This window comes from Pavona decussata, unplaced genomic scaffold, assembly GCF_977016875.1.
Source record: "Pavona decussata unplaced genomic scaffold, jaPavDecu1.1 SCAFFOLD_412, whole genome shotgun sequence".
NCBI classification, from domain to species: Eukaryota; Metazoa; Cnidaria; class Anthozoa; order Scleractinia; family Agariciidae; genus Pavona; species Pavona decussata.
In genome coordinates this window covers 1-117,169 of record NW_028145776.1, presented here as the reverse complement: position 1 = coordinate 117,169, position 117,169 = coordinate 1, and the positions used below count along the sequence as shown (strand labels likewise).

The 117,169-nt window shown below is 39.0% G+C and overlaps 5 protein-coding genes, 1 long non-coding RNA gene and 2 pseudogenes across 14 annotated transcripts; 4 read left to right on the top strand and 4 right to left on the bottom strand.

Moving 5' to 3' along the window:
* Window positions 1-3,386: 3,386 nt before the first annotated feature.
* Window positions 3,387-8,891, top strand: LOC146451019 (UDP-glucuronosyltransferase 2C1-like; annotated as a pseudogene). The gene is made up of 5 exons (XR_014860157.1): window positions 3,387-3,835; window positions 4,723-5,290; window positions 6,499-6,705; window positions 7,401-7,689; window positions 8,609-8,891. The product of XR_014860157.1 is annotated as a UDP-glucuronosyltransferase 2C1-like (transcript).
* On the bottom strand, window positions 8,768-12,775 carry LOC146451018 (uncharacterized). The gene is made up of 2 exons (XM_085099686.1): window positions 12,239-12,775; window positions 8,768-10,608 (listed from the first exon to the last, which is right to left on the bottom strand). Exons 1-2 carry the CDS (start codon window positions 12,765-12,767, stop codon window positions 10,604-10,606), a joined length of 534 nt encoding a protein of 177 aa, XP_084955812.1. The 5' UTR covers window positions 12,768-12,775; the 3' UTR covers window positions 8,768-10,603.
* Window positions 12,776-20,502: 7,727 nt separating this feature from the next.
* Window positions 20,503-28,356, top strand: LOC146451017 (UDP-glucuronosyltransferase 2C1-like). Of its 2 annotated transcripts, XR_014860156.1 has the most exons (6): window positions 20,503-20,791; window positions 21,727-22,294; window positions 23,437-23,643; window positions 24,386-24,674; window positions 25,405-26,260; window positions 27,068-28,356. XR_014860156.1 is itself a non-coding variant. In XM_085099683.1 (5 exons), exons 1-5 carry the CDS (start codon window positions 20,621-20,623, stop codon window positions 25,685-25,687), a joined length of 1,518 nt encoding a protein of 505 aa, XP_084955809.1. In that variant the 5' UTR covers window positions 20,503-20,620; the 3' UTR covers window positions 25,688-26,455. The 2 variants fall into 2 exon arrangements, 1 of the variants encoding a protein (XP_084955809.1); XM_085099683.1 differs by lacking the exon at window positions 27,068-28,356 and having other exon boundaries at window positions 25,405-26,455.
* Window positions 28,357-31,029: 2,673 nt separating this feature from the next.
* On the bottom strand, window positions 31,030-109,765 carry LOC146451013 (neural cell adhesion molecule 1-like). 3 transcript variants are annotated; one of them, XM_085099681.1, is made up of 13 exons: window positions 109,532-109,765; window positions 107,448-107,663; window positions 105,826-105,990; window positions 104,821-105,129; window positions 103,702-103,866; window positions 102,559-102,738; window positions 101,667-101,882; window positions 100,752-100,913; window positions 99,616-99,906; window positions 98,613-98,771; window positions 97,856-98,045; window positions 97,376-97,426; window positions 31,030-32,264 (listed from the first exon to the last, which is right to left on the bottom strand). In XM_085099681.1, exons 1-13 carry the CDS (start codon window positions 109,590-109,592, stop codon window positions 32,231-32,233), a joined length of 2,199 nt encoding a protein of 732 aa, XP_084955807.1. In that variant the 5' UTR covers window positions 109,593-109,765; the 3' UTR covers window positions 31,030-32,230. The 3 variants fall into 3 exon arrangements, 1 of the variants encoding a protein (XP_084955807.1); XR_014860155.1 differs by having other exon boundaries at window positions 32,197-32,264; window positions 97,805-98,045; XR_014860154.1 differs by lacking the exon at window positions 31,030-32,264 and adding an exon at window positions 95,799-96,717 and having other exon boundaries at window positions 97,805-98,045.
* Window positions 37,016-38,360, top strand: LOC146451016 (uncharacterized). The gene is made up of 2 exons (XR_014860158.1): window positions 37,016-37,458; window positions 38,145-38,360. It is a non-coding gene; the product is annotated as an uncharacterized LOC146451016 (long non-coding RNA).
* On the bottom strand, window positions 64,234-82,994 carry LOC146451015 (roundabout homolog 2-like). 2 transcript variants are annotated; one of them, XM_085099684.1, is made up of 8 exons: window positions 82,837-82,994; window positions 76,240-76,470; window positions 75,322-75,483; window positions 74,556-74,867; window positions 73,721-73,879; window positions 67,770-67,953; window positions 67,245-67,295; window positions 64,234-64,817 (listed from the first exon to the last, which is right to left on the bottom strand). In XM_085099684.1, the coding sequence occupies exons 1-8, from the start codon at window positions 82,898-82,900 to the stop codon at window positions 64,784-64,786; spliced, it is 1,197 nt and encodes a 398-aa protein (XP_084955810.1). In that variant the 5' UTR covers window positions 82,901-82,994; the 3' UTR covers window positions 64,234-64,783. The 2 variants fall into 2 exon arrangements, with proteins under 2 accessions (XP_084955810.1, XP_084955811.1); XM_085099685.1 differs by lacking the exon at window positions 67,245-67,295.
* Window positions 88,923-95,629, top strand: LOC146451014 (UDP-glucuronosyltransferase 2C1-like; annotated as a pseudogene). Its single transcript, XR_014860159.1, has 6 exons — window positions 88,923-88,939; window positions 89,560-89,593; window positions 90,492-91,060; window positions 92,294-92,500; window positions 93,203-93,491; window positions 94,411-95,629. The product of XR_014860159.1 is annotated as a UDP-glucuronosyltransferase 2C1-like (transcript).
* Window positions 109,766-111,851: 2,086 nt separating the features above from the next.
* Window positions 111,852-117,086, bottom strand: LOC146451012 (peroxidasin homolog). 3 transcript variants are annotated; one of them, XM_085099687.1, is made up of 6 exons: window positions 116,631-117,081; window positions 116,186-116,341; window positions 114,642-114,828; window positions 113,550-113,609; window positions 113,087-113,137; window positions 111,852-112,445 (listed from the first exon to the last, which is right to left on the bottom strand). In XM_085099687.1, exons 1-6 carry the CDS (start codon window positions 116,956-116,958, stop codon window positions 112,412-112,414), a joined length of 816 nt encoding a protein of 271 aa, XP_084955813.1. In that variant the 5' UTR covers window positions 116,959-117,081; the 3' UTR covers window positions 111,852-112,411. The 3 variants fall into 3 exon arrangements, with proteins under 3 accessions (XP_084955813.1, XP_084955815.1, XP_084955816.1); XM_085099689.1 differs by having other exon boundaries at window positions 116,195-116,341; window positions 116,631-117,069; XM_085099690.1 differs by lacking the exon at window positions 113,550-113,609 and having other exon boundaries at window positions 116,631-117,086.
* Window positions 117,087-117,169: the final 83 nt, after the last annotated feature.

Here is a 117,169-nt window from a genome sequence, read left to right as displayed (position 1 = left end):
CCCAAGCTCACGATGTCTTTTTTTTTATGTTTCTTCTAACCGTGTCTCAAGGTGATTTAATAGCGCGCTTGATTTATGTCTGCCCTCTTGAATATACTCCGGGAAAATGTTGCACTTCATTTCAGAAAACGTATCATTTGCTCGATGTTTAAATTTAGATCACATTCTTTCGGCATACAATTTTGTGGTCTTAAAACAGAATAATCTAGGAATGCTAGTAAATTCTGCAACACGTTACTCGCAGTAGAGAACGCCTGTGTCCTGTTATGCGCGTGATTGTTTCGTAATCGAAACCGTATATTTACACTGTCAAATCATTTGCAGGATCCCGTTACAGCATTTCTTGCCACTCTTTCCCTCTCACGTCTTCTCTTTTTCCTTCCTCTTTTCTGCCTTAACCTTTCTTCATGAGTATCTCTGCGCCAGTAAATGGCCCGCCTTTGCGAACTATTTTAGTCGGCCGCGTCCTCCATTTCGAGTAGCGCAATTATATTGTACATTATTTTGCATTTACTCTAATTTCACATCACGTTTTTATTTCTTGGCACTTCTTGATGTAACATGTTGTCCAGATCATATTCCTATACCCTGCCTGGTCTGTTTTCGATTTAATTACATCCTCCATGACATAAAAGCAGATTACGACACCTTGCAAGTCCCAAAAGAAACGAAACCGGGTGAGTCTTAATTTGAGGAATGTTAGGAATGCTAGTAGATTCTACTAGCATTCCTTTGCGGAACTTACAGTCGAGCCCGCCTGCGTCCTGTCATGCCAACACCCCCATCCCACAAAAAAGAAGCGTTTTCAACATTTCTTCCCCAATGTGGGTTATACAAATCACTAAACCTGCCATGGCCCATTTTCAAAACCAATGCTTGCTGTAGTAATGATTTTTACAACTCATCCAACTGAAACCTACTCTCCCTACCCTCAAAGTCGACCCCCTTTTCCAAACCCATTCACTGTTTAATTAAATCCCCACAACATTATCCCCCTTCGCCAGGGGCAATTAACGGTTGGCATAATATGCGAAAAAATTCCTTCTAACATAATGTGATTTTTGAAGCTACTCGTGCGTTCCATTATTGTGGTCGTGGAAGCGAAATGTCCCGCTTCCACGACCACAATAATGGAACGCACGAGTCGCTTCAAAAATCACATTATGTTAGAAGGAATTTTTTCGCATATTTTGCTTAATACTGCGTTCCCCTTCGCCAGCACCCACTTTCATACTGAAATCACTAGTATAATTATAAAGAGACCGACCTGCGACATTGTTGCACAGGATATGCGAGTTGGTATTATGGTACTTGCAGAACAATAGTTAGTATTTCATTCCGAATGTTGCGTTACGTAACGAGATTTAGTCAAAATGTCTAATGATCCTGGCGACATAGTAACGTTAAACTGCAACGAGACGAGTCTGTCTTTTGGTCGAGGGTCGAGGGTTCCAAGTCGAGGGCGAGGGTTCCAAGTCGAGGGTACCAATTTTTCCTGTTTTTCTTTTTATCCAAATTATAAAAAATATATAAAATAACTTTAAGGAAAAATAAATTAAAAAAAATTATAAATAAGAAATAAAAAAACAATTTTAAACGTGGTCATTGTCCCAGAGGTTTTTTTTTTTTTTTTGGGGGGGGGGGGGGTGGGTAAATCGCACGTGGACATCCCACCAAAAACTTGATCAGGAATAAATTAATTGCTTAGATTTGCCGCGTAACTACGTTACTACGAATCGCAGAGTGTCGATGAAACCCATTTGTTTTCTTCTCGGTCACATTTATTCAAATTTCGTTTCCCCACGAAAAGTCGAAAAGCCAAGCTTTCCAGTAACTACATGGAAGTTCCATTTCGTTACTTATAATGAAACGCAGCAAAGAAATATGACCGTAAAACCACGTTGACACTTCATTATTGTTTTCACGACATGTGGGGTGTAATGCGACTCCGTCAATAACCTGGGGTCAATGAACCGCTTTAGTTTTTCTTGACATTTCCAAGCTACAGAGCGTCGGTGAAATTTATGAAATTGAACCTGTCTACAGAGGTTTTTTCTTTTCGAAGGGAAATTTGGGAGACAAGCGCGAGGTAAGGACAAAAAAAAACCAACACTTTGCGCAACCGGTCAATAAATCCCCTACGGTTTTCATTTACATACACGCGCGGGACCGGACGGTCTCTGTGGAATGTAGGAAAATAAATCACCCGCCACCTCAAGTCTTCGTGCAGAACCTTCGTGATTTTACGAGTTCATCGATGAGCTTGGTAACCTCTCGGTCGAATCATGACCGTCGAATCAGGAGGAAATCTCATTTTCTCTTGGTCGAATCATGTTAAAAAATAAATAAAATCCGGGTTTATACACAGCAATGAACCTTATACCTGGTATGTAAGTTGCAAAAGAAAAAAAACTAGTTATTTCTCTAAGTTCCGTAGGTTCCGCGGGTTCCGCAGCTTCCGCGGTCCCGCGGTCTGCAGTTCCGCAGATTAGTGCTACCCGTCCAAACCTCTCATCAAAATAATAGCGTACGAAGTCTACACATCGATTTCATGTTCATGTCATCGGATAGTGAGCTTGGACTGCCAGTGTCAGCTACCAAGGTTCATTCGAGAAAAGAAATTCTATCACCGTCGTGACCGGGACTCGACTGATCTAAGCTATGACCTGTCGGGTTCGCTTCACATTCTGTCCCGAGAATCTGTCCCTCAAAGCGTAATTTCTTCTCCTTGAACTCTCCAATTCCCACCGCCGTGTAAACTGTCGAGTACTTCTTAGAAGTCATTCTTTCGATTTACCACTTCAAAAAGGTTTGTTTTCTTTCTGAAAATGGCATATTGGTCCTTATTAAAGTCTTCAAAATTTACGAATATGGCCGCCATTCTGACTGACTGAGTGAATCTTTCAGGCCAGGACCTATAAATATGGTATGCCCGCAGATAATGGTTCTGACTGGGCCGTGCTTGCAACAGACAATTGGAACAATAGAAGACAAAAATATCCCTTTTAGGGAAGAAGAGAGTTTAATCCAGTTTTAATGACGCAAGTTCATTAGTTTATTCATTACAATGTTTGACTGGGGTAAAGAAAAAAAAAAAATGCGAAAAAAAGATACGCCACCGAAAACTTGACTCGGTCTTCTCAAGGGCATCCCGCGTTATAAAAGGCAATGGTCATGAACCCTGACAAAATGCTTTGTTATTTGTTTTTGTCGGCATCTTGACCTTGACCGTGCACAAACCACAATAGATTTTGAAATGAGTTAGAGCAACTGACCAATCGAAGCGTTCTTGTCAAGATATTCAACTGTCAGCTGAACTGTAGTCATTGTGTAGTGTTGACTTGATACAAAGGATTGTGCACGGTCGCGGCCCTTCCAACATAAATCGCAGCGTCATTTTATTGTTGTCATGGCAAGGTACTCATAACTAGTACGTCAATTAACTTGAGTAAACAGTGTCATCACGTACAAAAATGATTAGTCATGCAAAGCTTGTGATTAGCATGTAAGCAGTGATCCTTTTTGGATAAAGTAATTACACAGCTTGGAAATCCGAGATAAGGCAGAGACGATTTACGTCGTTCTACCGCAGGAAAAATACTTGAACTTTGGCAAAGCTCTATCGAACAGTACTTTTTTCTACACCCCAGTTTAAACAACGAGTCAGGTTATGGCATTACTTCGTTGTCTTGCTTGCAGCCTAATATTACTATTGTTCACAATTCAGTCGCCGAGTTGTCTTGCGGCGAAATTTGTGCTGGTTCCCCTGTTTGGGCGAAGTCACTATCTCGTTCTTGCGAGGTTGGGAAAAGAACTACTGGCCAGAGGACACGAGGTGTTCATATTTTGTTATTTGTTATGTAGCTATACTTTGCGTGTATAGCAGAGAATGCGCCGGACACAGATTCCTCCTAGAAAGATCGGAGAGGTGTTTGCAGCTATCCCCGCAGGTTATCTTTCGAAATGCCGAGATAAACAGGTGAAAGACCGTTTTAATCAGGTCAATCCGGAAAATTTTCCTCTTAGTGACAAAACAAACGACAAATTAACTATAACTTCTGACCTAAAATGGCTGATAATTATGTCAATCTGCTAACTTTGCACGGTTCTCAGGAAAATTTAACTGTTTAACCGCGGCACAAAACTTCCAGTAGAATTCGGCCAGTTTTCCACTGTACAACATTTGTCGAACTTACCTATAATTTTTCGCGCCCAAAGCTGCCGCTTTAAACCAGGTGCGATTTAAATATATTTCAGCTCAATATTTTGGCACGATTTATTAGTAAGGGTGACCCTAAAAGCCGGAATGGCGGAAAATGACCCCATACCCTAACACAGGGTTAGGGTTAGGGTTACAGTTTATTTGGGGTGTATTTCCGCCGTTCCGTGTTTAAGGATTTGGGTTGATTTTCCGCCATTCCACCGTTCCACCTTGCCGGCTTTTAGGGTCACCGATTAGAAATGCTGCACGTTCACATTAATTCAAGTTCCAAACAAATTCGAAACCATTGCGATATCATGGCGATAAATGGCGCTGAAGTCACCCGTAGTATAGACTGCAACTTGACAAAAATTGGACCAACATCGCATGTGTAAACGAGCATACACGTCACGTGTATAGTCTTGAAATAAAAGCACATCGATGAACCCCGAGGTGCCACACGCCACCTTAAGCTTCAACAGAGAAAGCCGACTATTAAAACATGAATCTTTGATCCACAGGTTGTACTTTTTGTCGGTGATTGTAACCCTTATGCCGCAAAAGACGCAAATATCAAATGGTTCAAGTGTTCTGAAGCAGTAAAAACATTGGATATGAAGAATCTGAATCATCTACCTCAAATGATGCATGACTATTGCGATGCAAAGTTCAGCGACAAAACCATTATGAACGAGGTCAAGACCGCTGACTTGGTCATCGGTGATGGCATGTACTAGTGCTCGTCTCTGATCGCAGGCAAGTTCTCCATACCACACGTGACGGCGTTACAGAGCTCCCTTACGACAGCCACGGCGACTTTTCCGTATAACGTTGCATCGATTCCTTCCTACATTCCTCAGATCACCTCAAGAATGACAGACAACATGAATTTTATTCAGAGAGCAGAGAACACATTGCGGTGGTTGGTTAATACTATTACTTTTCCGCTCCATTTTAGGAACGCCTACTTGGATTTAAAGAAAAAGCATAACATAACAGAAGAAAAAAGTTTGGAGCAGACTTTTCAGAAAGTGGATCTTATTCTTGTTCAGAGCGAGGCATACGAATACCCTCGGCCGCTGTTGCCATGTAAGAAATATCATATCAGGGGCATTTGACCATGTTACGTATCCTGGGAATGGGGAATTTTATCTTCGCGTGGAAGGGGACGGGAATTCAACCGCATTTATGCACCTATCATCAGCCACTCCCTGACGGGGGACCACGGACAATCGGTCGGTGCATAGTGCTTTGAGTTTGGAACGGAAAAACAGTTACAGTTTAACTAACCTTTAAGGCCAGTAAGTTAAAAAAAATTCATATCAACGCAACAGAGGTTCATGGGGATGTACCCTGAATACACTGTTATTTTCCCGACCAGCCTTTGTTTGCGTAAAGATAATTGCAATGTAATCTTAAAGAGCGTTTTCATTCACGTGACTACCGGCCATATTGGTTTAACTGAAACAAAAGAAAGTATTTGCATAAAAATAGAGTTCAATTCCCAAAGGTATAGTTTGGGACAGCAACACGGCCGCCATTTTTTTTGTTATGGGACACCAACATGGCCGCCGTGACGTCATGTGAAAACCGGCTCTATATTTGTTGTTTGTTGTGCAGTATTTTTTCGCTTTTGTTTTTGTTTGAGGGAGGGGGGTGGTATGAGGAGCAGCAGATCCACTCACTTACATGTAAATGTAAATACACCTCTCTGGCTCGATTTGTTTTAAAACATTGTTGAGCAAATAACTGCTAGCTGTTGCTGGTTACCTTTTTTAAATAGTGACGAGGCTCCCGTGTCTTATGACGTCACATCGTTGACGAACTATCTATCCTCCAATTCTCATTGTCAGAGCTTTTGCTGGTCCAAAAATAAGTGGACGAACTAGGAATACAAAGGGCCATACATTATCTATGAAAGATTTACTCTCTTTCTGTTCATCCTCCCTTTAGTCAAGGGAGGACTAGAGGATGCATTTGAACTTAGAGTTCTTAAGTAAAAAAGTAATAATTTATTAAATAACACACTTTATTTAAGTGTTAATGTATTTAGCACAGGCACTAATTGGGGGACACTTTCCAGGCGAATTTAAAATTGTTGGTTTTTGAGGAGAGGAGAAAGAACCTCTTAGAGCAAGGACGAGAATTAACTACAAACTCAACCCACATATGACTCCGAGTCCGGGAATTGAACCCAGGCCAAATGGGTGGGAGGCGAGTGCTTTTACCACTGCGCCAGCCCTGCTACCCACCGTGGCTTCATCGTATATTAACTGTGCAACGCTTTTGTTTTCTAGACCATAAAATGGTTGGTTCACTACTATCACGTCCAGCTAAACCACTTCCAGATGACCTAGAAGAGTTTGCCAGGGGATCTGGTGACGAGGGAGTCATACTTGTGTCTTTTGGATCCATTCTTGATGAAATAGACGATCAGATAATTACGACAATGGCAGCTGTGTTCTCCAGCTTGCCACAGCGGGTTATTTGGAAACTAAATGCAGGTGCGTCTGGCAAAAATCCGTTTAAATCGATTTCTTGGTGATGGAAAATGGTGTTTGATGTCACGAAATTTCTAAAATCGTCCTTTCTTTAATTCTCTCTATAGTTTTACAATTCTCTTTCAAGAACCCTTCAGCTCAGTACATAAATTTCAAAGGTTTTCAAGTATTTGATGCCGTGAATAAAGAAAATAGTATATTCGAACCCCACCTTACGACCACCTCGTTATTAGATCATTTTTAAGTGTCCCGAACGAATTCCATTCATTTCCTTATTTTTACAACCTCGTTAATCCGACCACTCCGACATTACAACCACATTTTCACGGCCTGAAGGTGGTCGTATTAACTGAATTCGACTCTGTACTACAGAATGTTACCCTTCTCTATGTTCTTTGGACATTTTGAGGGGACAGAGTGAAACATGCATGACTACTTCCGAAAATGCCAACGATGACATTCGATGACATTTGCGGAGGTGAACAAGATACCGATTATTTGTAGTAATTCATCAGAACTAAAAATTTTTTGTTTGGCACTGACTATTGTTAACGTTAGAAACAACGTTAATTAAGCATCAAAGACGTTTCGGCCAAACAACTTCGGCCTTCATCGGTTTTTTTTAAAAGCCAACTGAATCACGGCTTTACAACGGTTCAACGGTTGTAGTAATTCATGGTTCTTTCTATTTAAAACAGAACTCAAAAGTTTGAAAGTTGGTGACAACGTCAAAGTTTCTTCATGGCTTCCACAGAACGACGTTCTCGGTCATCCCAAAACTCGTCTGTTCATTGGACACGCAGGGATGAATGGAATGCTAGAGGCAGGTTACCATGGAGTTCCTATGATCTGCGTTCCCTTCTTTGGAGACCAGTTTGAAAACTCCGTCGCTGCAAAGCATTTTGGGGTGGCTAAAATTTTGTACAAAGAGCAAGTCACGGAAAATAGTTTAGTCAACGCTATTAACACTGTTCTACACAATCCAAGGTAAGGTACTTACACAATCCATTAAAAAAGATGTTGCCTTAGGATGGCTCTTCACTAAAGGCCTGGATAAGATAGAGTATACTCCAGAAACACTACTACTACTAGCGATAGAGTTACCTCAGCGCTTGATTTATACCAAGCTCAGATGCCCCCTAACTCAGAGATATTTTTGCGCGAATGAGCGGGAAAAGCAGATCTTAGCAAGGGCTATTGGAATACAAAGAGAAAATTGGCCACCCATTTTTTTTTTATAGAGATAGTTAAGAAATAATAATTCTGACGTAACAATCATGACATTTTAGTTTTCCAGATTGAAGTACAGCCATAGGCTGTGCATGGTCAAAAGCCTTGAAAAACACCTTTGTGTTAGGGCAATCCCGCGATGCGCAGAACATACGCGCACTAACAAAAACATACACCGTCCATAAATTTGAAAGCAACATCGTGACTATTACTCCAACAATAAATCGGTAAGCGATTCCATTAGATGGCACCAGTTTAACCATTAGTTCAAATGATCACCTTTAGGGGAAGCAGGGAGAGTGCACCTGTGAGAGCACTCAGGCTCTCACTGTATTCTCGTCCCAGAGCCCCAACGGTTTCTTTTAAATTGTTGAACGATCCAACCGCTGAACAAAAGATCGTTGGCTCTGTAAACGATGATGGCTCTCACTGATGTGAACCCGCGTTCAAGTCGTTGCGCCACGTGTGGGTCGAGTTAGTTATTGGTTCATAGGATTTTCAGATTTCCACTGAAATTTCAATTTATTTTCATTCATTTATTTATTTGCATTTCGCGACACATCTTCAGTGTTCTCTCCACTAGTTATACAAAACATGGACATTGCATTCACGAAAACATCTGTAGATCCTAATACATGGATAATATATCTATGTATCTTCTTCTCAATATTTTCAGTTATCGAGAGTCAGCAGCTCGAATTTCCAAGTCTATTAGACTGCATCCTCGCACCCCTATACAGCAGGCCGCTGACTGGGTGGAGTACACGCAGGCTCAAGGTGGCTTAGCGCACCTCAGACCGTGAGGACTGGATCTACCATTCTATAAGCTTTACCTCTTAGATGTCGTATCCGTGGCCATTTTGCTATTGATGGGTTGCTTTGCAGCTGTTTATCTCTTGATTAAATGTTTCTACCGAAGGTGCTTTACGAAAAAGCTAAACAAAGAAAAAACGCACTAGGGTTTGCATCGGAACCACAATACACGTTGTTGTCTTCCTTTAGCGCTATAATTGGTGTGCTTGATATTCATAATCGTAATCTGGCTAAGACATGATACATGTAAATGAAATAGCGATGATGGCGGGAGTGGAGGGGAGCTAGAGTATGCCGCTGTTTTAAACATAAAGCTCAAATTTCTCTTACTGTTTTACCGCTAAACAGGAAACTGGGGATAGTAGGACTGTACCGTCAATAATTGCGGTCACTCTATTCCTTAGCTGTTTCATTCCGAGTATTGACCTTTTATTACAAGAATGGTTTTAAAATAAAAAAAGACTTTGCCTCGTTAAACAGCCTTTTTACCTACAGCTATCGACCGTTAAAACCACGTAAAAAAAATCCATGACTTCTCGCAATTATCAATTTCTGTTCAACAATCTTGTTGTAACAAGAAATAAGTGCAAAGACAACATATGACGGCCAAATGCAACGACCACATATATTTATATAATATACTCCCTACATTTAGGAGTTGCTCATAGAATCAATTAATTTAGGCTTATACTTGTCCGTTTGCAGGAAGAGAAATATACATAAAATGTTGGTCGATTTTAACAAGTACTGCGGTTTCCTCAAAAGGAAGCTTTCGGAAATTAGGTAAAATTCAAAGTGCAATAATTGCAAAAGTCTGTTGAGAGCCAGGACAACATTTATTCTTCACCGTTATGAAACTTTTACTTTCAACAAAGAACTCCAAATACGATGCAATACTTATTTGAAAAACACTAGTAGATACCGGCTTTTCAAAAATTTGTCCTTAAAAAAGCTTCTACAAAATTATTTTAACCGACATTTTGTTATCAATGTAACTTAGGGATTAAAAATTTATTAATTAATATATAAATTTCAAATAGAATAGACTTAGTTTATTTTACTCCTGGGCCGGGTTGTTCGAAAGACGATTAACGCTAATCTACGATTAAAACAACCTCGTTCCAGCTTAATTGCAAGCTAAGGGTAAGGAAAAGTGTAAATCAAAACTGAGGGACAAATATCATTTCGAAAAATTTTTATTGATTAGTAATTAAACTTGAATCAAAGTTCACGTTAACCCAGGATTAGCTTAAACGGACTTTGAACAACTGGGCCCTGGTGTCTTGTAAACAGGGTAATCATTGCTACAGATCTGGATTTGGTGATCACACTGCCTTAATATGCAACTTTATTCTCTAATACACGCGGTGTGATTGGTCAATTTTGCAGGCCGTATTTCACTGTATGCGCCTTTAAATTTAAAAGTTGTTCCTATCCCGCGTGCCCGATTAACCTCAAAGATATAATTAATATTTTAAGGATGAATGAATTATCTTAACCTCGTTTTCTCGGTCCGTACTGTAAGTTACGAATCCTCGTTTTTTTGCTGTTGATTTATGGCCCAAGCGCGAAGCGCGCGGGTCATAAATCAACAGGAAAAAAACTCGGTCCGTAACTTAGAGTACGGACCTCGAACTGGCTTAGTAAGATGTATGTATTCTTCAGTTCAGTAATTCTGGTTTTGAGTTAATTTTAATGAGCATTATTGTCTCATTACCATTATCATCATCATAAACACGAGGCAAAAGTGAATTTTACACTACAAGCATCGTGATATTTAACTAATAAGACATTAGCCGCGCCACTGTCCTTTCTGCTTCATCTTGAGGTCACAGCTCGTTTCTTCCATAGATCGCAATCATGCTACAAGGCAAGAAATAGAAAAACACGATAAACTACTAGTAAGGTTGCTTTCAGAGTTTTCAAGAGCAAGAAAATATATAAATCATAATGTTACAACCGAGCGGGTTGTTTATAGCAATGTAGTAGGGAAAAAAGGAATTTTAACTCAATATTACTAAAGACTCAAGCCCCCTTAATGCTCCCAACCCATGAAAATATCGAACAAGATAACAACAACAAATGTATGGGAGAAAGGGGGTAGGGGATGAAGTGCTCGAGTTGCCAATATTATTGGAATCTTACAAGATGAGACAGGTACAATGTAAGGTGGTTGGGAACGAGAGGACTCACACAATAATAACATTTGTCACACAACAACAACCAGGCTAAAGAGAGGTCCTAATCCTCTCTTTGGAGTCCTAATCCCCAGGCCATGAGAGGTGGTAATCCTCTCCCTCTTTTTCATGAGTCCATCAAGTCCCCAGGCTACAGAGAGGTCCTAATCCTCTCTCTGGGATCCTAATTCCCAGGCCCCCTGGGGACAACCACAACAACAACAAAGGTTTAGCTCAGAGAAGAAGTTCATTGTTACCATGGTAACAAGGATATATGGGGGGCCCATTCTGCCACCAAAACTGACCATGTGAGTCTATGGGGCAAAGGGGCGACTTGTATGGAGCACTTCATCCCCAAAAATACACAAAGTGTATTCCCCATAGACGAACAATAAGGAGAAAATAAGCTCATAAAATCAATCTAGAATATACAAGACTGCAAATGGAATTCGGCCATCGGAAAGTGGCCGACTAATGCTGTTGGTAAATTTCGGGAAAAATCTTGGAACCCGGGCCCCTTTGTATCCAATATCTGCACCATACCTAAGACTGTTACATAAACTCAAGACAAATAAATGGTGTGGGTGGTCAATAAGCACCCTCTCTAGGTTATTGACATTAATAGGAGTGGGTAAGGACCCAGTGAATGCTTCACTTTCTCCGGGAAGGGTTGGAGTGAAGGGTTCCCTTGTGTCCATCCCTTGCAGTGTCTCGATCGTGTTCCCTGGGCTCTCGTAGTTTCCCTGGAAGTTTGGAGCAGTCACGTCCCGGGTGTGCCCCTGCACACTTGTTACAGACATGTTTGAAACTACAGGGGTCCCTGTTGCACCACCCACTACGGTTGAAGTTATGGCAAGTGCCTCTGCGCTCGGCCCCAGTTGAGACACTACTAGTTTGGGGTCCATTTGAAAAAAGAGGATACTCCTCCTTTAGCACAGATGGTGCCACCGTAAATATCGTAAGCCATAGCTGCTGATCAATTTCCGACCACACACGGGTCTTATGTTGACCAGCTTTTTGGCGGAATTTATAATCATAAATTGCCCATCCTAGACCCTTATGTACCCGTGCAGCATACCTAATCAAGCTAAGGTACTGTAATAGCTCTTGGGAACGCAGAGGGAACTTCTGCGTGAAAACGCTCATATACGTCGTGAACGCGGTGGTCCACTGATCAATTTCTGTGATAGAGGTGGATGTTTTGCCTTTCTTTGAGACTCGAACAACTGAATTGTCAAGGGTGAGCACCAGAGTATCATCCTCATTGAACTCTGCTAGACTTTTTGGAAGGAGCTTTGATAACTCAAAGAACTCACCGGACTGTATATCCTTCACGTATTGCGCAGGGATGTCCTGGAATGGCGCCGCATGTTGACATACATTCGATGGAGTTGCTGTTTGCTGTAGTGTGACAGGTGTGGCGGGAATGGGATTTGAAGCTGTTTGCGAGGAACTTGGCTGCAAAACCTGAACAGCGGCCAGAGCTGCTTCGTTGGCGAGTTCCCTCGAGGCAGCAGCGATAGACTCCTGAACCAGTTGGCGAATTGTATTTAATTGTCCTTGCGAGAAGGTGGCATCGTTCGCATTTGCGTTGACCACATGGTCTTGGGAATTTACCCCCACGTTGTTTGGTAGATTTGGTTCTCGCAGATTTGCGTTTGAAGCCGTGACTTGGGGACCAGAACCTCTTAGCCGGTTCAAAAGAGTGGCCATGTTGCCGGTGGAAGCAATCTTCTTTTGTCGGCACAAGTTTCTTAGTTGTTGGACCGAAAAACTGTTCAGAAGTGCGGCATCGGCGACCACATTCCTCTCTTGAACGCGGGACTTTCGACGAAGCGGCGGCATTGTCCTTGTCTGTGTACATAAACTTGAACGGAAGTTCGTAGAAACAAACCAAAACACACTAAAAAACTCCGCTAGAGCGAAGTTCAGACGAGTAATAACGGCAAAAATTCAGAATTAGCTACAATTTCTCAAACAGTCTCTGGGAGGTCAGAGAACTTGAAGTGAACTACAGTGTGAAGATACGGCCGCATGGTCTTTGACTGACATGAAGGAAAAGCATGAATGTGATTGGTCTAGAGCTAACGCGTCTCGAGGGGGAAAAGAGAATCTTGTCACGGTGGAATATTGCGTGACAAACAGTTTGTTTCAGAAGGGTAGCTCATCTCAATTCTCTGACCTCCCTTTCATGGTTGTTTGCATTAACTTAAATTTATATTACTTATAAATTGGCTTTAAAAAACGGGTAATAAAAGAACTATTTTGAGGACTAATTTGGCTGTCCTAGACAAGGGCCAAAACAGCCCACTCGTGAGGGCTGAAATGTACCTAAAGGCTTAAATGAGTCCCAGAGTGGGCCTAAATGATCTTTCGTAGCCATTTCTCCCCAAACTATGAAATGGCCTTCGGGGGGTGGGGTCGTGAATCAGCCCCTAAGTCACCAGAGCTAAATTGGCATTTTGGGTCTAAAAACAAATTTGAAATTCACAGTACACTTTAACCCGTTTATCATATAGACGGGAGTGATTAACTGGACTCGTAAAATTCATACGAGACTGCATCCGGGACCCGAGTAGCGTATTTTCCATATCCTTACTAGTGAGGACATTGATGACGTCATTTCCCGCTTTTCACGTTTGTTTGTGCAAATGACGAGCAATAGATTAGCCTTTATAACAAAAAACTAGGTTGTTCTCAGAAACTATGGGATCAAGTTAACTTTCTTCAGAACTAACATCGCAAACAGATAACTTTTGTATATTTTGCATGTTGGACTATGGTAAAGAAAAATATTAATAATTAGTTCGAATCTCTCAAACAAGTAATCTTTATGAAAAGATGCTCCCAGATGCCTGTCTGTCATCCCCGTTCTGGGGCTGAACAAAATAAAAAAGTAAGACTTAGGTACATTAAATTACTGGGAATTTGTTCGTTTCATTGGCATTATATAACAAAAAAAACCTTTGAATAACGCCATGGTGATCTAGGAAAAAACTGGTGCTCACGAATTTGAGTTAAACGCTTTAGAGAGGCAAGTAATCCCTTAATAAATGATTTGTTTTGGAGTAAGTTATTGTTGATGGACAAACACATACATTTACAAAAAAAAAACAAAAGTTTTTACCAAAAGCCTGTGAAACTTTTAAAGTCTGAATTGGGTTGTAAACCACCTTTCTTCTGACCGGTTGGGGATACCACGAGCGAAAAGCGCTGACATTCGTCCAATTCCCGATGCCAATCTGATGAACAGTTGGAAGGAAGGCAACAGTAGTAACTCCCATCACTTTTCTGTAGATTAGATATCGTATGGTGATAACTGCAGAAAAGCAATTGTTTTACTCCGTGACATCAGATGACAACAATTTAAGCCAAAAATTTAGATATCCATGACAATATCATCATGTGAAACAACAAAAAGAGAATACTGATGATGAGATATGAAGACTAGATAACTGTCGAGAGCAGTTTCAATAGTTATTTGAGTTCAAATGTTAAAATGTTGTTAAAGATACAAAAGATATTGAGAGGTGGACACATGGATAAGAGTAGTTGCACAGGATATGCCAGTTGGTATTATGGTACTTGCAGAACAATAGTTAGTATTTGATTCCGAATGTTGCGTTACGTAACCGATTTCGGCGACTTAGTCCAAATGTCCAATGATCGTGACGAAATAATAAAGTTAAACTGCAACGAGACAGGGATGTGATATTTTTCCTTTGTCTCAGCTGAACTCTTCGCGAATTAGCAATAACCAACAATACACAAATTAAAGAGATATAAGTAGACTCTAAGGAGATTAAAACAAGACGCTCTTAGAGTGTTAATTCGAGCTACCATAATAGGATTTTGGGCTATTAATCGTAGAAAAGAGAAGTTATTTATAAAGCTTCGGAAATTTGAGGTGTAGCAAAGCAATATTTTTAAGGGGGAAATTTCCATATACTGTACTGATTCATTAGATCGAAGGGATGTCACAATATCAACGTACAAAACCACATTGTAAAACTTTGCTGTCTTGGTACGCTTTTCGCCTGTTACTTTTAAGACAATTTTGTAACAAACAGTACGTTATGAATGCTCAGTTTTGGAAAAGATTTAAAATTACTGATAAATATATGAAAAAGTTTCATTAACATATTTGCCATGTTAGTTTCCTTTTACTAATTACTAATTCAAAAGCCTAAAAAAGTACTGGACACCTCGCTGATAAATTCCGAGTTTAAATTTCTGGCAAACCAATTAAGATTTACGTTGAACTTTGTTAAACCATTTATCAATTTTTTAACCCAGTTGTGGACAAAACCATAATTGCTTACTCTATGCGGTTTGTCATTCACTCTTGCATTTTTGCGATACAGCTGCCCATATCATGATCAACAGAAAAGCCAAATGTCAAATTCCAATATTTCAAACATGTTCAAACAATAGGCCCTATTCAGGTTAGCATATGCATGTTCTTGATGATGATTTCAATTTGATAACAACCGCTCCTTAAGGTTGCTCAGAATGGTGTGTATCACATTACACCAATCAGAACGACGTATTTAAGTCCGTGATTGACACATAATCAACACTCACTAAAAGCAAAACGGAACAAATGGTAGCTTTGCTGCATACCTACCCACCTTCGCCGGCCTCGGTCAAGCAACTCTACTTCCATTTCTCTTTCCAACGCGGACTACAACAAAGACTTTTTCAAACAAGATCGCGTAAGAAACCGTCTCTTTTAAAGTCTATTAAAGGGAGGGGTTAACGGTTCTGCGCATGTCCATGAACCAAATACTTTTTCGCTTTTCCTCGCTATGACCCAAGCCTGTTTAATTTAATTCGCAGGCACGTAGGAGGGGGGGTTCGAGGGGTTCGAACGAACCCCCTTTGAAAATCAATAATGGCGGAAGAAAAACTTTTAAATAAAGTTCCTGTGGTCAAAATACATCAACCAAAGAAAAATGGAGATATAAACCCGTTCTTTAGGCCTGATGTCTTATCCTCAGCAAAAATAAAAATTGTCAGGAATACTTGGAGATTCAAAGTTTTAATGACGTTTCATTTTTGCGGTAAAACCGCATCCGCCCAAAAAAGCCATAGAAAAGCATGCTTTGCGATACGTTTTGATCTCTGAATGCGGCATTGCGGCATTGTTCTGAAAAGAGATTCACCTCAAACTTAATAGTTCGAACCTTGTTGAGTTTCACGCGCAATTACATACAAGTTTGCCTGAGAAAATTCACTTGTGAATGTGCACGTTCCATATAAATAAGATTATAATTTACGTGCTTTTTGACATGACTTCTGGATTTAAACCATTTACAAACTGAATTAAGTGTTGTTAATATATGGCATGCGTGTACTCAAAGGGCATTTGTTTTTCGACGGAAATGAAAGCCGAAACTGAAATAAATTTCTTCATTGAATTATTTTTTACGATGATGTTAGATATATTTTCCAACAACTGCTAGAATGATTTTATGTTTTTCCTTTGTTGTTGAAAATTTGTAATCCCAATGACGCTTAGCTAACAAAATTCCTAATTTGCAAGAGAAAACAACAAACAAATTTTCAAATGTTAAAATGTTGTTATGATATAATATAAAGAGGCCAACCTGAGACATTGAGAGACGGACATGTGGATAAAAGTCAAATATGGCCCGAGTTTAAGCTGGTAACAGCTTCTTGTTTTGTTTTGTTTTGTTTTTGTTTTTGTTTGTTTGTTTGTTCTTTTATTCTGTTTTTTTGTCGCGATTGTCCAAGAAATATATAACGCACAAGACTTCGTATATGACCACATGACATGTCACATACACTAGGCGGATGCAAGACAAATGACTAAAAGTAAGACTTTTGCATTCATAGAGAGAAGTATCTCGGAAATTCTTATATGACTACTTTTAATCATTTCTGTCCAGACTCAATTTGTTTATATTTCTATTTTTATAGTGTCTTTTGTACATCTTTTAACTTTCGAAGTTTTTCAACCATTCATATTTCATCTTTTCAGTACTAGCACTTTAAAAATTCGAAAGGTTTATATCGTTTTTTATTACTTAGCTTTTTTTAGTTCCTCAAGATTAGTCTTTTTTTTACCGAAAATTTGGTAACAAGATCACTCTATGACCCCGCAGGCCAAGAGAGATACAGTTCTGACTCACGTTTAGTGTTGAAAATAATCAATGTAGAAACAGTTTCTGTCTACAAATGAAAGGTGAATAACAAATGCTTTCCCCTGTATTTCATTTATAACAAGATGCCTATACTGGCATTTACGCGTGATGGTATAGCTGTGTGCATCGCAGATTTATAAAACTATCCTAGCTAATGGAATAGTTTGAGTCACAAAGATAGCGTTGTTTTGTTACGCCTCTTATCCTTGTACCGGAAATTCCATTACTGCGCGATATTTTATCGTTGTGTTACTAGAAATCATACTGGAAATTCCTTTCTCATAACGTCATGCTTATCAGTGACCTTTCCTTCGCGCATTGTGGTTCTAAAACTGTCAAACAAAGCATGATTCCTTCGCCAGGATCTCTTTAATTTCCACCGTTTAAAATGTCCAGTGCTTCTTAGAAGTTATTCTTTCGATTTACCGCTTCAAAATGGTTAATTTTCCGTTTGGAAACGGCACACTTGAGTCCACAACATGTTAACAATATGACCGCCATAAATTTAATCCGGGTTTAATGAATAAATCAAATGACGATTTGACGTCACAGACCCCTTCTAGGAGAGAGGAGAGTGTAATAAATAAATTAATGTGCAGATTTCAGGCTAACAGGAAGAACAAAAATGAGGACGAAGACATCGAGCCAATTTTAAGACACGTGCCGCCCTCAGGGCATCACGCGCAAATATCAACAGCGCAACATGGGAAAACGTACAAGGATAACATACGCGTGATCCGTAACGTTACTCTATATCATACCGGAAATTACGATCCGTCAGTGACCTGACGTCACACAGATACATTTCCGGACTGTACAAATGGTTTCTGCCCCCAAATGAAAGGTGAAAACGCAATTATTATAGCCCGGGGATTTTAAAAAGCATCCGTATGACAAATGTCGTTTTCCCCTGTATTTTATTCTGACTGCAAGTAATGCAATTCTATCTGGTGGTTACTTATTGCTTCACTATATCTCTGTATCTATCGATTTGGGGGAGTTACCGATGCTGGAGGTATTCACTGCTAAAAGATCATAGGCTTCCGCACCACGCAGTCAAATAAGACCCGAGTGAGGAGCCCATTAATGGGCTCCTTCCCGAGTAAAAGCTGATAACAGTGTCTTTTTAACATATTTGCCATGTTAGTTTCCTTTTACCTCAGTATTAAGCAGTTCTCTTTAATACGGTGATCACCACAAGATTTTGTAGAATGAAAGCATTAAGCCAAGGTGCCACGAGGGGCCCTATATAGGGACATATCAATGCGGGATACCCCTGCAACATGTCCCCTCGTGTTCAGCCACCCTAACTTAATCCGAAAAACACCTTCGGTGATAAAAGTTTAGCAAGCCACAAACTATTTTTATTTCTTATTATATTTCATTCGAATAAGTGTGAATAAAATTGAATTGAATTGAATTAGAAAAGAGATAAATACTATAAATACAAACAAAACCAATGATGAAAAATAAAAACAATAACTTTACATTCAACATTGTCCAAATAAGTTTATCGTCCATTCGTATTTTACTGTCATCTTGTAGACACGAGGCATCCAATATGGCGTCGTTCTTAATTTACAGCAAGGAATAACAACATATCTTTCTTTCCATCACATTTTAAACAACAATGACTATACAGCAGCTATCAATAGTAGTTTTCATAATTTATAAATGTGCTTTCAAAGACACTTTACGGTTCAAAAACATTTTACAAGTCAACGACACCCCAAAGCCGGGCTTTCAATACATAAAGTTTCATCTACACATTATCAACTGTCAAGGGGGTCATTTACAAGAGGTTGCATAAAAGTGATCGCGGTCGCTTACGAGATGTTCCAGCTATAGTGATTTGACTTAGAAACTTTCGTTATTTTACAAAACCCAGTGGTTGCTTGCCAGAGGTGGTCACAAAGGGAGGTTCGACTGTATCTCATACAATTAAATGTACTTTTGATGTAGGTTATTGGTATAGCATCGTCGTTCCTTGTTTGCCATACATGCTGTTTCATATACACTATATTTCTATACATATACTTATATTGAAACTGTAGTAGTATGCTATATATGTCCATTACAAAGCCGTAAAAGGGCCAAAAGTTTAACCGTTAGCCGTAAAAGCCATCACCCACATTGAGACCCTCTTCGAATAGCTACCCACAGTCACAATCTGTTGATACGTACAAATAAATTATCAGCTCATTGAGGCATTTATTGGTGAGCCCGTGGATATAAACAGGTTTCACAAGTAGTATTTGGATGGCTCAATTGAATACTTTAATAGATGAGAAAGTGTTTTAAAAACTTGTGCCCTGATTTGAAATATTTGGTGAAAACATTGAAGAAAATGCAAGGGAATATAAGCTTAACAAGAAAGCCATCATGAATAAGCAGCGTCATTTATTCCCATTGTACGCTTCGCGGATTTTTTTAATCCTATCCTCCCTCCGTAAGCAAATTGAAAAGGTTTAGTCAGAAATGTGGCGTGATGATGTTTTCACGACCCTTTGACCATACGTTACGCCACTCTGGTTACGCTACTTGAAGTCATACCGGAAATTGTTTATGATAATACAGACCTGTGTCATGTTTACTTTACTTGCTTCATAGCGTCCAAACTTCTCATCAAAATAAAAACATACGAAGTCTTTACATCAATTTCATGTTCATGTCATCGGATAGTGAGCTTGGGCTGCCAGTGTCAGTTACAAAGTATTTGTTCTGATCTAAGCTATGACCTTTCGGGTCTGTCCCTCAAAGCGTAACTTCTTCCCCTTGAACTCTCCAATTTCTACCGCCGTTTTAACCGTCGAGTACTTCTTAGAAGTTTTTCTTTCGATTTACCACTTCAAAAAGGTTTGTTTTCTTTCTGAAAATGGTATATTAAAAAAATTGAAAATTTACGAATGTGGCCGCCATTATGACTCACTGATTGAATCTTTCACTGGACAAAATCCTTCCTGTAGGCCCCACTAGGCCAGGACCTATAATTGACCTGTGGTTTTATTGGGCAATGGTTATGAAGCTTGACAAACTTCTTTGCTATTTGTTTTTGTTAGAATTTTTTACCTTGACCGTGTACAAACCACAATAGATTTTGAATTGCGTTAGAGTAACTGACCAATCGAAGCGTTCCTCAACTGTACGTCAAGATATTCAACTGTCAACTGAACTGTAGTCAGTGTGTCAGTGTGGACTTAAAAACAAAGGATTGTGTACGGTCGCGGCTCTTCCAACATAAATCGCAGCGTCATTATATTGTTGTCATGGCAAGGTACTCGTAACTACTACGTCAATTAACTAAAGCAAACATGTGTGTCACGTCTGACAATAATGATTAGTCATGCAAAGCTTGTCATTAGCATATAAGCAGTGATCCTTTTTGGATAAAGTAATTACACAGCTTGGAAAATCCGAGATAAGGCAGAGACGATTTACGTACTTCTATCGCAGGAAAAATACTTGAACTTTGGCAAAGCTCTATCGAAGAGTACCTTTTGCTAAACCCCAGTTTAAACAACGGGTCGGGTTATGGCATTACTTCGTTGTCTTGCTTGCTGCCTAATATTAAGCTTACTTTTGTTAACAATTCAGTCGCCAAGTTGTCTTGCGGCGAAATTTGTGCTGGTTCCATGGGTTGGGCGAAGTCACTATCTTGTTCTTGCGAGGTTGGGAAAAGAACTACTGGTCAGAGGACACGAGGTATTCATATTTTGGTATTTATTGCTATACTTTGCGTGCATAGCAGGGAATAGCGACTTGCCCCTGCGCCGAGCACAGATCTCTTCGATCTTCCTAGAAAGATCGGAGAGATGTTTGCAGCTATCCGCGCAGGGTATCTTTCGACGTGCCGAGATAAACAGAGTAAACAGCTGAAAAACCGTTTTAATCAGGTCAATCCGGAAAATTTTCCTCTTTTGGTGACAAAAGAAACGACAAATTAACTACAACTTCTGACCTCAAATGGCTGATAATTATGTTAATCTTCTAACTTTGCACGGTTCTCAGAAAAATTAAACTGTTTAACCGCGGCACTAAACTTCCAGTAGAAATCGGCCAGTTTTCCACTGTACGACATTTGTCGAACTTACCTGTAATTTTCGCGCTCAAAGCTGCCGCTTTAAACCAGGTGCGATTTAAGTATATTTCAGCTCAATATTTTGGCACGATTTATTAGAAAGGGTGACCCTAAAAGCTGGAACGGTGGAATGGCGGAAAATGACCCCATACCCTACACCAGGGTTAGGGTTATAGTTTATGGGGGGTGATTTTCCGCCGTTCCATGTTTTAGGATTTGGGTTGATTTTCCACCATTCCGCCGTTGCCTCGTGCCGGCTTTTAGGGTCGCCGATTAGAAATGCTGTAAGTTTTCATCAATTCAATTTCGAAACAAATCCGAAACCATTTCGATTTCAAGGCGATAAATGGCGCTGAAATCGCCCATAGTATAGGCTGCAACGTGATCAGAATTGGACAAAAATCGCATGTGTAAACGAGCATACATCTCTCGTGTATAGTCTTGAAATAAAAGCAAAACCACATCGATGAACCCCGAGGTGCCACACGCCACCTTAGCTTAAACTTCAACAGTGAAAGAGACTATCAGGGCTATTAAAATATAAATCTTTGATCCACAGGTTGTACTTTTTGTCGGTGATTGTAACCCATATGCCGCAAAAGACGCAAATATCAAATGGTTCAAGTGTTCTGGAGCAGTAAAAACATTGGATTTGAAGAATCTGAATCATCTACCTCAAATGATGCATGACTATTGTGATGCAAAGCTCAACGACAAAACCATCATAAACGAGGTCAAGACCGCCGACTTGGTCATTGGTGATGGCATGTACCAGTGTTCGTCTCTAATCGCAGACAAGTTCTCCGTACCACACGTGACAGTGTTACAGAGCTCTCTTACAACAGCCACGGCGACTTTTCCGTATAACGTTGCATCGATTCCTTCCTACATTCCTCAGTTCACCTCAAGAATGACAGACAACATGATTTTTTTTCAGAGAGCAGAGAACACATTACGGTGGTTGGTTAATACTATTGCTTTTCCACTCAGTTCTAGGAACGCCTACTTGGATTTAAAGAAAAAGCACAACATAACAGCAGAAAAAAGTTTGGAGCAGACACTTCAAAAAGTGGATCTTATTCTTGTTCAGAGCGAAGCATATGACTACCCTCGGCCGCTGTTGCCATGTAAGAAATATCATATCAGGGGCATTTGACCGTGTTCCGTATCCTGGGAATGAGGAATTTTGTCTTTGCCTGGAAGGGTCGGGAATTCAACCGCATTTATACAGTTACAGTTTAACTAACCTTTAAGGCCAGTAAGTTAAAAAAAAAGTCATATTAACGCAACAGAAGTTCATGGGGGATGTACCCTGAATACACTTTTATTTTCCCGACCAACATTTGTTTGCGTAAAGATAATTGCAATGTAATCTTATAGAGCGGTTTCATTCACGTGACTACCGGCCATATTGGTTTAACTGAAACAAAAGAAAATATTTGCATAAAAATAGAGTTCAATTCCCAAAGGTATAGTTTGGGACACCAAAATGGCCACCATTTCTTTGTTATGGAACACCAACATGGCCGCCGTGACGTCAAGTGAAAATGCTCTATATTTGTTGTTTGTCGTGCAGTTTTGTTTCGCTTTTGTTTTTGTTTGGGGCAGGGGGTGGTAGGAGGAGCAGCGGATCCACTCACTTACATGTAAATGTAAATACACCTCTCTGGCTTAACTAACGTTGTGGCTCGATTTGTTTTAAAACATTGTTGTGTAAATAACTGCTGGCTGTTGCTGGTTGCCATTTTGAAATAGTGACGAAGCTCCCGTGTCATATGACGTCACATTGTTTGCGAACTATCTATCCTCTAATTCTCATTGTCAGAGCTTTTGCTGGTCCAAAAATAAGTGGACGAACTAGGAATACAAAGGGCCATACATTATCTATGAAAGATTTACTCTCTTTCTGTTCATCCTCTCTTTAGTCAAGGGAGGACTAGAAGATGCATTTGAACTTGGAGTTCTTAAGTAAAAAAAGTAATAATATATTAAATAACACACTTTATTTAAGTATCATTGTATTTAGCACAGGCACTAATTGGGGGACACTTTCCAGGCGAATTTAAAATTGTTGGTTTTTGAGGAGAGGGGAAATAACCTCTTGGAGCAAGGACGAGAACTAACTACAAACGCAAGCCACATATGACGCCGAGTCCGGAAATTGAACCCGGGCCAAATGGGTGGGAGGCGAGTGCTTTTACCACTGCGCCAGCCCTGCCACCCACCGTGGCTTCATCATATATTAACTGTGCAACGCTTTGTTCTCTAGACCATAAAATGGTTGGTCCGCTACTATCACGTCCAGCTAAACCACTTCCAGATGACCTAGAAGAGTTTGCCAGGGGATCTGGTGACGACGGAGTCATACTTGTATCTTTTGGATCCATTCTTGATGAAATAGACGATCAGATAATTGCGACAATGGCAGCTGTGTTCTCCAGCTTGCCACAGCGAGTTATTTGGAAACTAAATGCAGGTGCGTCTGGGAAAAATCCGTTTAGATCGATTTCTTGGTGATGGAAAATGGTGTTTGATGTCACGAAATTTCTAAAATCGTCCTTTCTTTAATTCTCTCTATAGTTCTACAATTCTTTTTTAAGAACGTTTCAGCTCAGTACATACATTTCAAGCTTTTTCAAGCATTTGATGCCGTGAATAAAGAATATAGTATATTCGAACCCCGTCTTACGACCACCTCGTTATTAGATCACTTTTAAGTGCCCCGAACGAATTCCATTCATTTCCTTAGTGTTCCAACCTCGTTTATCCGACCACTCCGGGCCCGAAGGCGGTCGTATTAACGGGATTCCACTCTGTACTACAGAATGTTACCCTTCTCTATGTTCTTTGGACATTTGAGGAGACAGAGTGAAACATGCATGACTGCTTACGAAAATAGTAACAGGTTTTGTTTTTAGTTTCCTTTAGTTTTTCTTTTTCCTTACCTGCATTCAATTGTCTCGAGTATATGTGTTACAGAAATACTTCTGAACCCTTCATGTAATGGGAATTCAACGCATAACCGTTCTTGAATTGCGGTGGATATAGTAACTACTGTGATTTTAGGAGTCTCTTGGCCTCCTAGGTTATTTACTTGGCTCGTAGGTGCCAAATGTCCTGCGTGCTGCTAGGATAAGTTATTTTGATGGGATTAAATTGCGGAGGTAAACAAGATACCGATTATTTGTAGTAATTCATGGTTTTTTTATTTAAAACAGAAGGCAGAAGTTTGAAAGTTGGTAACAAAGTTAAAGTTTCTTCATGGCTTCCACAGAACGACGTTCTCGGTCATCCCAAAACTCGTCTGTTCATTGGACATGCAGGGATGAATGGAATGCTAGAGGCAGGTTACCATGGAGTTCCTATGATCTGCGTGCCCTTCTTTGGAGACCAGTTTGAAAATTCCGTGGCTGCAAAGCATTTTGGGGTAGCTGAAATATTGTACCAAGAGCAAATCACGGAAAATAACTTAGTCAACGCTATAAACACTGTTCTGCACAATTCAAGGTAAGGTACTTACACAATCCCTTAAAAAAGATGTTGTCTTAGGACTATCGGAATCCAAAAAGAAAATTTGCCACACATGTACAATTTTTTTTATAGAGATAATTAAAAAAATAATGATTCCGAAATAATAATCATGACATTTCAGATTTCCAGATTGAAGTACAGTCATAGGCTGTGCATGGTCAAAAGCTTTGAAAAACACCTTTGTGTTAAGACAATCAAAAAACATATACCGTCCATAAATTTAAAAGAGACATCATGGCTATTACTCCAACAATTAATCGGCAGGCGATTCCATTAGATAGCACCAGTTTGACCATTAGTTCAAATAATCACCTTTAGGGGAAGCAGATAGGGTGCACCTGTGAGAGCACTCTGGCTCTCACTGTATTCTCGTCCCAGAGCCCCAACGGTTTCTTTTAAATTGTTGAACGATCCAACCGCTGAACAAAAGATCGTTGGCTCTGTAAACGAGGATGGCTCTCACTGATGTGAACCCGCGTTCAAGTCGTTGACGCCACGTGTGGGTCGAGTTAGTTATTGGTTCAAAGGATTTTCAGATTTCCACTGAAATTTCAATTTATTTTCATTCATTTATTTATTTGCATTTCGCGACACATCTTCAGTGTTCTCTCCACTAGTTATACAAAACATGGACATTGCATTGACGGAAACATCTGTAGATCCTAATGGATAATATATCTATGTATCTTCATCTTAAAATTTTCAGTTATCGAGAGTCAGCAGCTCGAATTTCCCAGTCTATAAGACTGCATCCTCGCACCCCTATACAGCAGGCCGCTGACTGGGTGGAGTACACGCATGCTCAAGGTGGCTTAGCGCACCTCAGACCGCGAGGACTGGATCTACCATTCTATCAGCTTTACCTCTTAGATGTCATATCCGTGGCCATTTTGCTGTTGATGGGTTGTTTTGCAGCTCTTTATCTCTTCATTAAATGTTTCTACCGAAGGTGCTGTACGAAAAAGCTAAACAAAGAAAAAACTCACTAGGGTTTGCATCGGAAGTACATGCACTGCACTTTGTTGTCTTCCTTTAGCAACCTCGTTCCCAGGGCCGTCCGCGGGGTTAGCCACGACGAACAGCCCTGGTACAGGCTGATCTATCGAGCATTGCCATTGTAAGATTGCCAAAATTTAAGACAAAATTCTATTAATATTTCTGATTGGTCACTGCATTTTGCGCTAGTACCCAGATACTTCTTTCACACGCGCGAACTTAAATTTTATAAACAAATATGGCTGAGTTACCTTCGCCTTGTTCTAGAGATTTGGATAAAAATAGCAGTCTTTATAAGCTTACGTCTTTCTGTATCAGGATGGTGTATAAAAATAGCAAGGATCATTTTAAGAGCTAGGAAGCTTTGCAAAAAATTTCAAGTTTAGGAGCGATCGAATTTCTCCTACGCGCCATCGTATTTCTCGATCCTGTGCGACTGTGTGGAAATGTTCCGCTCTAATAGCAGATTTATTAGGGTTGAAGGAAAATGTTTACTGTTTAAAGAAGAAGGAGTTTTGCTCTGTCGGTGGACGGCGAAAGTTCCGACGGCTCTGTCAATCGAGGAGGTAAGAGAATTCAAATCTTTATGTATGCATGCTCACCTTTTAAACTGTTTGTAGTGTTTTGTTTTGTGAAGAGGCAGCAATTTTCGTAAAGTAACCTTTAATCTTTAATCACGATAATATTCAAATTGCAAGCTAATACGGACAATAGCAGGCCAGTGTTGTTATGTGAATTCATGTGGTCGGTAACATAATATGCACAATAAAGATTTTTTTTTTTTTTTTTTTTTTTTTTTTTTTTTTTTTTTTTTTTTTTTTATGCACAATAAAGATATCGTTCCAGACTGGTACACCGCGGACCCAAAAGATTCCTTAATTATAAGGATTTAAAAAATATTTAAGATTTCATCGTTTTCTGGTCAAATTGAGTGATTTTTTTTGTTGATGTTTAGGTTCTGTTTGAGGGAGATGCACACTGGAGATGTTTGAATACAGTTGAAATATTTCAAGCCAAGTTAGCTTTGTGCTTTTTTTGACTTTTCTGTACTTGTAGCTCATTAATTCAATACTGAAATTGGATTGAAAAGCTCATTTTTTAAAAATTCTGTTATTCCCAGGTTGATAGCTATTCTTGTACACATTAAGTTGTTTATTTTGGTTTTGTATAAACTCAAACTAGGTGCTCAGCTCCATGCAACTGATATTGATTTACTAGTAAGAGAGTCAAGATGTCTTTCTTACTCCAAGAATGCATTATAATTTTTCCATTCGTTTTGGAAAGAAATTATAGGAAAAACATGAACCTCTCATAACTTCCTGTCAACAACATTAGTTCTTTTGTTTTGAGAGTGCAACCTGTATTTTTTTCAGAGAAACCACAGCAGTAATTGGCTGGCTCTTATTCAATATTGCAAAGTCAACACGACAATCACCTGTGCTTCTATAATTTATATATGAAAACTAGTAATACAGTCGGACCTCTATTAAGCGGCCACCCTGGGGACTTTGAAAACTGGCCGCTTAATAGAGGTTGGCCGTTTAATAGAAGTGCAAATTATGTAAATTGAGTAGAAAATGGCAGTCAATGTAATCAGGAGTTATTGCCTGTATATAGCAAAACGCTTGTTGAAAACATATATGAAGATGAATGTGAAAATCATCAAAAAAGAACTTTAAGTGCCCTGTATTTGCGCATATTTTCAAGTCCGCGCAAGGTGCTAGCTCTAACACAGAAAGCATGTAGTCGATAACTACAGTTTTTTTAGTGTTGAGTATGTACAGAAAAATATGCAAATCTATGTAACAAAACATCAAGTTTCTTAGGCCTTTTTGCATCAACAGTCTGCAAAAAATTTTAGCTCGAAATATTTCACGGACAATTTATTTAAAACAATCCGTCACTGATGTTTGCCGTTGTGGAGCTCGAAGTTGTAATGAGGAGATCAAGTCATTTGCCTTGCCAATGGATAGGGCAAGGTCCTGGTAACTGTGAAACTGGGCAAAGTGTCGGAGTTGATCGGTGTCATTATAGTGGAGATAAAATTGCAGTTCTTGTTGTTATTAGTTATCACTTTCATATTATCTGTCACCATTTCGCTTGAAAAAATAATTTGCTGGCCGCTTAACAGAGGTAAAAAAACCCAATAAATACCAAACGTACAACAACAAAAATGTGGCCGTGGTCGCTTAATAGAGGTGGCCGTTGAATAGAGGTATCGAATACAGCACTTTACTTGGAAAGTGGCCGCTTAATGGAGGGTGGCCGCTTAATATAGGTGGCCGCTTAATAGAGCTCCGACTGTAATCAAAACTGGATTAGGGAGTGTCTTTGATGACCTCAATCCCAGGTTCTCTCTCCTTTGCCAAGTTGTTGATAATGTCATCTGCCCCTGCAAAATTTTGAAGAGGTGGGGGGGGGGGGGTGCCAGATACGTGTCCCAAGTGCCTTTCATTCATGGCAATCAACGTTGGTTGCCCCATACAATCTTAACTCCAATCTGTATTAGGAGTGAGTTCTTTCTATGTTGAATGCAATAAACGTCGAAAGTCTAATTATCCAACAAAACAAAAATGTTTCCCTAGTCCCTAGTCATCTTTACCTGGTTTTAAATTAAAGTTAGTAATTCAAATTGATTGAAATAAAATCAAGTAACACTGGAGTATAAAGCCTCAACTGTCCCTGTCAAAATCTTTACCAAAAAAAGTCCATCAGGCAGTTATCCCCAACAGTTTTTTTACACTTTGCTACAGCGTATATGAGAGAGTTAACTTGGAGTAAAGTTGAAAATAACACTGACAACAATTAAGGAATAATGAAATAATTAATTAAAAAAAATTATTTTGTGCTGTGTAGTACTGATGATACAACTGAGAAATCAGAGAATTATCTCTGGAGTGTAAATTTCTGTTTTGGAAGGGTTCCTTCCATCACAAAAATTTACACTGTAGATTTTATTATCTGATTTCTCAATTAAGGTAGGGGCCTTGCTTCAACCCATTAACCTTTTGTCCTTACAAGTAAAAACCCAGTTGAAGAAGACAGTTGTGCTAATCACTACACTGCTGCAGCCTCACCACTCCAGCTTATAGATAGCACTTCATCTGCAAAGTCCTAATGCATTCATTTTTACGCAAAAAAATACCTATCATGTATCATTTATTGGCACGTATATCACAAGGGAGGGGACCCCCTAATCCCTACCTGTGTGACATCAAATCACCATTTGATTTATTCATTAAACCTGAATTAAATTCTGCTCTTCCCAAGACGGGATGTTGATTGTTTACATGTTTTAGACTCAACTATGCCGTTTTCAAAAAGAACATTAACCCTTTTGAAGCGGTAAATCGAAAGAACAACTTCTAAGAAGCACTCGACAGTTAAAACGGTGAAAATTGGACAGTTGCTGACGAAGAAATCATGCTTTGTTTGGCAGTTGCAGAACCGCGAGGACAAGAGGTCATTGATAAGCTAAAACACACGTCACATCACTTTGTCGAATTGATGCTTAAACGCTACTGGAAATCCACTTCACAAAAAGATTAAAGGTTCTGATTGTCAATTTTTACTAAAAGGTTTCATTTAGGAAACCTTTCTGCCTGTTTTCTTTGTTTGTTTGTTTTTTGGTGAAACGAGAACAATTTGTAATCTTACACTTTTATTGAAATTACATAACCAGAATAGAATGTGAGTCAGTCCACGTTTTAGTATTAACACATGGGAATACGGAAACAACATTAACATCACACTATCTTTGTGACTCAAACTATTCCATTAACTAGGATAGTGTTATAAATCTGCAAAGCATACAATGGGAATAAATGAGGCCACATTAAGCATTCCGCGAAAATGCCATTAGGGGCATCTTGTTCCTAATGTATTACTGAAAAAGTTACACCAGACTATGTGATTAGGTGTAGAAAACTGTAGCACTGGTAACTGACGTCACAAAACCCATGCATGAAAAATAAAAGGTTATTGTTGGATAATCAAGTAAGTAAAAGAAAACAATTGACTTGGTGTTTAACATTTTGTATAATAACGATACATAAATTACTACAGTGGAATACCAATTTTTTTAACCTCCTAGAGAAACTGAATTTTGTTCAAAAAATAGGAGGTAAAAATCTGACTGAAGCAAATCCAAGAGAATTAACAGCTATTGGTTCAAGGAAACGGAAGTGTTGAAAAATTGAGGGTTCAAATAACTGAGATTGTACTGCAAATATAAATAACTGTAGTGTACATATTTCATTACTCATTACTAAGTTTTGAATTTTTCTGTTAATTAAAAGAGATGGCTGATAAGAAGTTTGACCTTTTATCTGTAATCAGTTATCAACAGAAGCTAGGGTCTAGTTGCATAAAACATGGCCTGAATATCAGCCAGCTCCTCTCCAGATGATTGGTGAGCGATGGGAAACAGATATACAGGGAATACCCCTTGTTAAGCCTATTTTTGTAGCCTCTTTATCAACTGAATAGTTATAAGAATGATTGAGTGACAGTGCTCTGTTGCTTATAAACACAGCTAGGCCCAGGCATCCAGTGGCCAATCTCTGTTGTACACACCATGCTAGAGCAATAGCCCTACCTGGCCAACTAACCAAAATCTTTACTGCTAAAGAAAAAAATTTACATGCTCAGCGAGTGCCCGTTTAGTTTGTTTCCTAAATATTATTGATATGCTCTGATGAGTCGAGGAGCACTTCGCATCTGCCATCAAAGACATTTATCAAAAGGTAAGACACACAACTGAATCTATCTCTTGTGCACAATATAATGCACAGAAAGTTTCACACAAGAATACATAATTTACAAGTTTATGAACTGCCCCAACAAGAACTTCCATTAATAAACAAAGTGATTCTTGAGCCATACTGTATTTTCATCCCATCAAACTGTCTAATGGACAAACAACGATAATAACCGATTCCCTTTGCACATCACTACGTCCGCCAGTCTGATAATGAGGTCGGGAATTAACTGGAATATTAAAGATTTACCGTAACCAGTTAGCAAAACTCCAATCACATCTTGTCCTTAATATACTACCTCTAAGGCGCGAACTTGGCCTACCTTAAAAACAACAGAAACATCGCATTCAACAACACTGAACAGCAAAATTCAGAGCTTGAAGGAACGAAGTGACCGCCATTTTTTTTAAACTTCGACGTTGACCCCATGCCCTCTGCGCCAGGTTGAAAGCGAGGTAATCTGCACGATTTGAGCAGATTTTATCAGCCTGTACCAGGGCTGTTCGTCGTGGCTAGCCCCGTGGACGGCCCTGGGAACGAGGTTGTTCCTTTAGCGCTATAATTGGTATGTTTGATTCATAATCGTAATCTGGCTTACACATGACACATGTAAATGAAACAGCGATGATGGCGGGTGTGGAGGGGAGCTAGAGTATGCCGCCGTTCTAATCATAAAACCCAAATTTCTCTTCCGGTTGGGTACAATACCGCCGAGACAAGAAACTGGGTATAGTAGGACTGTAACGTCAATACAGGAACTCTATTTCTTAGCTGTTTCATTCCCACTAGTAACCTTTTTAAGACCTTGCCTCGTTAAACAGCCCTTTTACCTACAGCTATCGACCGTTACAACCACGTAAAAAATTCCATGACTTCTCACAATTGTCAATTTCTGTTCAACAATCCTGTTGTAACAAAAAATAAGTGCAAAGACAACATATGACGGCCAAATGCAACGACCACATATGTTTATATAATATACTCCCTACATTTAGGAGTTGCTCATAAAGCAATTGATTTAGGCTTATACTTGTCCTTTTGTAGGAAGAGAAATATACATAAAATGTTGGTCGATTTTAACAAGTACTACGGTTTCCTCAAAAGGAAGCTTTCGGAAATTAGGTAAAATTCAAATTCAATAATTGCAAACGTCTCTTGATAGCCAGGACAACATTTATTCTTAACCGTTATAAAACTTTTACTTAGTTTATTTTACTCCTGGTGTCTTGTAAACAGGGTAATTATTGCTACAGATCTGGATTACATAGATCACACTGCCTTAATATGCAAATTTATTCTATCTCTAGTACACGCGGTGTGATTGGTCAATTTTGCCGGCCGTTTTTTACTGTATGTGCCTTTAAATTTAAAAGTTGTTCCTTTACCGCGTGCCCGATTAACCTCAAGGATATAATAAATATTTTGAGGATGACTGAATTATCTTAACCTCGTTTTCTCGGTCCGTACTGTAAGTTACGAATCCTCGTTTTTTTGCTGTTGATTTATGCCCCAAGCGCGAAGCGCGCGTGTCATAAATCAACAGGAAAAAACTCGGTCCGTTACTTAGAGTACGGACCTCGAACTGGCTTGATAAGATGTATGTATTCTCCGGTTCAGCAATTCTGGTTTTGAGTTAATTTTGATGAGCATTATTGTCTCATTACCATTATCATCAGCATAAGCACGAGGCAAAAGCGAATTTTACACTACAAGCATCGTGATATTTAACTAATAAGACATTAGCCGCGCCACTGTCCTTTCTGCTTCATCTTGAAGTCACAGCTCGTTTCTTCCATAGATCGCAATCATGCTACAAGGCAAGAAATAGAAAAACACGATAAAATACTAGTAAGGTTGCTTTCAGAGTTTTCAAGAGCAAGAAAATATATAAATCATAATGTTACAACCGAGCGGGTCGTTTATAGCAATGTAGCAGTGTAGTAGGGAAAAAAAGAATTTCAACTCAATATTACTAAAGACTCAAGCCCCCTTAAAAAACGGGTAATAAAAGAACTATTTTGAGGACTAATCTGGCTCTCCTAGATAAGGGCCAAAACAGCCCACTCGCAAGGGCTGAAATGTACCTAAAGGCTTAAATGAGTCCCAGAGTGGGCCTAAATGATCTTTCGTAGCTATTTCTCCCCAAACTATGAAATGGCCTTCGGGGGGTGGGGTCGTGAATCAGCCCCTAGGTCACCAGAGCTAAATTGGCATTTTGGGTCTAAAAACAAATTTGAAATTCACAGTACACTTTAACCCATTTATTATATAGACGGGAGTGATTAACTGGAAAATATACGACTCGTAAAATTCATACGAGACTGCATCCGGGACTCGAGTAGCGTAATTTTCATATCCTTACTAGTGAGGATATTGATGACGTTATTTCCCGCTTTTCACGTTTGTTTGTGCAAATGACGAGCAATAGATTAGCCTTTATAACAAAAAACTAGGTTGTTCTCAGAAAATATGGTATCAAGTTAACTTTCCTCAGAACTAACATCGCAAACAGATAACCTTTGTATATTTGGCATGTTGGACTATGGTAAAGAAAAAAATTAATAATTAGTTCGAATCCCTCAAACAAGTAATCTTTATGAAAAGATGTTCCCAGATGCCTGTCTGTCATCCCCGTTCTGGGGCTGAACAAAATAAAAAAGTAAGACTTAGAAACATTAAATTACTGGGAATTTGTCCATTTCATTGGCATTATATAACAAAAAAAAAAACCTTTGAATAACGCCATGGTGATCTAGGGAAAAACTGATGCTCACGAATTTGAGCTAAACGCTTTAGAGAGGCATAATTTATGTAATTTTGAGAACAGCTAGTAATCCCTTAATAAATGATTTGTTTTGGAGTAAGTTATTGTTGATGGACAAACACATACATTTACAGAAAACAACAAAATTTTTTTTTCCAAAAGCCTGTTAAACTTTTAAAGTCTTGATTGGGTTGTAAACCACCTTTCTTCTGACCGGTTGGGGATACCACGAGCGAAAAGGGCTGACACTCGTCGAATTCCCGATGCCAATCTGATGAACAGTTGGAAGGGAGGCAACAGTAGTAACTCCCATCACTGTTCTGTAGATTAGATATCGTATGGTGATAACTGCAGAAAAGCAATTGTTTTATTCCGTGACATCAGATGACAACAATTTAAGCCAAAATTTTAGATATCCATGACAATATCATTATGTGAAACAACAAAAAGAGAATACTGATGATGAGATATGAAGACTAGATAACTGTCGAGAGCAGTTTCAATAGTTATTTGAGTTCAAATGTTAAAATGTTGTTAAAGATATAAAAGATATTGAGAGGTGGACACATGGATAAGAGTAGTTGCACAGGATATGCCAGTTGGTATTATGGTACTTGCAGAACAATAGTTAGTATTTGATTCCGAATGTTGCGTTACGTAACCGATTTCGACGACTTAGTCCAAAGGTCCAATGATCGTGACGAAATAATAAAGTTAAACTGCAACGAGACAGGGATGTGATATTTTTCCTTTGTCTCAGCTGAATTGTTCGCGAATTAGCAATAACCAACAATACACAAATTAAAGAGATATAAGTAGACTCTAAGGAGATTAAAACAAGACGCTCTTAGAGTGTTAATTCGAGCTACCATAGTAGGATTTTGGGCTATTAATCGTAGAAAAGAGAGGTTATTTATAGTGCTTCGGAAATTTGAGGTGCAGCAAAGCAATATTTTTAAGGGGGAAATTTCCATATACTGTACTGATTCATTAGATCGAAGGGATGTCACAATATAAACGTACAAAACCACATTGTAAAACTTTGCTGTCTTGGTACGCTTTTCGCCTGTTATTTTTATGACAATTTTCTAACAAACAGTACGTTATGAATGCTCAGTTTTGGAAAAGATTTAAACTTACTGATAAATATATGAAAAAGTTTCATTAACATATTTGCCATGTTAGTTTCCTTTTACTAATTACTAATTCAAAAGCCTAAAAAAGTACTGGACACCTCGCTGATAAATTCCGAGTTTAAATTTCTGGCAAACCAATTAAGATTTACGTTGAACTTTGTTAAACCATTTATCAATTTTTTAACCCAGTTGTGGACAAAACCACAATTGCTTACTCTATGCGGTTTGTCATTCATTCTTGTATTTTTGCGACACAGCTGCCCATATCATGATAAACAGAAAAGTAAAATGTCAAATTCCATTATTTCAAACATGTTCAAACAATAGGCCCTATTCAGGTTAGCATACGCATGTTCTCGATGATGATTTCAACTTTATAACAACCGCCCCTTAAGGTTGCTCAGAATGGTGTGTATAACATTACACCAATCAGCACGACGTATTTAAGTCCGTGATTGACACATAATCAATACTCACTAAAAGCAAAACGGAACAAATGGTAGCTTTGCTGCACACCTACCCACCTTCGCCGGCCTCGGTCAGCCAACTCCACTTCCATTTCTCTTTCCAACGCGGACTACAACATAGACTTTTTCAAACAAGATCGCGTGAGAAACCGTCTATTTTAAAGTCTATTAAAGGGAGGAATTAACGGTTCTGCGCATGTCCATAAACCAAATACTTTTTCGCCTTTCCTCGCTATGACCCAGGCGGTGTGCGTCACGACCCACAAAGGGTGCTGGGTAAAAATATGGAAATGGCTCATTTGCCTCTGGTCACGATCGAGTAAACATCTCCCGAACGTAAGACTTAGGTGAGTCTTAGGTCGACTTACAGTCGCACTGAAACTGTGCATTCAAACTTTGCTTCCTTTTCCAAAAACTATCATTAAAGTGCCACTACGATCAAAATTTTGCATCCCTTTTTTTCTTCAGCTTTGGAAAGTAGAAGTGATAAATACTAACCACGCCAAATTTTACATCGAAATTCCAACGGGAAGACCAGTTATTTTAAACGCGAAGTTCAGCTTCGCTGTGCCGCCATTACTCGAACGACAAATGGCCGTGAACTACTTAGAGAGCTGGATCTAGTTGCACCGACAGCAATATGACGTCATACGCGCACAACAACATGGCCTGCTTTCGAATGTTCGATCTCGCTGAAAGAAGCCACTTCTTTTTATTTTAGTGGCTCAAGGGCCGTCTTTACAACGCACACGTATTGTGGGCAACCGAAAGAAACCTAATGGTGGTTGTTTGAACATTTATGGTTCTAAAATACGTCAAAAGGGGGTAATTTCTTCAGACAAATCGTCTTTTTGTACATCGCACCGAAGTACTAAAGTCTGTAAAGACATATCCTCTCGACGACTTCGACAGCTGCTTCGAGGGAAACTCAAACGCAAGGACTGCTATGCAATGCTACTGCCTCGATGCTTACTTTTCCAGGGTAAAGCGAGGGACTAAGTGAAGCGATTAGACCAAGGTAACTAATCGGAAATGAACTGTTTTCGTGAAAGCGTGCAATGAAAGCAAGTGGCGCGGAGTGGTGTTGTGTATGTTTTGTTTATAGCTCATTGTAATGCTTTGTTTGTCCAGTGTTCATTACGTCTACTTCCTATAAGTGTCATGCTTTGGTAAAATAAAAGTGCATAGATACTCCATTTTATTCAAATAATAATAATTGCTTGTGGTATAGTAAATATTGACAATCTACTGCCTCGAGTTTTTCGAATGCTCTCTTCGTACAAAGCACCCAACACATTTCTGAAAGACTTGTATGCCGACTGTAGAATACACAGCAAGGCGAGATTTTCGATCTGTATTAAATGAGCAATTGAAATTAAACTGATGGTGACATTGACATGAAAAATTAATGTCTATATATTGAAACAATCACATGATATGTGAAAGTACAGGTCAGAAGAAATTTGCAGGCAACTTTCCAGCTGAAGTGGACCTGCTGACACTCCAACTTGCAAAATTCTCTAATGTAGCTATCACTGATTACTGTGAGTCAAGAAGGTCTTGTAGCAATCCTATTTGGTCTGTGTTATTAACTAATTATAATACTATTATTGAGCAATTTTTTTAAATACTACTTGTAAATATGCTTTGACTGCACCTTTGTGCAGACTTGCAGTGAATATTATGCTGAAAGTTATCTTGTGGGACAAGTCAAGATAATATCTACAATTTAAACCATATTAGTTTGTACTAAAGAGAACAAATGAACCAAACTGACAAAATTATGAGACAGTATTTTGTCCAATACCCTATTCCAGGAGTGCTCACCGGAGCCCATGAGCAGCTTTGAGCAGGAAAAAAATTCCACCCAGGGGTCCTCTTAATATTGTACGCAAGGTGTCATCGTATGCCTGGAAATGTAACATGAAACAGCCACAGTGTATTAAAGTCACGCAGTTTCATCTTGCGCTTTCGAGACAAACTTGTGCCTTGCGACACGCAGTGTTTTCCGGAGTGGTATTGTATGATTTTCCACGGTCAACTGCCGATTTTGCCATTGGTTTGCCTTCGTTTTCATAACATTTCCCAGCCCAGACTGTCACAAAGGAATCGAACTTTTTGTATTTATCGATAATTGCGGCGGGTAGCAATTTAATTTATTGAATAACAGCAGACCACTTCCTCTACTCGGGGATTGACCTTTACACATACATATTCGACTTGGTAAGTTGTATCTACCATGAAGCCGAGGAAAATAGTTCTTGGGTCATTTGTTTTTATTTTCTTCACCTGGGAATGCGATGCTCAGATAAATCGACGCCAGCTTCGATAAAATAATGTACTTCTGAAATTGAGTTGTATTAGTGTGAATTGACCCAGCTTTGTCTGTCTTTGAATTTGGCTAACAAATTTCCTCTCAGCATTTAACGCAAGTATCATAGGATTGAAATGTCGAAAAGCAACGTATACGTTTAGGAATTAGAACGATATTTTGGAAGGATGTACCTCTTCAGACCATTGCCGAAAGTCGAAGTCTTGTTGAATCTTTGTTATTATGGCGGGAAACTGATCGAGGTTGGGAAACTCGCGCGTATTCGACATGGATTCACGATCATATAAAAGCAAGGCAAGGCATTGGTGAGTAGTGAAATTTGTAAATAGGCTATATCCATTTTAAGATTCTGTTATTTGAACTTATTGTATTGCATAGCTTGGCTCTTAGTCATTTATTTACTGCACTGTTTTTATCTACCGCGCGCCACATTAATCCAACCATCACCGCGCGATATTAATCATGTTCTGCTTTACTTGGGTAGTCAGTTTTTAATGAACTGTTGTTATCTGTCGAGCAGACTGCTTTACTTGGGTAGTCAGTTCTTCCCAGAACTGTTGTTATCTGTCGAGCAAACTGCTTTACTTGGGTAGTCAGTTCTTTATAAAGCTGTTGTTATCTGTCGAGCAGAACATTAACCGGCTAACCTCGCGCTATGAACACTAACTTAGGTTCTGCTTTAGCTTATCGAGCAGAATTCTCTGCTTCCACTAACTAATATCGCAATAACCAATTCTGCTCTACTTGGGTAGTCAGCTTTCTTTTCAGTGAGCTGTTGTTATCTGTCGGGCAGGATATTAATCTAGCTTATTGTAATATTCTGCTTTGTAATATTTTGCCTCTGCATTGCGCATAGCTGCTCTGTCGAGTACAAATGTAGTATACAGTAACACTGCTTTGTAGTCCCAATTCTTTATAACTCTTTATGACGGAGAGGAATACCAACCTCGCACTCCAGTTTATCAACTATTCCTTTTTTCTTCCATTTTAGGGACGACCGAATGCAACGCGCGGAGACGATCACTTGCTTTGTATCATCAATGTACAATTGTATCACTTTTCTTTCTTTCTTTTTTTCTTGTGGAAAAAATACTCCGAATTTTGTTTAATGTGATCACAACGTTCACAAAAACACAGTGTCTAGCGCGGCTTGTGCTACAATAAATATTGTTACATTTTGTGCAGTAAATAAATGTCCTAAACTCTGTGCCGCGATTCTACTGCTTTTGGCAAGAATTGTTTGCGTTTGTTCTTTGATTCGATGTTCTTTTAAAATGCTAAAACACCCAGTTGCCTATTTTGAGTGGTTCATATTATATTAAGTCTGTGCCCTGGAGTTACTATTCGAGCAAAAGAACCATGTCTTACAAAAAGCGTAAGAACCTTCGTTACTGGTTACCGTTCGCGTGGATAAAACGAAAGCATTCCTCGCGCGTTCGATCTGCACAAACCACGATGTCTGGGAATCTGTTTCTTTCTGCGTGACTGCTGGAACTCTGCACGTGTGAAAAAAGACCATTCCGACCGTGAATTATAACACGCAAAGGTGCAAAACGGTTTCTCTCGTTGCAGTTAATGATAAGCCATTGGTGATTTCAACTCACCGTAAGCTCATTAGCATACATTTTTTTCTTCACCTAAGCTCATCATGATATACAAAATATCCGCTCCCCAGGGCTTAGTGCGCTGGCTGGGATTCTTATGCACTGGCATGGAACTTGCTGGGAGGCCCGCATCAAAACAATTGCTTGCTTACTAATTTAAACTCAAAAGCTCATCCTAGCTGGAAAATGTTCATTTTCGGGATGAATCTAGCTGGTAAATTGTGATGTGAGGTTTTCCCTGGTAGACTTGATTACCAGCCGGCCCCTAGAAAATTAGACCCTGGAAGTGCGAAGAATGGACTCAGTGTGCGGCCTAGTTGTATGGTCACTTACAATTCGTCTATCTAGACATGCGCAGCGTCATATTACACAACATTTATTGACCCCTGTGCATGTGTGACAGCCGAGCGGTCAAAAACGTTGTTATTGCCGGCGCGGTCACGTCTCAACAAACGCTTTTGGCTACATCCTTCTAGAGAGTGGGGAAATATAGTTTTGATTTTATTTCAACAAGGTAAGTTTTCTGTGCTTTCTCTTCTCGGGTAGCTGTGTAGTTTCTGCTCTACTATTCGTTAAGACTTATTGTTCTGACCAAGTTAGATAACAGTTAATTCTATGTAATTGTGTATTATCTTCTTTGTGTGCTTAGAGTTTCGACAACCAGATCTTCTTTGCTGGTTAACACATTTAGAAAATCCTTGATTTATTTATTTAAATGTTAACATTTTTGTTTTAGGAATCGCCAAAATCGTTTTGCGTTACGCTACCTACGCAGCTAAAGACCGTTTACTGAGGTATGTCAGTCTTGTATGCCGTTGTATGTCATTGCAATATAGTATTAAGAATAGTATCGTCTTTGAGAAATGCATATGCGCTGTATGCGCGCCGTCTACTTTAGATGATTTACTAGTATAGCTAGTAAGCTTATACACAGCTAATAAGTATTTGAATTTAGAAATACTATGCACAAGTATTCTCATCGTATCGCGAACAGGTCATATGAGTACATACATATCATCACATGAACAGAGCGACAGACCAGGACATTCAAGCAAAAGTCTCGGAATGCCGTTGTTTTGTTTTTCGCTATATCATTTTTGGCCTACATGGAAAGGATATTAATTGAAAATGGAGCAGTTCGTTGTGTTCAGATTTTTTACAATAATGGTAATTTAGCGCAAACTTTAAGAGAACGGTATTTTATTATCTGAAATTATGAGCGGGTTTCCTTTGATTTTACACTTCTTCCGAAAAGATATTCCACCGTTCCTTTTGGTGCCCCTGATGATTTTCCAAGCAATTGGCGTCTTGAAGTGTTAAGGGTGGAATTCTGTAAGCGACTTTCTTTGTTTTCCATTTAGGTTATACTTAGTTTAATAGCGCGCAAATGTTCCTTTTTGTTGGCATGAGTCAGATGAGTTCGGCTTGAACGCAAGGGAAAGGTAACTTGGATTTCTAGGGTTAAAAACGATGCAACACTTTAGCGTGTGTATTTTTTTGCAGTTTTGAAACAAACTAGGGAGACGCAAATCCCGAAACTGTATCGCGATGCAATGGAGCGAAAGCAGAATTTTTATTGCGTGTGCCTCATTTTCTTGAAAGGCAGGTCAGGCGCGAAAATATATGATGATGAAAATATATGATGATGACCTTAGCTCGAAAAAACAATTTTTCGGGTCACTCTTTCCCTAAATACGAAAAAACTGAAGCAAGTTCGATTCACATGATGCCGGGTTAACTTTCATAATAGTACGACCGAAGTGCGGCTTAAAGTAAAAATGCGCAAAGTTTGGTGATAGTAGCTGTTGTGGTCTGTCAAATGTTTTTGGGTTCCGGTGTTCATTTGACCTTGCGGACTCTGACACCTAATAATACATTGCTTCAGGGGTGCCTTCCGGAAAGTACTTTTTTGTGCGCTAACTCTATATCATTGTAAAGCTAATAAACTGTAGAATCCGAAAATAACAAGATATTTTCCTATCTTTGCTTTGATAGGCACGCGCAAGCCTTTAAACGCAAAAATGACCGAGCTTGCTAAACTTAATTACCAGCCTTGGTGTTACCGCGGCGCGCGGACGTCCAAACTAACGGGACTATATCACTCAGGATATGATGGGCTAACAAAGTGTGTGAGGCTTTTTCGATATTTCTATTGGTTGCTTAGGAAATCCCTTTGAAAGTTGGAAAATAGGAATTTTTCTGGCTTCTGTTCCTTAATGGGACGTCACGAAAAAAATATTGCCTCACACAGTTTAATGCTCTAATATGAGACAAAGATTTTCTCCAAGTTTCGTTAAAATCTGATAAATCTACATACCCTTTTATTTCATTTGATTTGAGTTAATTCACGCAAAAATAAACCTTGAGTTTTCGGCATGGAAAGAAATTCACAGTTTTCGCACCTCATTAAAGCGGTTGTCAACGTGGCCCTGCCGCTAACCAATGAAACGCAGCTTTGAACTCCCTGGCGGGCTACAGAAACGGGTACGTGTTTACGTTCTGCACGTAGGAGACGAAAACATTCAACAAAAGCGAAGACTTCTTTGTGAGAAATTGCAAGACGCGAGGGATAAACAAAAGAAGCGAAATACGAGTCCGTGTATGAGATAGTTGCCGCAAAAATTGTTACTGCTCAACTCTAAGGGTTGACACATTTTAATTGGCTCAGTTTGCAGTTCATTGACTTGTTTGAACAAATACGTTTTTTTTAACCAAAAACACGCCTCAAATGTCAGCTTTCGCAATTCATCTTCAGGAATGTTAAGCGATACAACCAGCACGTGAAAACACAGGAAACACGGCCACGATAATCCTTGTTTCCGGTTAGCAGTACTCTCAATTCATTGCTTTTGTTAAGCTTGGAAGTTATGTTCTTTCCCGCAACTAGAACTCAACGGAGAATATAAATGAACGTTTTATCCAGCTAAGATATATTCGTTTTTTAAAATTTGTTTGAAGCCTTCAACCGAAACGTTACCGCCTAAAGCTATGAACGCGCAATAAAAAACGGGGCGTAGTACAACGTAGACCAGATATCCCACACCTTGCATTACTCAAAGGACCCCAAAGCATTGCGAGAAAATTTGATTGGCCCGGTCAATGACATTCACGTACTGCCAATTATCCGCCAAAACGTTACAGCCTTTTTGACGTTCACGTGCTGCCAATTCTGCGACAAGAAGTTACAGCCTTTTTCTTCCACGCGACGTAAGACACGAATATGACTGAGCAAGGTGTACAAGTGAAAATCACCGAGAAAACTGACGCCTTACCAGGAGAACGCGTACGAGCTGTTGGCATGTGTTTTTATAAACCTGTCATGGACCTTATCCCTGGGAATAGTTACAGATTATGTCGCAACCCCCAAAACCCACGAGATGCTTCATGTATCGAAGTCAAAGACCGGACACGCGTTAGAGCTGTGTTGAACAGAGACGTAGCTCGACTACTTGCCCAGTACTTGGACACAAATATTGCCGAGGAGCCGACTTGGTTAGTATCATTTGGCCGTGTGAGTTTGATTGTTTCTCCAACGCGCTATCACTTGTGGTGTGAAAATCAATTTCTTTTATCTTTTTTTTTTTTTTTTTCGTTTTTCTTAAGCTTGGTCCTTGAAGATGCCAGATGGAGTCGCGGAGACTCTGGGAGACCTGCCAGGTCGCACAAAGTGGCCATCTCAATCTGTGTAACTTCCACGAAGTTTCAGCTAATCCAAGACGCATTTAAATTGTACGACTTGATTGTGGTCCAAAAATAGACACTGAATTCAGGAAAAATGTCAAAAATGTGTCAATATCCCGGAGGACAGTATTTAAATTTGTTTTTGGATGAAAGTTCCGGAAAAATAAATTGTTTTACTATCAAACAGCGCTTTTGTCATATGTCTATGGTAACAATATGAAGGGAGTGGGGAAAGAAATCTTCTGAGCGCCTGGAAAGCAGTTTTCCTCTCATAGCCCCCTGTCGTTCCCTGCTGTGTGAGCTGCCGGAAAAGAACAGTAATGAAAACGAAACAGGATTTAATAGACCATGACCATGCACGCTCTTTCTTAGGCTGCTTGACAGGCGCTTCAGTGAAAAATATTGATTGTTTCATGTGATGTTATCCAAATACAAAGGCTACACCACAAAACAGACAAAACCCCTCTTTTGCTATTTTCTACGTACCAGTGAAAAAAACCTTGCAGGAAACTTTTATGCTGATATATTGTTTTAGTTACAGTCACAGCGCTTTAACTGATTTGATCCATAGTGGTTGTACTTTCACTAGGACAATTTTAGTTTGAAAAAGCCGGAAAAGTCCGGATACATGTATACAGTGAAAACATTTCGTTCTTAGTTTAGCTGTTTTCAAGAAAAAAAACAAGGGAGTACTACTTTGCGAGACGGTGTCACTTATCCTCGTAAATACTGCAGGCAATCACATCACATGTCGTTGCGGTTGCCAGTCAAGTAATTTGTCAATATCATTTACCGCTAGCTTCGAGTTTCCGTTTGCTTCATGGTTCACCTTGCGAAACAGAAAAATGGCAGATGACTTCAACGATATCTCAAAATAAAAACTGTGGTCCTGGATAAGCCTACGCCTCCTTGCGCTTACGGCAATGAATGTTGTTCTACGTTGGATTAACATCCTTCTCATCTGTTGAGACATTAAGCGAATCATTTGAAAGAAACTCCCCCTTATTTTTTTCATCAATATATCGAGGATCAACATGAAAAACATGCTCTTGTAAATCTCCATATTTAATTTGGCAACTCAAATTCCGGGTTAAGTAGCCGAATGAAAACAGATGCCGGTCAAATAAATTAGTGTAATTAGTAAATGTCGATCTGTAAACAAACAGCAAGAAAGAATGTTCAGCTAATAAATTGGCTTAAAACACAACCATTGTGGCCGCTTGAGGAGGAACAATACTTTTTAAGATGTTATAGAACCAGTATTTTCACTTTAATATTGAATTTTCACGCTCCAACGTAAAAATGTCATACCACCAAACCTGAAGCTAAGTTAACAATACTGATTGCTGATTTGCTTTGTTTCTATATCCGACTGACGCGGCACCCATGCTCAAGTGTCCTCCGTTCTAAGTCTTGTAGTTCAGGAAAATAATGTTCGCTATAACCTTATTCTTACGAGTATTACTGATCCCAAAATTGCACCATTCACCAAAAATTCGTTAATTGTATTTTACGAGTGATATACGTGTAACATAACCCGGGTGGGCGGGGCTGTGTTTTTGAGTGGGGTCCATGCAAAATAAATATAGTTTTAAAAGAGGAGTTAAGCCGAAAAATATGCTGAATAAGGGGGGGGGGGGGGGGGGGGAACTTCTGATTTCTTGGGGTAAAGACCAGACAACAAATTGTCATTTTTTCCTTATACTTTAGGCATCATGTATGTGCATTCGAGAAAACTCCGATACTTGGATTATTTTATACAACAATATAGTTTTAAATTTTGCAATTTCAAAAATTAATTTTAAAAACCCTCTGATACAACTCTGCACCAAGAAGATTCGATTTCCGTCGTCACCGCTTATGGTCTTATCGCAGAGCAGAGCAGAAGGTTTCAAGTCCAAGCCAGCTTTAAAGGATCATTTGCCGAGTGAGATATGCCATACATTTAAACTGTTAACGTTGCGTGGATGTGTTTGTGACACCGTCTTAAGGTCTTGTATAACTCTGGACTTTTTTTCCTTCTGTGGATGTGTTTGTGACGTCTTTAAGATCTTGCAAAACTCTGCGCTTGTGTGGATGTGTTTGTGACGTCTTTCAGATCTTGCAAAACTCTACACTTGTGTGGATGTGTTTGTGACGTCTTAAGATCTTGCAAAACTCTACACTTCTCTCCTTCTGTGGATGTGTTTGTGACGTCTTAAGATCTTGCAAAACTCTACACTTGTGTGGATGTGTTTGTGACGTCTTTAAGATCTTGCAAAACTCTACACTTGTGTGGATGTGTTTGTGACGTCTTAAGATCTTGCAAAACTCTACACTTCTCTCCTTCTGTGGATGTGTTTGTGACGTCTTTAAGGTCTTGCAAAACTCTACACTTGTGTGGATGTGTTTGTGACGTCTTAAGATCTTGCAAAACTCTACACTTCTCTCCTTCTGTGGATGTGTTTGTGACGTCTTTAAGATCTTGCAAAACTCTACACTTGTGTGGATGTGTTTGTGACGTCTTAAGATCTTGCAAAACTCTACACTTCTCTCCTTCTGTGGATGTGTTTGTGACGTCTTTAAGATCTTGCAAAACTCTACACTTGTGTGGATGTGTTTGTGACGTCTTAAGATCTTGCAAAACTCTACACTTCTCTCCTTCTGTGGATGTGTTTGTGACGTCTTTAAGATCTTGCAAAACTCTACACTTGTGTGGATGTGTTTGTGACGTCTTAAGATCTTGCAAAACTCTACACTTCTCTCCTTCTGTGGATGTGTTTGTGACGTCTTTAAGATCTTGCAAAACTCTACACTTGTGTGGATGTGTTTGTGACGTCTTAAGATCTTGCAAAACTCTACACTTCTCTCCTTCTGTGGATGTGTTTGTGACGTCTTTAAGATCTTGCAAAACTCTACACTTGTGTGGATGTGTTTGTGACGTCTTAAGATCTTGCAAAACTCTACACTTCTTTTCTTCTGTGGATGTGTTTGTGACGTCTTTAAGATCTTGCAAAACTCTACACTTGTGTGGATGTGTTTGTGACGTCTTAAGATCTTGCAAAACTCTACACTTCTTTTCTTCTGTGGATGTGTTTGTGACGTCTTTAAGATCTTGCAAAACTCTGCACTTGTGCGGATGTGTTTGTGACGTCTTAAGATCTTGCAAAACTCTACACTTTTTGCCCTCTGTGGATGTGTTTACGTTTAAGAATCTGACAAAACTCTGCAATTGATATGCTGTGTTTGTGACGTCTTTAAGATCTTGCAAAACTCTGCACTTACGTGGATGTGTTTGTGAAATATATGTTTATCTAACAAGATAGGGAGGGTTAAAAGTTGCCTCTTTGCAATACAGGTTGGAAGCAGTGGGGAGATTTACAGCTGAACGGAACCGGTTCTTGATGAAGGTCGCCAACCAAGTGGTTTAAACATGGCTGGATGAAGATAGCTAAGTAGGGTGAGAAAAGCTAAAAGTAACGTTTCTACGTAAATCGATCATCTGAACAAAATTCGCACTCCTGTTGAAATGCATTCGTTCCTATCTTGATATCCTTTGAAGAAAAAATAAAAATGAAGTGATGGAATGTGTACAGGTACCTGCAAGAAACTTGACATACAAAAATGGAAAAAGCCAAACATTGAAGAAATTAATTACATGTACAAACTGCAATCCCATATTTTACTAAACAGAGTTGTTAAGATGTTAGAAAACAGGGTTGTTTAGTACTTTGTTGGTTGCTTTCTAAAACAACGCCTGACGACCGGTTGAGGGAGGTTGATTGCATGTGATATTTGGTAACCCATAATATGTCGAACTCAGTTTAAAATTGAACTGCAGCATATGTGAAGAAGTTACAAGCTGGAATATTTTTTTCTTGATTGCTAATCAAAAATCATTTACGGAAGATAGAGCGGTTTTCAATTGTGTGTCGTAAGAAAACCAAAGCAAATGTTCGCGTGGAAATCGTAAAGAGTATTGGTTTCGCTTGTCATTGGTTGAAAAAGTGGCGCGAGTTTTGCTGGCCAATCACGGAGTGAAGCAATGCAAAACCGAAGCAAACGCAAATCACTTTCGACTCTCAATTGAATACTGCTCTGGCATTTTTCTTCTTTTTTTTTTTTTTTTTTTTCACTTATCCTGGAAACCGTATAACCCAAAGATTTCACTTACTTTATATTTGCACTTATTTATTCTGGGTCTCAACATCGCCGTGTATGCTTCTAGGCTTTTTTGTACATTTTTTTTCCTGAAACAGCTGTGCATTCTCTATTCGATTTCTGCCGGTACCAGTGTAGGTACGATTTCTCAGAAATTGAATCAAGGTCATGGAAAAGGAAAAGGAAAAGACAATCCATTCCTGGGTGCTTGCCAAGTACGAAACTGGTAAAGAGACTGACGTTGTTATGAGAGAAGCCATGTGGTACGACTTTGTTAATGGTAGCGATTTTACTCAAAGCGAAACAGCAATACAAAGAGAGGAGTTCTTTTCATACCTGGGGCGTTGCGTAAGTGAACATAACTTTAAAGGACTAAAGACAGTGCGTTCCAAAGGAAAGAAAATTGGCTATAGGTGCTTACGAGAGAAACAGGTTCAAACAAGCCTTGATATGGTGCTTAAGGGACACGAAGTGGAAGATGGTGAGGGCAGTCGACTTGGTGACAAGACAAATGAAGAAGGTAAAATAAGTGAAAAGCACAGGAAAGAGAGTTCAATTTTTGCTCCTGAGGTTACCCCAGAAAAAACTGACCTTGCCTTTTGCGGAAAAGGCTTCCAAGAAAGCATAGAAAAGAACAAGACTGTGAAATCATCTGTTAAACGACGCCATTCTGAAGACGAAGGCCACAAAACAGACGGAGATACAAAAGAAGCAGACGATGATATAAAGGATGGTGTAAATCAATCAAAACAGGATAGCAGTGTTGATCAGGAAAAAGGGAAAGAGGATGTTAAGAAGAAAAGCAACACCGAGCCAATCTCCTCGAGCTCTTCCTTCATTCATAATATCTCGACAAAGGTTGCCGGCATTCACCAAAGTCACACTGCGAAGACGGTAGGCGATGCTGGGGACGCCAAGGAAACATTTCACGGAAACTGTTCTCCTGACACCACATGCTATACAAAGGGCCAAGACGAACAAGCAATGGGAACAAGCGAAGCTGCTTACCCTTCAAATTCTTCTTTTGATGGCGATATGTCAATCGAAAATGATACATCCAACTCTCCTGGAATTTGTCGACAGCGGTTCGAAGAAGAACAGGTCGCCCCTAGTGTCAGAGATGTCAGAGACATTTCAAATAACGAGGCTGAATGGGGAGAAGAGATTTACGATCAAGGTTTCTCATCTAGAGGAAGTTCAAGCGGAGAAGAATGTGACGAAACATCTGATGAAACCTCTAAGCCCAAAAAAGAAAATTGGAGACGGTCTAAAACTATCAAGAAACACCATCGGATTAGTAGCTCCAGCTCATGTTCCCCTGAGAGGTCAGGACGACGTCAAAGCAATGATGGGTTGAAATCAAGTCCCAGAAGAAAGAATCCTGCCTCTCCAAAATATCATAAGCGGCAAAGGAGTGAAAAACAAAAATCAAGATACTCAGAAGATGAAGGAGATTCTCCAGAGAGATTCTTCAAACGGCACCATAAGAAAATGAAGTCACTGCTACCCAAGCATTTACCAGGGAGTCCAAAGTCATTTCACGATTACTTGTCCAGGGTTTTAAAGGTGCCAAATTCTCATAATGAAAGAAGAATAGATGTATACAGTCATTCAGGAGATACAGTAAAACGCGACTCAGCGCGTTACCGATCATTTGTGGCTACAGCCTTTCCTCCCATCAAGGTTGGTCAAGTGGCTGGTGCTGAAGTAGCTCATACCTTTCCTGGTGATATGTTTCCACAGTTCACTCATCACCAAAAAAGCTTATACCATTGCGAGTTATGTGTTCCATATCAAAGGTGGGCAAAGAAAGAAGGTCTAAAGCATGCGGCGTTGAAGAGCAAGTCTGTGAGCATCGATGACATCATGAGAGGTACAGCCGTACTTCATTTCTCAGGAGTGGTGCAGGCCCGTGAACACTTCATTTCCAAAGCTCATCAAGAAGCCATCGATTTTTTCAAATCTGAGGCCACAGAAAAGGTGACAAAGGTGAATAATAGTAAGCCGGCGAGTCAGAAGTCAACTATTACCAATTTCTTCGCACCAAAGATTCCTTTAAACTGACTTCGACCTCTGGTCCCACAAAAGAAGATAACCGCTCCCGCAAAGTACGATGCCTTTACTACTGGGATCCAGAGGTCGTAAAACATTTTGAAAAGGACAACCAAATAAGGCGAACCACTTCTAAGTCGCTCTTCAGGAAAAGGCTACATGAAAACATCATCAGATGCTATAAATTCTCTAGCCATCATAAACGGTGCTGTGGGTATGAGGGATGGAAGAAGCGACATCCTGGAGAACACAAACTGCTTGTTGAAGAAGCTAGCAAGAAACCCAAGTCAGTTTACATCCCACTGAACAAAAACATTCAAGTTCATGGGATTGAAATGACGTTAATCGGTGGCATTAAAAGCCTAGATCCGCCTTGTTTAGAGGAAGCCAAATCACACGGTGTGCACCCATTTACCTGTTCTAATTGTGCTAAACAAGACAGAGATTTGAAGAATACACTTCGACATCGACAAAAAGGAAGTCTCCAAGGTACCAAGAATCGTCTAGGCCTTTGTGGATTTAACAAACGGTATGCTCAAAAAGGCGAATTTGAAGACGCACTCGAGAAAGCAGAAAATCGTCGGAGATCAACAGAAAATCATTTTAAAGAATTGGCAAAGGTTCAACTCGCCCCAAGAGAGTTGGAAGACTGTTTGCTAGACTCTTGCATTGCTGGGGACGAGCAAAAACTCGTAATTGACCTCATCCGCCTGCTGAAATCAGATATTGCAAAGAAAAAGCCAGTACAAATTCTTGTCTTGCAAAACATAGTCTCAAAACTGCTCAAAAACAACAATCATCATTATGCATCTTTGATCAAGGATTTAAGCGGACTTTTCAAGAACGAACTGGGACCAACAAATTACGCACTGCTATCAGAAGTTTTCGGTTTAGCGAAGTCAACAACTGCATCTCAACATGGCCGCGAGATGCGCCTGAATCCTGGTATCAACAGTCAAGCCCTTATGACGGCAGGCAAGTTGTTCAAGAACTCGCCTGTAAATGAAGCGAGCGATGGTGCACGTGCACTTAGATACTTAGAAGCAAGAAAGAAAGCTGATGGAAACGTCATTTTGGTCGGCGAGGGCTGGGATCCAAATGTAAAGCGCTGGCATTTAGAGGAAGTCATGCTCCCTAGAAAAGATGAAGAAAAAGGCGATAAAGATGACTTCACAGCACTTAAACGCTACATCGACAAAGTTGTTGAAAAAGATTCCCTCGCAAAGACGGTGTCGATACATAATCTAAACTGCATCACATCCCTGGAAAAGTCTTCCATCATTTATTGCCTGTGGCCAACCATTGACAAGGGATACACGGGAAAGCATCTTCTTAATTACTGGCAACAATTGCGGAGACTGTGTTATTACGATGAGAACGGGGTGGCTCGAAAGGATCCGATCCATCTATTGGGTTACTCGACCGACTCAGCTGGTTTCTCACTATCAGCTGCTGTACATATGATGACACCTCGCACAGAAGATATTGAGAATGGCATTCATCATCTTGGTCTTGGTGTAGAAGATGAAAAATTTCTAGCTCCATATTACTGGTTTCTTCCAGCGATTTGTTACCTCGATTACGATCATGAACAAAGGCTTTTCTTAAAGAATCTCAAGTATGAAACGAGGGAGCTTGTCTTTTGGAAACAAGAAAGTCTGACCACCAGGATAGTGTCCATTCAGCATTTGAAAGATCTACGACAGCGATGCCAAGAACAAGGACTAGATTCTGGCCTCAAAGCAACAGATCTTATTCTGATCTATTTTTGCGACCAGAATTCAGACGCATGTGAAAGGTTATTCACCAAACAAATTGCTGACCTCCTCGATGCCTATGTTCCTGGTTCTCAGGGTACAAGCCTTTATGTCCATGCTGTCTTTCACTTGATTGAACCCTTCAGAAAGCCTGACTTTGGCTCACCTTTCGAAGTGCAAAAGTCCGTCTCATGTGGTATTACCATCTTACGTTTGTGGAGAAAAGTCCTTGAGCTTCAGAAACTATCACTCCACTCGAAGCCTGGAGCCAAAAAGACACCAGCAAATAGGGGACATTTCATCACACGCGGATGCTATTTGACAGCCGAAGTCTTGTTTGCGGCTGCCACTTTGCACCAACTCGCCATGTTCCTCCACTTTCCAGATGAAGCTGCAGCATGGGCGTCACCCCATAACTCGGGAACGAAAAGTACTGAAAGAATAATCAGTGAGTTGCAAGGTAAAACCACCGAATTACAGTCCCTTGACTCACAGGCGACGTTTGGAGACATGCTAGATAAAAGTGGAAAAGTTCAGTTCAATTTGAGTGCAAAAAGAAGAATTGCAGCTGCCGGTGTTGATGTCAAGTCGTCTTCAAAGAGGAAGCAACGGGCATTCGCTTACCTGTCCCGAGAAAGATTATTCGAAGGTGCACAACCTAAGAAATGCATGACATATACCTCTTTCAGAGAACAGCAAAAAGAGGCTCACCGTAAAGGGGTACAGGATGGGCAAGTACTGTTTGAAAAATACATGCCTCGCGCTTGTTTAACTCTTCTTCAGGAAAACGGCTGTTGGAACGTCCCATACAAATTTGAACACCCCTCTGGCTTGCAAATTGTTGATGGGCAACTCCCACCCAATTACAACAAACTTGATGTAGATGTCACCTCCGGATCTCTTGTAGATGACACTGAAAAGGACTTAAGAGAGGAAGACGATGAAAAGGAGTGTGGATGCCTGGCTGACAATGAAGAGATTAGCAACAACCACCGTGACCTTGAAGATTCTAACCAAGATGAAGAGCAAGCAGCATTACCGAAAAGGGAAAAGTGGATGATCTCGAAGATGGAGGAGGGAAGGCTCAACTATATTCACATAAGCCAGGCAATACGACTTTTGTTACCGAGGGAGTATATCGCAAGATGCCGCCAGAAAAGACATTGGGCGTCCAAGTATTTACCTGGAAAAGAACCCCTTAACCCCGATCATGACATATTTGTTTTTGGCTACGTTGCTCTAAAGAGAATCACGGAAGGAGTTAAAACCTACTTGGTCTCACGTGTAGAGAGAATTGAATCAACCAAGGATGGAACCGAGGTCTTGAGCTTCAAGCTAAAGGAAAACCCGCCGGTGAGATTAAGGTGTGCACCCTATGACTGTGACATCAACGAGCAATATAAAGTAGGAGAAGAAATAATTTTGACCCCTTGGAGGTCTCCTTCAGGAGTTTTGGGTCCTGTTGAATTACTTCCAGTACCAGACTGTCCCGGCCATTATGTCTTGCATGAAGAATCCAAGAAGCGGTTGCAGGAATTAGGACATGTTCCAATTGGTGAGAAAAAAGCTGCTATTAGTCCACAAAAAAGCGCACACATGTCATTTGCAGAAGAACTCGATGAAGGGTACTATGAAGTTGAAGAGGTCTTAGAACGACGTCTACGTAATGACATGACGTACGAATTTAAAGTTCGATTTAAAGGCTATGGACCAGATGACGATATGTGGCTGCCTGCTTCGTCGTTTAACAGAACAGTGTCCTTTCAAACCACATCTCGCTTCGGACGAAAGAGAACACACAAAACAGATGACAACGATTTCGCCTTTACAGAACCTAAAAGAAGAAAAGCAACCACATCACCAAAGAAAGCGAGACAAGAACACCAAGGTTCTCAGGGTAAAAAAGATGAAAGAGGAAAGGAAACCCGAAGGACAGGAGAAAAAACGCAGTCAAAACAAAAAAAGGAAACATTGGTATCTCGCCGTTTTTCTACAAAACGTTCCAAGTCAGTGGGAAAGGGAAAATCTTTTCGATCGAGTCTTCCTTCATTAACCCAGAAAGAGATTCTGCAACAAACAACCAAGGCTGGTATCGACGCAAAACAAACGGAAGGAGTTGTCACTTTGTCCAGCGATGACGGTGAGCTTGATGTTGCTGGCACCCTTGATGAGCAAGATGTTAAGACCTCTATAGTTAGGGACCTTTGCCGCAGAGATGTTAAATTTGCAACACCACGCAGATTATTGGCCGATGCTAGACTCCCCATTGTTGACCATAAAATCCAGTTTTCTGCCATCAAATCTTTGGAGAGTGATCAAGTGGATGTGATTACACAGGATCCGTTAACAGTAGACCGAGTTCCCGCCCTATCTGTAATTACTGAATCCATGGATGCTCTCCTCAAAGCTAAAAGAAAGGAAGAAGGAAACAGCCAGAATTTAGTTGTCGAGTATCCATCCTATGGCTGTTTCACGTTCGATGGTGTCAGAATTTTGAGCAGGTATGACATATTACGAACAGTGGCACGGGAAGTCCGCCAAGAAGAAAAGTGGCTAAAGCTGGCATTCAAAGGGTGTCCTCAACAACAGAAAACGTTAGTGACTGAAGCGCTTCTAGACAACTGGAATGCGAAGGGTCAGTATCTCGTGCAGAGCAAAGGTTACACGATAACATCACAAGAATTGTCTGCTTTGTGCTGCGAACGCTACTTGACCGATGAAATCATAAACTTGCTGATAAGAAAGTACTGTGATGCTGCTAATGAACGTTTTGGCAGATCAATCTTTGCCATGCTTCCAAGCGATGTCTCGACACAGTTTCGAACAAGTGCAGTCCACAATTTAAACGCCAATGTCGAACTGAGTACAGTTGAAACCATATTTATTCCCATTCACCGCGATGGCAACCACTGGGGACTCCTTGTATTCAATGTAAATAAACGCTGTGTGGAGTACGACGATGGGTTTCACTACCCTGTGACTTTGTCCATTCAGGAACTCGCTGACAAGACATTAGCAAACTTGTACGAGATCACGACTCTGCAACACTTTCTGCCAAGGACCTGGAGCAAAGTACAGAGGTTCACGGTGCCTATGCCGGATCAACCAAACGGCTCAGGCAGTTGCGGAGTGGGTGTCATTTACTGTGTTCGCGACTTAAGCCATGGCATCCAGGAAAAATTCACATGGACTTATAAGGAATCTCCAAAGCTGAGAGCACAGCTCATGATTGAATTACTGAGGAGCTAGCTATTTCAAGATATTCTTCGGTATATTAATTGTGCTGCCCAAAAACAGAAAGTAATAAGAAGATGTGATTCAGAGGAAAGAATTTTTCAAATCAGGAACGCCGTGGTGCTTTGATGGTAATGTGTGCCTCTGTGATTTGTTAGGGAACAAAGGCGAGCTGGGGTAACCAATCCCTGGGGAGTCCCCCACAAAACGCAGTCGTGCTCTTTCACTGAAGTCCCATGGCAAAACCATTGTGTTGATTTTGAGGAAGTAAACCGATTTAACTGTTCAATTTAAAGCTTAATTAAATTCAGCACCGTGTAAAAGAGTAGATATTTCGAGCTAGTACTATTGCATTTGAGAGGGAAAAGGAAATTTTTTTCCAGTTTTAGTAGGACCTATGTAGATAATGAAATTTTTTTCTTATATTAGAATGAAGCCAGATTATCCCTGGAGGTCGTGTACAGTACTATATACTCGAGTTAGAAACATTCGCATGGACTTATCAGGAATCTCCAAAGCTGAGAGCACAGCTCATGATTGAATTACTGAGGAGCTAGCTAGTCCAGGATATTCTTCGGTTTATTAGCTGTGCTGCCCAAAAACAGAAAATAAGAAAAAGATGTGATTCAGAGGAAAGAATTTTCCAAATCAGGAACGCCATGGTGCTTTGATGGTAATGTGTGCCTCTGTGATTTGTTAGGGAACAAAGGCGAGCTGGGGTAACCAATCCCTGGGGAGTCCCCCACAAAACGCAGTCGTGCTCTTTCACTGAAGTCTTATGGCGAAACCATTGTGTTGATTTTGAGGAAGTAAACAGATTTTACTGTTCAATTTAAAGTTTAATTAAATTCAGCACCGTGTAAAAGAGTAGATATTTCGAGCTAGTACTATTGCATTTGAGAGGGAAAAGGAAACTTTTTCGAGTTTTAGTAGGACCTATGTAGATAATGAAATTTTTTTCTTGTATTAGAATGAAGCCAGATTGTCCCTGGAAGTCGTTTCCAATACTATATACTCGTATTTCATTTAGAAAAATTCGCATGGACTTATCAGGAATCTCCAAAGCTGAGAGCACAGCTCATGATTGAATTACTGAGGAGCTAGCTAGTCCAGGATATTCTTCGGTATATTAACTGTGCTGCCCAAAAACAGAAAATAAGAAAAAGATGTGATTCAGAGGAAAGAATTTTCCAAATCAGGAACGCCATGGTGCTTTGATGGTAATGTGTGCCTCTGTGATTTGTTAGGGAACAAAGGCGAGCTGGGGTAACCAATCCCTGGGGAGTCCCCCACAAAACGCAGTCGTGCTCTTTCACTGAAGTCCCATGGCGAAACCATTGTGTTGATTTTGAGGACGTAAACAGATTTTACTGTTCAATTTAAAGCTTAATCAAATTCAGCACCGTGTAAAAGAGTAGATATTTCGAGCTGGTACTATTGCATTTGAGAGAAAAAGGAAATTTTTTTTGCGTTTTAGTAGGATCTATGTAGACAATGAAATTTTTTTCTAACATTAAAATGAAGCCAGATTGTCCCTGGAGGTCGTGTACAGTACTATCTACTCGTATTTCATTTAGATTGCTGCTACATTAGAGTTACAAGATGTTTGATAAAAAGGACAAAATAAGAAAGTACACTATGATTACAAGGTTGTATTGCAATATACCTGTAAAAAATCGATTTAAGGCCTTTTTTTAACTAGAAGACACGATTTCGATGTAATCGACAGTTGCTACCGAAATCGTTTTTGGAAAATTCTTAGAGATCGATACTTTCAAGCAGAATCTGGAATGGCTTGGCCATGTCACAAAGATACCTGAAAAATATGATACCCAAGCTTGCCTTTTGGTGGATGCTTCCTACTTGCTCGTATTAAAAAAAACGCAGACATCAACAAAGACCACCTAAAGGAGAACCAGAAGAGATGGAGTTTTCAGATGCATCACAAGAAGAGGCGATATGAGGGGTTAAATTTGCAGCCTTGCGCTTCAACAAGGGAGAAGGATGTTCACTGTCAGGATTTGATGTCAAGTAAGGAATTTTCATTATAACAAAGTTGATGTAGCAGCAACTGCCAATTTATTTACACAACTAAGCGTGCCATGACAGTCTATTTGCCTTGAGACTAGCTTTTGTAAGGTCAGAAAAGATAGAAATAAAGTCAGTATTGTAAATTCTTTAATTACAAAGCCTACGTTCCACTTATTTTAACTAAATTGGACTTAAATTACCGTTTTGACTGGAACCGGGACATTTACTCACTGTTAAACGTTGCTGGCTGACAAAACATCTTTTTTGAATCCGATTTGCTGGGAAAAAGGTAAATATTTGAAAACTCTCCTGGCTGGGAGTTAAGTCTTGTGCAAATTTCCTTGCTGGCTAAGAATCCTAGAGAGTGAAGCTTGCTGGAAGTGAGGATCGGCTTTGTTTTTCCCACGAAAGTTAATTATTGATCGGTTGCGACTGCGCTAATGTTAATTTGCTGCGTGGATGGATAAAAATCATTTTTAGAAAAAGAAGTCGTTGAGCACTCCTGCTATTCTAAAGAGTGTGGAAAACTACCAGTGCTTGGTAAATTTCATCTTTGTGTTTGAATTATTAATTTTGTATTTGTGCCTTCTTTTGTTTTCTTGGCAAAGTCTGTTCTATGGACAGCCAATTTTACAGCATTTTTTGTACAACATTATAAATTTCTAAAAAAAAGTATTGTACCTTTTTGGTATATACCAGAGACAGTACAAAGGCGTCAACAAGGTCACCAAAGCACACCATGGTAAATAGGACTACCCATGGTAAATAATGCCATAGTAAATCTCACTTAGCTTTTAGTTTAGATCTGTCAACAACACTTCCTGAACCTTAAAATACTGGGATCTGTATTATTAGGGTTAGTTTAGGGAAGCATGAAAGCATTTTTCACAGTTACAGAAGATACCTTGTCCAGAAGAATGGGCCAGGATCTTACACTAAGGTTTACATTGTACATAATGTGCAAATTTATAAATGGAAGGGAGAGGAGGAGAACTACCAGCAAATTTTTGCAGTATTTAGCATTGATATCATATCAATATGACAAGTAGGTACTGGTAATGCAGATTGTGTGTGTGACAGTGTGTTTTTTCTTAAAAGTTGCTGTCATACCCATGTCATCAAGAACCACAATGCTGCAGGCAAGGTGAGAGTAGACAGCAAGACTGGCCTCTGACTTCAAGGGTAAACTTATCTTTATACAGGGAAGGTTTTTGGCCAGTGGGATCATGGCATGCATTCTTGTGCTCTGAGTATTCTCATTGTTGTAATGGTTATCAGAGAGGGCCACAGCAAAAGGCATAACTTTAAATTTGATCTTAAAAACTGCCAACATAGCTGGTAGGAGAGTCTTCAATAAAAATATCCTGGATACAGGTCAAGCACATTAATATAAACAGTGAAGGGATTATGGAAATTGTTTACAGATGGCCGATTATTTTGTTGGCTTGTTCATAGTGAGGGAGATTTGAGTGTTATGTCATAACAGCAACAACAAAAACAAAACAAAAAAGCCCCCTCCCCCCCCCCAAAAAAAAAAAATAATAATAAAATGAAATAAAGTAAAATATGTGGTATTATTGGCATAAAAAATGGCTTTGATATTTAAAGCTGGCCCTGTTCTTAGTTCTGGTTATTTTCTGAAGGCCAAAGTAAAAACCCACAGATATCAACATCCAACATAAGAAAGCCAGGGCTATTTGACAGAAGAAAAAAGCTAAACAGAATAGAAAGACAACAAACACATAGTATAAGTATAAAGCATGAAAATGCTTGTGGGGTCATGTAAGATAAAACTTACAAGATAGAAAAAAAATTAAAATGAAGTTCATGTCGCTGAACAAAAACAAAAAATAAGCTGTGGTTTGTGTGAAAACTTAGGTTAAAGTAATAATTGGCTCTTAATTTAAAACACCAAAGAAAAAAGACATTAAATCTCATTTCTGTTCGCGTGTCTTCGAAGCGTATTCTTTGCAGTCATACGACTCCAAATCCAAAGCCAAGGAAATTATAATCCAAGATATTCGATAAAATTGTCCTTTAGATCGCTTTTCACCAAACTGGATGGTGAATCTTACAAATAATCTTGCCTATTCACTTACTTTAGGACTTTCGATTACTGAGGTTTACTGAGTTCTTGCAAGAAAGGCACGATGTTCGATGCGCGTATGACGTCACACAAAGATCTCATACAAGCAACCGCATTTTAGAATGACCACGGGCGTCACTTTGCCGTCGGAGTAATGGCGGACGGGTTTTCGATGGTTTTCGGCCACTTATTCCCAGGATCGGTAAGCTTGTATAAAGCTAATTAATAGCTATTTTTGCAATTTCGAACTCATTAAATGGATTGGAACACGAAAAGGGCGAAAATAGAAGTAAAAATTTTCGTCGTAGTGGCACTTTAAAGACGGCAATTTGATAAATTTTAATGGTCTAGTGGCAGCCGTAGATGCTTCTTGTTGGACACACAAGGCGATTTTGTTAGTATTCCGGGAGACAATCAAGGCGAGAATTTTTTATGTTTATTCTTATACTAGTATTTTGTGCCATCGCGTCTGCTTATAGACGCTTTTTTTTACATATATTTAGACCGTGAGCGGTCTCTTTCTCCTAAGTTCTGCGGCACGCGATGGATTTAGCAAGCATGCAGTGAGGCCGCGAGCCGCGAATCACATTTTTGTAATTTGCATAATTTTACTGTCACTTTGCGCGCGTGATCTAAGGAAAAAGTACGACTGCTCGCAGTTGATTTTTCATTGCTTTTGCTCATTTTTAGTTTGTTTTTTTATCTCAGGGCGATAGAGATCTACATTTCCTTCCCGTATTTGTTGGAGAGATAAAGCATTCGCCCGTTGGCTTTTCCCGGTCGGTTTCCCGGGAGTTGAGCTCCTTTGTTTACACGATCTCTCCATAGATTCTTTATTAGTTCAACGGCTTCCAACGGGAAAACCATAAGGGGTAGACCCGGGTAGACCCCGAAAATTCTAAAGTAGAAAAGATAAGCTAGCTTAACATACAAAAGCATTGGCCAAACACAGCAAGAGTAAGAAGCTTTAGCCTCAAGAAATGAAGTAAATCAACGACCAAAACAACATGGCGGGCAGGCGCGAGGTCATCACCTTTGAAATGGCTACAAACGCGAACAAATGCTTCAGCTTAAAAAGTAACGTAACCAGCATTAAGCCAATTTGTTTCTCTGACTTTGAAACGACTTTCAACCGGGAAAATATGTCACAGACTTCGTTAATGACGAAATTTTCGACAGGCTGAACTCTCCAGACTGATGTTCTTGGGCGCGAAGACTACTGATCAAATAACGCATTCTGATTGGTCGAATTTCGTGACGCACACCGCCTGGCTATGACCCAAGCCTGTTTAATTTAATTCGTTTTTTGTGAATCATGCAGAAGGGATTAGGTAACTCGGGTGGTAATTTTTTCATATGATTGCGTTATTTCGCATGCAAATAACTGTAACACATCAACCGTGGAATAAATCCCACGGGTTAACCCTAAATTCAATATCCACAATATGAATGCTATCCACTAGCATTTTCTGTGAATTTTGGTCATCAGTCATTTTGTTTGGACTAATTATACAATGTAATTACTGAAGTATATGTGAGTGGGATTTTTAGGGCCATAAAGTTTATAAGAAAGAGAAAAAAGCATTTAGATTCATGCACATGCGCTGAAATGTGAACCCCTCCCTTTAAGCGTTAGATTTCATGCTTTCAGGAAAAGAGAATATCAACTGGATTTGGACCTGGGGGTCAAGATTGGTGGATTCAGCCAAATACAAACTGACACTGTTCGGTTGTTAAATAAACTTATGACCCGATTTTCGAAGTCGACTTTACTTGCTGTAGAAGAAAAGGTTTGTAAGATGCCATCTTTAAATGTGTTACAACTGACGGGCAGATCCTAGAAATGGTCTTTTCGGAAACAGAATGCAAAATTCGAACAACTGACTAGGTGCCAGTCCTTCAACTCCCTTCAAAATGGCACAGACCTCGACAATTATTAGAAAGTAAAGTTCTGAATGGTATTTAATGAGCCTCCTGAAAAGGCTTTCCGATCAGTTCTAGCAAATGAAAAGCGCCCTAACGATGTTTAAACGTACGTTGAGCCTTTTCTAATAGAAAAATGGCCACAAACAGAAGCAACTTCCCTGAAGAGACGGTCATTTTCTCCGCTTATATCACTCAGAGGCTTTGGCGTAGACTGTTGCCAATGCAATTGTTATGTGTTTTTCTATTCAATCTTCTTTTTAATATATAACTAATTAACTGCTTGCTCTGGATATATTCGCTCAGGTGTTCTAAACGTCAGTCGGATCGATGTCCCCCTCAAGTACTTTAAGGCTTGGTTATTTGTCCTTCAAAGGCCCCCAGCAAAGATTTTAAGGAACCTCTATTCTCTGTCGAGAAAAGAATTTACACTATAAAGGAAATTCATTCCATAAACTGCCTGACTTTCTCGACCAAACGGAAGTCTTCCTAAGTGTCACGTGACATTCCTTGGTTGATGACGTCACATAACTTGTTTTTGAAAATGGGGAACATTTATACTCCACAATTTTGAAAACGTTTGCCATTAAAATGTTTAGTATAACTGTGCCAACCTAATTCCGCCTTTTAAGGTGGTACTCGTTTTTTATCTTTTGCGATATTTGGACATTTGTCAAGTCACGTGACCCATTTTCCTTAATTGACCGACATCATTAAAAGGCGGGATGACAAAGCCCTTAGAAGGGCTCATCGAGTAAGCAACAAACAAGATTGATATAATGTAGCTTTTTGTTCCCCATTTTTGAGTAAAGATTTTTACCGTTATAAGTCGTTTTCAGGTCACATGACAAGAATCTGATACAGCAAATTTTGGAAAATTAATAAGGACACCGATAATAAACTGTTTGCCAAGTTTTACAGAGATCGGACAAATACTTCCCCTCTAAATAAAAATGTGCATAACAATTAGGCTGGTCAAGCCTTAATACACTTGAGCCTCAAACAGCCTTTCTCACGACAACACTCGCAAGGATGATTAATATCATTTACGTGCTTCTTGGCACGACTTTTGGGATGAAACCACTTACAATAGTTAAGTGTTCGGTTAATAGATGACATGCGTATACTCAAAGGGCATTCGTTTTTCGACGAAAATGAAAGCCAAAACTGGAATATCGAATTTAAATTTCTTATTTGAACATTTTTTTAACGATGACGGAAGATATATTTAACAACAACTGCCAGAATGCTCTTTGTTTTTCCTTTTTTGTTGAAATTTTGTAACCCCAATGAACTTTAGCTAACAAAATTCCTAATTTGCAAGAGAAAACAACAAACCCAAAGATTCTTGTAGTTGTAGTAAATGACGACATCGTGAAAATGGCCTATTATTATGATACCAACGGCCATATCCTGTGCAAATACTTTCAATTGTTATCCATCTCTCCCAAGACCGTTTTCTTTATTACTTCCTATCACAGACAAGCAAATGGCAGACGATGGCAGTTTCACATGATACGTCAGTCAGTATGATGATAACTGCAGAAAAATAGTTTTTTTTAATTTCGTGACATCAGATGACAACAATTTAAGCCAAATTTTTGATGTCCATGACAATATCATTATGTGAAACAACAAAAAGAGAATACTGATCATGAGATATGAAGACTAGATAACTGTCGAGAGCAGTTTCAATAGTTATTTGAGTTCAAATGTTAAAATGTTGTTAAAGATATATTATAAAGAGACCGAACTGGGACATTGACAGATAAACACATGGATAAGAGTAGTTGCACAGGATATGCCAGTTGGTAATTATGATATTTACAGAACAATAGTTTAATAGTATTTGATTCCGAATGTTGCATTACGTAACCGATTTCGACGACTTAGTCCAAATGTCCAATGATCCTGACGAAATCATAAAGTTAAACTGCAACGAGACAGGACTGATATATCTTTTCATTGTCTCGGCTGAACTGTTCGCTAATTAGCAAAAAGAAACGATACACAAATTAAAAGGATATTAGTAAAAACAAGACGCTATAGATCTTAGAGCGTTAATTCGGGCTACCATAATAGGATTTTGGGCTATTAATCGTAGAAAACAGCGGTATATTTATAGTGCTTCGGAAATTGGAGGTACAAAAAAGCAATATTTTTAAGGGGAAAATGTTCTTATACTGTACTGATTCATTAGAAGTGATGTAAAAATATCAAAGGTAAACAAACACATCGTTAAACTTTGCAATTGCTGTCATGGAATACTTTTCGCACGTTGTTTGATGGTAATTTTGTAACCAACAGTGCGTTATGTTGCTCGTTTTTTGGAACAGATTTAAAATAACTGATAAATATTAGCAAGTTTCATTAACATATTTGCCATGTTAGTTTCCTTTTACTTACTACTAATTCAAAAGCCTTAAAAAGTACTGGACACCCACTGATAAATTCCGAGTTTAAATTCCGGCCAAACCAGTTAAGATTTACGTTGACCATTAAATAATTTTGCAATTTTTTTAACCCAGTTGACTCGGACGTGACCACAACTGTTTACTCTATGTGGTTTGGCAATACTTCTTGAGTTTTAGCGATACAGCTTCCCATATCATGATAAACAGAAAAGCCAAATGTCAAATTCCAATATGTCAGACATGTTCAAACAATGGGCCCTATTCAGCTTTGCATATGCATGTTATTGATGTTGATTTTAATTTGATAACAACCGCTCCATCGACGTTCCTCAGAATGGCGTTTATCACCTTCCACTAATCAGAAGAAACGCATTTAAGTCCGTGATTATCGCATAATTAATACTCACTAAAAGGCAAACGGAAAAAAAAATGGTGGCTTTGCTGCACACCTCCCCACGCCTCGCCGGCCTCGCTCAGCCGCTCCCACTTCCATTTCCTTTACCAACGCGGACTACAACATAGACCACAGGCGACCCAAGCTCAATATCAGAGAACGTTGAATTGTATGGGAATACAACAGATTCTTGTAAAATGGTAGAAAATAACAGTGTTTTGTCAATTAAGTCAGCTTATCCTGTTTCTTCTTGTATTCTTTGTCATTTACCAGCTTTTAGAGCCGATTCGAAGCAATTTCGGGGAGTTAGCGCCATTCGGGTTTCCACTGTTAAGGGTGAAACGGAGAAAATCCGTTGAAATCATCCCTGGTGTCCCAATTCCTTCATAGAATCAAAGTAGAGATGAATGCCTATCCTTCCAGCGCATTTCCGACTCGATTGAAGCCGCATCACGTTTGCTAGAAAGATTTTCTTTCAAGTCCGCCCGCTGCTAAAAATTTCGAAAGGTACGTGGCCAGAACGCCATGGACACATTGAAAGTTCGAACAGCACGCTGGGTAACCAAAGTTCCCTGGCACGGGTGGTCAGCGGCCAGTTATCCACAGGCAAACAGATTTGTTCGCGGCGTCTCCTTGTGTCCTTTTTCTGAAGACCGTCAAGGGACCATTTGTTTCCATCGACCAATTAAAATTACTACCGGACGTGTTTCGTAAAATTGAAAGGGTGCGATCTATTAATTCAAACTAAATTTCCGGTACAGAATCAAATATATCGACAACATGTTGTCCTTTTTCCCGGAAATTTGGTGGATGATAACAATGGATATTAATTAAACAATAATTAAGTAAAAAGAGGCAATGTTCAGTTAATTAAACAAATAGACATTGTAGGAGTTAAATGGGTCGTTTTCTTCAAAGCTTTAAATTTTTAAAATCATTTTTTTAGCTTTTATTCATACGCTGTAGAATGTACTAAAATTTTAACCCACATGCAGATCCATTGTTGTGCTCATTAAACTTTTTATTTTCTGACGTTCTCGTTGCCGTGGCCGGATGGTAAGCATAAGTTGAATGTTTTCATTTTGACGCTTTAAACGCCATCACAATTGTACTGAATGACAAGCAAACGGACACCAACAGAAGTGACTTTCAGTCCTTGGCGACAAACAAAGCAAGCCCTTCTGTCTTCCGGTTACCGGCTGTGGCTTACGAACTTCCATGCTTATGTCGTCCCTTTCCTGTCGTCATCATCGTACGTTATAAAGTCTTTTACTGTGTGGGGAAGGTTACAATTAGGTTTGTGAAACTCATTCGACTTGAAATTAGGTCACCCAGTTCAGTTCCCAGATTTAAACCAGTCATGTCGGCCCCAATTTTTTCCCAAATATGAAAACCATGACATCGAGATTTAGCTAGATAGTACGTGCAATCATTTTTCCTTTCAGGTCCGCAGCGGAAAGAGATGATGTCAGATGATTCTGGAATACGTCACAATATCATAAATGGAGGTCATTAGTATTTCTTGATGTCACCAAAACGTTAGAAAACTACCAATTAAAAATGGCCAGAATGTAATCAAAATGAAAAGAAAACATGACCTTGCCTGACAATGATTGGTTGCCAAGGCAACATCACATTCAGTGAACATTGACTTAACGTACGAAATTGTCCCAGATAAATTTCTGAACTAAAGTTACGAGGTTTTGTTTTTGGGGCAAATTTTAAAATCGTCGTTACAAACGTTCAAAGTCAGCGCAGGTGGAGTGTTGATAGCAAGATAACTTTTATTCTTCGCCGTTAAAAAAAAACTTTCGGTTTTAACAAACAACTTAAAATACGATGCAAAACTCATTTGAACAAACCTGCTACAAAACTACTAACACCAACTTTTTTCTTTAAGAAAGCTTATACAAAAGCATGGGGTTTTTTTTTATAAACAGTACTTTTTTTTCTTTTAGAAAGCTTCTACAGAGGCATGTTTTTTTTAGATTAACAGTACTGCGTTCTACATTCTGTTACCAGTGTAACTTAAGGCCCAAAAAAGTACTAATATTTATTAATCTGAAAAAGGTTTCAACTACAAAAGATTTACTTTTGATTCTGTCTTATAATCAGAGCAATTATTTCCACAAATATGCATCACGGTGATTAGACTGCCTTACCTTTACTGTAGTAAGGTAATTGTTTTGTTGCATTTACTTTAAAAAGCTACATTTCGTTTAAGTGTTATTTAAAACTAAAAAGCGCTACGGTTCACGAGCATCATCCATGCTGAATTGATATCTGTCACTATCTTGTCTGCTTCATCTTGAAGTCACAGCTCGCTCCTTTCATAGATCGTAATCATGCTACAAAGCAAGAAACAGAGAAATACCATTAACTAACTTGTAAGATAGCTTTCAGCTTTCTCTAGTGTAGGGAATAGTTACCAATGTTAGACATACTTTTCCGGACAATAAATGACAGTATAAAAGTTATAAAATAGTTTGAAATTTAATCGAGTTTCATTCTCGTCTTTTCCTTTTTATGGAATTATCTGCAAGTTGAGAGTTGAGTTGCGAACAGCGGTCACTCGAGCGCTGGGGATTTGCTAGGAGCGCATTTTGTTGGGACAACTGAACAGGAGCTTCAGAAAAAAATACGTGGTCATTTGTAATGGACCTGTTTGATAATGCCCAAATGTTCTTATTTGAAGTTGATATAAACTTGAATACGCAGCCTTTGCAGAGCTTTGGCAAGGAAGCTAAAGGAATTTCAATTCAAGCTTTTTCACTGAATTATAGGCCACTTTGAGGTTGAGCAGGGGACTGGGTCGAGTTGCAAATTTTATCCAATTTATAAATTGACACAACCACATCAAAGATCATATTAAGTTTAGTCATTTACCCAAGATTTGTGCTGTTTAGTTAGATAATAACCAAGTTATAGACCTTCAAAACATGGTTCCAAATGCATACAAAAGTCCTACTAATTTTGAGACGGCGTTCCCCAAAACCATACAAATTCTTAAAAGGTGGCTCATTTTTGCTACTCCTGTAAAATCCTGCCAGATAGCTACCATTTTAAAGAAACTGAGTTGAAAATTACGATGATTATCAATTTTTAAGAATATCACAGAAATTCGAAAAATTTTAAGAGTTTGTATGGTTTGGGGGGGAACCGTCTAAAACTAGAGACGTTTTTATGAATTTGGAGCCATGTTTCAAGTTCCAAAAATCTCTATTTAACGTTGAGCTCAGAACGTAGTTATGCTCATGACTATAATAATTAACAATTAGCTAACAATATTTATTGAACCTGAGGCGAATAATTGTTTCAGTATAATTACCCAGGTGATTATCAGAGAAAAACAAGAACCGTCCGAGAAATGTCGATTTGTTTGTTTGTTTGTTTGTTTGTTTGTTTGTTTGTTTGTTTCAAATTGTCACGCGTCAGTGAACAGAAACGCGCAGTCTGCCGCTCACATGCTCAATCGATAAACTGCACATGCCTCAAGTAGAACGTCAATATTCTTTAACTAGTGCTTCATTGAGACGAAGCATTGACTTCTAAATGTTGAATACTGAATGTTGGGTTTCTCCAACCCGTTTGCCAAAACAGATGGAGATGAACCAGGCTGCTTGGTCTAAACCTCGACTATCACAAGTAAGTGTTGGCGATAGCACTTCATCGCACATTTTCTTGCTGATGGCTTCGCCGGTTAACGTACTTTTATAAATTGCCCTCGGAGATAAGCTGCTTCAGGTAGGAATTTAAGCACTTTATTGGCTTCAATATAAGGTACACGGTTGTCGCAGATGAAATTTTTTTGTTGTGAGGCTGTGACTTTAGATGGTGACCGAGATCCGGTTGAACCGACAACAAACTACTGTAGTTTTCAGATTATAAAAACTGCCGTCTATTCTCCTCACTGAAACGTAAAACTTAGAGAGACATTTATTCATCTCGTTTATTTCCATGCTTTTAAATTCTGTCTTAAATTCGTTTTGTTGGTGAAAATCATTCTGTTAAATCTTCCGCGAATTTAACTAATTTGTTGTTTTAATTTTTTTAAAGCCATCGACATCGACATCATTTCCACTGCAATTTTACACGCTTTTTTTTTTTTATCACAATTAGCAAAATTTTCAAAGCTTACCTTGGAAAAGAGTAAACCGGGACTTAGCTGCATCTTTAGAGCTTTTCAGAATTGCAATTTCTTTCATCCTATTTACTTCTTCCTCAGAAACATCAACAAATCGCTAAGCGGCCATTTTGAAGATTAGGTATCCCGCCATAATCACCTTGCGCGAGGTGATTATAGCAGGATATGACGCAATCCTCGACCAATCAGATCAACAGAATCTCTTTAATCTCCCGAGGAATTATTCTGATTATACTAGTTAATATTTTTTCCCTTGTACAAACTGCATGCTTTGTTTAATATGGCATGTTATCATACAAGTTTTAGTCCCGTTTAGGACTAACATTGATAATACACACAAAATTATTTCGCAAAAGAATGCAATTCCTCCCATTCCAATTAAGCCAAAAACCTTTCTAAAATTCCGCTCATTCTAAGTAAGCCATATTTCCTTCATGCTGCCATTGGCGGCAATAATAACCGAGAACAATTTCCTGTCTATTCTGGAACACAAATACCGTCTATTCCATGTATTCCCATGCGAACATGCCCTTAGAGTGAGTTAAAAAAGTTAAAAGCAGTAATATTAAATTTCATTTAGCAAACAACCGAGACATGATTGTAGCCTACGTGCATGAATATTAAGACTTACCTGAGAACTAACATCGCAAACAGATAAGCTTTGTGTATTTGGCATGGCGGGCTAAAATGAAAAGACATAAAATGTTTGGTTGTGATCTCTGAAAAAGTCCTCTTAAGGTCACGGGTGATACTCGCAATCAATGAATTCACTAGGGAAAAGTTCGAAAGGAGTTTCTATCTTTTTCATCTTGGAAGTTTGGGAGTCAACTCCAACAAAACGCAACAGAGACATAAGAAAATAGTGGAAAGGTACCGGGATTTTTTTATTGGCTAATTTATTTACGTTTACAGCTACCCATACAAGCTAGCTTGTCCCGTTAGCATGTCATGAAACTATAAAATGTACAATGGAATCTATTATCAAATCTTTTTGTTCCAAACTAGACTAGTGTCATTTAATTGTACCACTCCCAGTCGAATTCAGCAGTAGCCAATTTTGTGATTTGTGATTTTGATTTAAGTTTCCGTGATAACGGTTTAAAATTATCTTGTCACAATTTAAAGACGACGATCTTCTGTTAGAAACTGATCTTACCTCTGACCGTTGACCTGGAGCCTAAAGCGCTGGCACAAGTCTCCAGTGGGAAGGTCTGATGAGCAGTTGGTGGAAACGCAGCAGTAGTAAGCCCCATTATCACTGTACCGCAGATTAGATACCGTCAGAACATAAGGGTCATAAATTCCGCGGCGCTCAATGTGGTATTTTCCATCTGATGCAGCTGTTTAAATAAACAACCTTTAGCTTCATAGTTTGTGCATTTCTGTTACAATTCTCTTACTCATGTACTTATGGGGCCCCACTGTATATCTTTTTCGTGATGTGTTATTATTATTATCATTATCATTATCATTATCATTATAATGTTCCTGAAAAGTCATGTCCTAACCTTTCTCATGATAATCATAAAATCGCTTGTAAAATGTACATTTTACATGGGAAACCCCTAATTTTTTCACAAAGCAAACCTCTGGTGCCAATGTTATCTGTGCTTAAAGAACAGCAATGTTGCCTTAACTGCCACCGAGAAATGGCGTATTGAAATTTCCAAAAGGTAAGGAAATGACGAAAATTGGGGAATCTAGGAAGAAAAATTGCTAGAACTTTGCAAATTTGCCTAACAGATGATAAAGTCATTCCCCACAGCTTCATTTGTATCCCCCACGTTATCATCCATGTTTCAGAGAAGCGACCTTTTGACGAAAAAAAAATCTAGTGCAAATATAATGTCTAGTACAGCTTTCGAAGTCAACCTCAAGACGGAATTGCCATTTTTGAGTTAAATGTCTCTAGAAGGGCTAAAAATAGATGATAATGCCTGGTCTTTTGTGACATAATAGCTATCAAAGTATGCTACATTTCGTGAGGTTATCATGTAAATGGCACGAGTATTATAGAAGTAAGGAAAGTTTTAAGACGAAATGTTCAATAGGTAAGGAAATGACAGTTTCTAGAATATCGTTTTCTTCTTCAAAATGAACCGCAGATTGGATGATAAACAAGTCCCGCTTGTTTTCTAGAAAGGTTAGGACGAATGAAAGTGCCAGGCAAGAAATAAGCACTTTAGGATGTTTAACAAATTTTTAACAATTTTTTTCTTGTTTTTAAAGGTAAGGAAATGACAATTTTATTCTAAATTCAAGGAACTTTACAATCGTGTATCTTTTTTGTATTAAGCACTCAACTACTTGGACCTACCTATAAATGTAAGACTTGTTCTTGCCTATTAACACGACATTCGTTGACACATAAGACTTACTTGTCATTAGTGCAATCCTCTTGCATTGCAAAGCACTCTAGGTGTTCAATTTTCAACCAAAAATAACTCACAAGTACAAATCCCTCCATCGTGCTGAATTTGAGTCATATAAATTCAGCATAGTAGGTGCTGAAAGCCAGACATACACAACTAAAGGCCATGCAAAGAAAACTAGCATTTGTCGCGAAGGAATGGCTTCACAACGAGGGAAAGGTAACTGTGTTTTCTGTAAAAATTGTAAGGAAATGAGAATTCCTGTGTTGGTTGATATCTTTGCCCCGTGAAAGTGAACTTTGAGTTGACATCCATAATAAGTATTCACGGAAGGAGACGCAAACTTTGCCTCAATGTCGTGGCTTCTTTTTCATTTCTGATCTTTTTACAAAAGAAATTGGTCTCAATTTAGGTAAGGAAATGACAGTTTTCAGAATATCATGGTCAGGAAGATTTTACTTTTTTTGAAAAGTCCTGTTTTTTTGATATTTACTGAAATGATGTAATCATAATTACTTTGCTTCTCTGAAAAATAATCCTTCCAAGCAATTGCGGAGCTAGAATTTTGTAAAAATTGCGAAAATTTGGTTACCATGGCAACGTCAAATGTCAAGATCATTTACCGACTATACTTATTTGTTCCCAGGCAAGTTTGCAAAATAGTTCCTAAGTTTGGTGGTGTTTGCTTGCATATTAAAAAAGTTATAAAGGTTATAAAGGTTCAAAGTCAAAGGGGGCAGAATCCCCCCCCCCCCCCGGGCCTAGAAAGGGTTAACAGGTGCTTAGAATAGAAATCACAGTAGGATGCCAGTTTTGAGTACTGGGGCTCGCCCCTATGTGTTTTAACAAAAATTACATTTAACAAGAACAATGGTGTACACTTAAAGGTGCAAACATAAAAAAATCCCTTAGACCTAAAGATGGAGACATGAAATCTGAATGAAACTGACATCTATTCAACGGGTAAGAATACCTTTGCAAAAAAAGATGCTTCTTCATTTCAATAAAGTTCAAACCTCGCAGAAATGATCAAACTTCAAAACTGGTTCATTTTTGTACAAAAAAACCCTGAACCCTTGGGAAAAAGTCGATTTTTGGACTCAATACAAATATTATTTTAAAGGCTTCCAATCGAATCAGTGTGCCCGAAAACGTCCCCTGAAAAACTTTTTAGGCTTCCCAAGGGACCAGGGACAAAGAAATAGCCGTCAATAGATAAAGTCAGGATGAAAGTTAAACAGAAAAGTATTTTTCAGGGCGTTATTTGCACTTAAAAATAATTCCCAAGGAAGTTTTATGATATACCGAGATCCCTAGGAACATAAACAAGTGAAAAATGCCGAGTTAAAATTTGGTTATTTTTTGACCAAAAACCCTGGACCTACCATTTGGAGAAATGTCTATTTTTGGACGCAAGAAAGATATTCTTTTAAAAGCTTCCAATGGAATCAGTGTGTCCGAAAACGTCCCCTGAGACATGTTTTAGGCCTCCCAAAGGACCAGCGACAAAAAAGTAGCCCATTCTCCGTCAGTTTGCTATCTTCTTGCTCGTCTTCGTCTTCGCTTGGAAAAAGCTCTCCAAGGAACGGAAGTAGAGCCTGATGTTGGTTCCTTTGAATGTTTTTTTTTCTTAGTCTTGGACTGGCCCACTTGTCCCAAATGTCAAAGGACGTGTCCCGCGCTAGGCAATCCAAACCTGTTCCATGTGAGTCCAACTCTTGGAGTATAATATGGACGTGTTGTTAAGTGCTTGTGCGACAAGTGTGTCCCCACCCGCAATATGACGCTAGAACCTATAGAACTGGCCAAGGGATTTCTCTCGAAGACTGTGGTGCATTTCGGCTTGTTGGTAATAGCTAGTCCTCCCATTTAGCATCGCTTTTTCGGCTTGCTGCTTCTTCTTCAACGCCCTCAGAATCTGAGCCGAATGTTGACATGTCGTCTACGTCTATTTGATCCTTTTCGAAAAACTTTTCCTGAGCAGGGTCGTCTTCGGAACTCTTTGACTTAGATTCCTAAACCTCAGAACAGTCGGTAGATTCTGCTTCCGTACCAACATTGCTGTCTTTGTCGCTGTTTTTCTTTCTTTTCTTGGTGAGCGCAGTGACATCAGTTGCAACCGCCCTGCCTTTCTCTTTTTCACCAAATTTATTATTATCAGTTTCAGTAAAACAAAACCCTTCTCTGAGAACTGGGGTATAGAAACTTACGTATCCAATCTTGCAAGGTTTTGAACTGCCCGAGTGTTCGATTCCAACTGCGACAGTGCCAATATGTAATGCTCCTAGTAGCGTGCTTGAATTACGTTTCATTGGCTTATCTTGGCTTTACTAAATTATTTCATTCTCTTGGAGGACAAGGAAAAGTATCCACCTCAGATTGCCCTTTATAACAATTAATTGAATGCGCGGAAAAAGCAATTTAACTATCATGTTCGTATACCGGAGTAGTTTTAACTTTAATTTGTTGATTTCATTTAAGCACAGCTTTGCAATTATTATTTGGTTGTAATGTGTAAAATATAATCAGGGGCACCCAACGACAGTTTTCTCTCAGATCCTTTGAAACGCTATTTTAGGCTGTCTGGGGTACCTTTAAAGCTCTGTAAGTTCATTTCAGGCCGCGCTATAATATTTTTATCTGTTCGATCATTCTACGGGAACTTGATTCTTTTCGAAATGACTAAGGCATTTTTGTCCATTTTCCGAAAACCTTAGGTCTTATTTCCTTTCCGAAAATCTTAGCTGACCTTTTTCGGTATGCGAAACGACATTTTTATCAATCCGAAAACACTTATAAGGCTTTAAATTTCCTGTATCATGAACGGTCGAGGTGAAAATTCCCTACAGGAAATTGTAGGGGATTAAGGGCCTTTCGAACAGATAATTTACCGAAACGATCCGTTGGGTCCCCTCCATATAATCACATCCAACATATTTTACTATTAGTCTATGTTTATTGCCAGGGCCTATAATGATATCAGCTCTTACTTTTGCCAAAAACTGAACGAGAAAACCTATTGTAAATAAAGGCATCTAACTGGATGAAAGCTGACCAATCGTTGATTTGAAACGGGCCATAATTTTAACAAAAAGCACTGAATGAAGATAATGTTAGTCAGAAATTACTACAAACAGGTAAGTCTTTGCTACTTGTGTGTTTATTAATGATTCCCCATCAAAAAGAAAAAATGTTCCTGTAAGGAAATTACAATGTAAGGAGAATGACAAAATTGAGGTAAGGAAATGACACTTTTTTGTAAGGAAATGACATTGTCATTTCCTTACTGTAATTAAATGACAATTTTCTTGTAAGGAAATGACACTGTCATTTCCTTACTGTAAGGAAATGACAATTTTCTTGTAAGGAAATGACGGTAAGGAAATGACGGAGGAAGATCATCATTATCATTATCATTATCATCATCATCATCATCATCATCATCATCATCATCATCATCATCATCATCATCATTATCATTATCATTATCATTATCATTATTATTATTATTATTATTATTATTATTATTATTATTATTATTATTATTATTATTATTATTATGCAGTTTTCAAATTTACATATTTGGCAAAAATAGTACATAAATGTGCTTGTTTATAATGAACTATTAAGGCCCGAATCAGACTCCTTACCTCCATTCAAGGTATCTAACTTAATTAAGTTCGCCTTTAATACGGCATCTTGATTCCTACAACGACCTTATTTTAAACTAAGATCTTCAAGCCCTTGTAGTACGTGCGCGAGGTTCATAATCTACTGGCCAGGCCACCAGGGCCAAGCCAATCGCAAGCCTTGTTATAAAGGAAGTACTGTTTGGAAAGCAGCCGTACAAAGTAGTGTGGTCAAATCATACCACACCTTACAAGGAGGATTGCATAAACATGCAGGCCTCTGTTACGGAACTCACAGTAGAATCGGTACAATCCCAGTAACTTAAAGAAGAACGTCGTTTCACCCTCTCTAGGCCAAGGTGGGGAGAGGGGAAGGTTTCTGCCCGCGCCAACTTTGGCAACGTTTATAACTGTTTCAATATTTGAGTAAACGTCATGAAACTTCGTGAATTTATCAGGAATTGCCCTGGAAACAAATTTATGTGGTAGATTATAATTCACCGAATTTCACATTACCATAGCAATCAAAGTTTGATTGGCAGGTTTCGCATAAAAAAAGGAAATATTCCTGTTTTTAATACAGAAAATTTACCTTTCTTTCAGTAACTTTTATGTTTTAGCTCAGTTTTTCAAGGTTGTTCCTCCATTACTTTTCAGTTAATGATGGTTGAGGAAAATCCAGAAATCCAAAATGGCAAATCTAAGATGACCGCCATTTGGCAATCATGACGTAATTACACGTGATATGAAGTCATCACTTTTCGATGCGGGACTCAAAGGAAACATCTTTGGACGTACTATTTTTCTTGTAAGTCTCATTTTCAAAGCCTGAATATTCTTAGAGTAACGGAGGGGGAAAGGAATCTCCACTTTCCCTGCCACAGGTAGCGAAAAAATGCCCGGCCTAAATATATACTGCAAGTTTTGAGCATTATGTCCCAAAAAAGATCATCCAGCAAAGATATTCAGTCATACATGAAGAACATAGTCTATCTAGCTGGTGCCGACGAAACGTTAATCGTAGTTTTTTTTTCCTGTTCGACGTAACAAGATTCCAGCAAAAATGGTTGCATAACATTATTTCAAAATAAATTCACCGCCCTTACTTATGCAAGCGGCCGGGAACACCATGTCATCCTCAATCTTCTCCACTAGCCATTCAACCTCCAAAGGAAATCCTTGAGCCGCACATACAAATGAAACGCTGCCTCCTTTACGCTTCTTAAACTGAAGATCTTTTTGGGGTTTATCAAACCATGGAGCAACTAACAAAAGAATCAAATTAAAAATAATTATTTCGTCCATAACAAAAACTAACTATTTAAAAAATATTTGTGCCAAACAAATATAAGATTTTTGTTGTTGTTGTTGTTGTTGTTTTTTGTTGGTTGTTTGTTTTTTGGTTTTTCTTTTTTTTTTTTCAGGCATCGCGTGACGTCTAAACGGCATAATACGGATCGGCAGATAAACGGTCAATTTTAATTTACACAATCGAATATTATTGTCTTCTTCCATTTGTTTTCCTTTAGTTTGTTTGTTTGTTTTTGTTTGTTGTTCTTGTCTCTTTATATTTTTTGCATTGGCTTTTACACTCAGCCTTTTATTCAATCAATCAATAAACTTTATTTATCCACGGTAGATATTAAAGCTAGAAAGCTTATGGGGCCGGGCCACAAAGAAAAAGATAAAAATACAAACCTACCATCATTATCATCATAAAATCAGTAACTAATTTACATACTACAATACAAGTAATTGAAATAGCATCGGGATATTTACATCACAAGATTATAACAGCATTCGACCATTAGTGACGAACAAAGACAAACGAGTTTAAAAAAAGCAACAATAACAACAACAACAACAACAATAGGATGTAGAGAGCGCTTGTTTTGTCACAGCGGGGTTGTAAGCTATATAGAAATGGATATGCCAACTTACTACTAATAACAGTGGTATCGGACACGTAATATTTCTTTTTATTGCGCAGCAGCACTTCAAGAAGACAGGTGTAATTGCCTCCATCTCTGACACCAATGTTACTTAAAACCAAAGGTCCAACAAACCCATCAGGATCTCTTAGGTCAGGACAACGTACAGACTGTCTTTTTACGCCATCTTTGTACCATGAAACCGTCTTTAGCGGCGTCGTAGATCCCTGGCCCTCAGTGAAGTTGCATGTTATTGTGATGTTATGGCCGTGATGAACAACACTGGGTCTAGGGTCGACAGAAACCGTAGGGATTTCTAGCTCTGAAATATATTAAATGGACACTAAACTTCAATTGCATGATACATAAGGTTACTGCTTAGCAAGTATGACACGTTCTTCTAAATTTATGGTGTCCATTTTCCGTACGGTATAGTTTGCTATATGCTAGTGAGCAATATTTTTAACAATGACGTCAGCAAAAATACCCTATGTCCGTGGTGTTTTGATCGCAGACTTAAACTTTATATGTTTTTCACCCATGCCATTTAAAAGTGAAACTATCTTTCCAGAAAACCAATTTTGTTTTTGATTTTTACTCCCCGATCGGTGTGAAAATTAACTCTGACCTTTCTCGTAGGAATTGAATCAGACTTAATTTTGCACTCTTTCAGACCAAGAGAACATTCCATAACAGAAAGGCGTCTGCTAGGAGAGATAAGACTGCATCAAATGCTTTATGAGGAACATACTACAGTCAAACCTTGGAATACTTACTACTGATGACATTGACAGTAAATCCATGCCTCTTTTCTTTGATATCATTGACTGCAAAAGCGTGGCATTCATATCTCCCCAGTGGACCCTTCTGGCTATCATCATCCCGCGTTACATTTCTAATGTGCAATGTGACAAAGAGCTTTGTTGCCATCTTTGCTTCTGTAGAATTTGTAATAAGTAACGGTTAAGTACTCTATATTATATGGGAATAAAATATGGTTCATTATTGAAAATTAAAATATGGCAACCTTCACTTTTCAAAATTACAGTAAAGTTACTTTCCCGTACGACTCAATTCTTTTGCATAAAAATCACGACTCTGTGATTCATGAATTTCGCTATTTTTATATGTTTTCGCATATTGAACTCGTCGCTTGCTTCTCACCGAGAAGCAACGCATGCTAAAAATTTTCGTCGCTTATTTCAGCGATCAACGTTCCGCCAACTTACCTCGACAAGTAAGCCCAAATTCCATGCCCTAAACCACATACTTGTGAAAAGGGTCACCTCTATTCTCACTGGAATTATAACACTCTTTTGCTTTATCAATCCATTTGTACTCCTTCCTTCAAACTCCGTACTATAAGCGGAAGTGCTCATACACAAGAAACATACATGTAAATTCTGGAAACCAAAAAAAAATACAAAATTGCAAAATTTGCTCTTGATTTGTAAAACAGCATTCAAGTCCCAACGACCCTATCTCCACCTTTCTTCAAGGAAGGTGATGTTGAATTTATAGGTGTGGGCCCACAGTATTATGAATGGAAATGGAATAGCGATTCAATTAATAAAGTGGTTTTTCTTTTTCTTTTTTTCGTTTGAAATCAAATTCAAATGTTCATGTAATTAAATGCAATCATCCCACTGAAACACCGGTACGATTCTTTTTTTTTTTATAAATCAAGTGGCTACCTCCGTCTGGGCCAACAACCTCTTCCAACTCAATTCTTGTTGTGAAGTACAAGTTCTCATTTGCTGTTAGATTTGTGTATATAGCAAAATCATTTTTCCTCATAAACTGTATTCTGTCGGGAGTCTTTACTCCGGTTGAATCAAAAGCCACACAGGTCACCTGAGCTGAAGTGTACTCAACTGGATAGACGTTTTCTGGAAAAGGCTCGGCGATTCCAAAATTATCCTGAGCTGAAAGGAAAAATCATAGTCCAGGTTAATTATATGCACGACTTACGTGTTCGTCTTTAGACATTTACTGTTAATGCATGTATGTCGATAGAAATAATAAAGTTGCTACTTATGCAGTCGAAATTATCCAATCAGAAGCCTAGTTTACTGTAATGATATCCTACGTTATAACCCACTCATTAATTTTCGCGCAACTTCATTGGCTACATTATGTCACGCGGTGCAAAATCACAGTATGGTTATTACCACTTATTAACCGAGAATGAGGTCATTACAGGGAAATCTTAGACCGAGGCCTTGCGCAAGGTCAATACATCAAGGCCGAGGTCTGAGATTTCCCTGTAATGACCGAGTGGACGAGGTTAATAAGTTATTTATTATACGGCCTTTTTAGCGCTATCCTTAAAAAGAATAAAATAAAAAGACCGGAAGTAATTTTCCACATCCGCTTGCGCGCGCAAGAGGTCATTCGAGATCGTGTTAACTGAACCGAAACGAACCTGGCGATGCGATCGAAACCACAAGACACAGTTTCTTTGACAATGAGACAATTTTTGTCTTTATTACGTCAAGAACTAGGGCAAATTTAACCACTTAAATTTAAAAAAATCACACTGACCTGTGTTTTCATGCACAAGTGTTTGACCCTACAATTTTAGAAGCTATAGCAAAGATGGGCCCAGTTTGTGAATGAATTTTAAACACGTGGGGAGAACTTGCAGTGATTTCAGTGACACTCGCGATGAATATTAATCTTCGTCGTCGCTCTCAATAACATAACGGAATTAGACAGAAATCTCTGGATACTTCTCTGCAGTCCCGTCAAAGTACTTGGCTTGTGTTCCTCACCATTGGTTTTCCTTACATCTTTAAAGAACTTTCCTAGGAGGCAGTCAAGTTCGTTCGTTATCTCGCCACGGAAAACGGTAAAACACTTCATATCACATTTTTTTTTTTCACAGTGTTTTCACTTTTCTGTTCTTGAACAAACTTTTGTAATTGCTCTTGACTGTTACCGAAACTTTCGCCTTTGTGAGTGATTACTTTGCTCATGTTGTTTGCTCACTTTTGCCCTGTTCTTCGTCGTTTGGATAATAAAACTAGCTCTCGCTATGGCTCTCTTCGTCGCTCATACTAAAGAAGTATCTGTATACAAGTTTTTCTTTCAGTTATTGAAAATATATTGTCCATATTTTTTATTGTTTTCGCCCATGCGCTCGTAGCTTTTACTCACAACTCAAAAGAGCCGTCGAGCCGAGCAAAATTTTTATAATGCCCGGACATTACAAGAAAATCTTGCCCGCTCAGCAATCAGCCAATCAGAGTGCGCGTACTATTGTAGCCATGTAATAACACGGAATAACCCCCATTTGCGTCGATATTTGTCCTCCGATTATTTCCGGCGAAAAGAAACAAAGCCAGCGGGATAAAGTCAGCTCAAGAGTTTCACCTTTTCATCTTTATCATTTTACATGGAAGAAAAACAATCTCGTTTTGTGCAGTCCAGTGGCATTAAAAAGGTGGTCCCAAATGCTGTCACGGAAAGTACAAAAAAGTGAACAAAATATGCTGTCAACGTCTTTGAAGATGAAAAAAGTTACGAGCAGACTTTCAGATTCAGTCCTACTTAAACTTAAACTGCCATTTTATAAAATAGAGAATTAGTACACTGTGTTTACTTGCCATAAAATAAACTAACCGTTCTCGTCCATTTTGGCATGGAGGAAGGAGAGAAAAACCCCAACCGCAGTTGAAAAAATGGAGCCTGCAGAACTGTCAACCATATTGAAATGCGCCGAATTTTCGAGTTTTTGATCTAAGGGGCGTTGCGAGAGTTTATTTCACACGACAGTTTGTCACGTTTTGGTCCAATCACAGTAAAAATTAAGTTACTGTAAACCAATCAAATGTACTCGTTTACGTCAATCGCGCGCATCCACCATTAGATCAACAATGGCTTTTTTACGAGCGGTTTTTGTGCGATATGAAAATTAATGGGAAGGCTATAAAATAAAAAAAAAACCCTTTCTGGCTTGCTGGTATGTCGCCTGATTATGTCCTTGGCTGAGAGATTGTCCTCAAAATTGCACATTTGCCCTCGAAGCTTCGCTTCTCGACCAAATATTCATTTTTCGGGCAATCTCTCAGCCGCGGGCATTATCAGGCGACATATCAGCCGCCTGACCTGATATTCATTGCCAATTTCAAGAAAAATGATGTTGCTGTACGATAAACTGAAAAGACGTTTAACCCCCCCCCCCCCCCCCCAAAAAAAAAAAAAACAGAAACCTCTTGATTCATTTGAGATTTAGCAAATGTTTTCCTGTCGTAGAAAGAGTAAAAAACTTCCCCGCCAAAACTGACTGGAGGGTGCTCGCCAACTGCGTGATGTTTGCCGACAAGTACTGAAACATTAAGATGGAAACAAAGGAGTCGGAGTTCCCAAATTTTTCGCTAAATTTGGATATTAAAACTGTATAAAACTCAGAAAAACATTATTTCTCATTCATTAATTTTTGCGAGAGGCTGCGCTCACAGCGCAGCGATACTGGAGCCGAGAAGAAGTAAACGAGAAGGCTATTTCGCCCGACCTCTCGACTATACAGAAAGGGACTGCTTGCAGTCTATACTTTGGCTCGACTGCGTCTCTTCAGAATATGAACCATGACTCGACCAAACTTGCCTGATTATGCCGCCGAAGTGTCTCAAAGAGGTGCGATTAGTTATAAATGTTAGCAAGCGTTAATCTAGCCGGGTAGGAAATCAACTTTACTTTGGTCGGCAACAGGGATGAAACTTTGGTTTTCAATTTCTCTGGTTAGAATGTGAGTACGTCATTTTCGTATAGGTGGAAGAGCTTCCCTCCAACGCTAATAGTTCAGAGCTAATTTCGTTGATTTTGTCACCGAAATCCCGTTTAAATTTCTGCTATTGGTAAGTCACGGGAAATTCTTGATGTGGTCGCATCAAAATATTAAACGTATCAGGTTAAACATGTCGTATCGTGTCAAGATAAAACTTTTCTTTTATTCCGTAAATCCACGTCGGGCGCGTAGGATGGGGGGGTTCGGGGGGTTCGAACGAACCCCCTTTGAAGATCAATAATGGCGGAAGAAAAGCTTTTAAATAAAGTTCCTGCGGTCGAAATACATCAACCAAAACAATAGAGATATAAACCCGTTCTTTAATGGCTTATCCTCAATAAAAACAAAAATTGTCGAGAACTCTTGGACATTCAAAATTTTAAGGGTCTGTATGCTGCTTGGGCTAGTTCCCTCTGTCAGTTAGAGAAAGCCAGATCAATTTTCAGCAGCTCACTGATTTGGTGGATCTCTATCAAGATGACCTACCCTCTCCACAACTCTTTTCCTCCGAATGTGAATGTGAACATTCCGTAAGCACAATGAGGAGGTTGAACAACTACATGAGGTGTACCATGGGAGAGAGTAGGCTGTCCGCCCTGGCTCTAACGCATACCAAATATGATATGCCTGTCAATATTGACGAGACAGTCAATTTGTTCGAAGGCTCCCTACACCTGAGAATGATGCAGTTTACCAGCTTGGTGTAGATGACTAAAACACCACACGAGTACATGCGGGTAACATACGGGTAACATACGAGTAACATACGGAACATACGGATACATACGACTAACATACGAGTAACATACGGATACATACGAATACATACGAGTAATACGAATGTTTTTCTCATAAAGGACGCTCTAATTATAGGCCTTGCAAGCATTTTTTAAGTCAGCAAACACGTACCCGGTTCAGTTTAAGGGGGGGGGGGGGGATGTTGATTGCCACCCCCCTCAGATTTTGCAAATTTTGAAAAGGAGATTTACTCCGTTGCTGAAACTTTAAGCAGCTGTTCGTTTATAGCTTGGGGAATTTTTTTAATGTGTCAACTGTTCCCAAAATTCGACATTTTTACATGTACATGGTTACATTTAAGCTTTCTGGCTTGATTTTGCACTGATTTATTGCCATTTCATAACCAACTAAGGTGAAATAGTGAAATCAAGATGGCGGATCTGCCGACGTCATACGACGTCAGCGCCATCCAAAATATATTGTCATCTTGTAGCGCAAGCTAATGGTTTAGCACTCCATGTGAATTTATTTTACTGTCACTAAATTTAACGAAAGCCTTTGGGGGTCGATCAACATCCCCCCTCCCCCCCCCCCCCCCCATTCAAACTCAACCGGGTACGAGTTTGGTGACGTGAAAAATGCTTGCAAGGCTTATAATTAGCGCTTCCTTTATGAGAAAAACATTCGTATTACTCGTATGTATTCGTATGTATCCGTATGTTACTTGTATGTTACTGGTATGTTAGTCGTATGTATTCGTATGTATCCGTATGTTCCGTATGTTCCGTATGTTACTCGTTTGTTACCCGTATGTACTCGTGTGGTGTTTTAGTCATGATCGCTTGGTGTATGACTATCAGCAGATCGGATAGCTATCAGAACTTGACAGGGCACAGAATGTACATTGAACTTTCTTGTGTAAGTTGAAACAATAATGCCGTCGAAATGATGTTGTAAAACAAAGTTGTTTTTTGCCTAAAATGGGTCTCAAAATGCAGGAAATGAGGTTTCTGGGAACCTAGATTTTCAAAACTTTCCGGGGGGAGCATGCCCCTGGACCCCCCTGGTAAGAGCGCCTCCGGCAAGATTTGGGCTCAACGAACACCCCTATCGAAACCTCAGCTACGCGCCTGCACGTTACATTCCAACAAACCAATTGTTCTTTCGCTAACCAATTCCGAATTAGTCGGAACCACTTGTTTTTTTTATGCGACTAAACAATTTGACTTACTGTTCGGTTGAACCCATTTGTCATTGCGCTATAAAATCAATTTTCTCCAATCAGCTGAACTCCTTAAGCTTTTGTCCGTCAAACCATTTAAGATTTGCATTGAACGTTAAACCATTTGTCAATGTTTTAAAGTAGTTGTGGACGGAACCATCTCTGCTCACTCTATGCGGTTTGACATTTATTCTTGCATATCATGATACGGTCATTTCAACTAAAGTTGTCGGTTCAAAGCATGAAGCCTTAAAAGACAAGACCGAAAGTTTACGTGGGATGTTTATGAATAAATTCATCAAAATCAGTGATGCCTGGAGAAAACAATAGGTTGTAATTAGCAGTACAATGACCTGCACGTGCAGGGATGATTTTGATGAAAATTATTCATAAAAAATAACCCCACAAAAGATTGCGGTCTTGTCTTTTAGCTTGATTTTAATCCGACAACGTTAATAGGTCTTATCACGGTTTTCGACGCCATATTGACGAGTAGGCAAACAGGCTTGAAATAACAGTGTTTGTATGGAAATCCAATGTCAAATAATTCTCATAAAACATCACCTCTGAAAAATTCATGAATTGGGAACTTTTGGCACTGGGAAAAGGAGTTTAGGAAAAAAATTGGAAGGATGTAGCTGTGCCAGAAAGCGTCCAGTCATGTTTTGAACTTTCCATACATTTGTCTGTAAAGCGAAACAGCCGTGACTGTTACTAAAAATAGTTCGTTCGGTTTGAATTTTCGGAAATTTTGGTCTCGAATGGAATGGGCTTATACTCGGTCATCACGTGGTCAGTTTTTGCCTCAGGCTTCTTGACGCCGTTTATCGTACGTGTTCAAACAGTCCGACTGGAAACTTTTGAATGGAACACAAGAATTTTCGAAAATACCGAAATTTCCACTTTTCGGGAACACCGAAAAGGTTGTCCTAAATTTTCGAAAATCTTTTCCGGAAAAGATCCTGTTCCATTCGATTCCCACCCGAAATTTTCGAAAATTTCGTCGAATGGAAAGCGCCCTTTGAAATGCTCGTAAAAAATCATGGTACCCCACTGTTATCGGGCGACGTGTTTCAAATGGGCGCGATTTCGGTTCGCCGACCTCGCGCAGCCGCTTCCCTCTTCCATTTCCCTTTCCAGTGCTGACTACAACATAGACTACCTCAAACAAGATCGCGTGAGAAACACTCTACTTTGAAGTCTATCAAGAGTTAGCTTATATGTTTCGTGGGAAAGAGAACAACAATTGCGATTATGACGCGATTTTTGAGGTCGGCTTTACTTTTTATAGAAGGAAAGGTTTTTAAGATGCCATCTTTCCGTTTGTTACAACTGACCGGGGAGATCCTAGAAAAGGTCTGTTCAGAAATACAACGTAACATTCGAACAATTGAGTACTTGCCAGTCCTTCAAATCCGTTCAAAATGGTCCAGACCTCGACCATTATCAGAAAGTCTAGTTCTGGTATTTGATGAACCTCCCGGCAAGGCTTTCCGATCAGTTCTAGCAAATGGAAAGCACGCTAAGGATGTTTAAGCGTACCTTGAGCCTTTTTTAACAGATAAATGGCCACAAACAGCAGCAACTTCCCTGAAGAGACGGTCATTTTCTCCGCTAATATCACTCAGAGGCTTTGGCGTAGACTGTTGCCAATGCAATTGGTATGTGTTTTTCTTTTCTTCTTTTTTTTTTTTTTTTCTAACTAATTAAGTCCTGGCTCTGGATATGTCAGCTCAGGATTTCTAAACGTCAATCAATGTCAGCCCTCAAACAGCCTTTCTCAGGACTACACTCACCCGAATGATTATAATTTACGTGCATTTTGACATGAGTTCTGGATTTAAACCATTTACAAACTGAATTAAGTGTTGTTAATATATGGCATGCGTAAACTCAAAGGGCATTCGTTTCTCGACGGAAATGAAAGCCAAAACTGAAGTATCGAATTTTAATTTTTTATTTGAATAATTTTTTCACGATGACATAAGAGATATTTTACAACAACTGCCAGAATGCTCTTTGTTTTTCCTTTGTTATTGAAATTTTGTTATCCCAATGAAGTTTCAGTAGCTAACAAAAATCCTAATTTGGAAGAGAAAACAACAATCCCAAAGATTCTGGTAGTTGTAGTGAATGACGACATCGAGAAAATGGCCTATTATTATGATACCAACGGACATATCCTGTGAAAATACTTGCAGTTGTTACTCATCCCTCTCAAGACCGTTTTCTTTATCATTTCCTATCACAGACATTGGGTTTATTGATGGAAGTATCCACCATATTGTAGTTTATGACGACATTTTAATACAAATAAATGGCATACGATAGCAAATTTACATGATATGTCACTCGGTATGGTGATAACTGCAGAAAAACAGTTTTTTAATTCCGTGGCATGAGATGACAACAATTTAAGCCAAAATTTCAGATGTCCATGACAATATAATTATGTGAAACAACAAAAAGACAATACTAATCATGAGATATGAAGACTGCGTAACTGTCGAGAGCAGTTTCAATAGTTATTTGAGTTCACATGTTAAATATTGTTAATGATACATTATTGCTGGCGAGCATTAGCGAGACAGCACACTATTCTTGTCAATAGGGGATAAAATCCAAAATTTTGTCGGATGCAAGACTCGAAGCTTGCGCAGTAGAGCATTATCCGGGATGGCATGGTTGAGACGACAATCATGCGCAAATCACATGGCTGACATATAATCCGGGATACATACCTCACTTTCCACTTGAGAATCACGAGGTGCAGTTGACGTTTGCTTTTGTAATCATTCATCAAGGTCACGAACGGAAAGATATCACTTTCCACGGGATTCATCATTGATCCGTTTCTTGACCTTGATGAATATTCACACGCAAATGAAGGCATCTAGCAAATAAAAATATTTAGAAATACTTACCTATTTGTTTTATGGCAAAGTCAACTGCGCCTCGAAACCGTCTGTGCGCAAGATCGTGGTTTTTCCTGTGGAAAGTGATCTCAATTCTCAAGCGGTGGATCTATAAAAGCAGCCAAACACAAATTGATCTCTTTCCGTTCGTGACCTTGATGGATGATTTAAAACAGAAGCAAATAAAGACAGCAAATAGAAAAAATACCGTGGAGACTAATAATTCAAAATCTGCGAACCTCTCAACTGCGAAATCAAAGGACTCGTTGTACTTTGACACGAGTTCTTCGCCCTTGGAACCCAATCATTCAAAATCTGTGGAGTTTGTGCAGGCTAATTCGACCGTTCAGTCATGCTCTTTCGGTCCGTAAGTGTATCTGTTGAGGCAAAAGAATTTAAAACATGTCGATCGCTCGTCGAAGCGAACTGTGCAACGGTGAAATCAGATGATGGCTTCACTCTGAAATCAAACGACTCGTTGCACTTTCACTCGAGTTCTTTGCTCGTGGAGCCAGATAATTCAAAATCTGTGCTGTTTGAGGCGGCTGATCCGTCCACTTCACCAACACCCCCATCCCACAAAAAAGAAGCGTTTTCAACATTTCTTCCCCAATGTGGGTTATACAAATCAAAACAAAATACAAAATACAAAACCTGCCATGACCCATTTTCAAAACCAATGCTTGCTGTAGTCATGATTTTTACAACTCATCCAACTGAAACCTACTCTCCCTACCCTCAAAGTCGACCCCCTTTTCCAAACCCATTCACTGTTTAATTAAATCCCCACAACTTAATCCCCCTTCGCCAGCACCCACTTTCATACTGAAATCACTAGTATAATTATAAAGAGACCGACCTGCGACATTGTTGCACAGGATATGCAAGTTGGTATTATGATACTTGCAGAACAATAGTTAGTATTTCATTCCAAATGTTGCGTTACGTAACGAGATTTAGTCAAAATGTCTAATGATCCTGGCGAAATAATAACGTTAAACTGCAACGAGACAGGAATGGGATATCTTTTCATTGGCTCCTGTTGTCTCGGCTGAACTGCTGGCTAATTAGCAATAAGAAACAATACACAAATTAAAGAGATATTGGTACACACTAAGGGGACTAAAACAAGACGCTCTTAGAGCGTTAATTGAGGCTGCCATAGTAGGATTTCGGGCTATTAATCGTAGAAAATAGAAGTATTTTTATAGTTTTTTGGAAATTGGAGATGCAGAAAAGCAATATTTTTAAGGGGAAAATTTCCATATACTGTACTGATTCATTAGAAGTGATGTCACAATATAAACGTACAGAACGACATCGTAAAACTTTGCTGTCATGGAATGGTTTCGCCTGTTGTTTTGATGATAATTTTGTAATGAATACTCGTTTTGGAAGAGATTTAAAATGACTGATAGTAAATATATTAAAAAGTTTCATTTAACATATTTGCCATGTTAGTTTCCTTTTACCTCAGTATTAAGCTGTTCTCTCGGCTAAGAGTCAAAGACCTCTTTACTGTGATAGCTCTATTCATGTCACAAGAAATTAGAAGAATTTTGATTAATAAAACATCTTTTCTAGAACGTACTTCGAAAATTATCTGATCTGATTTGTGCTGATAAGACTATTGACAGCTTATCCAGTCAATTTAATAAATCGTTAGTATTTGGAAACATATATCTCCCAGTCCTCAGGGTAAAATTTCACAGATCTTCTTTTGGGGGTCGTTTGTACTGAGTATTTAGGGAGTAAAGTGTCACGCGGCGACTGAACTTCTGCTGCTGATACAGAATAACAGATGCATTAGCCAATCCGAAAAACACCTTCGGTAATAAAAGCTTAGCAAGCCACAAACTCACGGCTATATCTATTTACGGAAGATATAAATACTATAAATACAAACGAAACCAATGATGCAAAAAGAATTATATTCAACATTGTCCATATAAGTTTATCGTCCATTCTTGATCATTCTTATTTCACTGTCATCTTGTAGACACGATGCATCCTACATGGTGTCGCTCTTAGTGTACAACAAGGAATACCACAACAACGTTAACATATCTTTCTTTCCACCAAATTTTAAACAACAGTGACTATTTCAGCTATCAATAGTAGTATTCATCATTTACAAATGGGCTTTCCAATACGCTTCAAAATTCAAAAACATTTTACAAGTCAACGACACCTCGTAGGCTTTCAAACATTTCTCTCTCATAGATCTCTGTTTAAGTTCGCGAAACGACTCGACCAAAATTTACTAACTGTTCTATATTAATGCGTAGCAAACAGCGCGTGCATTAGTAAGTAATATGAACGTACCGTGAAGCAAGCTAAAACACTTGTAAAACCAAACTGCTCTTTCTTGCCGAGTACAGTATGAAGTTGAACCACGTACCTCGCGTAAATCTACAAAGCTCTCGTTCCCTCGTATCGTGGTGTCTAGCGACCTCGTTTCCATGACTACCCTTCCCGGGTAATGTTTTTGCACATTTTCGACCTCAAATATAGCCATAGCTACACCCGACTAGTAAACATTATTAGATCCGCGATTGAGCTAATTGAAAAGTTTTAGTCAGAAAGATGGCGTGTTTTCATCACCATACGTTACGCAACTCTGATCTGGTTACGCTACTTAAAGTCATACTGGAAATTGTTTATGATAACGTAATAGCCGAGCTACACACAAAAAAGGCAGCTACAGACCTGAGATATGTTTACCTTACTTGCTTCATAGCGTCCAAACCTCTCATCAAAATAAAAACGTACGAAGTCTATCCATCGATTTCATGTTCATGTCATCGGATAGTGAGCTTGGACTGCCATTGTCAGTTACAAAGTATTCCTTCGAAAAAAGAAATTCTTTCACCGTCGTGACCGGGACTCGACTGATCTAAGCTATGGCCTTTCGGGTTCGCTTCACATTCTGTCCCGAGAATCTGTCCCTCAAAGTGTAATTTCTTCTCCTTGAACTCTCCAATTTCCACCGCCGTGTAAACTGTCGAGTACTTCCTAGAAGTCATTCTTTCGATTTACCACTTCAAAAAGGTTTGTTTTCTTTCTGAAAATGGCATATAAAAGTCTTCAAAATTTACCAATATGGCCGCCATTCTGACTGACTGATTGAATCTTTCAGGCCAAGACCTATAAATATGGTATGCCCGCAGATAATGGTTCTGATTGGGCCGTGTTTGCAACGTTTGGAACAATAGAAGACAAAAATATCCCTTTTAGGGGCGGACCATTAGAAATCACGGGAGGGGGGGGGGGGGGGGGTGACAATTCCCAAAAAAATAATTCCTGCAAAGGAAAATTGCCAGAAAAAATTCCTGCAAGCAGTTCACCATCCAAAAAAAATTCCTGCAAGTAAACTGAATCAAAGTACAATATCAAAACACAACGTCAAGTAGTTTTATTGCACATTTCAAGAATACGGAACCTGCTCTTCTATCATTTTAACACATTTTACATGTATTAATGTTTTTAGAAGTAACAATGCAACCTGATCTCCTGCTTATTTATGGATTTCAAATGTAGAAGAAATATAAAACAATTTTACTATAGCAAACCTTCAACGATCTTTCTTTTGAGTAGGAAATAGCAAGGGGTGACAGGCCTGCACGACTTCTAACAATGGAAACATTTTTGAAGTGTAATCTCTCTATCAGTTTTTGCTCTGACAAGCACTTCATTTAGAGATTTTCCTTTTTTTAAAGGAAATTAGTGGTGACTCTTTGAAGACTTCCCGTAGGAAAGCCTGGCTTTGTATTAAGTGCCATTTTCCCATTAAAACATGTTTGAGGTTGGGCACGATGGTTGATTTTGTTACAAAAGGCAATATTTGTGTGGGGTGTCGTCTTTTTGCTTCAATGCCTATTACCTTTCTATAAATTTGTCATCTGATAAGTATTTTTAATCAGATTATTTGGGTAGCCTCCAACAAGGAGTCGTGATTTAAACTTTTTAATATTTTTTCTCAAATGTTCTTTTTGAGGAGTTTGTTCGTAGGAGTCTTAGGGCTTCCCCCTTAACAAATCCTTTTTTGACTCCTGATGGGTGGCTAAAGGAAAAATGCGCGTATTGACAAAAGGTTTCAGTCGGCTTGAAATGTGTTTTAATATCCAGTATGGAATGGTGATGGAATCGATTGCCTTTGTGTATGACTTTATCCAGAAATGTAGTCTCAGCATTTGAGATTTCAGCCGTAAATTTAATTGTTGGATTATATGAGTTTGCTTGTTCGATGAACCGTTCTATATCGTGTACATTTCTATTGTCCCACAGCGGAAAGATATCGTCAATGTAACGTTTCCAAAATGTAGGTTTTACGGCGACGCTTTGGCTAACAATTTGTGTCTCAATGTCGGCCATATAAATGTTTGCAAAAGCAAAGGCCATTTTTGTGCCCGTGGCAGTACCGTGGATTTGGAGGTAGTTCCTTCCATTGAATTGGAAATAATTTTCGTTGAGAATGAGTGTTAGCAGGGTTGTTGCTGTTAAAATTATCGTATGCTTTGTGAACTCTTTGACGCACGATCTATTTGTCGATTGGACAAGACATTTTTATCTTCAACCGAGAAAACAACACTGAATATACGTACTATATTGCCTTCGAACTTCTCACGCTTTTCGCTTTTGAGTTCAACTGTATTTAAAGAATGGTATCGACCAACACGACGAAGCAGAGTTTCCTTGACAAGTGAAAAAAAGATGCCTCGAGTCATGAGGTGCGATACATTTCATGGTAGCTCAGTTTCTTTCTCGATAATCGCGATACTCGAATTTCGCGAAAATCGAGACGGCCAAAGAGACTGACACCTTGAGCGGTTCTGTAAATTAAACTGTACGGAGCTTTGTATGCCTTTAATATTAAAAGAAGTTCTGTCAAAAAAAAATCGTGCAGAGCTTCCACGTCGAAAAAAAAAAATTCATGCGGATAAATTGGACTAAAAAAATTCATCCACTGAAAAAAATTTTACCCCCCCCCCCCCCTCCCGTGATTTCTAATGGTCCGCCCCTTAGGGAAGAAGAGAGTTTAATCCAGGTTTTAATGACGCCAGTTCATTAGTTTATTCATTATAATGTTTGAATGCGGTAAAGAAAAAAAATACAGCGAAAAAAAGATACGCCACCGAAAGCTTGACTCGGTCTTCTCAAGGGCATGCCGCGTAATAAAAGGCAATGGTCATGAACCCTGACAAACTGCTTTGTTATTTGTTTTTGTTGGCATTTTGACCTTGACCGTGCACAAACCACAATAGATTTTGAAATGAGTTAGAGCAACTGACCAATCGGGGCGTTCCGGTTAAGATATTCAACTGTCAGCTGAACTGTAGTCATTGTGTAGTGTTGACTTAAAAACAAAGGCCAGAGGACACGAGGTATTCATATTCTGTTATTTGTAGCTATACTTTGCGTGTATAGCAGAGAATGTGCCGAGCACAGATCCCTTCGATCTTCCTAGAAAGATCGGAGAGGTGTTTGCAGCTATCCCCGCAGGGTATCTTTCGACATGCCGGGATAAACAGGTGAAAGACCGTTTTAATCAGGTCAATCCGGAATATTTTCCTCTCAGTGACAAAACAAACGACAAATTAACTACAACTTCTGACCTAAAATGGCTGATAATTATGTCAATCTGCTAACTTTGCACGGTTCTCAGGAAATTAAACTGTTCTGACCGCGGCACTAAACTTCCAGTAGGATTCGGCCAGTTTTCCACTGTACAACATTTGTCGAACTTACCTGTAATTTTTCGCGCCCAAAGCTGCCGCTTTAAACCAGGTGCGATTTAAATATATTTCAGCTCAATATTTTGGCAAAGAAAGGGTGACCCTAAAAGCCGGAACGGCGGAACGGCGGAATGGCGGAAAATGACCCCATACCCTAACACAGGGTTAGGCTTAGGGTTACAGTTCATTTGGGGTGATTTTCCGCCGTTCCGTGTTTAAGGATTTGGGTTGATTTTCCGCCATTCCGCCGTTCAACCTTGCCGGCTTTTAGGGTCACCGATTAGAAATGCTGCACGTTTACATTAATTCAAGTTCCAAACAAATTCGAAACCATTGCGATATCATGGCGATAAATGGCGCTGAAGTCGCCCGTAGTATAGACTGCAACTTGACAAAAATTGGACCAACATCGCATGTGTAAACGAGCATACACGTCACGTGTATAGTCTTGAAATAAAAGCACATCGATGAACCCCGAGGTGCCACACGCCACCTTAAGCTTCCACAGAGAAAGCCGACTATTAAAACATGAATCTTTGATCCACAGGTTGTACTTTTTGTCGGAGATTGTAGCCCATATGCCGCAAAAGACGCAAATATCAAATGGTTCAAGTGTTCTGAAGCAGTAAAAACATTGGATATGAAGAATCTGAATCATCTACCTCAAATGATGCATGACTATTGCGATGCAAAGTTCAGCGACAAAACCATTGTGAACGAGGTCAAGACCGCTGACTTGGTCATCGGTGATGGCATGTACCAGTGCTCGTCTCTGATCGCAGACAGGTTCTCCATACCACACGTGACGGTGTTACAGAGCTCCCTTACGACAGCCACGGCGACTTTTCCGTATAACGTTGCATCGATTCCTTCCTACATTCCTCAGATCACCTCAAGAATGACAGACAACATGAATTTTTTTCAGAGAGCAGAGAACACATTACGGTGGCTGGTTAATACTATTACTTTTCCGCTCCATTTTAGGAACGCGTTCTTTGGATTTAAAGAAAAAGCACAACATCACAGAAGAAAAAAGTTTGGAGCAGACTTTTCAGAAAGTGGATCTTATTCTTGTTCAGAGCGAAGCATACGAATACCCTCGGCCGCTGTTGCCATGTAAGAAAAATCATATCCCGGGCATTTGACCATGTTATGTATCCTGGGAATGGGGAATTTTATCTTTGCCTAGAAGGGGACGGGAATTCAACTGCATTTATGCACCTATCATCAGCCAACCCCTAACAGGGGACCACGGACAATCGGTCGGTGTATAGTGCTTTGAGTTTGGAACAGAAAAACAGTTACAGTTTAACTAACCTTTAAGGCCAGTAAGTTAAAAAAAATTCATATCAACGCAACAGAAGTTCATGGGGATGTACCCTGAATACACTTTTATTTTCCCGACCAGCCTTTGTTTGCGTAAAGATAATTGCAATGTAATCTTAAAGAGCGTTTTCATTTACGTGACTACCGGCCATATTGGTTTAACTTAAACAAAAGAAAATTTTTGCATAAAAATAGAGTTCAATTCCCAAAGGTTTAGTTTGGGACACCAACACGGCCGCCATTTTTTATTTGTTATGGGACACCAACATGGCCGCCGTCACGTCATGTGAAAACCGGCTCTATATTTGTTGTTTGTCGTGCAGTATTTTTTTCGCTTTTGTTTTTGTTTGGGGGAGGGGGGGGGGGTGGTAGGAGGAGCAGCAGATCCACTCACTTACATGTAAATGTAAATACACCTCTCTGGCTTAACTAACGTGGTGGCTCGATTTGTTTTAAAAGATTGTTGTGTAAATAAGTGCTGGCTGTTGCTGGTCGCCATTTTGAAATAGTGACGAAGCTCCCGTGTCGTATGACGTCACATCGTTGACGAACTATCTATCCTCCAATTCTCATTGTCAGAGCTTTTGCTGGTCCAAAAATAAGTGGACGAATTAGGAATACAAGGGGCCATACATTATCTATGAAAGATTTACCCTCTTTCTTTTCATCCACTCTTTAGTCAAGGGAGGACTAGAAGATGCATTTGAACTTGGAGTTCTTAAGTAAAAAAAGTAATAATTTATTAAATAACACACTTTATTTAAGTGTTAATGTATTTAGCACAGGCACTAATTGGGGGACACTTTCCAGGCGAATTTAAAATTGTTGGTTTTTGAGGAGAGGGGAAATAACCTCTTGGAGCAAGGACGAGAACTAACTACAAACTCAACCCACATATGACTCCGAGTCCGGGAATTGAACCCAGGCCAAATGGGTGGGAGGCGAGTGCTTTTACCACTGCGCCAGCCCTACCACCCACCGTGGCTTCATCATATATTAACTGTGCAACGCTTTGTTTTCTAGACCATAAAATGGTTGGTCCACTTCTATCACGTCCAGCTAAACCACTTCCAGATGACCTAGAAGAGTTTGCCAGGGGAACCGGGGACGAGGGAGTCATACTTGTGTCTTTTGGATCCATTCTTGATGAAATAGACGATCAGATAATTGCTGCAATGGCAGCTGCGTTCTCCAGCTTGCCACAGCGAGTTATTTGGAAACTAAATACAGGTGCGTCTGGAAAAAATCCGTTTAGATCGATTTCTTGGTGATAGAAAATGGTGTTTGATGTCACGAAATTTCTAAAATCGTCTATACTTTAATTCTCTCTATAGTTCTACAATTCTCTTTCAAGAACCCTTCAGCTCAGTATATAAATTTCAAAGTTTTTCAAGTATTTGATGCCGTGAATAAAGAAAATAGTACAGTGGAATTAACCCCGCCTTACGACCACCTCGTTATTAGATCACTTTTAAGTGCCCCGAACGAATTCCATTCATTTCCTTAGTTTTACAACCTCGTTAATCCGACCACTCCGACATTACAACCACATTTTCACGGCCTGAAAGTGGTCGTATTAACTGGATTCGACTCTGTACTACAGAATGTTACCCTTCTCTATGTTCTTTGGACATTTTGAGGAGACAGAGTGAAACATGCATGACTACTTACGAAAATAGCAACGATGATATTCGATGACATTTAATTGCGGAGGTGAACAAGATACCGATTATTTGTGGTAATTCATCAGAACTAAAAATTTTTTGTTTGGCACTGACTATTGTTAACGTTAGAAACAACGTTAATTAAGCATCAAAGACGTTTCGGCCAAACAACTTCGGCCTTCATCGGTTTTTTTTAAAGCCAACTGAATCACGGCTTTACAACGGTTCAACGGTTGTAGTAATTCATGGTTCTTTCTATTTAAAACAGAACTCAAAAGTTTGAAAGTTTGTAACAACGTCAAAGTTTCTTCATGGCTTCCACAGAACGACGTTCTCGGTCATCCCAAGACTCGTCTGTTCATTGGACACGCAGGGATGAATGGAATGCTAGAGGCAGGTTACCATGGAGTTCCTATGATCTGCGTGCCCTTCTTTGGAGACCAGTTTGAAAACTCCGTCGGTGCAAAGCATTTTGGGGTAGCTGAAATTTTGTACAAAGAGCAAGTCATGGAAAATAGTTTAGTCAACGCTATTAACACTGTTCTACACAATCCAAGGTAAGGCACTTACACAATCCATTAAAAAAGATGTTGTCTCAGGATGGCTCTACACTAAAGGCCTGGATAAGATAGGGTGTACTCCAGAAACACTACTACTACTAGCGATAGAGTTACCTCAGCACTTGATTTATACCAAGCTCAGATGCCCCCTAACTCAGAGATATTTTTGCGCGTCGAATGAGCGGGAAAAGCAGATCTTAGCAAGGGCTATTGGAATACAAAAAGAAAATTGGCTACCCATTTTTTTTATAGAGATAGTTAAGAAATAATAATTCTGACGTAACAATCATGACATTTTAGTTTTCCAGATTGAAGTACAGTCATAGGCTGTGCATGGTCAAAAGCTTTGAAAAACACCTTTGTGTTAGGGCAATCCCGCGATGCGCGGAACATATGCGCACTAACAAAAACATACACCGTCCATAAATTTAAAAGAAACATCGTGGCTATTACTCCAACAATAAATCGGCAAGCGATTCCATTAGATCGCACCAGTTCGACCATTAGTTCAAATAATCACCTTTAGGGGAAGCAGATAGGGTGCACCTGTGAGAGCACTCTGGCTCTCACTGTATTCTCGTCCCAGAGCCCCAACGGTTTCTTTTAAATTGTTGAACGATCCAACCGCTGAACAAAAGATCGTTGGCTCTGTAAACGATGATGGCTCTCACTGATGTGAACCCGCGTTCAAGTCGTTGTCGCCACGTGTGGGTCGAGTTAGTTATTGGTTCAAAGGATTTTCAGATTTTCACTGAAATTTCAATTTATTTTCATTCATTTATTTATTTGCATTTCGCGACACATCTTCAGTGTTCTCTCCACTAGTTACAAAACATGGACATTGCATTCACGAAAACATCTGTAGATCCTAAAACATGGATAATGTATCTATGTATCTTCTTCTTAATATTTTCAGTTATCGAGAGTCAGCAGCTCGAATTTCCAAGTCTATTAGACTGCATCCTCGCACCCCTATACAGCAGGCCGCTGACTGGGTGGAGTACACACAGGCTCAAGGTGGCTTAGCGCACCTCAGACCGCGAGGACTGGATCTACCATTCTATCAGCTTTACCTCTTAGATGTCATATCTGTGGCCATTTTGCTATTGATGGGTTGCTTTGCAGCTCTTCATCTCTTGATTAAATGTTTCTACCGAAGTTGCTTTACGAAAAAGCGAAACAAAGAGAAAACGCACTAGGACTTGCATCGAGAGTACACTACACTTCGTAGTCTCCCTTTAACGCTATAATTGGTATTGCTTGATTCATAATCGTAATCTGGCTTAGACATGATACATGTAAATGAAACAGCGATGATGGCGGGTGTGGAGGGAGGCTAGAGTATGCCGCTGTTTTAATCATCAAGCTCAAATTTCTCTTCCGGTTGGGTACAATACCACCGAGACGGGAAACTGGGGATAGTAGGACTGTATGTCAATGCAGGAACGCTTAGTATCGCGGTCACTCTATTTCTTAGCTGTTTCATTCCGAATATTAACCTTTTCAAGACCTTGCCTCGTTAAACAGCCCTTTTACCTACAGCTATCGACCGTTACAACCACATAAAAAGTTCCATGACTTCTCACAATTATCAATTTCTGTTCAACAATCTTGTTGTAACAAGAAATAAGAGCAAAGACAACATATGACGGCCAAATGCAACGACCACATATATTTATATAATATACTCCCTACATTTAGGAGTTGCTCATAAAATCAATTGATTTAGGCTTATACTTGTCCTTTTGCAGGAAGAGAAATATACATAAAATGTTGGTCGATTTTAACAAGTACCGTATTTTCTCGATTAAACGTGCCCGGCGTTTATTTAAAATTCGGCAGTTTTGACCGGGTGTTTAATCGGGGTCCGGCGTTTATTAATGAAATGCGATTTTCAGCCATTTTTCCACGTTGATTTATTATTACCGATCCTGGGAAACCTAGGGGCAGTTTCTCAGTGCTGGACAATTTTCCCCTGGATTAACCGAAGTTACAGTATTATGGTACCGTACATACGGCACGTGTACCATATGGCAATCAAGATTTGTAGCACTAACAGCACATAAACAATATATGAATGATGTAGGAGCAAGTAAACGATATGAGTACAAAGTTTTAAGTTTATAAACGGTAATGTCGCCAACGTCGTCTTCGTTTGTGTCACCCAATGTGTGCACGCCAGGAACCCGAACAAACGCCGTGGCCCCGATTAAACGCACCCTTCGTTTATTTAAAGATCGGCAGTTTTGACCCGGCGTTTATACGAAGCCGGCGTTTAATCGGGGTCCGGCGTTTAATCGAGAAAACACGGTACTACGGTTTCCTCAAAAGGAAGCTTCCGGAAATTAGGTAAAATTCAAAGTGCAATAATTGCAAAAGTCTGTTGATAGCCAGGACAACATTTATTCTTAACCGTTATAAAACTTTTACTTTCAACAAAGAACTCCAAATACGATGCAATACTCATTTCAAAAACCCTGGTAGACACTAGCTTTTTAAAACATTTTTCTTAAAAAAAAAAAGTTTCTACAAAACTATTTCTTACATTGACACTGTAACTTAGGGCTTAAAATTTATTAGTTAATATGTACGTAAATTTAAATAGAATAGACGTAGTTTATTTTACTCCTGGTGTCTTGTAAACAGGGTAATCATTGCTACAGATCTGAATTTGGTGATCACACCACCTTAATATGCAAATTTATTCTATCTCTAGTACACACGGTGTGATTGGTCAATTTTACCGGCCGTTTTTTACTGTATACGCCTTTAAATTTAAAAGTTGTTTCTATCCCGCGTGCCTGATTAACCTCAAAGATACAATAAGTATCTTAAGAATGAATGAATTATCTTAACCTCGTTTTCTCGGTCCGTAATGTAAGTTACGAATTCTCGTTTTTTTTTTTGCTGTTGATTTATGGCTCAAGCGCGAAGCGCGCGGGTCATAAAACAACGGGAAAAAACTCGGTCCGTAACTTAGAGTACGGACCTCAAACTGGCTTAGTAAGATGTATGTATTCTTTAGTTCAGTTATTCTGGTTTTGAGTTAATTTCAATGAGTGATGTTGTCTCATTACCATTATCATCAGCATAAGCACGAGGCAAAAGCGAATTTTACGCTACAAGCATCGTGATGTTAAACTAATAAGACATCAGCCGCACCACTGTCCTTTCTGCTTCATGTTGAAGTCACAGCTCGTTTCTTCCATAGATCGCAATCATGCTACAAGGCAAGAAACAGAAAAACACGATAAACTACTAGTAAGATTGCTTTCAGAGTTTTCAAGAGCAAGAAAATATATAAATCATAATGTTACAACCGAGCGGGTTGTTTATAGCAATGTAGCAATGTAGTAGAGAAAAAAGGAATTTCAACTCAATATTACTAAAGACTCAAGCCCCCTTAAAAAACGGGTAATAAAAAAACTATTTTGAGGACTAATTTGGCTCTCCTAGATAAGGGCCAAAACAGCCTACTCGCAAGGGCTGAAATGTACCTAAAGGCTTAAATGAGTCCCAGAGTTGGCCTAAATGATCTTTCGTACCCATTTCTCCCCAAACTATGAAAACGCCCACGGGGGGTGGGGTCGTGAATCAGCCCCTAGGTCACCAGAGCTAAATTGGCAATTTGGGTCTAAAAACAAATTTGAAATTCACAGTACACTTTAACCCGTTTATCGTATAGACGGGAGTGATTAACTGGAAAATATACGACTGTAAAATTCATACGAGACTGCATCCGGGACCCGAGTAGCGTATTTTCCATATCCTTGCTAGTGAGGATATTGATGACGTCATTTCCCGCTTTTCACGTTTGTTTGTGCAAATGGCAAGCAAAAAACTAGGTTGTTCACAGAAAATATGGGATGAAGTTAACTTACCTCAGAACTAACATCGCAAACAGATAACCTTTGCATATTTTGCATGTTGGACTATGGTAAAGAAAAATATTAATAATTAGTTCGAATCTCTCAAACAAGTAATCTTTATGTAAAGATGTTCCCAGATGCCTGTCTCTTATTCCCGTTCTGGGGCTGAACAAAATAAAAAAGTAAGACTTAGAAACATTAAATTACTGGGAGTTTGTTAATTTCATTGGCATTTTATAGCAATAAAAAAAACCTTTGAATAACGCCATGGTGATCTAGGGAAAAACTGGTGCTCACGAATTTGAGCTAAACGCTTTAGAGAGGCATAATTTATGTAATTTTGAGAACAGTTAGTAATCCCTTAACAAATGATTTGTTTTGGAGTAAGTTATTGTTAGTAGATAAACACATACATCTACAGAAAGAAACAAAAGTTTTTACCAAAAGCCTGTGAAACTTTTAAAGTCTGGATTGGGTTGTAAACCACCTTACCTCTGACCGGTTGGGGATACCACGAGCGAAAAGCGCTGACACTCGTCGAATACCCGATGCCAATCTGATGAACAGTTGGAAGGGAGGCAACAGTAGTAACTTCCGTCACTGTACTGTAGATTAGATATCGTCAGCACATAAGGGTCGTAAATTCCGCGGCGCTTAATGTGGTATCTTCCATCTGATTCATCTGCATGTGAAATAAAACGGCGTTTATATAGCTTATGATATTCATCAGAATCCGAGCATTTCTTTTTTAAACTACTTTTGCAATTTAGATCGTGAATAATACCGTATAACACAAGACTCTGATGTCGCATTTGTTACACAACGATATCCAGTACATGTAATTCGAAAGTGTACTTTGTTCCAACCTTCACATAACTTGGTGGCAATTTATGAAAAATTGTGGCCTATCACAGAAAACACGCAAGTCGCGCTAAAATTGCGTTAAAGACTCTGCAAGTTTATACTTGCCATTCTTATCGCAATTTTGGGCGTGACAAAATCGCGAACGGGCCTTGTGATAACAATGTGACATTATAGGAGCTTAAACGATTAAGCACAAATACTGTTTTTGTTAACATGAAAAGGCTTTACACCCTGACACTTGAATAAATTCGTCCATTCATTCACTAGAAAATATCAGTCTTTGTAACAAATGTCGACAAAATATTTTATTCTTAATCCACTCAATTCAAAAAATTAATGCAAATATTTCCACCTCACAATATGAATTTAGGTATGCAGCGCTTACCAATGCAAGTTGGGGGATATATGGCATCTCCGTCAATCTTCGACACCTTCCATTCAACCTCCAACGGAAATCCTCTGGCCCCACACACAAATGTAACGCTGTCTCCTTTTCTCTTTATAAAATAAAGGTCCTTTTTGGGTTTATCAAACCACGGGGCAACTAAGGAAAGAGTCAAAGTTAATGTTTAAAAGTCCTCTTTATTGGAAAACCATTTATCACTTGATAAATTTGTGTCGGGAGTGGGTCGGATTCTGCCTGACGCTACTTAAAACCTAAATAGCTTTTTTAATACACCCTGAAACTTTACGACAAATTAGAAAATTTATCTGGCAAAATTTGATGCGGTCAGTTAGTGTTGATTGATTTTGATGCTCCCATGGAAACAGATTTTTGACAGACAGTTTTTCAGAAAATAGAAAATTCCTTTTTAAAATGAAGAAAAGCCAGTTCTCTTCCCGTAACTTTTATATTTTAGCTCGTATTAGTGTTCCTTTATTGGTTTCAATACTACAATTCGTTCAATTTCGGCGCTATTCTGAAGTTTTGGGAAAATCCAGAAATCCAAGATGGCGGATCAAAGATGACCGCTATTTGGCAATCATGACCTAATTATTACATCATATGGCGTCATCACTTCGCATTCCAGACCTCAAGGGAGACACCATTGGAATCTATATCTATCCTCCAAGTCTCACCGTCATAGCTTTTATAGTTGCCAAGATATGGAGGGGGATCCGCCCCAGAAGACCAAAAAAACCCTGTCTGAGGTCTGAACGGGATCAAATTGATCACTGCTAACGCTTTTGTCAGGCCACACATATTAATTTTTGGGTGCTTGATAACCTGGCCTTTGAGTGAGAGCGAGGCTCACCTCAACTTGTGTTCTATGGAATTCCGGGCTCACAGGAAACTTTCCCCCGAGTTATTAGCTTGCCGCCACAACTGTTGGTGTACGGCTTAATTCCTTAAAAAAAACATAAACGGTTTTATGATGTCAAATTACCTCTCAACACAGTTGAATCTGACACGTGATATCCTTTGACATTGCGTAGCAGCACTTCAAGGAGACAACTGTACACGCCTCCGTCTTGAACACTAACTTTTTTGATAACTAGAGGCTCGCTTGGATCAGGATTTTCCACACTTTGTATTAACACACCATCTTTGAACCACGATATTCGCTTCCGCTTAGTCCTAGGTGGTAGGCCTCTAGTCACGTTGCAATGAATTGTTATGCCAACGTCATGTTCAACAATCATGGGTTTAGTGACAGATACGATGGGAATGTCTACCTCTGAAAACAAATTAAACGAACGCCAAACTTCAGTTTTCAGATACAATATTAACGAGACTGCTATTGAGGGCAATTAGTCCGTCTTAGCCAAACTTTTTTGTCTCTGGCGCACTGAGACCGTGGGGTAGGGACAATAGTCAATTAGAAGATAGATGATGATGATGATGATGATGATGATGATGAACCTGTATTAATCGGCACCGTATCAAGAGGTCAACCTCTATTAAAAGATCAGTTGTCAAAGGCCCGAAAATTACTTCCCTTAAATACTGTAATATTGACCTCCATCATCACCCTTTACTAACTCCCGCTGAGCTGTTCCCATTGTTTTAAAGGAGCAATGTCACGGAGATTTCTCTGTGTTTTTGTCGAAACTGCTCAAACATTTTACATGCAAGGTACCTTTAGAGCACCGAGAATAAAATATTAAGTGATTTTTCCTGGGAAGAACAAACTTTAGGATCTTGGCATGTATGTTTTAAATTATTAATTTTATATCGTTTTTTAAGTTTATGCTATGTTTATCTTTGTCATACCATTTTATCGTAGCGGTTTCTTAACCGAGGAAGTGACTTTGCGAGCGCTTTTGTGCATAAACAGTACACGAAATCATCAAATGTTATATTAAAAGGCGTTTTTATTCTATTTGACGTGTATCTGTGCATTCTGTATTTGGCAGTAACTTTGTAATTCCCCAGGTTCGACTGTAGGATGTCAAGGTATGCTGCAATGCTAATTTGGGACACTAGAGACCAACTGAAAGAATATTACAAACTGAACGTTTAACATGGATGTCAGCCAAAAAACAAACTAACACTATAAAATTTGCACTTCAGAGTACTTACTACTTATGACATTGATGCTAAACCCGTGTATCCTTGCTTTGTAGTCAACGACTGCAAAAGCGTGACACTCGTACCTTCCCAGTGGACCAAATTGGCTATCATCTTCCCATGTTACGTTCCGAATGTGCAAAGTAACGAAGAGTTTCTTCAGTTGCTTGCCACCTGCAGAAAGTCATTGTACATGTACTCTCAGCTAATAGACCATTTCCGAGTTGCTTTGGACCTCATCATGAAAGCGAGGCTAAGTGCAAAGTTTTTGTTATGAAAATAAGTTTTCATTCATATGCAAACAAAACTAATTTTCATATGAAAAGTTTTGCACTTAGCCTCGCTTTCATAGTGAGGTTCACAGCAACTCGGAAATGGCCCATTATCACGTTACTTTGATACATGCTATTTTTCACTCGTTTAAAAGAGTTTAAAAGTGTCACTGCTAAACAGTTTATAGGATCCATAAAGTAACTATTCAAGGATGGTTATGTGTTGTGTGACGCAAGACAAGTTTTAACGCAAGTGTTGCATCAAATCTACAGTGGAACCTCGTTAATAGGACCACCTTCGGGCCGCGAAAATGCGGTCGTAATAGCGGGGTGGTCGGATTAACGAGGTTGTAATACTAAGTCAGGGTTCCACTGTATCTAGACCAGGTTTTTTCCTCTCTTCTAGTGTCGTTTTGGGGCTTTATTTCTGGTTTTTATCATCTTTAGTTAATTATAAGGGTCTCAAGAGATTTAAAATCTGCGATGGATGCAGTTGAGAAATTATGACGTCATACAGACTCCCCATGAGATCTCATATCTCACTTTGTTGACCTCAAAGAAAACAGCTGTCGTAACATACGCCATCCAAGCCGGGGAGTAGCGTTTTCATAGCTTTGCTTTTGGCGATTTTTATTCTAGAAAATAAAGCACCTACCTTGATCTACCACCTCCATTCGATGTGTAAAGTATAAGTTGTCGTTCTCCGTTAGCACTATGTAGGCACCAAATCTCGTTTTCCTCATGAAGTGTATCCTTTCAGGGGTGCTTTGTCCCGATGAATCAAAAGCCACACAGGTAACTTGGGCTGAAGTGAACTCATTTGGGTAGATGCTTTGAGGAAATGGCTGAACGATCCGAAAGTTACCCAAAGCTGAAAAGAGTAAACGAAATATCAAGTAAATTAAGTAAATCACATTCCGCACGAAAAGAAGAAATTGGCGAACACTGCAAGGCTAACAAGACTAGCAAATTCTAAACAATTATTAACAACAAAAGAGTACTATGGCTAGAAAGTGAACAACACTTCGGAAGGTTACTGTTTTTTTTTTTTTTAACAGAAATTCTAAAGTATAAAGAATATATAAAATTTTGCTTTATGCAAATATATACGGCGTGAGAAGCAACACCTTTACACTACGTTAAAACTGGCCTTCTGGCGAACAACATTTTAGAATTATGACTTTTCTATCAAACTTTATTGGGCAATACACACAGATATGAATGATACAGATAATTTTATAATAAAGCATTAAAAAGGTTGCCCAAAATGGGAAGGGCACGAACGTCAACATGAATTTCACGTTTGCAGTTTCTCACATCAAATCCCATTGTCGACCTCAACGGGAGCATCTTTTGATTTGGCATTTATCCTCTAAGATTAAGTGTTTAGCATTCATTGAGTTATGGACAGCGGATTCCGCATTAGCCTCACACACCCATCACCACCCCCCCATAAAAAGTCGGAAATAAAACTCGATCTAGATTAGGTACCAAAGGCGAGTGCGACGATTAGATGGAGATCACATAGCCAAAGGAATAATTCTAACCGTTAACTTGGAGAGTAAAGCTCTGGCACTGGTCTCCGCTAGAAAAAGATGACGAGCAGTTGGTAGGAAGGCAACAGAAATAAAATCCGTTATCACTGTACTTGAGTCTAGATACCGTCAGCATATAATAGTTGTAAACTCCGCTACGTTGTATGTGGTACTTTCCATCTGCTGTTTGATCTGTTAAAATAAGCAAGTTAACGGTTTTGAGTTTTGTCTATGATTACAATGTAAATGTGAATTGGCATTTTAAGTTACTGTTCATGTCTCTTGCTGTACTTTTTGATACTTTTTCGTTAAGATACATGTATGTTATTTTTTTTCTGAAATTGATAGTTGAAGTTAATAGTATAAAAACACACCGGTTCTAATGTTGCAATTGATACAATAGGTTGTGAAGTTATTATTCTTATTATTATTATTCATTCATTTATTTATTTATTTATTTATCTATTTATTTATTTATTTATTTATTTATTTGTTTAATTTTTTGGCCTCGTCAGAGTTGCAAGGAAAACTTCATCCCAGTCAAATTGGAATGGAATGATACCATTCGTTATTTTCAAAAGGATTAGTTTTAATTTAAGATGGTTTGTGCCTTTCTTATACAGAGTTCAATAGAGAACAGATCTCCACTATATAGAGCCCTAAACAATAGAAACCTAACCTATGTGTTTTATTTTGCCCTGATTCTCCAAGGAATGATGCAAATCTTAGGGTGATTTGGTCACACTTAGTGGCGAACAGTCAAAACCCTTTACAGCCGACCCTGAAACTGAAATTAGCTCTATTGTACATCAGTTCAGCCCTTAAAATTAAAACTATTTTAGGTCTAATTTAAGACAGCCAGTTGAGCCCCAAAATAGAATTTTTTTTTTTACTTACCAAAACTACCACAATTTTGGAGCTAAAACGAAATATTTTAAACTAACAGTGTTGCGTACGTTCACAATTATTTTTTTAGGTAAATGTCAAAACACATAAAAAACTATCCATCTATCTTTCACTCGTTCTTTCACTCGTCAGAAACAACAACCTTTAAATATGCATTTCGGCATTTCGACCAAAAAAAAATCCTGAATTCACTGATTATGTAAACAAAATTCGTTCAAAAATGATTGTATTAAAGTTTACCACCCTTACTTATGCAAGTCGGTGGGAACACCATGTCGCCCTCAACAATCTTCGACACCTTCCATTCAATCTCCAACGGAAATCCTTGGGCCCCACACACAAATGTAACGCTGTCTCCTACACTCTTGTTCATGAACCTAAGATCCCTCCCTGGTTCATCAAACCATGGAGCAACTTTGGAAAGAAAAAAAAAACAAACGTTAACTCTTTCATGAATAAAAACGGATTATTTGCAAAAAAAATGTGGCAAAAACTTATAAGGTGATCGTTTTTTAATCATACGAGGTTTTACAGTCTAACGAAGTGAAGCGTACCCCCCACGATTACGTTGATGAATTGATTTTTTGAATATTGAACCCACTAGTCGTTTCAAAAATACAATAATGAATTGATTATTTTTAATTTTGAACCCGTTAGCCGTATTCTTGGAACAACTAACAAGTTCAATGTTCGAATAATCAATTCATTATTGCGTTCTTGAAACGAGTTCAATATTCAAATAATCAATTCATAATGTAATCTTGAGGGGTCGCCTCTCCTGGTTTGACTGTAACGTGATCTTGATTATCAGGGATAAACGTCCAATTTCAATATTGGCAACGGGCATATAAATTTTCTACTAATTAATCCCATTTATCATCTAGCATGAGTTTCTTTCTACATCAAGTTTATTAACTTCCCCCCTTCATTTAGATACCTTTCAGGAGCAAAAATAGGCGTTAGCAAGATTCCCCCGCCGCCGCCAAAAAAAAAAATATCCTGGGGTTTACATTTGGAAGAACTTATTATCCGAGGGTATTTAACATCTGAGATTTGGTGGCTTATGTTTTTAGTGTCTAATATTCCAAATTTTATGTTCATTTGTTGTATAAGGATTCGGTTACAATAACAGATTCCTTCCCAGTTCCCAAGGACTCTAAACCCAGTTCTGTCTACCTCCGAGGGAATTTCCGGGAATTTGTTTTTTATTTCATTGGTGTGTTCTGAGAATGTTCACGAAAGCAGGAAAGTCTGGAATTCCACAAATTTCACTATGGTGTATATCATTATGAGAGGAGGAGGGGGTGTTGGATTATGTGAGTTCTCAAAAAGCATAAACTGTTACATCCCTCAACCTTGGTCACTCACTTCTAATCACTGTGGTATCTGACACGTTATATTGCTTGGTATTGCGTAGCATTACTTGAAGAAGGCAGGTGTAATTGCCACCATCTCTGACACCAGCGTATCTTATAACCAAAGGTCCCAAAGAATTCTCAGGATTACTCGAGTCAGGGTTTCGCACACTTTGTTTTAATCTGTCATCTTTAAACCACGAAATTCTTTCCAGAGTGGCTGAAGAGTATTGAGCTTTAGTCAAGTTGCAGACGATTGTAAAGTCAGCACCCCTTTGCAGAATTGTGGGCTTAGAGACAGATACTTTTGGAAGTTCTCCCGCTGAAAGCGAATTACAATGCACACGAACTTTAAGATGCATTCTCATACAGTTTATTTCCATCAGGCATAAAAGATGTGTATCTCTAAAACAAATGGAGAATAAGACACTAACATCTTCACTCTCCAATTATACAAAGACCTTTAGAAGACTAAGTTTTTGACGTTGAGCGTGAATAGCTGCCAGAAAATAAGACGAAAATCTGAGTAATACACTAAAACAGAAAAATAAAAATAAAAATGAGATTAATTGTCTGGCACCTTTGACGGGAAAATAACGTCACAAACTAGACGAAGAACAGTGGATTCATTATTACATATCATGGGATAGCTAATAATGATTCCTTGTATATTGGACTTACTTACTGATAAGATCTCAAAACCTTTTTAATTATGCGAAACCATTTAAAAGACATAACACTTAGAAAATTTGATTAATCTGCTATGATGTGCAGCTTTTAGTAACAAAAGGAGTAAACACACCGCATGATTTCCATAATGCTAACTAAAAATACTTGAAATCGCACCAGCTTAGAGAAGTCATTTTTTTGTTGTTGTTGTTGTTTTGTTTTTGTTGTTGTTGTTGTTTTGTCCATCAAATTTAAAACTGCCAAACTCTGAATCAAAGCTTTTGAAGTCTCATCTTCCCACCGTGTTGGGTTAGCTGTGATTTCCATTTATATTAATTAGAACACTTACAATAAATGACATTGACGTCAAAGCTACGCTTCTGTACTTCTGCAGAATCATTCACTGCAAACGCGTGACACTCGTACAATCCCAGTGGACCACGAAGACTATCATCTGCCACTGTTATGTTGCGAATGTGCAATGTAACAAAGAGCTTCTTCAATATCTTGCCACCTGTACATGTTTCATTCGCATATTAGTTTTGAAATGTCAGAAGGCTCTTCGCACTGAACCTAATTTTATGGAGAGAGGTTGATTCTCTTATCATCTTTCGGAATATTGCTCCATTAATGTTTTCACCACAATTGTTTCTAATCTCGCAATCTGATTGGCCAATTCCCGTTGTCGATAAGAGTGTCAACCTGTCAGCGTTCATTCACGCCACATCATGCTTATCTCCGGCAAAGCATTTAAAGTTATAACTCCAGAACATCTGTAAACCAGTTGAAGAACTGCTCCAACATCTTCTCAAATGCTCTAGTTAGTAAACAAGCGAGTTCAGCAGTCGTTCCAGGGACGCCAGCTTCGAGTTCGATTTCCCGCACTCTGCCACAAACGCCAGCGCTATGGCCTTCCCAAATGGCTTTTTCCATGGCTGTACCATTGCAAATGCCAATGTGTATGTTTTGCCGCAGAGTCATTATAATTCTGCTTGAATATTTGCAGTACAGTAAAAGTTGTATTTCCATGCATGAACGTTGAACTGCGTAGTCGTTTTGCTCGATTCAGAATTGTTATGATAGTTTTCTCTTGTTGTAATTAACCAATCAGAAACGCTCATTTTGGGATATAAACCAATCAGATTGCGAGATAGTTATAGACAACGCTTGTTCTTTCCCTGTGTCACGTTGATATTGTGGTAAAAAAAAAAATCGAATGTGGTTTAGCGTTGGCTGCACTCTTATCTACAGCGATATTCGTCATCACAGTGGTCAAAATTTGTTGTGGAGTCCAAAACATTTTCACCACTATGATGACAAATATCCTTGTCGATAAGAGTGCAGACAGCGCTAAACCACATTCGATTTGTTTAATGTCTACAAGTATCATGTGGAAACCTTTTTCTTTTTTTCTTTTTACCTTACTGAGAGAAATCTATTGAGGGGAAACTTGTCAAGTTCCGTACAAACATTTTTATTTTGATGACTTTTGATATTCTTACTTTGGTTGTTTGTTCGTTTTCTGGTTCAATGCAACTTAGAATGCATTAAATCAAATTTTACTGGACATGTAAAGGAAAGAAATACTGGGAATCCAACAAGAATAGACCCTATGCAAAAATGGTTTCCATTTAAATACACTCAAATTTCCCTCACTAACCACGTTCTTGAGTCCAAATATCAGATAAACATTTCACCGTGAACGAGGCTAGTGAGGCTAATATAAATTCAGAGGAAAGAATATCAAAACGGCGCCAATTTTTGACTAGGGTCTAGATTATACGGAGTAAAAGGACTAGGGAGTCATGGCCAGTCACCAACAAAAACAATATTACAGTTTTTCAAGTGAAATATACTCGAAAACAAAATCAGATGCATCGTTTTTTTTTTATTTAATTTTTTGTCTTCATCTACCACGGATCACAATTAAAACTGTCAAATAGTTTCATTTTCCAAAAACCTTTTACCTACCTTGGTCTACCTCCTCCGTTCGCTTGCTAAAGTACAAATTCTCATTCTCTGTTAGTTTTGTACATATATCAAAGTTACTTTTCCTCATAAACTGTATTCTGTCGGGAGTCTTTACTCCGGTTGGATCAAAAGCCACACATGTAACCTCGGCTGAACTGAACTTTACTGCATAGATATCTTCAGGAAAGGGTTCTACAAATCCAAAATTATCCTGAGCTGAAAGTAGGAAACAAAGTTAATACGTTTATTAATGGAATTAATTACCACAAGAAAAAAACTTGCAAAGATTACAGCAAATAGTATCTTCAAGCAATCTCTTCCAGATAAAATAAGGCTAACAAATTTTTATGCAGTCATAAAATTAACAAGAGTGATCAGTACGCGCACTATAAAACTGACCAGCATCTCAGGAATTTACTCTTTAAATGTGCTTTAGAATTTACGGTCATTTAGCTCTGACAGGCAAACTCCCCACTGAGCAGCTGCAAACTCAAAAGACAGCCCGGCGGGCAGAGTTGTAAATGTTCTCGTTTACCCAAATTCCACTTTTTAACACAACCCTATGGAAACCAACGTTTTCCTCTTCTTAAACCTAACTCCCGACTGGTATCAATTAATGAGCAGTATTCAATAATTTACTATATATTGTAAAAAGTGGTCTGAGGTCAGCGATTAAATTTACCTTCACAAAGACGTGAACCTTCCACTAGCGAGAAGTAAAAAGTAACAGCAAGGAAAACAAAACAGATAATCAAAAACTACCTTTCAAACTCCAAAACAAATAACAATATTCAACAACTAGAAATTCCTTACACCAACGCTACACTGCTTAAGCCAGCCTCACTAAAAGCCAAACCGATTACAAAACACACAGAAAATTGAACAAGAATGAACAGGAAAACAATACAGTAATCGTTCCACGTCTTTCTTGCAGCCTATCAGCTTACCATCATTTAGTTTTCTACAACACCACACACATCATAAGTACTTTAGCTCGATTTTCATCAGTAGAATCTGCTTTCCATTATAGTGACAAATGAACTTTTCAACGAAACTTTAAGGTCCGCATTTGTATAAGTTATTGCCGATCACCTTCTCAAATTTTAATGCTTCATCGCCGTCCATGAGAAGAACGGCAAAAGACTCCATACCGACAAATCGTGTCTACAATAATAAAAGCTATAAAGACAATTTTAAATTTTATCTGAGTGTCAGAAAACATTTACCCTGCTAGTAGAGGTTTCTTTCTGGCAAGTCGTTAAGCATGTACGAGGTCGTTCGCGTCTCTTGTATTTCGCGTAGTCGGCTTGTTTACTTTGCCGGGGAAGTAGGAAGTAGGACTTCAAAATTGAACAGTTTATTTACTGTTCTGCGTATTTTGAAACAGGGCCTTCCAGTTTCTTGATGTTTACCTAATAAGAGAGAGCTTTCGACAAGTTGAATGGTATGGAGCCAACATTGAGGTGAATTTAACACCACTGAACTCAGTTGCGCGTGTGCTGCATGTGAGCATGCTTGTCTGCCATAAATTAATTAAATGTTTCGTTTTGACAAGGTTACAATATCAGAGAGACAAATTTAAAACAAAAACATTTCCTTTTGCCTATCTTTCCTTATCCTGCAACAGCAATGACATTATGACCGAGTGTCGGAGCTATAAAGTTCGCATAGAGGTAAATGACCGCCAAAAAAAATACGGCTTTATGGTAACGACGACAGCCGTAAAAGAAGTTTCCATGTTGCAGTTCACCGCGATAAAATTTGCATTCGGTCGGCGAAAACTTGTTTCCGCATTACAATGACCTGCTCTTTTCAGAGGAAAGCAAAAGCAAATCATACCTATATACAATCTTACGACCACTTCCGACCGTTTAATCAGCTAATCCGGAAGATTCATAACATTCAAAACCTCGGGAGGTGTCATTGAGTTAGCAAGTTTTGCTGTTTTTTCTTTGTTTCGCTCTGTTGATTCCATTACAAAATTCTTGAGACATCGTACGGTTGTGTTTGCGTTTGAAAAGCAAGCTTTCTTAACAGCCCATCAATAAACACTCAAAAGCAATGCCATTGCATTGATCCCCTACCTTGGGTCTTTTCTATCAGACAAAGCACCAGACACAGCAGCAAGTTTCTATTGGTGACCATCTTGTTATCAGCCAACCTTTCTTACTTACCCTTAAATTACCAATAACAATGTCATGAATTATCACGTACGCTAGTTTAAGCACGTAACCATTTGATAAATTGTTAAGATCCATTGAATTATTTATTTCCTTTCTGGGCCGTTGTTAGGGACGATTGTAATTTGTCATTGGAGAGGTATTTCATCCGTAAACCACAGTATGACGTCATTAGGCTCACAATCAATATTGCCTGAGCAGTAACTGAACAGAAAGTCTATCCTTTCTGCCGTGTCCAAGCTTACGTATACATGTTTACACTTGTTTGTTTTTGAACATATAAGTTTACTTGCGTTTGTTAATTTTCGTGATTGTAAATGCCAACCAATTGACTTTGGTAAACGCCATTCGGAAAATTTTCTAAGTGAAAGTTTAAATTTCGATTCAACGGTGCAGGCATTGTTAAGCTTGGTAACCATGAAAAAGATAAAGATTCATTCAGACCACTTGTGTTTTCATGATATTTCATGACACATCCTAGTTTTAGACCCTACGCAAAATATTGGCTGACATTTTAATATTATTACAATTTTATTATTATTTTTCTTTGTATTCAAATTAAACCTACTAACCTCCTTCTTGAGTTCAAATATAAAACGAATATTTTATGTGGAACGAGGCTAGTACGACTGAGTTAAATTTGAATGCAGACAAAAGAAGGTTGAAATGAGAGCCCTTGTTGCATAAGGTCTATGATGGCGTAAATTTGTTAGAATTAATTAATTAATTTATTCTTTTAGAAAATTCTAAAGACGAGAATCATTTTTATTTCCTTTGTAAACGCAAACTCTGTATTGACGCCTGTCTGTGCTGTTGAGTTGTCTGGGAACATATGTGATGTACCTTCTCTGTAAGTATTTCAACGATTCACATGAGATCACCTGCATTTGCACCGCCGCACGAGGAGCCCCACGAGTAGGCTATTTTTGTAACAATGGTTTCACGGGAAAATGGCAATAGCCAATCAAATAGCGCAGCGAAAAGTCTATGGTATCAGCAACTTTACTGTCGATATGGAGCCCGGTGTAGAGCCTTTCCTCCTTCTGATTCAGCAAACTCCATGACGAATGAAAATAAAACCAAATTATGAGGACATCTTGAGACCTTTCACTTCCAAGAAACTGTCCTTTATCGCTTAAGCTATTTTAATCGTACACTACAAAGGGAGGAGTGAAAACCCTCTAACTGACAGAAATTTCGGCGAATAATTTCAGGAAAATGCCTTTAGTCTCAACACCTTATTTTATAAAATTTGTTTATGTTACGAAGTCAAGTTTTGATTGACTGAAATTTAGTTGGAATGGAAGGTCGCATTGAGTTGTTGTTATTCTTTTCCTGGGAAAGATTTGACCTGCCAATTAAGATATTCAGTTTTCCGAGAAACAATAAATAGAGGAGTTATTACATGAGAGCTTAATGTCAGACAACGCCTCGTGTGAGTCGTTAGGATGATGACGTCATGCGACGTGGCAATTTTGTCATTGATTTTTCACTTCCGCCAACTTTATTCGCAGTATTGCCTCAGAAAATAAATCAAATTGACTCTACAACAATCAAAAACAATAAATAAATCCAAAAATGGTAAAAAAAAACCGTAAAAGTAGCGATGATGTACGTAAATATTTTGGCAAAATTTTAAAATTTGGTAAAACGTGGCTGCCATAATCTTGTTGCCATGGAAACATCAGGTCAGCTAAACATTAAGGGTCATACGAAACAGTCACCAATTTAGGCGTCGCTTGCAAGTACACATTTCCCTCTCCTCTCCCCCCTTCCCATGGTTAATAGAATACAATTGAACATTTAACCACCCGTACTCCCCTGAACGACGATTAAAACATGTTATCAAGTCTAAGAAAAGAAATTCGGCTTTCCCTCAGCTCCCTTACTAAGGCCTAGCTGGTATTATTGTTATTGTCAGGAATACCAGACCTATCCAAAGCTCTACAGAAGTTTGGACTATATTGTTATGGGATGACAGAAAGAGTAAAATTTAACTTGACCAACCGTCCCGTTAAAGTAAATTTTATCGAACATTGCAGTGTGGGTAAGCCGGTCCTTCATTTCCAACACATTAACGCGCTTCTTTACGTCTATCCTGCCCCAGAAAGAGAAAAAAAGATACAATTGTCGTCGATGTCCAAAATACTATAAGGCCATTTAGTTTAAAAGAATCTGTGAGAAATTACGTTACTATTTAATGTCAATAATCGTAAAAGGTATTTTGATACGCAAAATAACATTTATTCTCCACAGTAATCGAACTTAGGTAATCAAACGTACTCAACACAAAATACTCGAAATATGATACAGCTATACATTCTATAAAACTTAGTGCTAACATAACCAGCTTATGCTAAAAATCTATTATAAAAGCGCTTTAGAGGTTAACATTACTAAATCCTGTGGTTTCTTACAAATGTAACTTTACGTTGAAATTGATGCACGTATTTCATACAAAATACTCATTTCTGTTGGGGTTTTGTAACTAGGACAATCAAGGGTGGGCTGTTGGATACACTGTGCTACTACGCAGTTTGTCTCTTTATTTCCTAAGAGCTCAAAGCTTTTTTTTTTAAGGATGGCATTGAAATAATAATGTTGCACCTACAGAAACTAACTGGGATTTATTAATACTGATTTGGCATTAACAATTCCTGCTATCTGGCTGAGCCTCATGCAATAGCTTCCTATTTATCAGTTTTGTAACTAAAGAAGACGTTTAACACAAGCATTATATACGTTAAATATATCAGGCACTGTCCTCTCTGCTTCAGTCGGAAGTTACAGCTCGTTCCTTGCATAAATCAAAAGCGTGCTGCAAAGCAAGAGATAGAGAAATACGATATAAACTGGTGACGTCATATTACGTGGTAATTACGTCATGATTGTCAAATGGCGGCCATGTTGGATCCGCCATCTTGGATTTCTGAATTTCCCCAAAACTCCAGCAAAGCGCCGGGAAATAATAAAAACCAATAAAGGAACACTACTATGAGCTAAAAAACAAAAGTTTCGGTACGAAAAGTCATTTTTCTTCATTTTTAAAGGTATTTTCATAGAAAAAACTGCCTTTCAAAAATTAATAAACACTAACCGACCACATCAGGTTCTTTCTACATAAATTTCCAAAAAGTCCTGAAGTTTTATTCATGCCATTTGCTCTAATGTTTAAAATGTTATTCAGGTTCAAAGCTACGGAGGGCAGAAGGTGCACCCCCTCCCCCTTACCCCCTCCCCCCCCCCCCCCCCCGCTCTAAATACTTCTAAAAAAATCAAAACAGGACAGTCTCATTCCCAGGCCTGAGCGCGCTTATCAAGCCAACAGAGCTTGCGAGAAAGGGGTTTGGTGACGTCACATTTTACTACCCTCCCTCCCCCCCCCCCCCTCCATAAAAAAGTAACTGGTGACGAGGTTAGAAACATGCAGGCCTGTAGTCTATGCACATTATCGCTTACCTAAGAACTACCATCGCAAACAGATAACCTTTGTATATTTGGCATGATGTACTATAATGAAGAAACAAACAAACATTTAGACAAGTTATTTAATTCATGAACAGTCTTTCTCTGACCCCTCTTTCTCTCTCTGTGATTAACATAAAAAATAATGATATTTGAAAGACCTTGAAACCGTTTGACGGCTAATAATAACTGTTCTTTTTGACGGTTGCCAGTAAAAGTTGCCCTTTTTTGACAGTTGACGGTTAAATTTTAGGCTGTTTGACGGTTAAACCCATTTACACATTCGAATGACGCCATGGTGATACAGAGTAAAATTGATCCTCAGATTTGAGCCAAATTTAAATTCCCGAAACTTAAAGTGCACCTAACCCCAAAATTTGCTATTCGAAGAATTTCTTCGAAAACGTTTTTGGATTCGATTGAATCCTCGATTTTCTTTGCCATACGAAAGTCTAACCTGCTCTGTCGCACGACCGTGTACAAGGAATCTGGGTCAAGCGGAGTTGATGACGTCACCCTGGAACAGAGAACAATGGTGTCTAAGCTATTTTTTTCTTTATTTGCAAGGTTTTGTGCGGATCATCGGAGCGTACAAGTGTGATCATTGTCAACATAATGTTTTAAAATTACGTCATGTCGTCCTCGGAATCAGAGTTGAGTTTGGATTCGTTTAGCAACTGAGAATTGCAAAATAAACTTCATTCATAATGTAGAAAAACAAACTGACGCAGCACTTCAAGCGGCGAAGACAAGGTGAGCCACTTGCAGACCAGGAATTGACGTAAAGAAAAGCGAACGAGATGAAGGCAAACAAAAAGCTTGAAAATTAAAAATTAAAGCTCAAGGGTCGCCTAGACAGCGCTGAAGAAGTCAGAGAATGGAAGCAAGCGTTCGCAACTCTCGCAGCAGTTATTCGCTATAAAAAGTACATTGTCAAAGCACATGTTTCCTTTGTTTTCCTGGACTAATCTCTGACTAAACCTTCTCCCTTTTTGCTACTTGTAGGTTTGGGAGTTGTGGGGTCGAGTTGTTGCAAATTACAACCGGACAAATGTTATTGTTGTAAAGAGCTTGACGGTTGAAGCGGAGTCTCTGACTTACGAGCAGACAAACACAAAACTAAACTCAGTTATTATGCGCAGCGAAGCGATGACCAAAAATCATCCACATCTTAGACTTAAACCTTACGTATCTCTAAATTAAGCCCCAGCTAAAAAAAAGATCAACACAAAAAGCCGTGACAAGAAACAAACTATGTATAAATGGCGCCGTTTTTGGCGGTATTTCCGAAACTTCACTGGGTCACTGAACATGTTCAATTCGAGCAAAGGCAACTTTTTTTCTCAGAATTAATTGAATCTTAAGAAGAATTATTTAAGCAAAAAAAAAAAAACATGTGAGGTTTCGGGTGCACTTTAATTTTGAGTACAAGAAACAAGGTCCGAATAAACGATAAGAAAGGAAGAAGTTTATACACTTATACATTTATAAGATTTGAAAGTTGGATTGAATTGTGACCACGTAACGAAACTAATATCAAGCATCTTACCTCTGACCAGCTGACAAGTTGAGAAAAAAGCGCTGGCACAAGTCTCCAGTGGTAAGACCTGATGAGCAGTTGTTGGAAACGCAGCAGGAGTAGATACCATCATCACTGTGCTGCAGATTAGATACCGTCAGCACATAAGGGTCGTAAATTCCCTGGCGCTCAATGTGGTATTTTCCATCTGATTCATCTGTTAAAATAAACAGCCTTTAGACGCTTTACGTTTGTTTCTTTCGTACGAATTTTTCGGACAATTCTTCTAGCCGAGTAATATTGTAGTTCTGTGATTTTATAAAAGTTTCACTTGTAACAACCAACAACGATAGCCGGGTTCAGCTCCCTTTCGTTTGACGCGCCCTACCGAATACAAACAAGCTCGTCTTTGGCGCAGCAAGTTGATTCGATCACTGAGTTTACTCTGACGAAGGAGGGCTCACGCTCGAAACGTCAGAGATCGAGATCGTTTAAAGATGATAAGCAATGTTACTTTCGAATAATATTGGAATCACTCGGAAGTTCTACAGAAATCGTCGGATTAATAAGATACGCCGTGGATACGATACAAGCACAAAAAAACGTCAGAAGTAATGTGATCCGTCTCAATTAACTGATAGTTGAGAAATGGCCAAACTTTCAACTGATACATAAGAATCTAGCACCCTCATGCAAACCCCAATAAAAGCCCGTGCCGGAGCAACACCACAATGGAAAGAGACATCTAAGCTTCGGCGCATGAAAGCTACGACGTATGAATCGAAAACACCGACTCCATTGTCGCTTTATGTAGCCAACTTTTCCCCTACTGAATTCAAATCTGCCGACCCAAATTGCATTTTTCAGTGTTCGTACCTCTCTAAAACCTTCGCCGCACCTGACTTGCAACGCTTGGTTCAACGCATGCAAGCTCTGTCGTTCCTTAAGATTTTCCCTGAAACTAATTCAAATCGGCCAAACCAAATTTATTCAGACGCTGTACAGCTACTGTCTATTACCCACGGCGTAACCCTGCTTCAGTACGTAAGAACTGCGGCTTCTGAACGGGGCGCATGGCTCAATCGGCCCCGCGTTCGATAGAAGGAAAATGGACATTGTAGCGTAAGTTTGCCAAATCAAAACAGGGAATGCAATAAAATTTTCCTGCTACTTCTCACAACGATTGTTGTGTAAGAGAGACCTGCGGCAGTCTAGAATGTTAAAAATAGAAACCATACAAAGCAGTTTGTCCATGCACAATTAGTTTTTAAGGTAAATTTTCAGTACAAAATATCAATCTGTCAAACCCATGCCGGCAAAGCATTTGATCCTAAATTTACCAATTCTTGAAACAAATTCCTCCAAAAAATCAATAAGGGGGTAGGTTTCTAAAGAAACTGTGCTACTGTGTCGGTGGGAAGTAGAAACGAATGTTGGTTGATAACTAAAGGTAAATTGGACACCCTAATGAGATTGACTCAAATCATTTTCTTTACGGTGATCAATTTACCTTTAATTATCCTAACTCTATATATAAAACAACATGCGCCAAAATACAATACTAATAAGCTTACCACCCTTACTTATGCAAGTTGGTGCACCTTCAATTTTCTGCACCTTCCATTTAACTTCCAAAGGAAATCCTTGAGCCGGACACACAAATGAAACCCTGTCTCCTATATTCTTCTTGAACTGAGGATCCTCTTTGGGTCTATCAAGCCACGGGGCAACTGACGAAAAAATCAAAACAGCAAGTATTAATTCTTCTGTGATGAAAACGTATTATTTCGAGAAATTCGTGGCAAATGTTAATGGGGCGTATTTTTCAATGGGAACGTAATGCAACTTCCATTTTTAGTGATTCGTCTTCCTTTTCAAAGCGATTCCCAACCCTAAGAAACTGGAAACGCTGCAATGTTGAAGCGTGCAATGGAATTATACTTCAATGGACGCTATGGTTTAACACTAAGTGAAGCGTAGTGGGGATCTAAGATATACACACTGAATATACCAACTCACTTCCAATCATGGTGGAATCTGACACGTTGTGTTTTTTTATGTTGCGTAGCTTCACTTCAAGAAGACAGGTGTAATTGCCTCCATCTCTAACACCAAGTTTGCTTAAAACCAGAGGTCCCAGGAAATCCCTCGGATTCCTCGGATCAGGGTTTCGCACACTTTGTAATAATACACCATTTTTTAACCACGATATCCTGTTCAGCGCTGTGTTTGAGAAGCCCTGGCTTTGACTCAAGTTGCAAACAATTGTCACATCATCTCCATGCTGTAGCATACTGGGTTTAGTGACAGATACTGCGGGGATTTCTGCCCCTGAAAAGGACGACATTAATACACACAAAATTTAACACCGAAGATGCACTCTAACTGAGTTTCTTTCCGTCTTAAAAATTCGATCACCCACAAATAACACAATGTATATCTTAAGAATAGTAAATTGATCGCTGCCTAGCTAAAAAGGGAGGTGTTATTAATTTAAGTATCTTAAGAAAAAAAGTTTAAGTATCTTAGTATCTTAAAAACGAGAAATAAGATATTCA

Coding starts and splice junctions, on each gene's coding strand:
- LOC146451018 (XM_085099686.1), bottom strand. CDS start 12,767: ATGCCGCCGCTTCGTCGAAAGTCCCGCGTTCAAGAGAGGAATGTGGTC.
- LOC146451017 (XM_085099683.1), top strand. CDS start 20,621: ATGGCATTACTTCGTTGTCTTGCTTGCTGCCTAATATTAAGCTTACTT. Junction 22,295..23,436: donor CCCTCGGCCGCTGTTGCCAT/GTAAGAAATATC, acceptor TTTGTTCTCTAG/ACCATAAAATGGTTGGTCCG. Junction 24,675..25,404: donor ACTGTTCTGCACAATTCAAG/GTAAGGTACTTA, acceptor TAAAATTTTCAG/TTATCGAGAGTCAGCAGCTC.
- LOC146451015 (XM_085099684.1), bottom strand. CDS start 82,900: ATGACCGTCTCTTCAGGGAAGTTGCTGCTGTTTGTGGCCATTTATCTG. Junction 67,954..73,720: donor GTTCCCGGCCGCTTGCATAA/GTAAGGGCGGTG, acceptor TTATTTAAACAG/CTGCATCAGATGGAAAATAC. Junction 67,296..67,769: donor CTCCAGGTCAACGGTCAGAG/GTAAGATCAGTT, acceptor TTTTCATTTTAG/CCCGCCATGCCAAATACACA.
- LOC146451013 (XM_085099681.1), bottom strand. CDS start 109,592: ATGGTCACCAATAGAAACTTGCTGCTGTGTCTGGTGCTTTGTCTGATA. Junction 102,739..103,701: donor GTTCCCACCGACTTGCATAA/GTAAGGGTGGTA, acceptor TTATTTTAACAG/ATCAAACAGCAGATGGAAAG. Junction 101,883..102,558: donor CTTTACTCTCCAAGTTAACG/GTTAGAATTATT, acceptor TACTCTTTTCAG/CTTTGGGTAACTTTCGGATC.
- LOC146451012 (XM_085099687.1), bottom strand. CDS start 116,958: ATGTCGTCCTTTTCAGGGGCAGAAATCCCCGCAGTATCTGTCACTAAA. Junction 113,138..113,549: donor ACGGTCGTGCGACAGAGCAG/GTTAGACTTTCG, acceptor TCTTCATTATAG/TACATCATGCCAAATATACA. Junction 112,446..113,086: donor TTTGCGATGGTAGTTCTTAG/GTAAGCGATAAT, acceptor CTTGCTTTGCAG/CACGCTTTTGATTTATGCAA.